The sequence below is a fragment of the Bufo bufo genome, chromosome 4, assembly GCF_905171765.1.
Source record: "Bufo bufo chromosome 4, aBufBuf1.1, whole genome shotgun sequence".
Classification (NCBI taxonomy): domain Eukaryota; kingdom Metazoa; phylum Chordata; class Amphibia; order Anura; family Bufonidae; genus Bufo; species Bufo bufo.
This window is the reverse complement of record NC_053392.1, coordinates 575,930,451-576,074,629: the sequence shown is the minus strand read 5'-3', so window position 1 is coordinate 576,074,629 and position 144,179 is coordinate 575,930,451. Positions and strand designations below refer to the sequence as shown.

At 45.2% G+C, this 144,179-nt stretch overlaps 2 protein-coding genes and 1 non-coding gene across 10 annotated transcripts; 2 read left to right on the top strand and 1 right to left on the bottom strand.

Moving 5' to 3' along the window:
- The first annotated feature begins 21,904 nt into the window (after positions 1-21,904).
- TMEM229B (transmembrane protein 229B) lies at positions 21,905-40,434 on the top strand. 8 transcript variants are annotated; one of them, XM_040430344.1, is made up of 4 exons: positions 23,221-23,545; positions 23,657-23,778; positions 25,311-25,460; positions 39,268-40,434. In XM_040430344.1, the coding sequence occupies exon 4, from the start codon at positions 39,293-39,295 to the stop codon at positions 39,767-39,769; it is 477 nt and encodes a 158-aa protein (XP_040286278.1). In that variant the 5' UTR covers positions 23,221-23,545; positions 23,657-23,778; positions 25,311-25,460; positions 39,268-39,292; the 3' UTR covers positions 39,770-40,434. The 8 variants fall into 8 exon arrangements, with proteins under 8 accessions (XP_040286284.1, XP_040286281.1, XP_040286283.1 ...); XM_040430347.1 differs by lacking the exons at positions 23,221-23,545; positions 23,657-23,778 and adding an exon at positions 21,968-22,015 and having other exon boundaries at positions 25,383-25,460; XM_040430349.1 differs by lacking the exons at positions 23,221-23,545; positions 23,657-23,778 and adding an exon at positions 21,997-22,015.
- A 5,024-nt stretch (positions 40,435-45,458) lies between these two features.
- Positions 45,459-114,944, bottom strand: HAAO (3-hydroxyanthranilate 3,4-dioxygenase). Its single transcript, XM_040430342.1, has 10 exons — positions 114,736-114,944; positions 109,421-109,499; positions 86,600-86,683; positions 81,594-81,700; positions 67,055-67,144; positions 63,566-63,609; positions 54,654-54,799; positions 52,138-52,206; positions 47,912-47,994; positions 45,459-45,689 (listed from the first exon to the last, which is right to left on the bottom strand). The coding sequence occupies exons 1-10, from the start codon at positions 114,816-114,818 to the stop codon at positions 45,611-45,613; spliced, it is 864 nt and encodes a 287-aa protein (XP_040286276.1). The 5' UTR covers positions 114,819-114,944; the 3' UTR covers positions 45,459-45,610.
- A 16,341-nt stretch (positions 114,945-131,285) lies between these two features.
- On the top strand, positions 131,286-131,379 carry TRNAI-UAU. The gene is made up of 2 exons: positions 131,286-131,323; positions 131,344-131,379. It is a non-coding gene; the product is annotated as a tRNA-Ile (tRNA).
- Positions 131,380-144,179: the final 12,800 nt, after the last annotated feature.

Sequence of the window (144,179 nt, the reverse complement as noted above, 5' to 3'; positions counted from 1 at the left end):
CCATCTGTATGACCATTATAATGCCAGTGGCAGCCTGTATCAAAGCAAGGGCAGATGCCACCCAGTATTAATGGGACCTTGCCTTATCATATACTCTGCTACAGAACAAAAAATAAATGATAACACAACCAAGGTGCACCACCTTGGTTGTATTTTCATTGACCAAGCACCACTAGTGCAGTGGCCAGGTTTAGGGTGGTCCCAATGCTACACTGGGTCCCCCAGACACCGTAGAGGTGTCACCACGTGTTGCTGCTCTCCGGAAGTGATGGTATGGTGTGGTGCATCCCAGTGGGAAATAAGTCTGGAGAGTCAGAGTCTGCAGTAAACCAGTGTGCTTTTTTACTGAAGGAATTCAGGTGTAAAACAATACAGGCGAGGCATAGGGATGGCTTTTCCATTTTCCTTCCTGGCAGAAAAAGGGTTTGATGCTGAGGAAAGGCCTGAGCTGGCTGTACCTCTCTCTGTCAGCAGGCTGGTACCCTGACCAAAGGCTGGTGATCCAGGGTTTGTGGTAGAGTATCTCCATCTAAGCGGCTTCTTCTGGTCACTTACTAGCCTGGCAGAGTCTCCTCTTATAAGCAGTGTTTCCTAACTGCAGAACACTAGAGCTTCTGACTGCCCTCCTTGCATACAATTTCTGGCTAAACTGGAACCTTCTAGTGGGAGGAGTGGAGACGCTCAGCACAAACAAATACAATGTTACAACTCCTGTCTCTCATAGACGTGCATTAAAGCTTTAATGATACTCAATGGCAATGACACAGCAGTTTTTCCAAACAAAAACAAGTCTGGCTTTTTCCCTCCAAAAGATGCTATTCTTTAAACCTTATGGTAGCTGTGGAAAATTAACAGCTTCTTATTATCAGCTAGGAAGTCCCAAAAGTCTCTCAGTGTCCATTAACCCTTTCAGCACTGCCTTGAAAACACAGTGCAAATAAACATGATATATATCACAACATACATATAAAATGCAGTTGCATGGTATTAAACAGCATGTTAGTGCAAGTTAACCCTTTAAAGTGGGCCGGAATGTATATACAGTTCATCGGTTACTCACGGTTTAGCAGTCGCCTTCCTGGGCCAGCAGTTCAGTGAAGGGGAGAACAGCACTGGATTCTCCAGGGCACACTCGGTTGCAGGGGACACCGGCCAGGTGGTGGTTGAGGTGCCCTTGATGCTGAATGGTTGCTGGGCGGCTGGGCCCCTGGTTTGAATAATGTTGTGATGCCAGCACCTTTATGGTGCAAGAGGTTGAGGGTAATAGTGGTGTAGAGTTGGAAGAATGAGGCAGGTTTAACTCCAACAGTAAACTTTACTTTAACCAGGTTCTTGATAACAGTTTACATCCAGTTATTAAACAGTCTCTGATACACATGCAGGTAGGATGTGATTAATCCTAGTAACAGGCTGTGCTGATGATACTGTGTCAGGCTAGGGTGGTAAGTTATGTACTCACTGAGAAAACAGCTCTTGACCTTGCTTCAGTCTTAGTTGAAGTAGTCCCAATCCTGAGCTTCTACACAAGTGATATGACAGAATTCTTATCTGTCTTCAGAATAATGGTGAGGCTGCCTGAAGCTATTAAGTCCTTCACCAAATTACAAAGGCGCCTAGAGCCTACAACAATGGCTTTGTCCTTCCTTTGTCTTGATCCACTAAATATCAGAAATCCACTTGTTGCTCCTGAAGAATAAAAGGTAGATTTCCCTCCGCCTGTCTTCCTGGCTTGAATTCTAAGGTCTATGATGGCTTCTCTGTGCCGTGAAGCTCCAGAGAGCTGGGAGGAGAGGGAAACTCTCCTTCCCCCTGTAGCTCCTCACTCCATCTCCTCTTGAGAGCTCCGACACAACCAACCCCCTAACTAGGTCTGAACTACACTATTTATACTGTGGTGCTACCCCCATCTAGTGGTGGATGTATGTAGTGTACCACACAGCCTGGTAAATAGGAATATCACAGGATGATGTGTAGTGTCCCACTACGTAGAAGTGGGAACTACTAAGGGTTATGTTGCTTCCACCTCCTGTGGGAGAATAGTATTTTGTATTACATTGTAATGCCATGTTAATTCCTGTGTACAAGGCCTGTTAGGGGTGTAGTTTCTCCTCCCAAGCTGTAGAGGGAGCTAGGGAACCCCCTAGTATATATAGTTAGGCCCAGACAGGAAAGAGTCAGTGCAGTATAGTCCAGGAGGTTAGTTAGTGCAGTCTAGCCTGCCGGAGGTTCCTGAGCAAAAGAAGCTCAGACGTTGCACCCAGGAGAAGAGTTTGCCTCCTGAAGTTCCTATAAAAGGACAGTGCAGAGCAAAGTTGATCCCAGCCAAACAGAGAGCTGAAGGGCAGAAGGATATATTCCACAGCAAGGAGACATATACCAGAGGAAGGTTTCACTACCCAAGGATGAAGCGAGCAATAGGGCATACGGGCCTTGGTGAAAGCCAGACAGGATCTGAGGAAAAGTGCAGCCTGATCTGTAAGTGTTTATTTTTTGCAAGGACATTGCCTGCTGTTTTTATATGGAGCCTGCCTGTTGCATTCTTTTTACATGTGGAACTGATCAAAGACTGTAAATAGTTGAACTGTTCAGTAAACAGAAGTTTTGGTTCACTACAATATTGTGTTCCTCCATTATTACTACCATCAATCGGTATGCCACCGTTACCGGCACTGGTGTCATGAACTTAAAGGGATCTTGCCACCGGCACATTAAACCTGCAACACCCAGGGCACCTCACCTACCATCTGGCCTGGTCCCTATACACAGAGAGTGCCCCAGAGGACCCCTGTGCCAGCCTCTCCATCACTGCTGTACGCCTGCCCAGGGTATATATAAAAACTGTTAGTACAAAAGACACCCTCGGTTAGTAACTACCCCTGTGACCTCACCATTCGCCTTACCCTGCAGTGCTGCGTACTGCAGATGCAATACAGCATGATATACAGATGATAACAAAAAGCTTTTGCAATTCCCACGTAAGCTAGTGGGACGCTGCAAAAGTATCCCTGCTCAAGGTTTTTTACAGGAGTTTATACTTCGTCAGTCGCAACTCAATTGCATTAAGTTTTCCAGGTTTTCTTTTTCTTTTTTTTAATAGTGTTTATTTATAGAAAGCATTTCAAATTTTACAAAACTTCTCCAAATCCCAAAGGGATACAGAAACGAAGACAGCCAGACAACAAGTCTGAAGACCCGTACTCATACAAGAATCCCTTGTCGGAAAGTACCTCAGAATAAGTCAATGGCAAAATGTTGCTAAACAAATGAGCAGTCCCGTAATACATCATGGCATATTTACAGGACCCAACAACCATTCACACACACACTCATACAACCTGGAGTCCCAGAACCTGGCACCTAAGCTCAAATAGTACCCTGCGTACATAACCAAAGTCCCCAAATCTGTCAGGATTCCCCCTTGCTGCAAAAGTGAGTTTGTACATCTGCAGGTCAGCGTTTATCAGTTGGATCCAAGAACCAAGGGTAGGGGTCTTTGGTGGTTTCTAATGCAAAAGGATTGTTTTCCTCCCATAGAACATAAGTAAACGGAGCAATTTCCTTCCATATTTAGTAGGATCTATTTCTGACACTAAGGCTACTTTCACACTTGCGTTAGGAGCGGATCCGTCTGGTGTCTGCACAGACGGATCCGCTCCTATAATGCAAACGCTTGCATCCGTTCAGAACGGATCCGTTTGCATAACCATGAACAAAAAAAAAAAAAAAAAATATTTTTTATTTTTTTTATTTTTCATGATAATGCAGACGGATCCGTTCAGACTTTACATTGAAAGTCAATGGGGGACGGATCGGTTTGAAAATTGAGCCATACTGTGTCATCTTCAAACGGATCCGTCCCCATTGACTTCCATTATAAGTCTGGACGGATCCGCTCGCCTCCGCACGGCCAGGCGGACACCCGAACGCTGCAAGCAGCGTTCAGGTGTCCGCTCACTGAGCGGAGCGGAGGCTGAGCGCTGGCAGGCGGATGCATTCTCAGTGGATCCGCCTCCATTGAGAATGCATCAGGGCTGGACGGCTGCGTTCGGGACCGCTCGTGAGCTCATTCAAACGGAGCTCACGAGCAGACACCTGAACGCAGGTGTGAAAGTAGCCAAACACTATAGGAGAGAGTATTCCCGGGAGTCCCAGCTTTGAAGAGATAAAATCACAAATCTCACTCCAGAACCTCCGCACAACAGGACAAGTCCATACCATATGATATAAGGATCCTCTCGGCTCTACACACCTAGTACAGGAAGAGTCTGGGAGCCTACGCATAGGATGCGGACACACTGGAGTGAGATAAACCCTGTGTACCCACTTAAGTTGAATGAGTTGATCCCGAGCGCTTATTACCGTGTTCTTCCAGACAGAGCTCAGTTCCTCCAGGTGAGACGCCTCCAGATCCGGGATATCAACCATCCAACGCTCGAAGGAGCGACAGAGCGGTGAATCCTGCAATTTCATAATTTCAACATAGAATGATAAAATAGGTTTATAAGGTTGTTTCACCCGGGCCACAGATTAAATGGGGCTGCATTTCAAAGACAAGGATAAGGATTTAAATTGTGCCTCACAGGCGTGCCTCAGCTGGAGGTACCGATAGAAACACGTACAGGGCAAATTGTATTCACTACGAAGGCTGTCAAATGAACAGAATACCCCATCCACATGCCTCACTCAATATTTCACACCCCTCTGAGGCCAAAATTCATAATCAGATAAGTGAAGCAGTTCTTGCAGCCGCTTATTGCGCCACAATGGTATGTACGGGGACCAAATCCCTCACTCTCGGTGTGCGTCACCACAAACTGCTTCCAAGCCATCACCACGGCAGCCATTGCTTCAGTGTAATGCAGGACTGTAGTTGCTCCCCCCCCACCAGAGCCGCCTCTAATACCACTGCCGGGTTATTGGCATCTGCCCTGATCCACCAGGAGGCATACACTAATTGGGCAGCGATGTAGTACAAAAACATGTCTGGTAGTCTCAACCCCCCCCCCCCCCCCCCCCCCCTGATTATATAAGGCTTTCAAACACTTTCTAGCAATGCGAGGGGACTGATGCTTCCACAAAAAGGGGGAAAAAATCTTATCTAAGGAGCCGAAGTGGATATAGATATAGAAGCTTCGGTAACACAGCTATTTTTATCATATTTGCTCTACCTATCAATGTCAGTGGTAAATTTTCCCAAGCTTCGAGTTTACGAGTAATATACTCCATAGTGGGGACTACATTGAGCCTATAGAACTGCCTGGGATCCCTGTGTACCTTAATCCCCAAGTAAACAAAACAATCAACTACCTTCATACGCGAGAGGGGCGTTATATCGGCAGGATCCGTCTCACCTACCAAGCAGAGGCTAGATTTGATTTACTTCAATTAACCCTAAGGCCCGAATATTTCCCAAACACATCTATGGTATCCAGAAGAGCTTCCAAGGAGGGACCAGAAATTTAATCTACTGGGTAATTTAAATTGATTTTCCATTGCAATCGATTGAATTTTCCATCTTATCGATAGGATATGCCAACACTCTCTAATCGGTGGAGGTCTGACTGTGCAGCAACCCGGATGGGAGGCTCGTGGGGAGAGGACAGGAGGGGTAGTAGTGGCGAATGGTGTCAGCACTCATGGTGGAGGCTGTCCTGCTTCCGAGCCCCGTAGCCATGCATTGAAGAAGGTGTCTCACATGGTGTTGTTACTTTGCCTGGGACATAACCCCATTAGAGACTCTGGGTGCCCTTGGTGTGGTGCAAGGGCAGGAAACATGCACAGATGGAACCAGAAGAACTCGCAGTGGATTTTTATCATTCCTCCCATGCCAGATTTCTGGTATAAAATAAAGTTGCATCAATTTAGGTGCAAGTGGCATTTCTACACTGCCCTGGCCACTTTCCCTGTACATTTCTCAGTGGACTCAACATATTTATCTTTTTTGCCCCAGCTTTCTGGGAACAAAAGAAGACTGAAATCTTGAGAGCAACAAAGCGGGGCGCAGCTATAGCACAGTGTAGCTTGACTTAGGGGGAAGTTGAAGGCAGGAAGGGTTAATTTGGTATAGGAGTTAGCTAGGATTGCTGAGATAAGGGGTGGTGCAGGTAGATTTTCGGGCTGTATATAATCTGGTGGAGGGGAGGGACCTCCCACCAGTGTCCTTTGGTAGCTTGCCAAGTTTCCCACCCACCCGCCCTGTTCGGATGTTATGTTATGGTATTAGCATGAGCATGTTAATGGAGGGTCCTGGAAGGCAATGCAAGGTTTAATAGGTGCATGACAAGTTGGAGCATGCATCTTATGAGGTTCGGAAAGCTGGTGGATGGGGCTCCTGTTTGGGCAAAAAGGGCCTACAGGGGTAGATGCAATTATAATTTGGAGGATTTCTTGCCCTTGGGTCAGTGACCGCGGGCAAGGGTAAGGTGGTACAACAAGTGGAGGTGAAGAGTGAAGAACACAGCTTGCCTGGTTGCCTTCTAGGATCCTATCACTAGGTTTGGAATGTTACTGCATTTGATATGTTATGTGTTTATTATTATTATAGTGGAAAAATTGGTGAATAATGTACTGTTTTAAGAAATTGGTCCGTGAAGGCCTTTTCTCCAAGAAGTTATCTCTGTGTGTTAATTTAGAGAGCGGGTGGGGTAAGTGGTGGTAGGTATGGTGATTGACTGAAGGCATCTTCCATCCTAGTAAGTCAATGCTAGCTCCAAGCTGCCATAGATTTCACTTTAGCTCCACGGACTGCCGAAGAAGGCGCCTAATTTATTGTGAGGCGTGCTATACTGCATAAGATGAAGCATGCAGCATATTTTGTTATAATAGATTCAGAATTTATAAAATAGGATACATGCAGAGGTATGGACCCACAGCAGGCTTCAGCCTGGACCCATAATACAGTTGCCACTAACATCTGCCCTCCCGCTGATGTCAGACATATTTGCATTTTTTATAAAGTTTCGGATAATGGATAGATCCAACGCTAATCGCTGTTATGTTATTTGCCAAATAGAAAAGTAACACAAATAAAAGTCTAAAAATACTGCAAATAGTTATTTTAAGTGCACATTCCCTTCTGAATTTCTGACAATATTTAATTTAAGGTCATTCAAATCTGAAGTTCCCTATGTGTGTAATTATATGACTTCCTGCCATGATTTATCAAGGATTGGATTACTGAGGTTCATTCGGCTGATGGATTCTGGTCGCCTCATTAGAAAATGCCTGTGTTTTTTTAATGGCTTTTATTAGTATTATCACAAAGCGACAGGTAATTGAAAAATAAGGTCACAAGGCTTGCATGCTAATCTGTGGTATTATTTCCCTAGCCTTCTATACTCATTCCTGCTGTTTGTAAGACAACCCATGTCTGGCGACTAAGACTGCTTCCATACGTGGCGCCATTTTACACTACAGACAAATCCAGATGTCTTACATGCAGATTTTGATGCAGATTTGAATACAGGTTTGTAATGCAAAGGGTAACATGCACAGTAAATCTGTGTCCAAATCCACACAAAATCCGCAAGAAATGGTATGGCTACATGGTGACATGTGTGTGACAAGAAAGTTGAGAGATCTTTGTTCTAATGTTTGTCAATGTTGTTAAAATGTGACATGCTACAAGTAGAGATGAAGGAATCGAAGTTGACGAAGTGGAATTCGATCCGAATTTCAGGAAAAATTTAATTCGCACCAAATCTGAATTTCCCCACGCTTCGTGGTAACGAATCACATTTTTTCCTAAAATTGCTTCTAGGACATGGAGCAAGGAACTCTGGGAACGAGGGATCACCCACAATGCCATGCATGCAGCCAATCAGCAGCCAGCCAGCCCTGTGATGTCACAGTCCTATAAATAGCCTCAGCCATCTTGGATTCAGCCATTTTCCAGTGTACTTAGTGCAGGGAGAGACGTCAGCAGGCGTTAGGAACGGTGGTAGAAAAGACTTTAAAACTTTTATTTTGCTGTATAGAAGTTCAGGGAAAGGATAGGGAGGAATCATTCCACAGTATTAAAGCAGAACAGGGTTCAGTAGGGGAGGTTACAGCCTGGGTAATAGGAACAATCCTATTAGACCTTGCTGCACTGACTGCGGATCCAAATTGCCATTATACAGCTCTATAATTCCAGCACACTGATCTTTTTATTAGGGTGCAAGTGCTGTTACAGGCATTAACATGGTTTATTACAAGGAAATATTTCTACGTTTTATTTGCCATTGTGCGGTGCAGTTATGTTCTAAAGCATTTTTTGGCTTGATTAGTGGGAAAAAAGGGCTTATTAGCCGTTGTGTGGTGAAGTGCGAAAATCACAGCCCTCTTTGGCGTGTGTTAGTGGCAAAAATATATACTGTATATTATTTGCCATTCAGCGGTGCAGTTATATGTTCTAAAGCCCTTTTTGGCGTGTATTAGTGGCACGAAAAAAAAAAATTGTCGTTGTGTGGTGAAGTGAGAAAATTACAGCTCTTTTTGGCGTGTATTAGTGGGAGAAAATTATATATTTGCCATTCAGCGGTGCAGTTATATGTTCTAAAGACCTTTTTGCTGTGTATTAGTAGCAAAAATATATATATTATTTGCCGTTCAGTGGTGCAGTTAAATGTTCTAAAGCCTTTTGTGGTGTGTATAAGTGGAAAAAGTATGGTATGCTAGACCGACATGGGAATTACATGTGAGGTCACGTGTGAGCAATAGGTGGGCCGAGGTAAATACAGTTCTGGTTACTCACGGTTACGTCGTCCCTGGGCAGGCTCTCATAAGTGATAAGGAGAACGGCACAAGGATTCTCTGGGGCACACTCTGGTGTAAGGGAGACAGGCCAGATGGGGGTTCGAGGTGCCCTTGATGGTCTGTATTAATGTGCCTATGGCAAGGTCCCTTGAAGTCGTGACGACAGTACCTTTTGTGGTGGTACAACTATTTACTGTAGTGTTAATTGAGGAACTGAAGACTGAGACGAGGATGATTGTAATTGAACTTATAACTTTTACTGAACATTGCTCCTGGTAACAGTAACATCCAAGTATTAAACAGTCTCTTTAAGATGGACAGAGGTAAAGCTACAACAGGTCCACTGCTGACATGTGTGATGTCTGTCTCTCTAGCTATTAAATTATATAGATTTTTATGCTTACTGGTAGAGGACTTTTATGCTGGTCTCTGTTATCCCAGTGCAGGTTAGTAAGGCCGCCTGAGGCTGGTAAATCCTTCACTTGTAACTCCAAAGGTCCTAAGGCGCTTATAGCGATGGCCGTAACCCTTTGGGGGTCTGCTTCTTTAGTATTTTCTGAATTAATATCCTTCTGAGTATATGGACCACTTCAACTCTGGGCTGAAGACTGTCTGAGAGATCAGACCAAACTGGAATCCACTCTAGACTCCACACGCACTCTAGGCTGAACTGGACTCCCTAGCTAGGCCTGAGCTGGGCTATATACAGTGCTGCCCATAATTATTCATTCCCCTGGCAAATTTTGACTTAAAGTTACTTTTATTGAACCAGCAAGTAATTTTTTGACGGGAAATGACATAGGTGTCTCCCAAAAGATAATAAGACAATGTACAAGAGGCATTATTGTGGAAAAAAAAAACATTTCTCTGCTTTTATTTACATTTGAGCAAATAAATACAAGATGTTTTGCATTGTGGAAAATCTCATAGGACGTGGTCGGAAGCCAAAAGTGACACCTCTGCTGGCCAGGAGGATAGTTAGAGAGGTGAAAACTAATCCAAGGATCACCACCACGGCCATCCTGGTGAATCTGGGCTCTGCTGGTGGCAATGTCTCAAGGCAGACAATCCAACGGACAATGCACACTGCTGGGTTCCACTTCTCCAGATAAGGCACACAAAAGCTTGCTTGGCCTTTGCAAAAGCTCATCTGGACAAAGAAGAAGACTTCTGGTCTTCTGTGTTATGGTCAGATGAAACAAAAATTGAATTGTTTAGTCACAATGATGTTTCCTTCATTTGGCGTAAAAAAAGGAGAAGCCTTTAACCCAAAGAACACCATCCCCACTGTCAAACATGGTGGTGGGAGCCTAATGCTTTGGGGGTGTTTTTCAGCCAATGGACAAGGGAACCTAATCACAGTAAACGGCACCATGAAAAAAGAGCAATACATGAGGATTCTCAGCGACAACATCAGGCAGTCTGCAGAGAAACTTGGCCTTGGGCACCAGTGGACATTTCAGCATGACAATGACCCAAAACACACAGCAAAAGTGGTGAAGAAATGGTTAGCAGACAACAACATTAACGTTTTGGAGTGGCCCAGCCAGAGTCCAGACTTGAATCCAATTGAGAATCTGTGGAGGGAGCTAAAGATCAGGGTGATGGCAAGAAGACCCTCCAACCTGAAAGATTTGGAGATCATTGCTAAAGATGAATGGGCAAAAATACCTGTGGAGACATGATAAAAGCTGGTCTGCAATTATAGGAAGCGTTTGATTGCTGTAATAGCCAATAAAGACTTTTCTATTGATTATTGAGAAGGGTATGAATAATTTTGGACTAGACACTTTTTGCTCATATGTAAATAAAAGCTGAGAAATGTTTTTTTTCCCTACAATAATGCCTCTTGGTGTAATCTTATTATCTTTTGGGAGACACCTATGTCATTTCCCATCAAAAAAATACTTGCTGGTTCAATAAAAGTAACTTTAAGTCAAAATTTGCCTGGGGTATGAATAATTATGGGCAGCACTGTATATGGGAGGTATTATCTCCCCCTAGTGGTAGGCTCAGTGTAATGCAATCTAAATACACCTGTAGGCAGGGATTATGCATAAAGATGCATTGCAGCACAAAACAGGCTAAACAAAGCATACAAAGCATAGCACAACAACTTTGCAGTAGCCACGAGGGTAGTAGAACACTGCATAACCCCCTTGTTTAACCCGTATCGACCTCAACACGAAGATGAAGGTCTCCTGAAAGATACAAAAAGAGAACAATCCTGCAGGCATGAAGAACAGTACCATAACCCATAACAATACTTTTTCTTGAGACTAAAAGCAATTGGTTAGGCACAATTGTAAATATCTGGCAAACATCAAAAATGGTAATAAACAAGTGAAAAGGGGAGTTGTTTCTTCCCTCTGGAGACTGATGAGCAGGGGCGCTGACCTGGCACAGCGGAACAATAATACACCAGGATAGTCCATAATGGGGAAATAATGAACATGTGTGAAAATCAGGATGCTCACAGGGCATGAGTCAGTTCCCTGAGCATAGGGGAAGTAAAGATGATGAACAACACAGAGGCTCAGGTAAATTTGAGTCTATCTCTGGGCACAGGATTGAACGTTGCGACTACAAAACAAAGAAGACTGTAGAGAGTCCTTGGAGTAAGGCAAACAATCAGAGTTAAGAAGTCTCTTACTCAGGCTCTGTAGTCTCACCAAGAAGCGAAATTGTAATCCACATTAAACTGGGATAGCTGGAAGCATTCTCCACTGATTCTGAAGTAAATACTCCCTATAACGGGCAGGTGGTTGTCCCTTTGTAATCCGACTGGATCTGCGAAGTAGTGGATCTTCTTCTGACCTTGGCGCAAGGGGACTTGGTACATCTGGAATTTCTTGCACTACTGAAACTTTTTCTTGAGATGGTTCCTCTGGCTGATGTGAAACTGTACTGACTGGAGCAGACACAGCAATGTTTAACCATGGTGTAAGGAACCATTTTAGAGGATCTGCTTCCGTCATTAGTTTTTCAACAGTTTGCATAGGCTCTACAGGCTTAACTGGTAGTTCAGACACTTGAATTGGAGACTGATGTTCCTCTGCAACAGTCTCATCTAGAAGGATTCCCCTTGGAGTATCTTTCTCCTTGTTACACAGTTTCAAGCTATTGCGATGTACTATTTGAGGTGATTAGTTTTTTCTGGTGATCTCATAGGTGTCAGTTGCTGAATTGGGGATAGCTGAATCGATGTAAGGATCACTTTCCCACTTACTGTCCAACTTGCTGGTGCGATGATTGTTCTTTAGCCACACATAATCACCAATTTCAAGAGGCTCTGCTTTGGCAGATTAGTCATAATCTTTTTGCTGCCTTTTGTGAGCATGTTCCATGCGATGGTGAACAAATTCTTGTGCATCAGCTAGATGTCTTTGGTGCTCGCTCACCCAATCAGTTTTTGACAATGGATTGATGGCATCAGGCACTTGTACGTCCAAAGTATGGTCAGCAGGTAGTTTACCTTGTCGGCCAAACATGAGATAGTAAGGTGTATACCCCGTGGAACAGTGAATGGTATTATTATAGGTATACATCAATTGAGGTAGAAGAGTAGGCCAATCATTCCTGGTAGCAGGTGGCCCAGCTCTAAGCATTTATATTAGCGTCTGGTTCATTTTTATACAAAGTCCATTACCTTGGGGATGGTAAGCTGTTGTTCTGATTTTCTGGCAATTGTGAAGAACACAGTTCTTTGAAGAGTTGCGACTCGAAGGCAGATCTTTCCTTGATCTGTAAGAATTTTCTCTGGACATCCGTATGGATGTAAATGTTTCCAGAAGGCATCTGCAGTTGTTTTAGCAGTCAGGTCTTTAACAGGTACGGCTATTTGGTGTAGTGGTCAATGATGGTCATAGCGTATGTATAGCCTGAGCGACTTCGTTCCAGCTTCACGTGGTCAATTGCAATGATTTTCAAAGGTGTCTGGCTTACAATAGGATGTAAGGGTGCTTTTTGATCATGCTTTTCAGCTCGTCCAATAGCACAGGCGGAACACTCTCAAATCCACTTCTCAATGTCTCCTTGCATTCCAATCCAAAAGAATCGTCTACGACGGTAGCTTCTGTCTTCTGCACGCCAAAGTGTCCTGATTTGTTATGGAAAAATAGAATGATAAGCAGCACTACAACTCCCCACATGGGAAAGAGGCCATTAAAAAGGGTAATGGTGCTTGCAGATGGGGATACTGGCCATGGATCCCAGCGTGACGTAGATAAAATACAAGAATCCGCAGCACTCTTCCGATGGTGAAAAAATCTGGTCTTTAATTAACCAGCAGCAAAGTAATGCGACGTTTCGACCGTCTCCGGTCTTTGTCAGGGAATGAAATCACAGTAAATAATGTGCCTTAAAATTGTGCAAAAAAAAGGGGGGGGTCCCACACCTTCCCCTTAATGGGGGCATGAACCCAGTGGTAACAATAATAATAAAACTTCCTAGTATAAATTTCCTTTTTTCCTTCTTTGTTCATATATTGACATTGCTATATTCACAACATTTGTGGCCTATAGTCAATAACACTACACATTTAACATGCATAGATAACTCACATGTGGTGGTCTTCCCATGTGTAATCCAAGGCTCTACTACGGAGCACACGCCACTGTATGGCGTACCCAAATCCCGACTGCGCATGCGCCGAGCTCAGCACGTGACTGAAGCGCACATGACCAATGGAAAAAGAAGCAATCAGTGACGTCTGCTGTTGCTATGACAAGGGAGCGACCCAGGCTAAACTGAATCGCTCCCCGATCACAGCCAGAAGCCACCATAGCTATATATATACACGGCAAAGGAAACCTCCATTCTCCTACTGGCAAAACCGGAACGATGTAGGGTAACGTAGATAGCTGTAATCAAGCTGCGGGGGGATAAATCGCACAGTTGGTTGCTGAGATATATCATAGCAGGGGAATCTCAATCTGACTATAGTCAATCCATGGATCCCCTAAAAAAGCCATGACCTCTAGATGGATGGGATCTGTAAATAGCCGATCCACAGTCCATAAGAGAAGAGGGGTCTCGGCTCAGCTTCTCAAGCGCACCTACAGACAGCGTAAAATGTTAAACTTGTCTGCAGTTATTTCATGCGCACCATGACTGTATTGTAGTGTCAAGAGGATCATACCCCTACAACAGCAGGTCATTATCAACATGACCATCCCATATTTTGAGATGATTATACTCAGCAATAATTAACCAACTAAACGGTATAGAACTCACCCCTAGGGTGCTTGCAGCAATCACAATGTTTTCCAGGAGGAGTAATGGAGGGATCCACAATGAAGAAAACCTAAGTTCAGCGTAGGCGCAACCGGAAGAGCCGATAGAACCACATACGATTTTTGTTGTATCATGCTGAAGAACCTCATTTTGACCTTGGACACGGTCTTGGGTTCAAAGGTTGTGTAGCGTCTCTCAAAGATCTGTCCCAGTGTTCTTCTTTCAGAGCTAGGCCAGGACTTCACCTCCCGGAGTGCGGCTCCCTCTAGTTGCGCTAGGAGTATTTCCATTTGCTGCTCTGTGGAGACACATGGCACACATTTTCTCTTTAAAATCTCTTAGGGTGTGAGCTTCCCCAGAGTATCGGGGGAACCAAGGGGCCCCAAAGTAGTAGGGCATGGTTAAAGGCATCATGCAGGCTGCTGCAGCTGCTGCAGGGGATCCGCTGAGGTCAGGCTGCGCGGCTTCCTCTTGAACAGACATGGCAATGACAGTTTGTTTAAATGCTGCAGGCTAAATTTGACTTTATAAACTTTTTGAATAGGGTTGCTATTAGGGTGGCCAGACGTCCGGTTTTAGGCCGGACAGTCCAGTTTTCAGGCTCCCTGTCCTCCGTCCGGCGCAGTGCCTGGACGGACACAGGGATGTCCTCCTTTTCAGTAGCTCACGTCTCAGACAGCAGCACTGTGCTGTCTGAGCGTAAGCTGCAGCAACTGACCGAGGCTTCTCTCACCCCCAGTCAGTCACTAGAGCCGCAGATATGACTCCCTGTGGATGACTGAGGGGAAGAGAAGCACCCCGGCTGCCCCCGCTCACCTTCCATTCACAAACTTCTTCCCTCTCCTCCCCCGTATTTTTTCCCCCAGCCGATGGTGGGGGCGTGGCTTCACTGGCATGGGGCGTGGCTTTGTAGTTTGGAGGCGTGGTTTGTGTCATTGTGGGAGTGGTTTGTGTCATTGTGGGTGTGGTTTGGGCCGGTCCGGCTTTCTAGGGTGAAGCCAGTGGCCACCCTAGTTGCTATGGGCAACCGTTGAGGGTGTATGGCCCTTTACGAAGAGTGGAGCAGGGGCCGGAGATACGATAGTTCTTATTAAATGCCCCCTTGTTACTGATGGGGGTACTTTCACAGGCTGAGTAGTAAGGTTGGGGCCTGTACTTGCATTTATCCCGTGGAGGTTGGCTGATAACTGCGACTGTCCACCTCTCTCTTGCTCGTCTGCCAGATCTCGCGATGCGCGAGAGTACGTCACACACAAGTCCCGTGCGCGGTGTCTCTTCAACGCGATCCAGAAGGAGCGGTGCTTCACTTTGCATACAGCCCGGCCTCCCTGCACTGCTACAGGAGTGGTAGGCGGCAACCTTAATGCTTGCTTTACATATGGGGCGGTGCACCAACTTTTCCCGCACTGGAAGGGGGTGTAACTTGTTTTTTTCCCGCCAGGCTGCTCTGTGATGGCGCAGCAAACAACTACAAGTCCATCTTAAGTGCAAAACAGTCTATTCAAATACAGCAAGCAGCGGTATTGACTCTGCAGACAGTTTATAAGCAGCCTAAACAGTCTTTTGGCCCAATAAAAGCAATAAACAGTTGGGGCTCATTCACAATAGGCAGTCTATAATGATGCAGGGTTTTGCAAATGCTGTACATACAGTTCATTAAAGGCACAAAGGAATTTATCCTGTTCGTGGTGACGCCAAGATTAATTATGCGGTATGCCAGACCGACAGGGGAATTACATGTGAGGTCACGGTGTGAGCATTAGGTGGGCTGAGGTAAATACAGTTCTGGTTACTCACGGTTATGTCGTCCCTGGGCAGGCTCACATAAGTGAAAAGGAGAATGGCTCAAGGATTCTCTGGGGCACGCTCTGGTGTAAGGGAGACTGGCCAGATGAACATGTGCCATATTTTCTCCACTTGATGATGACTGTCTTCACTGTGTTCCATGGTATATCTAATGCCTTGGAAATCCTTTTGTCCCCTTCTCCTGACTGATACCTTTTAACAATGAGATCCCTCTGATGCTTTGGAAGCTCTCTGTGGACCGTGGCTTCTGCTGTGCTGTAAGAAAATTTCAGGAAAGACCAACTAGAGCAGCTGAACTTTATTTGGGGTTAATCAGAGACACTTTAAATGATGGCAGGTGTATGCTGACTCCTATTTAACATGATTTTGAATGTGATTGCTTAATTCTGAACACAGCTACATCCCCAGTTATAAGAGGGTGTGAGCACTTATGCAACCACATTATTTTAGTTTTTTTCCCCTCCACCTAAAAGATTTCAGTTTGTTTTTCAATTGAGTTGTACAGTTTATAGGTCACATTAAAGGTGGAAAAAGTTCTGAAATGATTTATCTTTGTCTCATTTTTTTACATCACAGAAACCTGACATTTTTACAGGGGTGTGTAGACTTTTTATATCCACTGTATATGTTCTAAAGCCTTTTGTGGCGTGTATAAGTGGAAAAGGTAAGGGCCTATTTGCCATTCAGCGGTGCAGTTATATGTTCTAAAGACTTCTTTGGTTTGTATTAGTGGGAAAAAAGGGCTTATTAGCCGTTGTGTGGTGAAGTGAGAAAATTATAGACTTTTTGGGGGTGTTTTAATTTCCTTTTTATTTATTTATTTGATCTAACAGTATGTCAGACAGAGAAGTGCCAGGCCCTGCACAGGGGAGTGGCAGAGGACTAAATGTTTCTGGCGCAGGCACAGCAGCATCAGGAGGCCACAAAGTGGCACAATGACAGGGTGTGGAGGTGGCGGCGGCAGCAGCATCAGCAGGAGGCCACAGGGTGGCACAATAACAATGTTGAGGTGACAGCAGTAGCATCAAGAGGCCACAGAGTGGCACAATGACAGAGTGTGGAAATGGCAGCAGCATCATCAGGAGGCCACAGAGTGGCACAATGACAGAGTGTGGAGGTGGCAGCAGCATCAGGAGGAGGCCCAAGGTGGTACAATGACAGTATGGAGGTGGCAGCAGCAGCATCAGTAGGCCACAGAGTGGCACAATGACAGGGTGTAGAGGTGGTGTGGAGGTGGCGGCAGCAGCAGCATCAGGAGGAGGCCACAGGGTGGCACAATGACAGTGTGGAGGTGGCAGCAGCAACATCAGGAGGCCACAGGGTTGCACAATGACAGAGTGTGGAGGTGGCGGCAGCAGCATCAGGAGGAGGCCACAGGGTGGCACAATGACAGTGTGGAGGTGGCAGCAGCAACATCAGGAGGCTACAGGGTTGCACAATGACAGAGCGTGGAAGTCGCGGCAGCAGCAGCATCAGGAGGAGGCCACAGGGTGGCACAATGACAGTGTGGAGGTGACAGCAGCAGCATCAGGAGGCCACAGAGTGGCACAGTGACAGAGTGTGGAGGTGGCGGCAGCAGCAGCATCAGGAGGAGGCCACAGAGTGGCACAATGACAGTGTGGAGGTGGCAGCAGCAGAAGCATCAGGAGGCCACAGAGTGGCACAATTACAGAGTGTGGAGGTGGCGGCAGCAGCATTTGTCATTGTGCCACTCTGTGGCCTCTTGATGCTACGGCTGCCACATCCACACTGTTATTAACATAGTAAAATAGTAACATAGTATATAACTGACATGACTAAGAAAGGGACAGATGTCTCAGTGTGGTCTGATTCGGCGTTGCGAGCCTTTTCTGCAGTTAAGAAGTGCTTCAGTTAAGGAGTGCTTCACTTCTGCCCCTATATTGGTAACCTAGTAACATAGTAACATAGTACATAAGGCCAAAAAAAGACATTTGTCCATCCAGTTCGGCCTGTTATCCTGCAAGTTGATCCAGAGGAAGGCAAAAAAAAACTGTGAGGTAGAAGCCAATTTTCCTCACTTTAGGGGAATAAAAAATTTCTTCCCGACTCCAATCAGGCAATCAGAATAACTCCCTGGATCAACGACCCCTCTCTAGTAGCTATAGCCTGTAATATTATTACACTCCAGAAATACATCCAGGCCCCTCCTGAATTCCTTTATTGTACTCACCATCACCACCTCCTCAGGCAGAGAGTTCCATAGTCTCACTGCTCTTACCGTAAAGAATCCTCTTCTATGTTTGTGTACAAACCTTCTTTCCTCCAAACGCAGAGGATGTCCCCTCGTCACAGTCACAGTCCTGGGGATAAATAGATGATGGGATAGATCTCTGTACTGACCCCTGATATATTTATACATAGTAATTAGATCTCCCTTCAATCGTCTTTTTTCTAACGTGAATAACCCTAATTTTGATAATCTTTCAGGGTACTGTAGTTGCCCCATTCCAGTTATTACTTTAGTTGCCCTCCTCTGGACCCTCTCCAGCTCTGCTATGTCTGCCTTGTTCACTGGAGCCCAGAACTGTACACAGTACTCCATGTGTGGTCTGACTAATGATTTGTAAAGTAGTAGGAATATGTTCTCATCACGGGCATCTATGCCCCTTTTGATGCAACCCATTATCTTATTGGCCTTGGCAGCAGCTGCCTGACACTGGTTTTTGCAGCTTAGTTTGCTGTTTATTAAAATTCCTAGATCCTTTTCCATGTCAGTGTTACCAAGTGTTTTATCATTTAGTATGTACGGGTGACTTGCATTATTTCTTCCCATGTGCATAACCTTACATTTGTCAGTGTTAAACCTCATTGTGCCACCCTTTGACCTCCTCCTGATGCTGCTGCTGCCGCCACCTCCACACCCTGTCACTGTGCCACTCTGTGGCCTCCTGATGCTGCTGCTGCCACCTCCACACTGTCATTGTGCCACCCTGTGGCCTCCTCCTGATGCTGCTGCTGATATGTCAGAAGGAAGGAAAAATGAGATGCACAACAGATCTTGTGTATGTAACAGCTGTAAGGCCTGCATGACATGGTCCCTATTTTGCATCAGAATTGTTTATGATTTGGTAGCCATAAGCAGGAGTGGGTAGAAAACACAGAAGGCATGCAAATATTCCATTCACGTGTCATCTCTGTTTTAGATCCACTCCTGTTTTTTTTTGGCTTTAGCAATAATGATGGATTACTGACCAAATGCTGACCGAGTGAAGGCGGATGCTCCACAGACAGGATCCGTTTTTTGGGTTTATTGTTCTGACGGATCAGAGGAAGGGCAAAATAATCAGTGACGTCAACACAAACTTACTGCTGACACCCTCTCCACTCTGTCGGGGGCTCTACTTGTATAAGCGTTTACTAGAACAGGTTCTGTAGACATCTATGTGGAATTAGAGAATTGTTGTAAAAGGAGTGCGCTCTTTCACGCTGTACAGGGAGTGCAGAATTATTAGGCAAGTTGTATTTTTGAGGATTAATTTTATTATTGAACAACAACCATGTTCTCAATGAACCCAAAAAACTCATTAATATCAAAGCTGAATATTTTTGGAAGTAGTTTTTAGTTTGTTTTTAGTTTTAGCTATTTTAGGGGGATATCTGTGTGTGCAGGTGACTATTACTGTGCATAATTATTAGGCAACTTAACAAAAAACAAATATATACCCATTTAAATTATTTATTTTTACCAGTGAAACCAATATAACATCTCAACATTCACAAATATACATTTCTGACATTCAAAAACAAAACAAAAACAAATCAGTGACCAATATAGCCACCTTTCTTTGCAAGGACACTCAAAAGCCTGCCATCCATGGATTCTGTCAGTGTTTTGATCTGTTCACCATCAACATTGCGTGCAGCAGCAACCACAGCCTCCCAGACACTGTTCAGAGAGGTGTACTGTTTTCACTCCTTGTAAATCTCACATTTGATGATGGACCACAGGTTCTCAATGGGGTTCAGATCAGGTGAACAAGGAGGCCATGTCATTAGATTTTCTTCTTTTATACCCTTTCTTGCCAGCCACGCTGTGGAGTACTTGGACGCGTGTGATGGAGCATTGTCCTGCATGAAAATCATGTTTTTCTTGAAGGATGCAGACTTCGTCCTGTACCACTGCTTGAAGAAGGTGTCTTCCAGAAACTGGCAGTAGGACTGGGAGTTGAGCTTGACTCCATCCTCAACCCGAAAAGGCCCCACAAGCTCATCTTTGATGATACCAGCCCAAACCAGTACTCCACCTCCACCTTGCTGGCGTCTGAGTCGGACTGGAGCTCTCTGCCCTTTACCAATCCAGCCACGGGCCCATCCATTTGGCCCATCAAGACTCACTCTCATTTCATCAGTCCATAAAACCTTAGAAAAATCAGTCTTGAGATATTTCTTGGCCCAGTCTTGACGTTTCAGCTTGTGTGTCTTGTTCAGTGGTGGTCGTCTTTCAGCCTTTCTTACCTTGGCCATGTCTCTGAGTATTGCACACCTTGTGCTTTTGGGCACTCCAGTGATGTTGCAGCTCTGAAATATGGCCAAACTGGTGGCAAGTGGCATCTTGGCAGCTGCACGCTTGACTTTTCTCAGTTCATGGGCAGTTATTTTGCGCCTTGGTTTTTCCACACGCTTCTTGCGACCCTGTTGACTATTTTGAATGAAACGCTTGATTATTCGATGATCACGTTTCAGAAGCTTTGCAATTTTAAGAGTGCTGCATCCCTCTGCAAGATATCTCACTATTTTTGACTTTTCTGAGCCTGTCAAGTCCTTCTTTTGACCCATTTTGCCAAAGGAAAGGAAGTTGCTTAATAATTATGCACACCTGATATAGGGTGTTGATGTCATTAGACCACACCCCTTCTCATTACAGAGATGCACATCACCTAATATGCTTAATTGGTAGTAGGCTTTCGAGCCTATACAGCTTGGAGTAAGACAACATGCATAAAGAGGATGATGTGGTCAAAATACTCATTTGCCTAATAATTCTGTACAGGGTGTAGTAGGATCTTGGGCCTCTGCACGGTTCTTTATGCCTGACCTGTAAAGCTGCGTTCACACTTGAGTTATTTGGTCAGTTTTGGCCCCGTAACTGCCCAAATAAGTGAAGTGTGCAGTGATTCTAAGAGCGACACCTGTTATGTGCGTGTCATACTGACTCACAGTATTGTTTCACTACCACAGCAGACTCCCTATGCGTGTTACTGCAAGGCACAGTGTTCTACATCACTATAGAGGCTCTCTGCAGCCAGGAAATAGCCGTTTTCTAACTCGATTCGCCACGAATAAATTCAGATCAAACCAAATTTTTTTGAAAAATTCAGCGAACCAGCTGAATCCAATTTATGAGAAATTCGCTCATCTCTAGCTAGAACCATGATGCAAAGAATGCAGACATGTCGGATTTTGTGTCCTATGTGGCAGGTCGCGTGCAGCTTTTCTGCCATTGGCTTTAATGGAAGATGCGTGCAACACGCAACACGCCTGTGATTTGCCTGTGACTTGGCTGTGTTTTCACAAAGGGTGGCTGCGCACGACCCAGATGCTTTCCATTCACTTCGGTGCCTCAAAAGTGAAGGAGAGCATGTTGCACATGTGCAGCATGATCTCCATTCATCCCTATGTTAGTTCTGAAACTATCTGAGCAAGCGCACTCGGATATTTTTGGAATTCCCATAGCGGTGAATTCAGAGTGCCATGCCACCACTCCATTCACCCAGGTGGGACTGCTGGAAAGAGCTGATCGCACTTGCCACAATATTTTCTCAACTCCCATAGTGGTGAAGGATGGGTGGCCATTCACTTGTCCGTTCACTTGGGGAGCCCTTGTTCTTGACATAGCAGCAAGTCCCGGAGTTGGGACCAGCACCTATGTGACATTGATGGCCTATCCTAACGATATGACATCAAGGTAGGAGAAGAGACAACCCATTTAAGTTGAAGCTGATGTTTGATAAGCCGTGCTCTCGGGTCTATTAGTGCATTACACACCTGCTCAGCAATATCTCTTTTTTATTGCACGCAGTTATTAGTGACCTTTGTAAGAGCATATGGTCCTGTCCTCCACTATTTCCAAGAGGCTTTCACAACCCAGGATATTGATCAATGTTATTGTAGATGAGTACGCAGCTAAAGAAAATATTAACTAGATTACGCTTTGTCAACTTCAAGTAGTCAAGTGCTGAACAGAGCAGCAGCAAGAACGTATCCTGAAGAGGGGCAGGTGAGAAAAGCGTCTTTCATTAAATCCGTAGCAGATGCGTTACATGTGGCGGGCACTTAGCAATGCTATGTACTACAACTATCCAGTGGGACTTGGTGCATGGCGTTTGAATTTGGCTTGCCAATTGATGATGAGTAAAATTGAAAGATTTACTTTAGTATTAATTTATTTTTTTTAATTTATTTTTATGTAAAGTTTCTTCCGTCTAGTTTAGGAAACCAATTTTTAAATAACCTATTAGAGAATATTGAGATATTCACTAGCGGCCCCACATCCAGGACTCTCACCTATTAACTAGAGGGCAGAATGACTACAAAGAGCATCTCTAGCTCTGGAGGACTAAGCATGCCTGTGCATGACACAGACAGAGCATTGACATCAACGGACATCATGTCATGCTTCATTTCACCTGTGGTGGCGCTGTAGAAGAATTAAACACTTGCTGCTGGATTCCTGGAGGGCTGATCAATAGGGAGTTCAGCAGCAGGACCACTTGTGGTGACCTTATCACTGGGGGACCCTTCTAATTAATAGAAAATAAAACACTGACCAAACTGGAGAATGCCTTTAAGAAACAATGTACATGCAGTAGTATTTGAAGAGTTGTCTGAACAATCAACAACTATAACATCATAAGTTATAGCGACAGAAGTAACTATTATTGGTAATTCTTAATATACGTGAATTTTCTTCCTTATGGATAGTTGTGGTATTAGATATTTAGATGCTGGAGCTCAATGTAGAGCTTTATTTCCTTTCATGTTTATCGTATTTGCCTTAAATGTTCAACTTTGCAATTAGAAATATATAATTTTTAGTAAACAAATACACTTGACAAAAAAATAACTTACCAAGATTTACATCAGTCCAATGGTGTGCCCACTCAGTCAAATGGGAAAAATGTCTTTGAGTGAGTTATAGAGGCAGGCCTAGTAATTAGTGTTGAGCGAACTTCTGTTTTAAGTTCAGCGTCTAAAGTTCGGCTTCCGGTTAGCGGAGAATCCCGATATGGATTCCGAATTCCGTTGTGGTCCGTGGTAGCGGAATCAATAATCGGCCATTATTGATTCCGCTACCACGGACCACAACGGAATTCGGAATCCATATCGGGATTCTCCGCTAACCGGAAGCCGAACTTTAGACGCCGAACTTAAAACAGAAGTTCGCTCAACACTAGTAGTAATCAATCTCCCATCTAGAGGTACACTACCCAAAAGTAGCCGCTGAGAACCTTTTTATAGACCAGCAGTGGAAGAACTTTTACGCCCTCAAGTGGTCTAATCAGACCACAATTGTATTTATTTACATATCTGACTAACTCCATGGACAGTTTTGCAGCAATCTGACATTTCTTTCTGGTGCATTGTTTTTTGTTTTTGTCAATCAGTGCTTATAATTACTTAGTCTTCCTATTAGTCAAGTGGATTATGGCTCTTCTCATATTTCCGATGGAGGCTTCATCAGTGCTGTGCCACATCCTGCTTCCTGTTGAAATGATGGACACCACGACGGAAACCTGATAGACCCATTGTAAGTCAGTTGGGTGCATTGAGCGCCATTAGTGCCCACCTGTGTAGAGGCGTACGCTATTGACAAGGGGAATGGTACCATCCAGTTGTCAATTTATTCATACATTTCCAGGAATAATAACAGGAGAACAGCACAATGCAGAGCTCTGCAGCATCGTTATTTTATGGAGAAGGCACATATTTACTAAAACAGACATGTCGGGAGAGCTGGAAGATCTGACATCCACCACACAGGTATGGTTGATGTTGGGTCTTCAAAGATGGTGCCCGCTCCAGAGTGGAGGGAGCGCCATAGCTACTGGGTACCTGCTGTTTCACACCGCAGACACCCGAAGCATTTAACCCCTCAGATGCCATGGCCATATGTGACCACGGCAAACGCCTACACCTGGCTGTGATCGGGGAAGGTATTCCATTGCAGTAATAAGCCGGATCCTGTACTAGGCTTCTAGGCTTATTACTGGTATATTACAATTCAGGCCAGCAGGGGGAAGCACTGAATTATAATATACAGATCTTTTTAAATTGGATAAAAGTTAATTTATACAAATTGTAATCAAATTATTGCATGTTGGGGTCCACTTGGGGGCCGCAAAAAAGTAAAAAAAAAAATATATATAATAATAATAATCACCCCCCTACCCCAAAATTAAAACAATAAAAAAAAACATAATAGTCATCACCATGTCTAAAAACACCTGTACTATTAAAATATTAAAAATGTATCCCATATGATGAGTGGCGTGACAGAAAAAATCTAAATGGACGTTTTTTCATTGCTTCTTCTCCCCCAAAAAATGTAATTAAAAGTGATCAAAAAGTCATACACACCCCAAAATGATATTAATAAAAAACTACAGATCGGCCCACAAAAAATGAGCCCTCGCACAGCTCCATAAACATAGCTATAAAAAGTGTTTGGGACCAGAATTTAGCGATTAAGTTATTTTTTTTCAGTATTAAAACACTATACTGAAAGAAAAACCATATAAATGTGACATTGTTGTAATCATACTGATCCGGAGAATGAAGGGAACTGGTCAGTTTTACCTCACGATGAATGCCATAAAAACAAAACTCACAAAACTGTGGCAGAATTGCATTTTTTTCCAGTTCCTTCACATTTGGAATTTATTTCCAGCTTCCCAGTATGTCAATATTAAATGGTGCCATCGGAAATGGCAACTTGCCCTGCAAAAAACAAGCCCCAATGTGGCTATGTGAACGGAAAAATGTAAAAAAAAAAAAATGCTATCGCTCAGGGAAGGCAGGGTGTGAAAAATTGAAAAATGGAAAAAATTTAAAATTGCCACGTTAGGAAGGGATTAAAGGCTGGTATTCACCTTAACCCCTTCCTGCCGCTCCAACGTAAAATTACATCAGCGGTGGGGGTTTAAAGATGGCGATGGTGTTTTAAACAGCAGGCACCCGGGATCGACAATGTTTTTAATACAAAGCTGCAAATCCTCTGCTTCTCTTTACACAGCAATAGAGTTAAATGATAAACTCCTGTCTGCCTGCAGTCACCACTAGAGGGAGCTTAGGTGCTTACAGTATAGTATTATTGTGATCAATGGCTAAACAATAAGCTCCCTCTAGTGGTAACTGATGGCAACTATAATTTTAATCAATTAAATTTCTATACGGGTGATTTGGAGGTTGATAGCAGAAAACTGGAGCTCTAGCTGCTTTAAAGATATATAATGAAATTTATCAATGCAGAATTTTGTATTGCTTTATACCTATAATACAACTTTTTGTTCAAGGTTAGTCATTTTAACAGCACTAACCTATTGGTGCAGCTTCCTTCTTTGAAAGACACCCCCCTTATTCTGCAGACACCACAGGCTAATGATCTGCAGATCCCTGCATCTATTCAGTGCCACAAATATACTCTAGGGGATTTTTGTGGCGGGGTAAGTACTTTTCACAGGACTCCCATTCTCTTTCTGTGGTTAATAAAGTTGATCTGTTTTAATTGCACTTTCTATTAATTATGAAGTGGACGTGTGATCAACCTGTTTCCATTTTCAGTTGATTTGACGCTCGCCTACAATTACCCCATTATTTTGGCTTTAGTAAATCATTAATTGGACTTTTGGCCCGAGATGGTTTCATGTAACTTTGTGCATGGTAGTGACTCTTTCCGCCCTATCTTATCTCTACCGATGCCTACAGATCAATGTCTGCAAATCAATATAATCAGTTACATCACTCTGAACTGTAGGAGGCTAATTTACTAAGTGTCTGCATGTCAGTTACTTGACAATCCTTTCTTTAAAGGGTTTCTGTCACCCCGCAAAACTCTTTTTTTTTTTTTTGGGATAGTTAGATTGCTCATAGTGCGATATAGCAGAATATAATGCTCTTACTTACATTCATGCGGCCGATTCTTTATAAAACGAACTTTTATAATATGTAAATTCGGGCTATACCAGCAAGTAGGGCGTCTACTTGCTGGTAGCTGCTGCAGAAATCCGCCCCCTCGCCGTGTTGATTGACAGGGCCAGCCGTGATCTCCTCCTCCGGCCGGCCCTGTCAGTAATTCAAAAATCGCGCGCCTCGCGTCATTCGGCGCAGGCGCTCTGAGATGAGGAGGCTCGTATCCTCAGCACTCCCTCAGTGCGCCTGCGCCGATGACATCACCGAAAGAGAAGACGTCATCGGCGCAGGCGCACTGAGGGAGTGCTGAGGAGACGAGCCTCCTCATCTCAGAGCGCCTGCGCCGAATGACGCGAGGCGCGCAATTTTTGAATTACTGACAGGGCCGGCCGGAGGAGGAGATCACGGCTGGCCCTGTCAATCAACACGGCGAGGGGGCGGATTTCTGCAGCAGCTACCAGCAAGTAGACGCCCTACTTGCTGGTAGAGCCCGAATTTACATATTATAAAAGTTCATTTTATAAAGAATCAGCCGCATGAAAGTAAGTAAGAGCATTATATTCTGCTATATCGCACTATGAGCAATCTAACTATCCAAAAAAAAAAAAATGAGTTTTGCAGGGTGACAGAAACCCTTCCAGCTTGTCTTTGCAGACTCCTGACTTTCAACAACCCTTCCCTGTCTGGGGCCTGAACACTTATACTCGGGGTACTCTAGCTCCCTCTAGCATCTGGGATGACTAACTACAGGGACTAGGCCTGATAATGCCTATAACAGGGAAACATTACACAATACAAAAACAATACTTTAAAATTTACATAAAATATGCACAATTGGAAATAACACTTCTGTCCCTAGTGAAGAGAAGTCACGCACACCCCAATTGACCCTCGTGTAGTGCCCACGCTTAGTCCGTGAGGCCACTACATACCCCCACGCTTTAACGTTGCCCGACCTCGGCGCAACATGGAGGGGCCCTGCCCAGCTGGATACTGCACCTGAAAAAGAGACTAAACAGCAAAGCAGGAGACACATCTACATTTGCAGAAGCATAATATATGCACATATCAGGTAGTTCCAACTGGCTTAGGAACAAGTTCGGTGAAAAGGGGCGTCGTTCTCTTCCCTCAGGATCGTATGAGGGAACAGGGGCGCTGACCTGGCACAGCGTAACATTACTACCAGGATAGTCCATATGTGCAATTGTCCTTAGGAGAACAACAAAACAAGGTGAAACAAATTAAAAGTTCTTGGAGGCTCAAAGAACAATATGAGTCCGTACCCAGGTTCCTTTCTTATAAATCACAGAGGCTCTTGTGCAGTGGAGTCCATCTCTGGGCACATTTCCTTAAAAACAAAGATCTCAGAGGCTCAGGTACTTTTGAGTCTATCACTGGGCACGTATCCTTGGAGTTCCGTTGCACAATAAAAATGACAGCTAAAAACAAGTGCTGTAATACCCCTGATCAACCTGAAAAGGGGGTTAAGGGTAAAAGGTGCAACAACGGAACAGGCACAACTTGGTGAGTGATAGCAGAAGCAGGCAGGAAGTCCTGGAAACAAACTTGGCTTTGCTGACTTTATTATTTCAGTGGGTGACCACTACCACTGAGCCGTGGGTAAACTGGCAGCAGCAACAAAGGACCAGAAACAAAGGACTCCTGTCCTGAAAGGGTTAAATTTTCAAAAATCATCCCTTGGCAAAATAAATCAAAGGCCTAGCAGGCTAATTCACAAGGGCGTATCATAGTTACCCGGCTCTGCTGGCAAATAAGGCCTGTAGTAGTCCTCTACAGGTGGATGTGCCCACATTACAGTGTTAGGGGGCAGCTGTAGCATGAAAGGACCCCTTATAGGTATCGGCCCCATAGGCCTAGGGGTAAGGACATTTGAGGACCGCACCGGTCCAGGCATAACCATTGCAGGCTGTGATGGACTTGATACCGCCGCCGCAAGCGGTCCGGTGGGCTGTGGAATGACTGACTCTGCGCAGCAAGTCATAGAGTTAGAGGGCCGTCTGGGGAGCACCGACGGTGCGGAGGTGGTAGAAGGTGGTCTACGGGTGGTGACAGGCACCCTTACCTCGTCCTTCCTAGGCGGCGTCTGGATCCTGGCAGTGGCAATCTTGCGCAGCTCCCGCAACTTTTCTTCCAGACGGACGATCTGGTCACCTATGCTTTCGGTCATAGAATCGCTGTCCTCTGCTGTCGCCGCCGGCGCAGGTACAGTGCAGGATGTATCGGACATGGCCGCTGCAGGCTCCGGTGGCGCATCTGGTCTCCTACCCTTCCGGATATTTTCCAAGGTAACGCGGAGTCCTTTTAGATTTTCCATGTCCTGGATTGTTTTCTCCCGGCGAGGCAGCTGGGGGAAGGATAGGGACTCACCCATTTTTCCAACACAGTTGGCTGCCAAAACACATTAGGACCAATGAAAGAGCCCCGCTCTTGGAATGCGTGATGGGCCGGTCCTGGAGAGCGCTCAGGTTTGCACTCGCAGCCAGAGTAGTCCTCATCTGCCTCCCAGTCCTCCGGTTCCTTCTTGGGACGGGTCACGGCAGTCGCATATGGGCCTCGCAGGCTCTCGGCAGGGGTGAATTCTACCTCCTCTCCCTCGCGGAGGTTGTGCAGATGCTCAGGGAGGTAACCTCTCTTGACAGACCTCCGGTTGACGTACAAGTCTCTGCCAGTAACATAGTCTTGTATGAACCCGTAGCCACGGGTCTTGTCAAAGGACAGCACCAACCCCCTTCTCCTTTCCAGGCGGGGTTGGGTATTAGAATGACGGTCGTAAATGGACTTGGTCAGTTCTTCATAGTATATTTTGGTTTTAGTATTCCTCTTTATAGCGGCCTCCCGGATCTCTGCCATAAGTGTTGACCACTTGAATGAGGGCTGAAAGAAGTCTCTCCAGGAGCCGTAGCAGTGCTCCGGTTCTTTCCCCAGTGGCGAGCAGGCGGGTCTCTCCGGTCCCGGAGAGTAGGCCGGTGGAGCCTCCTCTGGCTCTACACCAATATCAGTCATGTTCAGTAAATCAGGCGCGGACATCCCAGCAGAGCAGTCTTCACTCTCCAACATGCTCGATCCTTCTCTGGAGAGCGACAGGGTGGCGCCAATAAGTTCAGACAGATCCTCCCATTGCACTGGGAGGCCGCCCCCCAGGTACTCCAGTATGGGGAATGCGGAGTCTATTCTGGCAGACATGCAAATGTCCAGACAGGCGGTGGCGCCAATATTGAGCTTTTTCCCGCTCTTCTCAGCAAAAAGGCGCCAACTTTTACTGCCAATTCAGGATGAAGATGACGCAGCAGTAATCTCAAGCAAGCTCAGCAGCCATCTTTAGTAGAAACGCTGTCTATTCACTGACAGCAAGCGGTGGCTTAAACAAGCAGCAAACAGTCCATAAAACACTATTTTCACACCGCTACTTAGGACAGTCCTTTGGCCCAGTAATTTTGAATAAAACCATTTAGGGCTTAGTCACTTTAAGATGATTTTCAGCACACAGTTTTGTAATCCAACAATGGCGCGGATATGTTCCGTATCCTGTTCGTGACGCCAATTTATGCAGTACGCCAGACCTGCAGGGTATTGCGATTGTGAGGTCACGGTTAATGGCAAGCGAGGGTCACTCACAGTTATTATACGGAGCCCCTGGGCAGGCATACAGCAGTGAAGGAGAGGCTGGCACAAAAGTCCTCTGGGGCACACTCTGTATTTAGGGACCAGGCCTGATGATGGTTGAGGTGCCCTGGGTGTTGCAGGTGTTTTATGTGCCTGGGGCAAGGTCCCTTTGAGGTACGTGATGCCAGTGCCGGTAACGGTGGCACACCGGTGGAAGGTCTTAATAAGCAAGGAACACAGATGGCAGGGTGAACCAAACTTTGCTTTACTGTAGTAAATTCCACTTTGTACAGTTAGATGGCAACTCAGTTCCACATGTCAAGTACACTTCACAAGCAGGTTACACAATGATGGCAGGTATATGGTGGTTAGGCAAGATACACAGAGGGTAAACATCCACATGCGCAGAATCAGGCTGTACAGACTCCTCGGAGATTAGTGTACACTGTCCCTTTCGGACTCCTGTCTGGCTTTAATCCCAAGGCCCAGATACCTTATTGTAGGCTTTTATCCTTGGTAAATAGTCCTCCTTAGGTGCTCATTCTTGCTCCATACCTCTATTCTCTCTGCCCTTCAGCTTGCTTGTATCAGCTGGACCTGTGGGCTCTGCTTGACTTGGTGGGAACTACAGGGTTTCTCCCAGGAGGCAACCTCTTCCCCTGGGTTAGATCTTCTGAGCTAACCATGGCTCTCTGGATCAGGAGGTAGACTAGGATCCCTCTACTAGTCTCCTGGTGGCAACTAGAAGCCTGGACTGTCTAGTTGCATGTCAGGAGAAGGCCCTGACTGGTGCCTTCCAGCTTGTCTTTGCAGACTCCTGACTTTCAACAACCCTTCCCTGTCTGGGGCCTTAACACTTATACTCGGGGTACTCTAGCTCCCTCTAGCATCTGGGATGACTAACTACAGGGACTAGGCCTGATAATGCCTATAACAGGGAAACATTACACAATACAAAAACAAATTTACATAAAATATACACAATTGGAAATAACACTTCTGTCCCTAGTGAAGAGAAGTCACGCACACCCCAATTGACCCTCGTGTAGTGCCCACGCTTAGTCCGTGAGGCCACTACACAAGCCAGCCCAACTACAGGGTCAATCCTGGTCACAGGGTTTAATTCCTCAGGTGGATTTTTTCAGTGCTGAAGACTCTACTGGTTCCTCTCCATAATGTGGGATAGCAAATCCCTGTTGCTGCTGTACAGCTAGTTGTTGGAATAGCATTGCACAGTCCTCTGTAGCTGTACTGAGACTTTGTGGCTCGGGCCTTCTTCTTCTATCCCTTTCCCTCTGGGGTCTAGGTCGACTGTCAGGATCTCTGGTAACAATGGTGGGTTGCCAGAGAATATTGGTTCCTGCAAAACCAGTGGCATATTGGTTCTGAGTAGTAGGTGGCACATATTTTGCAGCAGGCCGCACGGGGGCGGTAGAAAGTTCCTTTTCTGGATCCTCCTCAGATTCAGTGTCCTTATCAAGCTCCTGGGTCTCTGTGGATCGTCCTGGCCGACGTACTGCCGTGGCATAAGGTCCACGTGTACCCTCTGCAGGGGTGAACTCGACCACCTCATTTACATATAGGCTGTGTAGCCAAGGGGGAAGATCCTTCCTTTTCACAGACCGGCGATTGACATAGTAATCACGGTTAGTCGCCATATCACGGATGAATCCAAACCCCCCTGTTTGCAAAAGTACAACACTCGGCCCAGCTTCCATACTGGTACCGGGAAATCTTTTACCGGTGCCTCCAGTAACTTACGAGTTAGTCCCTCGTTATATTTTTTGCAGGCATGGGTACGCGGGAGTCGAGCAGACTTAATCTCCGCGGGCAACTTAGCCCATAGTGCTGTCCATTCCGTGGTGGGCTACGTTATGGCAGGGGCATCAGCAACCAGACCGGACCTTTCGGCATATTTTGGAGGCTGCGACTGCATGCTGACCTGCACTTCTTTCCGCAGATCCAGTGTTGCGGTCCTCACTACGTTCCCTCCAGTGGTGGTCCCACAAGTCTTGCACACGAACCTGTAGTTCGGGAGTTATATGCGTAGGGGTCAAAGTCGGAGCGGCGACAGCGTCCCGTCCGGGTTCAATCTCAGGTGCATAGCTCGCATGCTTCTCCGCCATGCTGCGCCGGCACTTCACTCCTCTCTCTCTACAGCAATCAGCGTCTCTGCTACTAACGTGTGCACGCACGTCACGCTCTTCCTGAGTGCTAGGCCCGCCTCCCAGGTCTGTTTGAATGACAGGAGCGGCGCAACCATTTTCCACCGTACAAGGGGCGGTCTCATTGGATTGGGCGTTCGGAACAACACCGGTCAGTACTCCAATTGGGCTTGGTGGTTTGGTGACACACAATAATGGAGCAGTCATGTGGGTATGAAGATATTCATAGGTGGCAGTGTCTCGGTTACAACATTTAACAGGTGGGCACATTGATATTCCACACATGGTTCCACCCATTCCGCTCTGCGGCAGGACTTTTCATAGGGCAGAGGAGGCGGCGCTGTGTTTGCATACATGGTTTGGCCTCTCAGAAACAACACAGTAAAGGTAGGATGGGCTTGACCAGACAATTTTGTTTAAATGGGCGGCACTACGTTTTCCCGCTCTTCAGGGGGTGTCGCTAACTTGTCCACAGTGATGGCGCGGTATATATTTTTTCAAACAAGAGCTCCGGCGGCCATCTTAAGTGCATATAAACAGTCTATTCACTGACAGCAAGCCATTTTAGTGACACACAAATGTCTGTTTTTCTCACTTTTAACACTGCGATTTTTATGCTGGTGACCAGTATAGCACTTCCATACACTTTCCAAGCAATTTAAACAGTTCTGTAACCCAAAACAGCTCACAATAAGCAAAAGTCTCTCAATAAAGCAAAGGGGCTTATTCACATGCGACAGTCTCTCAAATATGGCGCAAGGGTTAATATGCTGTTCGTGACGCCAAGAAAAGATATGCAGCCAGCCAGTAGCGCAGGGGCAACACGTGAGGTGCACGGGGGACCAATGAGGGGTCAAATGGTATAACACACAGCTCATCAGTTTACTCACGGTTAGCAGAAAGCCTCCCTGGGCCGGCAGCACAGTGTTGAGGTGGACAGCTCGAAATCCTCCGGGGCACGCTCTGTGGTAGGGAAGCATCAGCCAAGATGGTGGTTGAGGTGCACTTGATGTTAGGGGTGCTTAGGGTGCTTGTTGCGGCTGAGTCCCTTGATGGTATTTGTCGTGACGCCAGTACCGTTAATGGTGGTACAACCAATAGTAGTAATAACGAGGTAGACAGTGGTAAGGTACAACTCACAACTTTTACTGGTGTTGACTTTGGCTGCAGCAGTACGGAATACAGTATCTTGTTGGTATTAGAATTAATCTGCGAATCCACTGTTCCTAGGCTTTCTTAGGCCCTGATTCAGGCTGTGGTCATGGAGTACCTTATTCCTGTTGATGTGCTCAGTTCTATACCTTGTCCTTTCCCTCCAAGCTGAATATTGGGACAGGTAGCTAATCTGTTTCCCAGAATTATGGTGTGGCTGACAGAAGCTATAAGTCCTCCACCATGCGCAAAGGTGTCTGTGGCCCTAAATAATGGCTATTATCACCGATTAATCTTTCTGATGCTTGTTTCTATTCCAGGGAGGCAAACTCTCTCCTACTGGTCAGGGATGCAAGTGTATAGTCCGGCCACAGAAGGAAAACACTCTTCTGTGCCTCACACCTTGGTACTACCTCATAGCGAAGTTGGCCCCACTCACTAATCTGTGGTGTGGAGTCTTTACATTCTCATCTCTGTTTGAATTTGAATCCTCTCCTAATCTGTCTCACTAGGCCTGACCTAGGTATATATAGAACCTAAGTGTTATCCCCATCTAGTGGTGGGATGTATAAATTACACCTAATCTGCCTGGTAACAGGGATTTTGCAGATAAGTTAGTACAAAGTTACATAACATAGCATAATACAATTTTTAGGGTAAAAAGTGGTTTTAAGCAGAGCCCACACACATGTAGTGGGACGCTGCATGTTAAATATCTCTGCCATGACAAGTAAGTGGGGGGCTTGTGATAATAAACAGCAGCTAGTCTGAAGAAGCAGAGCTGCAGTTAAAATTTACTAAACTGTGAAGGGTTACATTCACACGAACGTATTTTCAGGCCTTGCCCGCTCTGCATTTTTTGCGGACAACTCAGAGATGTCATCCGTGCGCTGTCCGCTTCCATGCAGCTGTGCTGCAAATGATAGAACATGTCCCATATTCTGAAAGCCATAGATTATTTTTATTTTTTTGGGAAACTGTCTTATGTAGAGGCAAATTTTTTTTGGTATGAGATGACGGTTTGATTGGTACTATTTTAGGGTGCGTATGACTTTTTGATCGCTTGCTATTACGCTTTTTGTGATGTAAGGTAACAAAAAATAGCTTTTCTTACATCATTTTTATATTTTTTTTACAGTGTTCATCTGAGGGGTTAGGTCATGTGGTATTTTTATAGAGCAGGCTGTTACGGACATGGCAATACCTAATATGTCTACTTTTTTATTTTTTTTACATTTAACACAATAAAAGCATTTTTGAAACAAATAAAATCATGTTTTAGGGTCTCCATAGTCTGAGAGCTATATATATATTTTTTTTTTTTGGTGATTGTCCTAGGTAGGGGCAATTTTTTTGCGGTATGAGGTGATGGTTAGATTAGTACTATTTTGGGGGGCATATGATTTTTTAATCGCTTGGTGTTGCATTTTTAGGTGACCCCAAAACATTTTTTTGCACAGTTTTTATTTTCTTTTTTGGACGGTGTTCATCTGAGGGGTTAGGTCATGTGATATTTTTATAGAGCCGGTCGATATGGACGCAGCGATACCGAATATGTCTACTTTTCTTTTTTTTACCTATTTTTTCCATTTTTTTTTTTTACTTTATTTTTGGGAAAAGGACGCTTTTTTTTTATAATCTTACAACCTACTTACCTGTGATATCCAGGGGGCTGGATCTCACAGGATTTCCCATGATGCTATCAGTGACTGCCGGACCCTTGCCGCGGATTGGGCGGGCGCAGCTCCTACATGTAAGGCGCTGGGCGTTAAGTCACGTCCAGTTGCGGCGTACATGTACGGCGCTGGGCGGTAAGGGGCTAATACCGGTGTTTTACACGCCGGTCTTAACCACCTCCGGACCGCCTAACGCACGGATGCGTCCAGAAGGTGGTTGATTCATTCCTCCTGGACGCATCCGTGCGTCATCTCGCGAGACGCGAGATTTCCTGTAAACGCGCGCACACAGGCGCGCGCGTTCACAGGAACGGAAGGTAAGCGAGTGGATCTCCAGCCTGCCAGCGGCGATCGTTCACTGGCAGGCTGGAGATGTGTTTTTTTTAACCCCTAACAGGTATATTAGACGCTGTTATGATAACAGCGTCTAATATACCTGCTACCTGGTCCTCTGGTGGTCCCTTTTGTTTGGATCGACCACCAGAGGACACAGGCAGCTCAGTAAAGTAGCACCAAACACCCCCCCCGTCACTTATTAACCCCTTATGAACCACTGATCACCCCTGATCACCCCATATAGACTCCCTGATCACCCCCCTGTCATTGATCACCCCCCTGTCATTGATCACCCCCCTGTAAGGCTCTATTCAGAGGTCCGTATGATTTTTACGAATCCACTGATACATGGATCGGATACGCAAAACACGTACGGACATCTGAATGGAGCCTTACAGGGGGGTGATCAATGACGGAGGTGATCACCCCATATAGACTCCCTGATCACCCCCCTGTCATTGATCACCCCCCTGTCATTGATCACTCCCCTGTAAGGCTCCATTCAGACGTCCGTATGTTTTTTACGGATCCACGGATACATGGATCGGATCCGCAAAACACATACAGACGTCTGAATGGAGCCTTACAGGGGGGTGATCACCCCATATAGACTCCCTGATCACCCCCATGTCATTGATCACCCCCCTGTCATTGATCACCCCCCTGTAAGGCTACATTCAGACATTTTTTTGGCCCAAGTTAGCGGAAATTATTATTTTTTTCCTTACAAAGTTTCATATTCCACTAACTTGTGTCAAAAAATAAAATCTCACATGAACTCACCATACCCCTCATGGAATCCAAATGCGTAAAAATTTTTAGACATTTATATTCCAGACTTCTTCTCACGCTTTAGGGCCCCTAGAATACCAGGGCAGTATAAATACCCCACATGTGACCCCATTTCGGAAAGAAGACACCCCAAGGTATTCGCTGAGGGGCATATTGAGTCCATGAAAGATTGAAATTTTTGTCCCAAGTTAGCGGAAAGGGAGACTTTGTGAGAAAAAAATAAAATAAAAAATTTCCGCTAACTTGTGCCAAAAAAAAATTAATTCTATGAACTCGCCATGCCCCTCATTGAATACCTTGGGGTGTCTTCTTTCCAAAATGGGGTCACATGTGGGGTATTTATACTGCCCTGGCATTTTAGGGGCCCTAAAGCGTGAGAAGAAGTCTGGGATCCAAATGTCTAAAAATGCCCTCATAAAAGGAATGTGGGCCCCTTTGCGCATCTAGGCTGCAAAAAAGTGTCACACATCTGGTATCGCCGTACTCAGGAGAAGTTGGGCAATGTGTTTTGGGGTGTCATTTTACATATACCCATGCTGGGTGAGAGAAATATCTTGGTCAAATGCCAACTTTGTATAAAAAATGGGAAAAGTTGTCTTTTGCCAAGATATTTATCTCACCCAGCATGGGTATATGTAAAAAGAGACCCCAAAACACATTGCCCAACTTCTCCTGAATACGGCGATACAACATGTGTGACACTTTTTTGCAGCCTTGGTGGGCAAAGGGGCCCACATTCCAAAGAGCACCTTTCGGATTTCACAGGTCATTTACCTACTTACCACACATTAGGGCCTCTAAAATGCCAGGGCAGTATAACTACCCCACAAGTGACCCACAAGAATTTTTTATTTTTTGTCACAAGTTAGCGGAAAATGATGATTTTTTTTTTTTCTTACAAAGTCTCATATTCCACTAGAATTCTTTCGGATTTCACAGATTTTGATTTCAAACTACTTTGCACGCATTTGGGCCCCTAAAATGCCAGGGCAGTATAACTACCCCACAAGTGACCCCATTTTGGAAAGAAGACACCCCAAGGTATTTCGTGATGGGCATAGTGAGTTCATGGAAGTTTTTATTTTTTGTCACAAGTTAGTGGAATATGAGACTTTGTAAGAAAAAAAAAAAATCATCATTTTCCGCTAACTTGTGACAAAAAATAAAAAATTCTAGGAACTCGCCATGCCCCTCATGGAATACCTTGGGGTGTCTTCTTTCCAAAATGGGGTCACTTGTGGGGTAGTTATACTGCCCTGGCATTCTAGGGGCCCTAATGTGTGGTAAGTAGTTTGAAATCAAAATCTGTAAAAAATGGCCGGTGAAATCCGAAAGGTACTCTTTGGAATGTGGGCCCCTTTGCCCACCTAGGCTGCAAAAAAGTGTCACACATCTGGTATTGCTGTACTCAGGAGAAGTTGGGCAATGTGTTTTGGGGTGTCATTTTACATATACCCATGCTGGGTGAGAGAAATATCTTGGCAAAAGACAACTTTTCCCATTTTTTTATACAAAGTTGGCATTTGACCAAGATATTTATCTCACCCAGCATGGGTATATGTAAAATGACACCCCAAAACACATTGCCCAACTTCTCCTGAGTACGGAGATACCACATGTGTGACACTTTTTTGCAGCCTAGGTGGGCAAAGGGGCCCACATTCCAAAGAGCACCTTTCGGATTTCACCGGCCATTTTTTACAGATTTTGATTTCAAACTACTTACCACACATTAGGGCCCCTAGAATGCCAGGGCAGTATAACTACCCCACAAGTGACCCCATTTTGGAAAGAAGACACCCCAAGGTATTCGCTGATGGGCAGAGTGAGTTCATGGAAGTTTTTATTTTTTGTCACAAGTTAGTGTAATATGAGACTTTGTAAGAAAAAAAAAAATCATAATTTTCCGCGAACTTGTGACAAAAAATAAAAAGTTCTATGAACTCACTATGCCCATCAGCGAATACCTTAGGGTGTCTACTTTCTGAAATGGGGTCATTTCTGGGGTGTTTGTACTGTCTGGCCATTGTAGAACCTCAGGAAACATGACAGGTGCTCAGAAAGTCAGAGCTGCTTCAAAAAGTGGAAATTCACATTTTTGTACCATAGTTTGTAAACTTTTACCCAAACCATTTTTTTTTTATCAAAGACATGTAGAACAATAAATTTTGAGAAAAATTTATATATGGATGTCGTTTTTTTTGCAAAATTTTACAACTGAAAGTGAAAAATGTCATTTTTTTGCAAAAAAATCGTTAAATTTCGATTAATAACAAAAAAAAGTAAAAATGTCAGCAGCAATGAAATACCACCAAATGAAAGCTCTATTAGTGAGAAGAAAAGGAGGTAAAATTCACTTGGGTGGTAAGTTGCATGACCGAGCAATAAACGGTCAAAGTAGTGTAGTGCAGAAGTGTAAAAAGTGGCCTGGTCTTTAAGGGTGTTTAAGCTAAGGGGGCTGAGGTGGTTAATAAAGCCCCATAGCTGGCACCAGCCTCTACATAACTTTAGTGCATCCAGTGCCAATTCTAGATGAAAGACAGCTTCCGAGCGGTCTTACATTTAGACCATTTTATAAGCCTAAAACAGGCATAGAAAATTGTGTATTAGACGGGCCTACTAGCCCATCCCTTTCTCAGTCCACAAATTTAGAACTAGCAAGAGCAGGGCAAAGTCGCAGATAGCGGTTAGTTGCACCGCTGTCTGCACCTGATATACGTCTAATTTAGGCGTATTTCAGCTTGGTAAATGACCCCAAAATATATTGACCAAAATTTATCACTTACATGAAGTACAATTTGTCACAAGAAAACAGTCTCAGAATCGCTTGGATAAGTAAAATCATTCCAAAGTTTTTTTTTTTTTGTTTTTTTTACAGATGCTTTTGCATAAAATACTGCAGTTGACTGCTCTATTCTATACAACAACAAAAACAGGTTTACTGACCAACCTGATGGAGGCCAAAAGGACACCCTTTTGGCTTCCATTGGGTGAATGGAGGTCTATACATCTGTGTGAAGTATATGTCCTTGGTCCAAAGGCCAAACAAACCGTGCAAATGTAGTGGGAATGCATCCTATTCTATATTCTGAGCTACAATACAAGGTAGAAAATAATGCCGCAATATCTGAAAAAAGCCTACCTTATTTCCTAATCTTACAAAAACTCCTTTAAATGGGTTCTCTCAGGATAGCCATTGGTGGTATCACTCTAGGACACCCATCTATCGTGGGAAAAAAGTGCCACTTCATCTCCTGGTGGCTCTGCTTGGTTTTCTTCAGAGATGACATGGAGGCTCCTTATAATGACAGCCCAAGAGCCCATGTGGCTGCCCAGAAAAAGACGGACTAAGTGGCGCAACACTGCTGTCACTTTGACCTTGCAAGCACCACACAGAGCGGTAAAGTGGACAGCCCTCTATTGATTGGAAGATTTAACATTGGTGGCATATCCTAGCGATATACCGTACCACCAACATCTATCCTGAGACAATCCATTTAACTCATGTTGTCCATTTGAAGGTGCATCTCGGGACATGTTTGATAATTTTGTCCGGCTATGACCTCTAATATTTTTACCATTTTCCGGTTTCTTAGGTTGGGATTTTAATTGGAATCAACGATGGTGAAGAAGGAGAAATCGGGAGGTCTCAGTGGCCTCTGCCGCTGGTACATTTATGCACTCCATGGACTTCTATGTGAAATCATGTTTACAGCAACCTGGGATTTTGTCACCACCAACAGCTGGAAACTGATCGGTGTGAGCAGCATCTGGGCGATTTTTATATACGGAACGGCCATATTCATCATAGAGAAAATGTCTCTGTATCTGGAAGGAAAATGTCATCTTCTCTGTAGATGTCTCCTATACACTCTCTGGACATATGCCTGGGAATTCTCCACCGGTTTTCTATTAAAGACTTTTAGTTCCTGCCCATGGGATTACTCTCATTTCAGTGGAAACATCATGGGGCTCATCACCTTGGAGTATGCAGTGCCTTGGTATTTTGGCTGTATGATAGCAGAACAAGTGGTGATCAAAAACACCCTCAGATTGCAATTCATCCAGAGTGACCATAAAAATAGCAAAGGGGTATGATGGCCTTACAATGAAGATGGGTGCTGGTTAGCTACTGTGGCTCATTAGCTCATTTTACCTCACACTGATTCTCCCTAGTCTGAAATATACCAACAGAGGGCCACAGTCCTGCCCTCAACTTTTTACTGCAACTCTGCCTGTTGAGGTTGGCTGATCTGAATGAGCAGAAGCCCACCGCCACCATCTGTAAAGCAGTGCTGAGAAAGCAGATCTCCATTACAGCAGGTAAAAATCTAAGAATAAAAAACCTTATTGTCCAAAATCCACAGTTTTTTGGTGCTACAGGATCTATAGAAGTAGGCCACCTTCACCGCAGAAAAGTTCAGATATTTAGATCCGCTCTGCCGATAACCCGACCCAGAAATGCAAAGCAGGTGGAAAGACCAAGTTCCTCCTCTCCACACGAGCACACAGGCAATCACTGCAAGCTGGCCACGTTGCCTCTCTTTTTACTGGTTTCCTCCTCCTATAATTCCTTTTAGAGACAAACAGACACATTAGTCTGCAATTGGAATCATTGACTAGGCTCTGTGACTTGTGCAAAGGTCATTGTGCAGGGATGAGGAGTAGATAAGCTTTGACAATCGCCTGTTGTGAATGGTGGATCCATTTGTAATTCAGCCTGTGATGATAATGAGATGTCTGCTGAAAAGTGATCTGTACGGACCAAGAAGTAGCATCTATTATTAGGCCTAGTGGCCAGTGAGAAAACGGCAGGATTTTAAGATTTTTTTTATTTATTTAGATGGTGACATGGAAAATTAAAATAACATCACCAAAAATGATTTATAAATTTGTTTCATCCAAAATTTTGATTAAAAAAATTGGTAATTTTCTGAGGACACATTCTTTGTATGTTTTTTGTTATTTTTTACTTCAAAACTTTCATACTTATTGAACTAATTAAAATATGTTTCTTAGGCCTCCTGCACACGACCGTATGGCTTTTTCAGTGTTTTGCAGTCCATTTTTCACGGATCCGTTGTTCCGTTTTTTGTTTCCGTTGTGTTTCTGTTTCTGTTCCGTTTTTCCATTCCGTTTTTTCCGTATGGCATATACAGTATACAGCAATTACATAGATAAAATTGGGCTGGGCATAACATTTTCAATAGATGGTTCCGCAAAAAACGGAACGGAAACGGAAGACATACGGATGCATTTCCGTATGTGTTCAGTTTTTTTGCTGACCCATTGACTTGAATGGAGCCACGGAACGATATGCGGGCAATAATAGGACATGTTCTATCTTTAAACGGAACGGAAAAACGGAAACGGAATGCATACGGAGTACATTCCGTTTTTTTTGCGGAACCATTGAAATGAATGGGTCGGTATACGGAACGCAAAAAACGGCCAGTAAACGGGGGGAAAAAACGGTCGTGTGCAGGGGGCCTTACAGAAATGTTCAAGTGTAAAAGAGAGAAAAACACATAGTACATGTTTAATGCATTACCATAATAAAAAAACTATATTTTTTTCTACAGAAAATCCAGTGTGTCTCCTTTGTTCCACCCTCCTTCTGCACAAATTACAGTACTTACAGAAGATGTACACACAGGACATCTCATTAGTAAGATCTAATAGGTTAAATGTGACAAATCGGATTGTCATCTGCTGGACCTTTGTGGCTTATCATTATGTTAGAGCCTGGACTGGTCATATGATATTTGTCCAGCTATGACTAGAGATGCACTCTAAACAGTGGGCCCTCATATAGAGCTGTGTGTCATCAGCTAGAAGAAAACAGAGCACAGTGACCCAGTGGTTAACTGATACATTTGTCAAGTGGTTCACTGCTAAAGTTGTCAAATGGTTTCCTGCTAAACAGTAAATGCTGTCATGCACTATGGTTTACTGGTACAAGGGTTAATGTGACGATAAACTTTGTATTCCACAAGGCTGTATATGGATAGGAAATAGTTAACTGGAAGTCCTTAATAATAGTTGCCATGTAGTGCACTGGTCCCATGTCCCCTGTTTAGAGAGTTCCTGGCAACTAAGCCAAAATAAAAGACATGTATGCAGTTGCTGGTGTTTAAGTCAGACAAACTGAAGAAAAAGCAGGAGAAAATAATTCTTCTCCAGAGAGACACCATCCCTGTGAGTGTCAAACTGCTAGAAAGACAACTGTGCTAAGACCCAACCTCTGAAAGAGAGAACAGACTTTTTAAAGAAGGTTGAAGACCATTAAAAAAAGGCACAGTGCTTGTGCAGTGCACCAGCCTGCAGGCGGAGGCGTGCAGGGTTGGAGAGGAGGATGGGAGCTCTGATAGTGGCAATGAGTTTAGTTGTAGTCATGGTGACCATTCCCTGCTCCAGCTTGTGCCCAGGCCAGGTATGCAGTCGGTGGAGAGGCACAACCCTTCTTTCCCTCAGGGCACACCCTGGATTCTGGGGGTTGCTTTGGTGCCCTTGGTGTTAGGTGAGCAGCTGGGTACAAGGCAGGAGAACAGGGACCCAGATTGGATGTGAAGACCAATACCCAGACTGGTTTGGTTATAGTAAAATAGTCTCTCTTTTGCTGAATAGATGATGGGTGTCACATTGCAAATACAGGTCATAGGCTGTACAGGTAGTAGTTCTTATATATCTCATAGGGTAAGCTTTTCCCAAAGGCTGGGTATAGTGGGTGAAAAGGGCAACAGTACACCACCCTCCAAGTTTCTCTCTAGCTGTATAATGCAATTGAACCAAAGGTATGCAAATCCTTTTTTGCAATACCCAACTGTGGGGTGCAGTGCTAGAATGGATGGCCAGTCCGTCTTAGTAGTGTGGAAGGGCACCAGAAGCAAATACCTCAATCCATGTGCAGTAAAGTCTACATCTGTAAAAGTGTGTTACAGTTACTGGCTTTCTTATCCGTGCACTATCCTTTGGATAGGTCTTCAACCTCCTGTAAAAAGTCTGTTCCTCACTCAATCAAATGTTGGTTCTTTGCTCTTCTGGCAGCTTTACACTCACAGGGATAGTGTCTCCCTGGAGAAGAATTCTTTTCTCTTGCTTTTGTTTGGCTTACACGCCAGCAGCACCACACATTATCTCTCTTTGCTTACTTGATAGGAACTCTCTAGTCAGGTGAAAGCAGGACCAGCACACCACTTGGCAACTATCAATAAGGAATGCCAGTTAACTAATTCCTACATGCCTTGTGGTATACAAAGTGTATAATAAAATCACATTAGCCATAGTGTACATTAAGCCTTGTAGCGGTGAACCATAGTTAATTAAAACATTGACTATGTTGTTAGCCTCCTCCAACCCTGATCCTGGTCTCCTGCCTTGCACCTTTCAGCTTATTTAACCCTAAGGGCACTCAGCCACCAACAGACAAGAGACTCTAAATTCCAGGGTGCACCCTCCCCCCCCCCACTTCACATACACATACACCACCTCTTTATTCCACAACCAGACCTAGGGGAATACTGGAGCAGAGTTTAGTCACTGTAAGGACTACAACCACCCTCATTGCCTCAGTCACCCCCCATCCTCTCTATTCTTCAGGCCCTCTTTTCCCCTGTGGTCTGGTGCGTTGCAAAGGGACAATGGTATCTACTTGTCATCTACCGAGTGGTGAACAGTGGATTGCGCCACCACTGACCAAGACTGTATATTTTCTAGTGAATTAGGGAAGTTTTATACATATATACTTAATTATTGTCCACAAAAATAGCAGTGCTATATATGTGTATAGACATTTCCCTATCAAAGCTATTAATAAGCTCTTCACAAACAACATCTGAACGTCCTGACTAATTTGTAGCCGTCTGATTGTTTATACCCATATTATCTTAGTAAATCTGCAGGAACAGGTGGATAATGCTCGGAAAATCAGTAAACTTCAGCAAGCGGTTGTTTTCTTTTAGCTGTAAACACCTCATTTTCTCTTCACTTTCTAAATAATTCCATATGATGCTAAGAAAGCTTGATGACTATAACACACATTATATACAGTACTATGTTAGGCCCCTTTCACACGGGCGAGTTTTCCCGCACGGGTGCAATGCTTGAGGTGAACGCATTGCACCCGCACTGAATCCGGACCCATTCATTTCTATGGGGCTGTGCACATGAGCGGTGATTTTCACACATCACTTGTGCGTTGCGTGAAAATCGCAGCATGCTCTATATTGTGTGTTTTCCCCACAACGCAGGCCTCATAGAAGTGAATGGGGCTGCGTGAAAATCGCAAGCATCCGCAAGCAAGTGCGGATGCGGTGCGATTTTCACGCATGGTTGCTAAGATGACAGTCTATTCACTGTATTATTTTCCCTTATAACATGGTTATAAGGGAAAATAATAGCATTCTTTAATACAGAATACTTAGAAGGTCAATTGAGGGTTAAAAAAATAAAAATAATAACGCACCTCATCCTCTTGATCGCTTAGCAGCGGTCTCTTCTTACTTCTTTAATAATGAGCTGCCGGCTAAAGGACCTGTGGTGACGTCACATCACATGGTCCAATCACATGGTCCATCACCGTGGTGATGGACCATGTGATTGGACCATGTGATGAGCTCAGTGACGTCACCACAGGTCCTTTGACAGGTGCTGAAGAAATAACAGGAGACCGGCAGCTACGCGATCAATTGGAGGAGGTGAGTTAATTTAATTTTATTTTTTTAACCCTCAATTGACCTTGTACTATGCATTCTGTATTAAAGAATGCTATTATTTTCCCTTATAACCATGTTATAAGGGAAAATAATACAATCTACACAACCTTGAACCCAAACCTGAACTTCTGTGAAGAAGTTCGGGTCTGGGTACCACATTCAGTTTTTTATAACGGGCGTGCAAAACGCATTGCACCCGCGCGATAAAAACTGAACAACGGAACGCAATCACAGTCAAAACTGACTGCAATTGCGTACCTACTCGCGCGGGTTTTCCGCAATGCCCCCGGGGACGCATCCGGATCCAATCCGGACACGCTCGTCTGCAAGGGGCCTAAATGTTTTAGGCAGGTGTGAAAAAAATGCTGCAAAGTAAGAATGATTTCAAAAATAGAAGAAATAGTTTACTTTAAAATGTATTCTGCAGCAGGAAAACAACCCCAAAACACAAGCCATCGTCCCGGCAAGAACTATATTCAGTTCAAAGAAGATCAAGAAGTCTTGGAAGTAATTATATGATCCCACAGAGCTCTGATCTCTACATCATCCAGTCTGTCTGGGATTACATGGAGAGACAGAAGGATTTGAACAAGCCTACATCCACAGAAGATCGGTGGTTGGTTCTCCAAGATGTTTGGAACAACCTCCTTCAAAAATCCTAGCAATATGCCCCCAATGTCCAAGATGGAAAAAAAAACCTCCGTGGCTGAAAGGGTTAAGGGAGCCTGTGGGCACTCTCTTTGCACTACGCGGCAAGACCCTCATCTGCTTCAAACAGTACTTCGCACTGTGGGCTACCCAGCATGCCCGTGCTATTGTTTTCATCAGGCAGCATGCAATGCTTTATTTCCCCTCTGGGGGTGCTTCGGGGAAACTGAACACTGGGTTGGTGAGTTCCCATACAAAATCTATCTGATCAGTTTATGGTTAGGGTATCCTTTTAACCAAATGAGATCAGACAAACCTCATAAATGCTTTTCAGCTGCAGACATATGGAAACACTGGCCTTTCTCTATATACAAGTGCTGTATATTTGGATAACTGGAGTAATAAAAAGCCTGTGCCATAATTGCTTTTGTATAAGGCTGGATGCCTTTAATTTCAATATATTGGAGAATTCAAAGACAACTTCTCAGATATCAAATTTATTCGTGAACATGTTTAGTGGCAACTGTGTCATGATAAGAATGCAGCTGCTCTCTTTGGAAAATCCTCTGATCAAGTCTTAATTACAAGCTTTCCGTTGAGTGGGTTCCATGCGAACGCAGAAGGCCATACACCCGTCATGTCTCTTCCAGGAAAACCTGTTCCAAGTAAAACAGCAAGAAAATGTTGCAATGTAGAAAACAACATAAAGTCAGGATATACTAGAAAACATGTACCGTAATAACATACAAATCCAATACATACTATTCACTATGACATATATTCTCTGCAATCACTGGGACCCTCACAATCCCCCCTTGAGCTCAGAGAAGATCGATTGGAAGAGTAAGCTGTTTCAAACATTGGGAACGACGGTGGAGTGTCAAACACCCCACCGATCTGATAATGATGACCTGATGACAGTTCGTCAATGTCATGAAACTGGAATATGGGACTTCTGTGGGACGGACGCTGTACTCGACAGTCCTACAGACAGTAAACAGAGCGGTGGTCACTCGGCCCCCTGTTCTTATAATGAGTGAGGGTCCCAGCGGTTAGACCCTCAGAAATCATACATTTATCACCTATCCTGTATATAGATGTTCTTAAGGTTGCTTCTGCAGCAAGCCCCTGAGGAGCCGCTGCACAGGATGGCAGTAGTTGTGGCCGTGATGAGATGTTGTGTCATGGTGTACTCCCTCAGGCTGTTGCTCCATGGGGATGGGTGAAGTGGAAAGGTGGTTTGAAGACGTAGGCCAGAAGTAAAAGTTTAAAAGTCTCTCTTTATATAACTTCTGGTATATTGAGCAGAAGTAGTTACAAAGTGCAGTTTCGGTCATCAGATGATGAAGTATAGTGGCTGGGTAAGTGTCAATTAGGTGGTAGTAACTATCAAGTACTTTTGGATATAGGTTTCCACTGTGTGGTACAGGCTTGATGTTAGTATGGCCTGGTGGTTACTCTAGGTGATGGGTGTTTGACCTGTTTTCCCTTACTGGCAGCAGGGTCTGTGAAACTGTAATTTGGCTGATCAATATGCTGTCTAGGCTCAGTGAAGCTTCTTACAAGCAGTGTTCTTGATTCTGGTAAGGATCTCACAGGAGAACTGGATATGGTCTCTTGGAGTAGGAGCTCTGGCATGTGCTTCCTCCCTCCTCTCTGTCTGGACTGGAACTCCCCCTTCTGGCAGGAAGCAGTACCAACCCACTCCTCCCAAGGGAGGAAAAGGGTGGTTTGCCCTGTTCCTGCCAACCATTGCCACCCATACCTCTTCTGCTGGAATAAATGGCATAACATTATGAAACATTACAAATAATTTTGCAGATACCCCCAGGTTTGGAGTACTGCACTTCTACACACAGTTTTGATTTGTGCATTTATTTCTGGCTTAAAAAGGCTCAAAATGTAGCTTTTTGGGGGGCATTTTTGCCCATATACTTTATTCTATCACCTGGAGTTTTTGTTGCTGTTTTTATGCCTATTGATTGTTTATAGGAAAGTACATGTCCCCAGTAATGTCACTTCCTTTTTAGAGCAGTATGGGGAAAAATGTATTAGTACAAAAAGTGTCATAAAAAAGACACCAGTAAAAAAACACCAACACACAAACTGCAGATGCATTTTTAAAGCTACAAAAAAAACTGTGGAGGTCTAAGGGAGGAAAAATGCCAGTAAACAAACAAAATAAATACCTGTAGACCCAGAGCATGCTGCGATGTAAAAAAAAAAAAAAATTGCATTGACCCCAAAAATACACCTCAAGGGTGAGAAAACACCCCTACAATTAAATGTCTGTTTTTAATAATTCCCATAAACTTCCATGCAACATCTGCAGCTGGTGTCTTTTGCATAATAAATGAAGGGGTTTTCTGGGAGTATTACATATTGATGACCTCAGGATAGGTCATGACTATCTGATCGGTGGGGATCTGTTACCTGGCACCCCTGTCAATCACCTGTTTGAAGAGGCTGCGGCGCTCCAGTGAATGCTGCAGCCTCCTCACAGCATAGCAAGCACAGCGCCATACATTGCATAGTGGCTGCGCTTGGTATTGCAGCTCAGGCTCATTCAATTGAATGGGACTGAGCTGCACGTAGGCCACGTGACCGATGAAGAGGCCATGGTGCACCTCTTCAAAACAGCTGATTAGCGTGGGTACTGGCAGTCGGACCCCCACAATCTGATATTGATGATATGAATACTGTGCTCCTGGAAAATCTCTTTCATGCATTATCTGTGCAAATAAATAAATACAAAAATTAATAAAAGAATGAAAACAAATATTCTGTAAAAAAGGTAAGGTAACCTAAGAAGGTCTTGGTCCTGGAAGGGTTAAATGATACAGTACAGCATATTGTACAGCTTTATGTCTTTACTCACACAGACTGTTTTGGTAGGAGAAGGCTGTCTCCAGAAGTTAACATCAGAACTTGGTCGCCAGCAGCTACCACAGAGGAGCCCTCCTGTAATGTATTGTCAGCAAGTTACTATAAAGTATATTATGGTTTATTACAATATTGGATGGAGTGTATAACACTGTACAGACAGCTCTGCTCCGAGTCATTGCGCCTCCACACTGCCCTCATGTCGTTCTCACCTCAATCATGGTGCCCATGCAACTTACAGACTCCACTGCGCATCATTTGTAAAACATGGCCGACTTCCTTCAACAACACCCCTGCCCTTAGGTTGTGCGGCACTGAAACTCAGTGCCACTCCCTTTAAAGTGGTTTTACACTGATGACCTATCCTCAGGATAGGTCATCAGTATTTGATCGATGGGGGGGTCCAACTCTCAGCACTAGACTTGAGCGAATTGAAGAATCCAAAGCAGACTTCCATCAGAATTTCAGGAAAAATTAGATTCGCTGCAAAGCCGTATTTCCTCGTGCTTCGTGGTAACTAATCCATATTCCCTGAAATGGTGGTAAAAAAACAAAAAAAAAAATCATACTCACCTCAACCATTTGAGCGCGGAGAGGCCGCGGAGGCCCTATCGATTGAAGATCCCAAGCGAAATCTTGTGTGCAGTGACCTATGACGTCACAACGCCGGCCAGCGTGATGATGTCATCATGCACTGCGCAAGATTTCACGCAGGATTTTCAATCAAGGTGGCCTCGGTGGCCTCTTCGTGCTCAAATGGATAAGGTGAGTATTGATTTTTTTATTTTAATCGATTAACCCCTGAAAGCCCTAATTTTTCATCTCAGATGCCGTCATCAGCGATGACAAAGTAATTAGTCAAAAAGCGAATTTGTTTGTGAATCAAATTTTTGTAAACTTCGCTCATCACTAGAGATGGCCTTGCGGTTTGCCCGGCGGTCGTTTCGCGGCGAACTTTGCGTGTTCGTGATTCGCCGAACATATGGAGAAATTCGCGCCAGCCATATTCTTTTACATTGTGAAGAACTTTGACCCATGACACATCCATCAGGTGGTACAGGACAGCCAATTGAGACGTTTCAGCACATGGACATACCCCCTACCTTATAAATAGACACAATCTGGCCGCCATTTTACATTCAGTGTTTTGCAAGTGTAGGGAGAGGTTGCTGTGTGGAGCAGGGACACAAAACGCCAGTTAATAGGGCCCCAAAAGTCATTTTAAGGACTAGTATAGGTGTGCAATCGATATGTGTGATACACAGAGGGGTGCGATATACTTATAATATACTTTTATAATGAGTCAAAAACACATAGATCTACAGTATATAGTGATCACCTGGCAGTCAGGGGCCTAGGGGCTTACTAGGGCAATTTTTATATAGGGTAAGGTCCCGGACGGGGTCGCTCTTATCAGGGCGGGTGGTCTGAGGTTAGGCTATCAGGGCCAGAATAGAATATGTCCTATTGCAGACAAGATTAGGCGATGTACGGTCCACAAATTGCGGAATGCACATTGCCGATGTCCGTGCCTTGCGGATCTGCAAAACACTTACGGACGTGTGAATGGACCCTCATAGTAACATTATTAAAGGTTACGTTTTATCTTTATGTATATTCTAATGGATTGCCTTCCTTGTACAATGTTATAATATACTTTCTATGTTATTAGGCTACTTTCACACTAGCGTTCGGGTGTCCGCTCGTGCGCTCCGTTTGAAGGGGCTCACGAGCGGCCCCGAACGCATCCGTCTGGCCCCAATGCATTCTCAGTGGAGGCGGATCCACTGATAATGCATCCGCCTGCCAGCGTTCAGCCTCCGCTCCGCTCAGTGAGCGGACACCTGAACGCTGCTTGCAGCGTTCGGGTGTCCGCCTGGCCGTGCGGAGGCGAGCGGATCCGTCCAGACTTACAATGTAAGTCAATGGGGACGGATCCGCTTGAAGATGACACCATATGGCTCAATCTTCAAGCGGATCCGTTCCCCATTGACTTTCAATGTAAAGTCTGAACGGATCCGCTCAGACAACTTTCACACTTAGAAAATTTTCTAAGTTTTAATGCAGACGCATCCGTTCTGAACGGATGCGAACGTCTGCATTATCGGAGCGGATCCGTCTGATGAAACATCAGACGGATCCGCTCCGAACGCTAGTGTGAAAGTAGCCTTAGAAAGTATATTATAGTGCGTTTGTATTGTGCGGCAGTTGTGTGCGGTTCTGCTGCGATACTGCAGGTATATAGAGGGACAAGCGTTATTGGAACAAATAATTTCTACTGGTGTGATATACCAGTCGCCCCCCAAAACAACAGATTGAAGCAGGGTGTTATATACCAATATACTTTCTTTATAGTGCATTTGCGCATGTGCGTACGCAAAAATTACTTTGCCGATATTTCGCATTGAAAACAAAAATGAATGGAGATCGCAAATTCGAATAATACATCTGGTATGTCACTGTCCATGTTGTGGGACTATTTGTGCACTTCTAGTAATTATTTCTTGGCTGCAAATATGAGCTGAAGGTTTTTCAGGTTCGCCTGCCATTAAAATGAATGGGACCCACCGCGAACTTGCGGTTCGCAAACATTTGATCGCGTTCGCAAACCGTCCCGGTAGATGTTCGTCCATCACTACCCAGCATCCTCACACATCAGCTACTTGAAGAGGCCGCAGCACTCCAGTGAGTGCTGCGGCCTCTACTGACCACACCCTAGGCCAGTGACATCACTTTCATTGGTTACTGAGCTGCAATACCAAGCACAGCCACTATCCAATGGACAGCGCTGTGCCAGGTTAGTTGTGAGGAAGTTGCGCCGCTCACCGGAGCCGCACAACCTCCTCAAACAGCTCATTTGGCGTGGGTGGCGGGAGTCACGCGCTCACTGATCAGATATTGTCCTGAGGATAGGTCACCAGTATCACATGCTTGGAAAAGCCCTTTGATGGATCTGAGCTGCAAGACCACACACAACCCATAGACAGGTGTGGCGATGTTTCTAGAAGTAAACAACCATGCTGTTCTAATCTTGTACAACCCCTTTAAGATTGCAAAGTCATGCAACTTTTAAAAAAGCAAGAGGAAATTTAAAGCGGCTCTGTCACCAGGATCAACCCTATTAAACCAGACATACTGCTGGGTATGGCTCATCCTTCTGATTAAAACAATACTTTTATTTTGTCTATATGATAAACAGCTACAGAGATGTCCGCGTTTTTATTCATATGCCAATGAGCAATTTGAGCATTCAGAGGAGGGGCTGAATATTCTGAGCACTTCTATGTAACACCCCCTGAGCTCTGCACCCGCCCCCCTCCCATTGACTAACAGGACTAGACATGCTCAGGGCAGAGCCCTGTCCTAGAGCTGTGTGTAAGGGCTCATGCACATGGCCGTATGTATTTTGCAGTCCTCAAAAAATGGATCCACAAAAAATACGGATGACGTCCGTGTGAATTCCGTATTTTGCGGAACGGAACAGCTGGCCTCTGATAGAACAGTACTATCCTTGTCCTTAATGCGGACATTAATAGGACATGTTCTATTTTTTTGCAGAACAGAAATATAGAAACGGAATGCACACGGAGTAACTTCCATTTTTTTGTGGACCCATTGAAATGAATGGTTCCGTATACAGTCCACAAAAAAACGGAACGGACACGGAAAGAATATACGTTAGTGTGCATGAGCCCTTAGCATGTAAATACCTCATAGAGGTACATAGTGTTTCTATTCTTATAAGCTAACACATATTACTGGTGTATTTATAGTGATATATTCTGCCTGTGAATAAAGCAGTAATATGTATATTAGCTTTCCAGTCTGATCTCAGTGTGGTGAAGCTATAGTACATAGTGATATGAAATATAGATGCTAGGACACATCTCTTTCCTCAGCATGTCTAGTCCTGTCAATCAAGTGGAGGGTGTGTGTGCAGAGCACAGGGGGTGTTACATAGCAGTGCTCAGAATATTCAGCCCCTCCTCTGAGTGCTCGAATTGCTCATTTGCATATGAAATTCTGGGGCCAACCTCTGGGGCTGGAGCTACCACGGCGGGGGTGGATCTCCACCAATCAGATAATGATTTATTATGAAATATATCTTTGAGAAGATCGAGGAACGAAAAAGGGTGAAAAATGAAGAAAAGGGGTGAGATTTTTGACAGCGTTATAATTTCTCAACATAAGTAATTAAATGGGTTTTTTTTCTGAACGCACCAGCTGCCAAATCCAGGTTTCTATATATAATGTGTTTTTTGGTGTTTCTCCTGCTCCATACACTGCAGCCTGAAATAAAGAAAAAATAATTTACATTATTCATTTTGGACTGGAATCAGCTAGAAGATAAGTGTCCTACACTTCTTACCACCAATCAGTTATTTCAGCCCCTTACCTCTGTACGCATTTTAGGCCTAAGGGTGTGTTCACATCACGTTTTATGCCTCTGTTTGACTATATGTTCGTAAAAAAAAAAAGATACAAAAACAAATCGCACCACATCACATTCTTGTTTCCTGGAGAATTCAGTAAAAAAAAAGGATCCATCAGTCTGAGGCATCCGTTTAAGGCCTCATGCATACGACCGTTTTTTTTCACGGTCCGCAAAACGGGGTTCCGTTGGTCCGTGACCGTTTTTTCGTCCGTGGGTCTTCCTTGATTTTTTGAGGATCCACGGACATGAAAAAAAAGTCATTTTGGTGTCCGCCTGGCCGTGCGGAGCCAAACGGATCCGTCCTGAATTACAATGCAAGTCAATGGGGAAGGATCCGTTTGACGTTGACACAATATGGTGCAATTGCAAACGGATCCGTCCCCCATTGACTTTCAATGTAAAGTCAAGAGTTAATATACCATAGGATCGGAGTTTTCTCCAATCCGATGGTATATTTAAACTTGAAGCGTCCCCATCACCATGGGAACGCCTCTATGTTAGAATATACCATGGGATTTGAGTTACATCGTGAAACTCAGATCCGACAGTATATTCTAACACAGAGGCGTTCCCATAGTGATGGGGACGCTTCTAGTTAGAATATACTACGAACTGTGTACATGACTGCCCCCTGCTGCCTGGCAGCACCTGATCTTTTACAGGGGGCTGTGATCAGCACAATTAACCCCTCAGGGGGCGCACACTGGCCACCAATGATATTACAATAGAGGGAGGGGGGGGCGGGGGAGGCCGCACACTGGCCACCAATGATATTCAAACTGGGGAGGGTGGGGGGTCTGCCCCCTGCTGCCTGGCAGCCCCTGATCTCTTATAGGGGGCTATGATATGCACAATTAACCCCTCAGGTGCAGCACCTGAGGGGTTAATTGTGCGGATCACAGCCCCCTGTAAGAGATCGGGTGCTGCCAGGCTGCAGGGGGCAGTCATGTACACAGTTCGTAGTATATTCTAACTAGAAGCGTCCCCATCACTATGGGAACGCCTCTGTGTTAGAATATACTGTCGGATTTGAGTTTTCACAAAGTGAAAACTCATCTCTGAAAAAGCTTTTATGCAGACGGATCTTCGGATCCGTCTGTATGAAAGTAACCTACGGCCACGGATCACGGACGTGGATGCCAATCTTGTGTGCATCCGTTTTCTTTCCCGGACCCATTGACTTGAATGGGTCCGTGAACCGTTGTCCGTCAAAAAAATAGGACAGGTCATATTTTTTTGACGGACAGGAAACACGGATCACGGATGCGGCTGCAAAACGGTGCATTTTCCGATTTTTCCACTGACCCATTGAAAGTCAATGGGTCCGCGAAAAAAAAACTGAAAACGGCACAACGGCCACGGATGCACACAACGGTCGTGTGCATGAGGCCTAACGTATATGTTTTTTTGTATACGTTTAAATGATGGGAAAAATGCGATGCTTTAGTGATCAAGAAATGTTTTTTTTTTTGTTTTTTTTCATTGTCGCCTTCCAGGAGCTATAACTTTTTTATTTTTCCATAATTGTCACTGTTAGAGGGCTTATTTTTTGCGTTGTAGTTTTTAATGGCACCATTTTGGATTTTGGGGTACACATAAATTACTGATTAAAGGGGTTGTTATACGAAAAATATTCTACAGTTTTCAAACCAGCACCTGAATCTGAATACTTTTGTAATTGCATTTAATTAAAAATTTAGCATAACCAGTGAGTTAATCAATAAAATGCATCTGTATAGCGCCATCTGCAGTTAGTTTTTTTACTTATTTCCTTGACCTGCTCACTTAGAAGGCCGCACATGCTCAGTTTCATCTTTCAACTGCCTCCTGAGCTGTGATGGGGAGAACATGGACACACCCCCTGAGCTGCAGCAGATAAGACACGCCCCTTGAGCTTTCAGCTTGATATAAATCTAGAAGAGCAATGAATGTGGAGATATCTGGATCCATGTGAGGTACAGGGCTGGTTCTAGCTTTGTTAGAAAGAGATTGTCATGTACTATATGACGTTTGAGCTAAATTTTTTACATTAATTATGAGATAACCCCTTTAGCTTTTTCCTATAGTGTACAAGCACGACCACCTCTGCTGGATTGCAGGGTGGTCGTAAACCCTGGAAACAAGCAGTGTATAATGTGATAGAAAAATGAATCAATCCAGCAAAGGAGGCAATATGGATAATCAAAACACATTAGTAAGTGTCTTATATTAACTTTATCTACATGATAAATGCCACTTGCTGAAGTAAGACAACACCTTTAAATGAGATGATTTTTATCTTGCTCCCCGCAGGATGTCATACCTTAGTCTCAAAACGATCTTCAAACAAATTTACATGTTTTTTTGTCTTTATTTCCAAGTGGTGTGAATCTAGCCATCTCTGAAAGGAAAAGGGCTCCATAACTTTTTCAGTATTTAGCGGGAATGGAATTTTCTCTGGTATTTGGTCTTTAAGAAAAGAAAAGAATGAAATGAAAAGAATGAAAAAGTTACTGTTAAAAATGCTACAATGTAGTCCGAGCAAATTGTAACAAAAAGTTTCTGTTAGGCCACTTTCAGATGAGCGAGTTCACTCTGAGAAACACGCTCCCTGTGGGAGTGTGATTTCCCTACCTGAACTCTGCTCTTGTAACAGGACCTCATTGCATTATAATGATTTATAATGCTGTGTGCCCCTGCCCGACATCGACTGTATTGAATTGTACCGACATAATGCTGTCAGTACAATTCATTACAAATTATGTCAGGGACACCCTGCATTAGAAATCATTAAGGTACGACCACACAGCCAAAGCTGCCTTTCATTTAAAGGGGTTTTCATTGAATTTTATACTGACGACCTATCCTCTGGATAGGTCACCAGTATCTGATAGGTGGGGGTCCCCCGCCAATCAGCTGTTTGAGAAGGCATTTCGGGACTGTCGTTCGCTGCAAAGATAGGCGAGAGGGAGGTTGTTGCACAACTACAGGGATATCTGGAGGCCAATCACATTCTTGACAACTTCCAGTCGGGATTCCGAAGGGGTACTGAGACTGCTCTGGTCAATGTCCAGGACGATCTACTGATGGCATTAGACCAGAACGACTCTATGGTCCTAGTCCTTCTGGATCTATCATCCGCTTTTGACACTATTGACCATCAAGTGTTACTGAACCGGTTAAAAGTGGTAGCCGGATTAGATGGAAAGACCTTGGCATGGATGGTCTCATTTCTCCAGGACAGGGTACAACGAGTGAAGCTGGGGTATTTCACTCAGCCGATCTCCCACTGTCCTGTGGAGTACCACAAGGCTCGGCACTATCTCCAGTCTTGTTCAACATCTATCTGAGACCATTGGCAGACATCATCAGGAGGCACAATCTTCAGTTTCATGTTTATGCGGATGATACACAACTATACTTTAGGCTTGCCAAAGGAACAGTTGATCAAGTCGATCTGGCCGGATGTCTCTTGGAGATCGATCACCGGATGAGTGCCAATCATCTAAAGCTTAATGGCACCAAAACTGAATGTATTACATTCAGTGACCAGAAAATTACACCCTCAGCACCCCAATGACCATTGTTTTTTGGACCTGTCCCTGAGACAGCCATCCAGGTCAGGAACTTGGGAGTGGTCTTGGATTCCAGATTAACCCTGGCTCCTCAGATAAATCAGGTGGTTAGTACCTATCACTACCAGCTGAAACTTCTGAGGAGGATCTTAAAATACATCGAATCCCCTCTCAGGAAAGCCTTGGTCGGAGCAGCGATCAGCAGTCGGTTGGACTATTGTAATGCCTTGTACATGGGACTCCCTAAGAAGAACTTGCATAGACTTCAACTTGTGCAGAATGCCGCAGCAAGGCTACTAACGGGTGTCACCCGTCGAGAGCATATCACTCCCTCTCTTAATGCCTTGCACTGGCTCCCCGTCCAACAACGGGTGATGTTCAAGATTGGATGCCTAATGCATAGGGTATTCCATGGTGTGGGGCCCCTGTACCTGCGACGTAAATTCACCAGGTACACCCCGTTGAGGACATTGAGGTCTAGTAACTCTGCGAATTTTAACATCTCGCAAGTTAACAAGATGAGACGTGGAGGTAGATCCTTTTCGGCTCAAGGGGCCAGATTTTGGAACCACCTACCTCTGGCCCTGAAAATGATTCCCAGTCTTCTCTCATTCAGACGTGCACTGAAAATCTTACTTTTCAAACAGGAGTTTGATCTTCCTATATAACACTTATTTTTGGTTCATATAATTTTGGGGGTTTTGCTAAATGTTAGTCTATAAATTCACGGTTGGTAATGTCCCTTCTATTTTAAAGATATTTTTTTCTCACGCTTATTAATTTTGTTCTTTTCACATTCTCTATATCTCGTCCGAACCCTTTGAACCTTGAGATCCCCCTACCTTCCCTCCCCTTTTTCTTGATTCTCCATTTGATAAGTGCTAGGAAATTGGTCTCTGGAATAGGTGCCTTATTCTCTAGGCCCTTGCGGCCCATGGCAAAGTGTCATGCCTTCTTCTTGAATCAGCCAGCTAAGCGCATCGAGGCCCTAAGGGTAAGACTGCGTGTATACAAGACTATACATCATCCTCATCAGCTGCGACCCTATGAGAGCCATGTTCTTCTCTCTGCTTTTCCTATGCCAGTGACGACGCGTTCAAGTGAATGGGGCTGAGCGCGATACCAAGCGCAGACACTGTACAATGTACGGTGCTGTACTGGGTGAGCTGAGAGAATGCAGCAGCACTCACAGGAGCGCCATGCCTTCTCAAAACAGCTGATCAGCAGGGGTCCTGGGTAAAAAAAACTCAGAAAACCCTTTTAACTAATGAAGACTGCACTGTATAGCCGGTCTTCATTGTTAAAAGCTGCGTGGAACCTTCAATACCACACAGCGATTAAAGGGGTTTTCTCATCTGAGACAATGGGGGCATATCACTAGGATATGCCCCCATTGTATGGTATGTGTGGGTCCCACCGCTGGGACCTGCATCTATCTATCTCCTAAATGGATCCACGAAAGTGGTGGAGGGTGCACTGCACATGCACAGCCGCCCTCCATTCATTTCTATAGGGCCAACAAAAATAGGCGAGCACTGGCTCAGCTATTTCTGTCAGGCCCATAAAAGTTACTGGTGTGTAGTGATGAGCGGCAGGGGTCATATTTGAATTCGCGATATTTCGCGAATATTTAGTAGAATATTAGGCTACTTTCACACCTGCGTTCAGGTGTCCGCTCGTGAGCTCCGTTTGCAGCGTTCGGGTGTCCGCCTGGCCGTGCGGAGGCGAGCGGATCCGTCCAGACTTATAATGGAAGTCAATGGGGACGGATCCGCTTGAAGATGACACCATATGGCTCAATCTTCAAGCGGATCCGTCCCCCATTGACTTTCAATGTAAAGTCTGAACGGATCCGCTCAGGCTACTTTCACACTTAGAAATTTTTCTAAGTTATAATGCAGACGGATCCGTTCTGAACGGATGCAAACGTCTGCATTATAGGAGCGGATCCGTCTGATGAAACATCAGACGGACCCGCTCCGAACGCTAGTGTGAAAGTAGCCTTAGTCGAATATTCGCAAATTCGAATATTTGTTTTATTCTACGATTTTTTTACTTGAAAAATCGGCAAGGTAATGATCGTGTAATATGCGAATTTTCGTAATGCGAATTTTTATTGCGAATTTTTCAACTTACAACTATTAAAAAAAAAGATTATGGCACTATATTAGCTAAATTGCTCTATATTCGTTTTTTTTTCAAATATTCACTATATTGCCATATATTCTTGTTTTAGAATATTACGACTATTCGAAAAAACAAAGTTATAGCAATATAGCGAATATACAGTATATCACTATATTCGAAATATTCGCGAATATGCTCCCATTCACTTCTATAATGACAGCACTTGGTAGCGGTCGGACTGAGTACTCCAGCCACCACTTTGCCTGCTCCGTTCTCGATTTAGGTGCAGGTCCCAGCGGACTACCTATCAGACAATGGGGGTATATCCCAGCGATATGTCCCCATTGTCTCAGATGAGAATACCCCTTAATAATAAAGACCGGCTATACAGTGAGTTCTTCATTTAGTCAAATAAAAGGCAGCTGCGGCCTAATTGGCTGTGCAGTTCTCAACCGCAGCTAGCCACGACCTGAACAGATCACGAGACTTGGTTGTACCCTTGAGGTCCAGTTACAAGAGCAGAGTCCAGGACAGGAAATCACGCTCCCACACGGGGTGTGTTTCTCACAATGAACTCAATTATTTGAAACTGACCTTAAGGCTCATGCACACAAATGTATTTTCTTTCCGTGTCTGTTCCGTTTTTTTTGCGGACTGTATACGGAACCATCCATTTCAATGGTTCCGCAAAAAAAACGGAAGTTACTCTATGTGCATTCCATTTCCGTATGTCTGTATTTCCTTTAAAAAAATAGAACATGTCCTATTATTGTCCGCATTACGGACATGGATAGCACTGTTCTATTAGGGGCCAGCTGTTCCATTCCGCAAAATACGGAATGCACAAGGACGTCATCCGTATTTTTTGCAAATCCGTTTTTTGCGGACCGCAAAATACATATGGTCGTGTGCATGAGGCCTAAAGGGGTTGTTCAATATTTTAAAAGAGATCACCTATTCTCAGGATAGGTCATCTATGTACGATTGGAGGGGCTCTGATACCCCTGACAATCAACTGAACTACTGTACGCGGCTCCATCCATTGTACAGTGGACGGAATTGATTACTACAGTGGTACTCCCACTGGGGCGAATGAGAGCGACGCTGCAGTAACCAGCTCTGTCCACTACACAATGGACGGAGCTGTGTAGGGTGTCGTATCCCCATCCAGGGCCGTCTTTAACGCGGGGCAAAAGGGGCAGCTGCCTCGGGCCCAGTTGCTACTGGAAGCACTGATTAGTACCGGAGGACCGGGAAGCGGTGAAAGCTCTGCACTCACCGCTTCTTAGTACTCGGCTGTTGGCTGTGCAGTGGCTACACACAGCGGGACCTCACACTGTGCGCAGCCATTACAGCCGACAGCCGAGGACCAGGAAGAAGAGAGAGAGCGCTGGTGGTGAGGACTCGGGAGCGGCGTCCAGGATCAGGAGAGGTAAGTTGTTTGTTTATTGTATTTGCGCTCATGGCTGGGGGGCTGATACATGAGGCTGGGGGCTGATACATGAGGCTGGGGGTCTGATACATGAGGCTGGGGGGCTGATACATGAGGCTGGGGGCTGATACATGAGGCTGGAGGCTGATACATGAGGCTGGGGGTCTGATACATGAGGCTGGGGGGCTGATACATGAGGCTGGGGGCTGATACATGAGGCTGGGGGTCTGATACATGAGGCTGGGGGTCTGATACATGAGGCTGGGGGTCTGATACATGAGGCTGGGGGTCTGATACATGAGGCTTGGGGTCTGATACATGAGCCTGGGTGCTGATACATGAGGCTGGGGGGCTGATATATGCCATTGGGGGCTGATATATGCCATTGGGGGGCTGATATGAGGTCTAATTAACATTGGGGGTCTGATTGGGGCTGTCAGCTGAGGTCTGTTTAACATTGGGGGTCTGATTGGTGGTCTGACCTGAGGTGTAATGGAAAATATTTTTTCTTATTGTCCTCCTCTAAAACCTAGGTGCGTCTTATGGGCCGGTGTGTCTTATAAGGTGAAAAATTCAGTACTTGCTCCTCCTCTCAACCTCCCCTGGCCTTTGCGTACACTGCGTCGTGACGTCACGCGTAGGCACTGCAACGCTAGGGTGACCCGAGCCCCGGTCTCCTTCCTGAACTGCAGAGCGGTGCCCACTTCCAGCCCTGAGCCCAGCTGCCCAGAGCACTGATCCTGAGCCGCTGGAGTCTTCAGAACTGTAAGTATTTACAGTAAGTCACCGTAAGCTATATTATATATATATTACTTTTTTTTGTGTGTGTTGTGGTGGAGGGCGTGATTGCATGCTAGGGTGTGGGAAGGCGGGATTCAGGGGGCCCAAGTAAATTCCTGCCCAGGGTCCAATCAGTATTAAAGACGGCCCTGTCCCCATCAGTCAGATATTGGATTGGATATTGGAAATTGGATTTGTAGCAGATTTCACCTTACGCATTGCAATGGGTAAAATCCACGGAGAAAATCCGCAGCATCAACTGGCATTCTGCTGATTAAGAATCGGCACCGCGGGTCAACGACTGCATGGATTCCACATCAATAATTCTGCAACGTGTGGATGAAATGTGATCAAATCTCACCCACTTGATTGCTACTGTAAAAATCTGGCTGGCAAATCTGCAACGTATTCGCCCCGTGTGACCATGCGCTAAGCGGAATAACATAATCACGTCTATTACAGGGAATACTTTTGTAGCAATTAATTCTAGGGATACTTCTATGGAAAGCCACATTGCTACAGTAAAAACAAAGCAAACGTGTGATTAACATTTTTTATTTCCCGTTCTGAAATGGACACTGCGCCATGTGTGAACACATCCGTACACATGATACTACGCCTTGCAGCTGGGGCTGACACTGGTAATCATCACTCAGCAGAAATGACATTAACAATGCAACCTCCAATCACCGGCATTTCTAGTATTCCGCTCTGTTAATGCTGATTTACTGACCTAATATAATCTTGCATCCTAATATTAAAGCTATCAGATTCGTTTTGTAAACTGGGATTACTTTAAAACATAACATTTACTAAATCATTTAAAATAATGGTTTCTGTAAGGTGATGGACAACAACAATATCTCCAATATACCACTTCAAATGCATGAAAAGAGGGTGGATCTTACCCCATTCTGTGGGATCCACATTCAATGGAGAAATTTCCTGGTCTTGAATAGTACCAGGAACCGGTGTGACCAGGGTGCTTGCGTCCGTATTGGCACTGCAGATAACTCCTAATAGGCCCTATTCTGCCTTTCCTACCTCATTAGGGGTCAGGGGCTACAAGCAGCGCCTACCTATCACACATGGAGCACCCGCCCCGACAGGGGCGACCCCACACCGAACCTTTCCCTCAGTATGGGTCTAGTGTTCTATATGGCCCTAATTACAAAGCCCTACATGCCATGTTTCTGTCTTTCTTTTGAGACATCATCAGGGGACTTCACACATGTATTCAAGGGCAGTAAAGATCAAGGTGGTTTTGGCCTCGTGTCTTCACTCAGGATATTCAGTTGTTCCTATCCATGCTGTACAATGGGAAGTGTCCCATGGCAGCCAGTGTCTCACCACAAACAGCAATGATCATTGCTGTTTGTGGTGAGACACTGGCTGCCATGGGACACTTCCCATTGTACAGCATGGATAGGAACAACTGAATATCCTGAGTGAAGACACGAGGCCAAAACCACCTTGATCTTTACTGCCCTTGAATACATGTGTGAAGTCCCCTGATGATGTCTCAAAAGAAAGACAGAAACATGGCATGTAGGGCTTTGTAATTAGGGCCATATAGAACACTAGACCCATACTGAGGGAAAGGTTCGGTGTGGGGTCGCCCCTGTCGGGGCGGGTGCTCCATGTGTGATAGGTAGGCGCTGCTTGTAGCCCCTGACCCCTAATGAGGTAGGAAAGGCAGAATAGGGCCTATTAGGAGTTATCTGCAGTGCCAATACGGACGCAAGCACCCTGGTCACACCGGTTCCTGGTACTATTCAAGACCAGGAAATTTCTCCATTGAATGTGGATCCCACAGAATGGGGTAAGATCCACCCTCTTTTCATGCATTTGAAGTGGTATATTGGAGATATTGTTGTTGTCCATCACCTTACAGAAACCATTATTTTAAATGATTTAGTAAATGTTATGTTTTAAAGTAATCCCAGTTTACAAAACGAATCTGATAATTATTTGGGTGTAATCAGATATCGCCACAGATTTATCCAGTGTGGTGATATAATTAATTTTATTCTAATATTAAAGCTAAGCAAACCCTGTGCATTCAATCACATTATAATCCCTGTGCCCAGACGCTGCAAACTCAGAATATTTTGTACTTTATACCAACATTTCAATCCCAAATAAGAGGACATTTAAACCAGTCTCTTTCCCGCTCCGAAAATGTCCCTTTTCATGAACATTTGCATAAGCCACAACCCTTTGGTTTACCCTGGGTTCAGACCTGAGCGTTCTGAAAGGAGCGCTCTGTATGCGCGATTGTACGGGCGTTTACAATCGCGCACACAGAGACAAGAGAACGCCCATTGTCGCGCGTTCCCGAAAGTCTATGTACGGGAACGCGCGACAAAACGCCCCAAAGAAGCTCAAGAACTTGTTTGAGCGTCGGGCGTTTTACAGCGCGATCGTACGCGCTGTAAAACGCCCAGGTGAGAACCATTCCCATAGGGAAGCATTGGTTTCTCCTTGTTGAGCGTTTTACAGCGCGTAGGAACGCGCTGTAAAACGCTCAGGTGTGAACTTAGAGTTATGGTTTGCCAGGCAGTTCGACAACAAGTCAGACTGTTGGGCATTCTGAAAGTCAAGTCATTAAAGGGAACCTATCTTCCGAACACAAAAAAACCTTGACCTATTGAAGTTTTTTAACACTGGTCCCTTTTCAGCCGGTGCTGTGAACACCGTGGATAGGGTCAAGAATAGTGTTGAGCGCGAATATTCGAATTACGAATATTTATCTCGAATATTTCAACTTTCTAGAATCCGCAAATATTTCGAATATAGTGCTATATGTTCGCTATATCGAATATTTTTTAATTTGTAATATTCGTCTTTTTTTTCCATCTGAAAACATGATTCCTCCTTGCTTCTTGCTTGTAGGCCATGAGTCATTGGCCCACAAGTGACTTAAGCGCAGAGGAATCATGACTTCAGATGGAAAAAAAAGACGAGTATTCTAAAAAACAATTATATAGCACTAAATTCTATAGTGCTATATTTTCGTTTTTGACCCACTCCTGTATTGATCGCGTAATATTCGCATATTACGCGATCATTACCTTGCCGATTTTTCGAGTAAAAAAAATGTAGGATATATAACGAATATTCGAATTCGCAAATATACAACAGATATTCTACAAAATATTCACAAAATATTGCAAATTCGAATATGACCCCTGCCGCTCATTACTAGTCAAGAAAACATTCATTCATCCTAAAGACAATAGAAGCTTTCAGATCTCCACCTTCCGGCGCTCAGAACAACTGGGTAATGCTTTAGCGGGTGGATAGTCATACGGTAATTACCTGGGTCAGGTTTTCCTGTGTTATATTGCTTTGAGTTGAAAAATCTAAAAAAGTGAAACATTAGAAAAGTCTCATGGTTAGGTCATGTTATATGGTGTACGGTGTAGATAACACATACAGTATGCTCTATGGACTGACAACATTTCTTAAAAGAAAGCTGTAAGATTATTGACACCTACAGGCGAAAAGGAGGTACTACAAGCAATCACTTTGTGCTGCAAGCGCAATTTGTAATTAAAATGATAGAAGAGAGTAAAAGGGGTTGCAAATTTAATAGTGCTGCATGACTCACAGAAGTGTAAAAATAAAAGATTAAAAAGATTTTCTGAGACCCCCAAAAATTTGCTGAAGGGCGGTGATGTTATAAAATGATAAGAAGCCTTGCTCACCTGTTCAATCACTATATGTGAATGAGTAGTCACCGACTACAGGTGACCGCTGAGGCCAGTAACTGGCTGCAGCTGTTACATGGAATGCAGTGCTGGATAGACAGACTGCCAGGATAGACTGCAGAGAACAGCATGGGAATGAGCAGGCGATTAAAGCTTCTTTTTATCTCTTATATAAGGCTACTTTCACACTTTTTGCCTGATTCTGCAGCACCATTATTGATAAGACAACGCATTTTCTATTGCATCCGAGAAAATGGATCCGTCCCCATTGACTTGCATTGTGTGTCATGCTGGATCCGTTTTGCTCCGCATCCCATGCCGTACAGAAAACCGCAGCTTGCTGCGGTTTGCTCTCCGGTATGGGAACACAACTAAACGGAACAGAATACGTTTTGGAGCACTCCATTCTGTTCAGTTCCGTTTTGTCCCCATTGATAATAAATTGGGACAAAACAGAAGCGTTTTTCTCCGGTATTGAGATCCTCTGCCGGATCTCAATACCAGAAAAAGGTAAACGCAAGTGTCCAAGTAGCCTAACATTTTTGGCCTTCAGCAAATTACAGTATTTGGGGGAGTCTCAAAAAAACCCTTTATGGCTTTCTTCACTCATTGTTTTTTTATTGGCATTGTTTTTGGGATTTCATGCATTTTTACAAGTGTTTTTTTTTTGTAGTCAAACATTTTAGGCTCCTTTCACACCAGCGTTTTCCTTTCCGCTATTAAGATCCCTCATAGGATCTCAAGGCTGGAGGAAAATGCTTTAGTTTTGTCCCCATTCATTGTCAATGAGGACAAGACTGAACTGAATGGAACGGAGCGCAACAGGATGCATTCCGCTCCGTTTGGTTGCGTCCCCATGACGTACACAAATGCGCTGCAAGCAGCTATTTTGAGTGTACGTCATGGGACACTGATCAAGACAAATCCGGCATGAAACACAATGTGAGGGCTCGTTCACACGAACGTGTGAAGCACGTGCCCGTGATGTAGACCGCAAATTGTGGTCCCCAAGGCACGGGCACCATCCGTGGAGCAGCCGCATGGGGATCGTGGACCCATTCACTTGAATGGGTCCGCGATCCCTCTATTCCGCAAAAAGATAGAGCATGTTCTATCTTTTTGTGGTGCATAGGCACGGAACGGAACCCCAGGAAGCACTCCGTAGTGCTTCCATAGTGTTCCGTTCTGTGCTTCCATTCCGCATCTCCAGATTTGCGGACCCATTGAAGTGAATGAGTCCGCATCCGTGATGCGGAATGCACACGGAACAGTGTCCGTGTATTGCGGATCTGCAAATGCGGTTCGCAATACGGCAACAGGCAGCACATGTTAGTGTGAACGAGTCCTAAGTCGATAGTGCCGGATCCGTTTTCTCTGAAACAAAAGAAAACTGATCCGTCCCCCATTGACTTACAATGGTTTTAGTGCTGGATCCGTCTTGGCTATTTTAGAGATAATACAACCGGATCCATTCATAACGGATGCAGACGGTTGTATTATCAAAACGGAAGCGTTTTTGCTGATCGATGACGGATTCAGCAAAAACGCTAGTGTGAAAGTAGCCTTATCTGTGCATTTTTCTAATCACGTAGAGAAACCAAAGGCCACCTGCACACGTTGCGGAATACACGCGCTAAAGTACTTGTAAGACAGTACTAACAGAGTTTATGAGATTAAACCAATCTCATGTACACTTTGCAGATTTCATCTGCATGGAAATTGACCTGCCATGTGGATTTCAAAACCCAAAGCACATCAATTATGTTTGGGGTTTTAGCCGCAGGTTTTCTCTTTGCTAGATTTTTTTTGCCATTCAGGGGTTGCAGGTCTGGCTCCACTGCATCAACTCTGCTGCATTAACTTCTGTTCTGCTACATCAGTCCCGCTACACCAAGTCCAGCTCCACTGTATCAGCTTTGCTGCATCATGTTCAGTTCCACCACATCAAATCTGCTATATGAAATCCAGCATCACTACATCAACTCTGCTGCATCAAGTTCAGTTACACTACATCAGCTCTGCTATATCAAGTTTACTTCCACTGCAACAACACTGCTGCATCAGGTTCTATCCCACTACCTCAGTCCAGCTCCACTACATCAACTTCACTGCTTCAAGATCTGTCCCGCCACATCAATCCTGCTACACCGAGTCCAGCACCACTACATCGACACCACTGTGTATAGTTCTGTTTCACTACATCAGTCCTGATATACTAAGTTTAGCACCACTCCATCACCTCTGCTGCATCAAGCTCAGCACCACTATTCTGGCTCTGCTACATTACTACACCAATTTGGCTGCATCACAACATCCATTATTCCTATTCGGCTCTTCTTCATCAGGCCTGCATTCTGCCACGCTAGTTCTTGGGCTCTGCTACAGCTGTCTACATCCTGCTGCACCACACCTTCCCTGGCCCTCGAGACTGGCCAGACAAGTGGCTGAACCAAGTCACCAGATGAGACATAGCAGTTATATTACAGAACTGTCTCGGGCTCACTACATATACGGATTTTACAGCTCCCATTGAAGTAAAAAACACTGAGCTGACCAGATGGAGAATTCCTGGTATTACAATGAATGCAAGCAGACCATGCAACTGCTATGGGGCCCAACATACTCGAAATTCACAGCATTTTCCACCAGCCTCCACTAGAGGGAGCTCAGTGCACAAATTCTACAGCTTTGACTGATTTCAACAGTAACTGTATAAATTCTTATGCACTGAGCTCCCCCTAGTGGTGTCTGCAGGTGGCCAGTTTTATAATATACTGTGTGGAGATTTATAGGTGTATCTATGCCAGTTTTTCAATGTAAACATATTGAGAAATGTTCTGTTCTGAATGAGTGCCATATTTAAGAAGCGCTGTAAAGCAGGACTTGTTATTTTATTACGTTTTTTTACATTAAAAATGTCTTCCTCTTAACAAAAAAAAACATTGCAAATTCATCAGAAATCCGTGGTGTCGGGCTCTATATTCCACCCTGCCTGGGAGTGGTTGACACACATGTACTAGGAAACTGGGTGGGGCAAGGGGCCCATATTAAGTTTTTCTATGGGCCCTATGAGATCTGTATACTAGACTGGACTTACTCATTAATTATTGGCCTGAGTTGTGTTCCAAGATCTTCACAGTGAAACCACTTTTCGAATAAAACTTCAGTGGAGTTTTCCACATAATACCTGTAAAAAAAAAGAAAAAAAGAAAATGTGTCAATTGTTTCATGATGTGAATGAGCAGGATAGCCAGACATCACATAACTAAAGCCCCTGACGTGGACAGACATGTGTGAGAGCCCTAAGGGTCTATTCACACATCCGCAAAACACGGACACCGGCAAAGTGCATTCCGCATTTTGCGGACCGCACATCGCCGGCACTCTCATAGAAAATGCCTTTTCTTGTCCGCAATTGCGGACAAGAATAGAACACGTTCTATTTTTTTGTGGAACGGAAGTGCAGATCCACAAATGCGGATGCGGGCAGCACATTCCGGCCCCATTGAAAATGAATGGGTCAGCACCTGTTCCGCAAAATTGCGGAACGGATGCGGATCCATTATGCGTACATGTGAATGGACCCTTAAATGCTGTAAGATTATATGAAAATGACCTTACTGTGGAAACCGTCAACAAGCTGCTTTTGACTGATCTGGTAGTGCTATTACATGGTTCTGTTTTCCACCTTGAGTGTTGTGTGTGGCTGGGTAAATCCATATCCACTGAGCTCCCCCTTGTGGCAGCTGCCGGCAGGCTGAGTTTTATCATGTACACTGTGAATGCAGCAGGTGACATTAAGCTGTAGGGCCACAGGTTGAGCATGCCTGCTGTAGGGGATAGATATATCAGTGTATTTATACCGTAGCACGTCTTTGGGGTACAAACACTGAAAAGTATGGTGTTCAGATCCAACAGCATATCTAGTGATGAGCGAATCGAAGTCCACGAATTTCAGGATAAATTCGACTCGCCGCAAAGCAGAATTTCCTCGTGTTTCACGGTAGCCAATTGATTTAACCTGAAATAGTGTAACAAGCAAAAAAAACATACTTGCCTGATCCATTTGCTCGAGACAGGCCGGCCGCCGCCATCTTGCTTGAAGATCTCGGCCGAAATCCTGTGAGCGGTAACGTATGGTGCTAGACCTTCGAGCAAGATGGTGGCGACCGGCCCATGACAAGCAAATAGATCAGGTAAGTATTATCATTTTTTTCAATTTACAGTGTATTATTCCTATCAGATGCCGCGATCAGCTATGAACGCGGCATCTGAAGGGGAACAATGATGGGGAGCGGTGCAATCGCCGTTCCCTGTCATTAAACCCGCAAGTAATTAATCACAAAGTAGATTTTTTTTTTCTAATTCGGCGAAGCAGTCGAATCGAATTTTACAAAACTTTACTCATCTCTAAGCGTTTCTATGAATCACCACTGATTTACATGACCGCATTTCTCTTCTATGTCCTATGTGTGTTTTTTTTTTTTAAAGGGGACTATTCACACCTCCATTGTATTAATGCATCTATGTGCCCGATCTAAGAAACTTAGTGCATGTGCAGTACCCCAGACCAATGTATTGCCATGTTTTGTTATGCTATGTTATGCCCTGTACACCAGCATGCAGAGGTATGGTTGGAAAGGACAGGGTTAATCATCTTGTGCCTGCTCTCTTGGTAGGAGTGGGCTTTTACAACTTCCTGCCAGGTGGGGGAATGGAGCTCAGACAGAGTGGTGGAAGGAAGCACATGCTTTAGCTCCTTCTCCAAGAAGCCTTCAGTTCTCCTGTGAGACCATTACTCCAGAGAGGTTCACAGAACCAAGACTATTTCCATCTTGGAAGCTACAGCATGTTCAGTCAGAAGAGTATCTAGCAACCACAACTTTACAGACCCTGCTGCAGGTGAGGGAATACGGTTCGGACACCCATCACCTAAGCAAAGAGAGAGACTTTTCTACTTTTACAGCTGGCCTGGGTCTTTAAATTAACCTTTCCACTGCACTGGCCTGAGGGAGTACACAGTGACACAACATCTCATCAGGGCCACTACCACTCCCATCCTCTGCACTGGCTCCTCAGGGTCTTGCTGCCCACGTACTATTTGTTTCCATTTTTGTAGATCCAAATGGCCTTTTGTATTGATGAGGGTGAGAAAAAAAAGCAATGCACACATGATAGAAAATCAAACATGGTCGTGAGAATAAGCTCTAAAATACAAAGGTGAAGATAAAAGAGGACAAGGTTTTATAGTCAGATCAAGTGTGATTTATTTGTGATAAATATCAGCTACTGTACATTTCTATTTAAAGAAGTGTAGGGAACCAAGCCAAGTGTGAACTGGAGTTTTTGGCTTATGGCAGGTTCCTCAACATGGTGTGCACCCTGGGGATAAATCTGTTAGGCCCCTTTCACACGAGCGAGTTTTCCGCGCGGATGCGATGCGGGAGGTGAACGCACAGCATCCGCACGGAATCCTGACCCATTCATTTCTATGGGGCTGTTCACATGAGCGGTGATTTTCACGCATCACTTGTGCGTTGCGTGAAAATCGCAGCATGCTCCTCTTTGTGCGTTTTTCACGTAACGCAAGCCCCATAGAAATGAATGGGGTTGCGTGAAAATCGCAAGCATCCGCAGGCAAGTGCAGATGCGGTGCGATTTTCACGCATGGTTGCTAGGAGACTATCGGGATGGAGACCCGATCATTATTATTATTTTCCCTTATAACATGGTTATAAGGGAAAATAATAGCATTCTGAATACAGAATTCATAGTAAAACAGCGCTGGAGGGGTTAAAAAAAAATAAAAAATCATTTAACTCACCTTAATCCACTTGATCGCGTAGCCCGGCATCTGCTTCTGTCCCCTTTACTGAATAGGACCTGTGGTGAGCATTAATTATAGGTGAAGGACCTGTGATGACGTCATTCCGGTCATCACATGGTACGTCACATGATCTTTTACCATTTTAACCATGTTATAAGGGAAAATAATACTATTTACAGAACACCGATCCCAAGCCCGAACTTCTGTGAAGAAGTTCGGGTTTGGGTACCAAACACGTGCAATTTTTTTCACGCGAGTGCATAACGCATTACAATGTTTTGCACTCGCGCGGAAAAATCGCGTGTGTTCCCGTAACGCACCCGCACATTTTCCCGCAACGCCCGTGTGAAAGAGGCCTAAGGTCCCTTTCACACGAGCGAGTCTTCCACGCGGGTGCAATGCGTGACGTGAACGCATAGCAACCGCACTGAATCCTGATCCATTCATTTCAATGGGTCTGTGTACATGAGCGTTGTTTTTCACGCATCAGTTCTGCGTTACTTGAAGTAGAAGAAAATCCAGCACCTCGTATCTTTGCTTGACGGTGTTTATTCCACAATCCAAAGTGTAAGCGGTAACGGAACCTTCAAAATACAAGCCCCAATGCGGTCTACATGTTTCGAACCAGATGGTTCTTAATCATGACCTCCATAGTAAATTTCCAACACAGTATATATATATATAGACGTGAACTTAACAAATCCCTCCCCTATTAAACTAGCAGGGCGGTGCTGGTCATCCCAGGTGTTCTAATTAGAAGTGTTCACAGAAATTTACGTGCACAAAAACACATTTAAAGTTAAAATCCTGACTAAGCCATTATAAACAGACATTCCATAGTGTAAGGTCCAGCAGATAATGAGGAAAAATAAAGACAGAGACAGGTAAGGGACATGAGAAAATAGTAAAAAATAAATAAATACACTGAGAAATCCCAGCCTAAAAAACCGCTCTGTCTGAATACTCCTCTATATCTGCTGGCTACAATGAATCACAGTTCAATTAGGCTATATATTATATTCTTCTTCAAAGTTGCAACATGGTATAATTTGATGCTATTAGTAAATATACATGAGTTCTTTTCTCTGATTTAATCCTGCAGGGAATCTGGAATTCAGTTTAAGAATCCAGAAAGCTTCTCTCTGGTATACAAGCCTTTTGAAGTCTCCACCTCTTGTGGGCAAAGACACTCGTTCAATGGCATAAGCTGTAAATGAAGATAAACTTCTATTGTGGGCCATGATAAAGTGCTTTGCCGCACTTGAGATGTTGACATATGCAGGGTTTAATATATAGTTGATGTGTTCAAGCAACCTTACTTAAAATTTTCTGGTTGAACAACCAACATACATTAACCGGCATTCCTCACATTCGATAATATATATAATTCCTGATGTGTTGCAATTGATGTAAGTTTTAATATAACATTTATTAGTTCCATCTGAATCTTGGAATTGTTTTTTTGGAGTGACATAATTGCAAGCTCTGCATGGAGAGCTACCACATCGTGTGAAGCCTGTATACCGCAACCAGCATGTCCGTGATTTGCTTACTGGGTTTGAACTGAAAAGTGACGGAGACAAAACGGTAGCCAAAGACGCAGGTCTCTTGGATACCACCCTATGTCCTCCTCCTAATATTTTATATAATTGTGGGTCTTCATATAGGATTGGGATACATCTAGATACCGCTTTTGCTATTGTGGAAAATTGATTGCTGTAAGTTAATTGCAAAAAAGAGGGTATGGCAGATATATCCGCAGACTGGGAGGAGCGCTATATATATGATGTTGACAATCCCTTTGGGGAGCATATAGAGTGGTATGGCAGATATATCGATGATATGTTGTTCATTTGGTCTGCGGATATATCTGCCATACCCTCTTTTTTGCAATATCTGAACGATAACCTCTATGGCTTGCGGTTCGTTGGAGCACATGATGGCTGCACAATTGACTTCCTGGATTTAACTTTGACTGGTATTCCAGGCCAGATAATATGTACCCGAACCTACCGTAAACCCATAGCGGGAAACACGGTACTTCGAGCTGACAGCCATCATCCGCTCCATACGATAAAAGCCATCCCAGTGGGTGAGATAATTAGAGCCAGGCGCAACTGCAGCAGGGACACTGATTTCCATGAAGAAACACAGATAATTGCAAATAGATTACAGGATAGAGGATATCCACTGTGGATGACTGAAAGGGCAACCAATATAGCTAAAAATAAAGTAAGGCAAGATCTATTGTTTGGAAGCCTCTTGAATCATAAAAAATCTAATAGAAATGAAAATAAGAAAGAAAAAAATACTGAAAACAGACAGATGAGGGGAAATAGAATTAAATCAGACCACGAGGATAAACCCACTAATATCCCAACACTTGTATTAACTTACAGCAATCAATTTTCCACAATAGCAAAAGCGGTATCTAGATGTATCCCAATCCTGTATAAAGACCCACAATTATATAAAATATTAGGAGGAGGACACAGGGTGGTATCCAAGAGACCTGCGTCTTTGGCTACCTTTCTGTCTCCGTCACTTTTCAGTCCAAACCCAGTAAGCAAATCACGGACATGCTGGTTGCGGTATACAGGCTTCACACGATGTGGTAGCTCTCCATGCAGAGCTTGCAATTATGTCACTCCAAAAAAACAATTCCAAGATTCAGATGGAACTAATAAATGTTATATTAAAACTTACATCAATTGCAACACATCAGGAATTATATATATTATCGAATGTGAGGAATGCCGGTTAATGTATGTTGGTTGTTCAACCAGAAAATTTTAAGTAAGGTTGCTTGAACACATCAACTATATATTAAACCCTGCATATGTCAACATCTCAAGTGCGGCAAAGCACTTTATCATGGCCCACAATAGAAGTTTATCTTCATTTACAGCTTATGCCATTGAACGAGTGTCTTTGCCCACAAGAGGTGGAGACTTCAAAAGGCTTGTATACCAGAGAGAAGCTTTCTGGATTCTTAAACTGAATTCCAGATTCCCTGCAGGATTAAATCAGAGAAAAGAACTCATGTATATTTACTAATAGCATCAAATTATACCATGTTGCAACTTTGAAGAAGAATATAATATATAGCCTAATTGAACTGTGATTCATTGTAGCCAGCAGATATAGAGGAGTATTCAGACAGAGCGGTTTTTTAGGCTGGGATTTCTCAGTGTATTTATTTATTTTTTACTATTTTCTCATGTCCCTTACCTGTCTCTGTCTTTATTTTTCCTCATTATCTGCTGGACCTTACACTATGGAATGTCTGTTTATAATGGCTTAGTCAGGATTTTAACTTTAAATGTGTTTTTGTGCACGTAAATTTCTGTGAACACTTCTAATTAGAACACCTGGGATGACCAGCACCGCCCTGCTAGTTTAATAGGGGAGGGATTTGTTAAGTTCACGTCTATATATATACTGTGTTGGAAATTTACTATGGAGGTCATGATTAAGAACCATCTGGTTCGAAACATGTAGACCGCATTGGGGCTTGTATTTTGAAGGTTCCGTTACCGCTTACACTTTGGATTGTGTGTTTTGCCAGTGTAGGGAGAGGTTGCATTTTGGAGAAGGGACAGGCTGTTTGGAACTTATGGACACCAAGACACACCGTCAAGCAAAGATACGAGGTGCTGGATTTTCTTCTACTTCAAGTTTGTCATTCGGGGTCTCATCCCTTCCGTGCACCTTCTAAACTGCAGATGCAGGTGAGCTGGACTTTTACCATTATCAGTTCTGCGTTGCGTGAAAATCGCAGCATGTTCTATATTCTGCGTTTTTCACGCAGCCCTGGCCCCATAGAAGTGAATGGGGCTGCGTGAAAAACGCATCGCATCCGGAAGCAAGTGCGGTTGCGATGCGTTTTTCACTGATGGTTGCTAAGAGATGTTGTTTTGTAAACCTTCAAAAAACGCATCAAAACGCATTGCACCCGCACGGAAAAAACTGAACAACTGAATGCAACCGCAGACAAAACTGACTGAACTTGCTTGCAAAATAGTGCGAGTTTCACTGAACGCACCCTGAACGCATCCGGAGCTAATCCGCAACGCCCGTGTGAAACCAGCCTTATAGGTTGTGCTGAGGAGAGATACTGGATCAGCACTGAAACATTACATCTGTATGGACAGGGCTCCCCATATGGCGTCATCAACCCTATAAATAGTGATAGCCTTGCGGTTTGGCCGGCGGTCGGTTTGCAGCGAACTTTGCGCGTTCGCGATCCGACGAACATTCAAACATATGGCGATGTCTGTGCACGCCATATTTTTTTGCATTGCGCTGAACTTTGACCCATGACACATCCATCAGGTGGGACAGGACAGCCAATTGAGACGTTTCAGCACATGGACACCCCCCCTACCCTATAACAGAACCTGATCTGGCAGCCATTTTACATTCTGTGTTTTGCCAGTGTAGGGAGAGGTTGCATTTTGGAGAAGGGACAGACTGTTAGGAACTTATGGACACCAAACGCTAGCTAATAGGGCCACAAAAGTCCTTTTAAGGACTGGTATAGGTGTGCTATCGATAGGTGTGATACACAGAGGCGTGATATACTTATAATATACTTTCTAACATAGAACGTATATTATAGTGCATTTGTATGCTTCCAGAAAATACTGATTAAGGCCTGCGATCTATCAGCTTCCACAAAATAGTGATTGAGGTTTTCCATATACCTGCATCCACAAAATTACAGCTCGAGGGTGATATACCAGCTTCAACTAACAACTGATTGACGCCTGCCATATATCAGCTTCCACAAATACTGCTCTTCTTTAGGGACTTTGGCACAGGGTCATTTTGAAAATGACAGGCAGAGGAAGAGGCAGGCCGTTCCGCAGGGGTGGAAGGGGTCGGGAAGGTGCACCAGGCCGGAGCCTAAGTGGGAAGTTGCAGAAGGTGCGTGCGATTACGTCAAAGGACGCACCAGAGTTGTTTGAGTGGCTCACTCAGCCTTCCGCTTCTGCAACCTCCTCATCCTCTGTATCAGCACCCTCCTCACTCTCTGCTGTGTGCACCCCCAAAGACACCACCACCACCATAGCCCCTCCACTCGAGTCAGAGGAAATATTTTCCCATCCATTCCCAGACATTACCGATGGGCAGCCATTCTTGGCATCGGATGAGGAAGAGGAGGTAGCAACGGCCACCACCCAGCAGTCTGACGACAGTACCCAGATTAGCCCTAGGAGGGTGGTCCCCGCTGTTGCTGCCTACTCCGAGATCTCTAATATCAGTGGTGGTGAAGGTGACGATGATGACATGTCGATGGACGTCAAGTGGGTGCCCACAGGAGAGGAAGAGGGGAGTTCAGAGGGAGAGATGGAGCAGCAGATAGGGAGGAGAAGGAGAAGAAGCAGGCAGAACTCGCAGTGCACAGGAGGCAAAAAGCAGACTGCAAATGTATCAGGAGCGAGCAATCCACCATGCACGGTCACATCTTGCGCCCCCAGGATGCCGACACATGTGGTCTTTTTTTAACGTGTCAGCTGCTGACAATAGTGTTGCCATCTGCAGCCTGTGCTGTCAACGCATAATTCGCGGTAAGCCCAACACTCACCTAGAAACGGCCGCCTTAAGAAGGTACCTGGCCTCCCATCACTGAGCCCAGTGGGAGCAATGCCGTCAGAACCCACAAAGCCGCACTCCCGGCGCTCCACGTCCTGCCTCTTCTTCTTATCCTCTCTCCTCCCATTTGTCCTCCATTCCACCTTCCACCGTGCTGTCGTCTCATTCATCTGGCACAAGGCAGGCTTCCGTGGCCCAAATGTTTGAGCATAAAAAAATTATGACGCCGGATAACCCTCTTGCCCAACAGCTGACCGCTGGCTTGTCGGAACTGATAGCCCGCCAACTACTGCCATATAAATCGGTGGACTCGGAAGCCTTTAGAAAATTTATGGCCATTAGCACACCACAAAGAAAGGTCGCCGGAAGGAAATATTTCTCCCAGAAGAGCATCCCTGAACTATATGGCCACGTTCAGCGGCAAGTTAATATATCTCTGGCACACAGTGTTGGTGCCAAGATACATATGACCACAGACACTTGGTCTAGCAAACACGGGCAGGGAAGGTACATAACTTTTACTACCCACTGGGTGAACCTTCTGACAGCCATCAAGCATGTAACCCGTGGCACCCGTGTGGATTTGGTGTTACTGCCACGGATTGCATGCAGGCCTGCCGGCCTCTTCTTCTCCTCCTCCTACTCCATCCTCCGTCTCCTCCGCGGCTGACTCCTCCTTTTCCACTGCTACCGCCTCTTCCGCTGCATCCCCCAAGCTCCCCAGAACCTATTCGACATGCCAGGTGAGACGTTGCCATGCTGTGCTGCGGCTGTTGCGCTTGGGAACCAAGAGCCACACCGGTCCTGCACTGCTTTCAGCTCTGCGGCCGATCAGTGGCCAACCCCGCTCAATTTGACAGTTGGTAAAGTGGTGTGTGACAACGGTGCCAATTTGCTGAGCATACTGAAACAGGGCAAAATGACACACGTGCCGTGCATGGCCCACGTCCTGAACTTAGTTGTGCAGAGATTGGTTGCCAAATACCCCGGGATCCAGGACATCTTGCGGCAGGCCAGGAAAATCCCTGGCCATTTTAGATCTTACACGGCCATGGCTCGTCTTGCTGACGTTCAGTGGCAACACCACTTGCTCATCAGACGTCTGATTTGTCACTACCTGACGAGCTGGAACTCCACCTTGTATATGCTTGATAGGCTGCTCCAGCAGAAACATGCCGTTAACGACTACCTGTACGAACTCTGTGGCAGGACAGGTTCTGGGGAGCTTGGTTTCTTTTCACCGCACCAGTGGCTGCTCATGCGTGACGCATGCAGACTTCTGCGGACATTTGATGACATCACCAAACTGGTCAGTCGCAGCCAGGGCGCCATCAGTGACATCGTACCTTACGCCTTCTTTCTGGAGCGTGCATTGCGTTGTGTCATTGATCAAGCCATCGAGGAGCAGGAGCTGGAAGATGAGGAAGTCGCAATGCTGAATGAATTCCCAGGGGGGCTACTCTATCTGAGACAAGTCAGCAGGAGTCTGAAGAGGAGTCAGAGGAGGATGGTGGCTGGGGGGAGGAGGAGCAAGAAGAGCAGGCTTTAAACTTTTCTGGGATCCCTGGTGTTGCCCGTGGCTGGGGGGAGGAGACCGAGGACGACATTCTCCTGGGCAATGAGCAGGAGCCAGGGCGCTCCACCGCTTCCAATTTAGTGCAAATGGGGGCTTTCATGCTCCAGTGTTTGAAGAGGGACCCCCGTATAAAAAGCATAAAGGTCAAGGACCTGTACTGGGTGGCAACATACTTAGACCCCCGGTACAAACACAAAATGGTGGACATGTTACCAGCATCATAGAGAGCTGTCAGAATGCAGCATTTCCTTTCCAGGCCTTGCTGCGAGAGATGCTGCATTCTGCTTTTGCGGGCACTGGCAGAGGAAATTCCACCCACAGCGAAAAAGGTGCGGGTACCAATCCTACCACGCCTCAAGAAGACGGCGATTTGAAGATGTGTTGGTCACTTTGGATATGGGATCACTCTTGCAGCCAACCCATTGACAGCCGCCCTCCAGATCCAGTCTCAGGGAACGCCTAGACCGACAGGTGTCCAACTACATCAGGTTAACGGCCGATGTGGAAGCTCTGAGAAGCGAGGAACCCCTTGACTACTCGGTGTGCAGACTTGACCTGTGGCCAGAGCTGGTTGGGTGTCCCGTCCGAAAGGACGTTCAGCAGGGGGGATCGTGACCGATAAGCGCACTCGCCTAGCTCACGACTAGTGTGGACTACCTCACATTTTTAAAAATGAATAAGGCATGGATCTTGGAGGAATTCAACACCTGTGATGACCACGTGTAATTTAATTTCCTCATGCCAGCCCACACATATCCACCACCACCCAGAACAAAGAATGGTCCTTGCCTTATGTATATATAGCGACATAAATGGACTTTTATCTCAGGTGAATGCCTAATTTTTGGGCCTGTACTGGCAGACAGTTACATATTTATCCTGTGACTGCCTAATATATCTACAACCAGAGAATCCAAAGTTCTTTGCTGTCAGGTGAAAGCCTATTGCCTAATTTTTGGGGCCTGTACTGGTCGACAGTTACTTTTTTTTTTTTTATCTCTAGCCACATAATCACACCCCTGTCTCACTCCTCTCCCTCTCATTATGGTGGCGTATGAATCGCATTTACCATAAGGGCCATCTAATGTCACAGGGTCATGTGACTGTGCCCCCCACCCTGTACTGTGCCCCTCACCCTGTACTGTGCCCCTTATACCCTGCATTGTGCCCTCTTACCATACCCTGTGCCGTGCCCTTAGTCATTCCCTGTATTGTGCCCTCTTATGCCCTTTTATCCGGTCACAGTATGGCGGTGTTATCCGGTCACTGTACAGAGGTGTTATCTGGTCAATGTATGGCGGTGGTATCCAATAACTGGATGGCCATAACTGTATCTCTTTCCCTGCCCACGCCATCCTTTTTTAGACCTGGCATGAGCGGGAAAAATATGCAGATTGCGGTGCTAAGGACCTTTGCGCCACAATCTGTGTCAGAAATACGCCAAACATAGACGTATTTCTATATAATAAATGATCACCTAATTGTATTATTATTCGGGGGGTGGGGCTAATATCTTTATATTATATAGATTCTAGTGTATTATACTGTGCCCTGTATTTCCCAGTAGAAAATGATCCTTGGGAAACACAGTCCTCATTCCTGACCACCAGGACCAGGTAGCGCTCTGTCAGTACATGGCGGCCTCCCCTCTCCGCCACGCTGCTTAGCTGTGTACTGGTGCTTATTCTGACACTAGGGCTGGGTTCACATCATATTTTTGCCATCCATTTAATGCATACCAAAAATGTATGTGTTAACAGATGCCTCAGACTGATGCCGTACAGTGGCGTCCATTCACCATACAGTTCCATGGTAGAAAAAAAAATTACGTTAACATATGGATTTTTTTAAAGGACTCTGCAGGATATAAAAACGTGGAGTGCTGCACATTTGTATACATCAACCCGATAGGAAATAAAAAATTTCTAGGCTCCAGCAGGGCACATTTTTGAGAGTTTCCCTTTAAGACGCATAAAAATGGCCCCTGATTAAAATACATATTTTTTGTGGGAATTTTTGCCAATGATCCCCCTCTGGTATATCACTGTCCATGTTGTGGGACTATTTGTGTACTTCTAGTAAGTGTTTGCTGGCTGCAAATATGACCTAAAGGTTTTTCAAGTTCGCCTGCCATTAAAGTGAATGGGGCCCGCCGCAAACGTGAATCGTCCCGGACGATGTTCGTCCATCACTACCTATAAAGTTCTGCTGTGAAATTACAGTGAACATTAAAAGGGTTGTCTATGATATAAATGGGTCATTCCATGAAAAAAATGAAAATCAGAAATCGTATGGTACATTTAATTTAAACTGACAGCTCAGGGGACGTGTCCTTTCTCAGGGGGCAGAGTACTGTCAAAGCTTCTAACAGTGGCAGTTGAAGGATGGAACGAAGCACGCGCGAAAACCTCAGCAATGTTACTGACGTGGACAGATATGGAAAGAACAGACAGCAGGTGGCGCTATACAGATAGATTTTATTGAATAACTCAGTAGCTTTACTACATTTTCAACCGCATGCAATTAAATTATTTAGATCCAGGTGCTGGTTTGAAAAATGTAAACAGTTTTCGTGGGACGAACCCTTTTAATAATGATTATCTACCTTAAGAGAAATTAGCAAAATCAGATCACTGGGGGGGGGGGGGGCGGGGGGTCTCAGAATCCTAACACTTCCAACAATCAACTGTTTATAGGGGCCATGGGCTCGGGTGGCCTCTTCTTTGGGCTTCTGACATCACATCCATAGGTCTCAATCTCTATACAATGTACGGCGTTGTGTCTGGTATACTATGAACAGGCCACAGACCTCCACTGGTCTGATATTGATGACCTATCCTAAGTGTTTAAAAGAACTGACATCATGTTGCAAATTTTCACAGCAGTTAAGCTTCCGTGTGGATTTTCTGCCCTCCGACAGAAAATTTGCAGTGTATCCTGCTATGTGTGAACATGGACTAAACATAGAGGGGGGTCCCAAGCAGGTCCATATCTACTAGTATGATATATGTGGATGCCTTTATGAGACAGACACTTTTAAAGCAGGTGTAATAGCCCAGAGTAGTATTACCATTCCTACACTCTGCTACTGTCTCCAATGGGCTAACAATTATGTCATCCTTGTATTTATTCCAGGTCCTTTACATTGTGCATTGATAATATTGATCTGATTGATCTATTGATCTCATGTAATGTTCCTGGTTGTCCAACAGATGGTGTTATGTATCTGTGACATAGAGAGAGAATGATTCTGAGATACCTTCCGCAATTTGAGGAAAATGTGCCTTCCGCAATTTGAGGAACAGACCAGGCGGCCCATTGTAGAAATGCCTATTCTTGTCCGCAAAATGGACAAGAATAGGAAATGTTATATTTTTTTTGCGGGGCCACGGAACGGAGCAACGGATGCGGACAGCACACGGAGTGCTGTCCGCATCTTTTGCGGCCCCATTGAAGTGAATGGGTCCGCACCTGAGCCGCAAAAACTGCGGCTTGGATGCCGACCAAAACAACGGTCGTGTGCATGAGGCCTAAGAGACAGAGTATTGTGAGGGGGTCAACAGCCGAAGGCACCCCACTCGAGAGATACCAGAACAGACTGAAAGTCCAGCGACCAGACTAAAGCCGAGTTTAGCACAGCAGGGAGAGAAATCGGAGTACTTCAGTTTGCCTGCCAGTTTATGCCAAATCCTGCTGGAACCAAGAGAAAGCCTGAATATTGTTTAGATGCAAGTTGATGCAAGTAAAGCTGTTGAACTTTATCAGAGTCTCGACTCAACTTATTCTCCACCTCCCCCATAACTCATCTCCTTTATTGCTTCAGAGCCAAGCCCTTGGGAGCGATGGTATCCAGGTAGGAGCACTGTGACACACATGCAGACTATTAAGTACACACCACTCGGCATTCCTGGGACACGATCGGCCCTGGGGGGTGGCACGTTGCACAGGCAGCAGTATTTTAGTATCCTGTTTATGAATGTGAAGGATCTAGATGAACAGAGATTTATCAAACTGGTGTAAAGCAGAACTGGCTTAGTTGCCCATAGCAACCAATCAGATTCCACCTTACATTTTCCAAAGGATCTGTGAAAAATGAAAGGTGGAATCTGATGGGTTATGGCTATCGGCAACTAAGCCAGTTCTACCTTACACCAGTTTGATAAATGTCCCCCATAGGTTCTATCCAGACAGCACAGAACTAAAATTGTCTTGCCAAAAGGTTTTGTCCGGCCTAGGAGTCAACCAACCCAATCCTCTGAACCTGTGCCCAGTTAGAAAAAAAAAACCTTACTTGTCCACAGTCCACTTTGGGTTCCTGCCAGACCAGAAACGGCTCAGTCCCATGATCACTGTGGCCAATCACTGTCCTCATAAGTCATATGTGCTAGAATGGCACGTCACTACGATATCACTTGCGGCCAAGCCACAATTGGGTCTAGTGCCCCCAAGATGACTGGGAGTGGGGTCATTGCACCGAAGCTATGGTACACAGGTTCCAGGGATTGGGTTGGTCCTAGGCCAGACAACCCCTTTAATAAATTGCGATTCTCATCAGTAAGTAATGCAGTATGTATAATCACCATGGAAAAGTAGTATTCCGCCTTGTGTCAGCACGGTGACAAGAATAGCATTTACCTCAAGCCATCCTTCTCTGCATCTGATCTCCTCCTCTCGAACACAAGCCCGATCGTGTGGGGGAATCTTTGCGGAGAATGCGGGATCCGAGCAGGAAGCAGAAACATCTGTCCGGACAGAATAATGCGTTATTGTAGGGGAACATTCACACAATATAGAATTATCCGTGCTGTGAGCCTCACACATGACAAGTACTCCCTACTGGAATCAAACAGAACAAATGCACAAAGGAAGAAAACACAAGATGTCTTGCAAATGTCTAGAAGACATTGATAATCTATTGTCTCCATGTATAATTATCCCTGTGGAGAACATCTTAGACTGTGTCAGGGTCTGCAACGAGACAAGACAAGGACAAAACTTCTGTGTTCTGCTTTATCTTCAAGATAAACCTAATGCTGAATCTCTATGAGATGAAAGGGAATGCATCACCTTGATGTGTCGTATTAAAATCAGATACTGATTCCATTTTTCTAATCTGTTTTCATTTTCTGTACATGATGGTCATTGACTTCTATGGGAGAGTGCTGTGGGCATGCTCTATGACCAGGCATGGAACTACAGTATAAAAGGCTGGGCCCCATACAAAATGTATCAACAACAGGCCCTCTCTCAAGCAGCTTCCCAGCAACCCCACCTTTCACGGCTAGTCAAGACCACCCAATGCTCTCCATACAACCCTACCCCCACAAGCTCTTGTCAGGAGAAGAAGTCAAGAGTTTACTTTACTTCTGCCCAGGCCCTGTATGCCCCATACACGAGTTATTTTCCATTCATGCCCCCTTCACAGTAGAATGCTTCCATAGTTCCCCCACACGGTAGTTATGCAGTACCCCAGAAGGACTACTGCAAAGGGTTAATTACTATTGACAGAGTTAATGCAATGTTTCTTGAGGTAAATGTTATTTGTTTTGTACATGAACATAATGGAATTGCATGGACAACATATGGTTAACAACTTGGTAGATTGTGTTATGTATTCATGAGATGGATTAGGTCTGCCCCCTGATTAGTGAGTGTTGAGAGAGTCTAGTCCAGGCATATCCAAAGTCCAGCCCGCGTTCCGGACTGATAAGGCCCCACAGATAAGTTGCCCAAATATAGAACTTACGGTCCCCCCAGTGAGTCCCCGAGCGCCACTAAGGACTCCTGGGATCTCTCGTCGCGGGACTTGACGTTATCAACCGGTGTTCTGTCAGAATACTATACATTATCAGAATGCTATACCCTTGTCACTTCTGGTGATGCGGCTTTACCAGAAGTGACGAGAATCAGCTGGAGGAGGGGGTGTGCGGCGCTGCGCAAGCGCAGATCCACTGGTAAATCATAATTATAGCACCGCCACGGGAGAAGCGCCCACTTAATGCGCATGCCCGAAACCGTCCGGGAGACACTGCGCCTGCACCCAGAGCCACGGCTGGGTAGGAGAGTGTGCGCACGTGCGGCTATATACTCCCGTCCACCACACACATCAGGATTACACTGCGCGTGCGCACTCAGGTGTAAATAGATTTGTTAGTGCAAAATGTTCCATCAGATCTCCCTACCCCTGGCCGCTTTTGCGCATGCGCATTAAGTGGGCACTTCTCCCGCGGCGGTGTTATAATTTTTTTGACCTGTCCTATTTTTTTGATGGACAACGGTTCACGGACCCAATCAAGTCAATGGGTCCGTGAAAAAACACAGATGCACACAAGATTGGCATCCGTGTCCGTGATCCGTGTCCGTAGTCTACTTTCATGCAGACGGATCCGAAGATCCGTCTGCATAAAAGCTTTTTCAGAGCTTCGTGAAAACTCAAATCCGACAGTATATTCTAACACAGAGGCGTTCCCATAGTGATGGGGATGCTTCTAGTTAGAATATACTACGAACTGTGTACATGACTGCCCCCTGCTGCCTGGCAGCACCCGATCTCTTACAGGGGGCTGTGATCCGCACAATTAACCCCTCAGGTGCCCCACCTGAAGGGGTTAATTGTGCGTATCATAGCCCCCTGTAAGAGATCAGGGGCTGCCAGGCAGCAGGGGGCAGACCCCCCTCCCTCCCCAGTTTTAATTTCATTGGTGGCCAGTGCGGCCCCCCCGGCCCCCCCTCCCTCCGTCTATTGTATTATCATTGGTGGCCAGTGTGCGGCCTCCCCCGGCCCCCCCTCCCTCCCTTTATTGTATTATCATTGGTGGCCAGTGTGCGCCCCCCCCCCCCGGCCCCCCCTCTATTGTATTAATATCATTGGTGGCCAGTGTGCGGCCTCCCCTCTCCCCCCCCCTCCGATCATTGGTGGCAGCGGAGAGTTTCGATCGGAGTCCCAGTTTAATCGCTGGGGCTCCGATCGGTAACCATGGCAACCAGGACGCTACTGCAGGCCTGGTTGCCATGGTTACTTAGCAATATTACAATATTAGAAGCATCATACTTACCTGCTGCGCTGTCTGTGACCGGCCGGGAGCTCCTCCTACTGGTAAGTGACAGATTATTAAGCAATGCGCCACACAGACCTGTCACTTACCAGTAGGAGAAGCTCCCAGCCGGACACAGACAGCGCAGCAGGTAAGTATGATGCTTCTAATATTGTAATATTGCTAAGTAACCATGGCAACCAGGCCTGCAGTAGCGTCCTGGTTGCCATGGTTACCGATCGGAGCCCCAGCGATTAAACTGGGACTCCGATCGGAACTCTCCGCTGCCACCAATGATCGGGGGGGGGGAGAGGGGAGGCCACACACTGGCCACCAATGATAATACAATAAAGGGAGGGAGGGGGGGCCGGGGGAGGCCGCACACTGGCCACCAATGATAATACAATAGAGGGAGGGAGGGGGGGCCGCACACTGGCCACCAATGATAATACAATAGAGGGAGGGGGGGCCGCACACTGGCCACCAATGATAATACAATAAAGGGAGGGGGGGGGCCGGGGGAGGCCGCACACTGGCCACCAATGATAATACAATAGAGGGAGGGGGGGCCGCACACTGGCCACCAATGATAATACAATAAAGGGAGGGGGGGGGGCCGGGGGAGGCCGCACACTGGCCACCAATGATATTCAAACTGGGGAGGGAGGGGGGTCTGCCCCCTGCTGCCTGGCAGCCCCTGATCTCTTACAGGGGGCTATGATACGCACAATTAACCCTTTCAGGTGCGGCACCTGAGGGGTTAATTGTGCGGATCACAGCCCCCTGTAAAAGATCGGGTGCTGCCAGGCAGCAGGGGGCAGTCATGTACACAGTTCGTAGTATATTCTAACTTGAAGCGTCCCCATCACTATGGGAACGCCTCTGTGTTAGAATATACTGTCGGATATGAGTTTCACGATGTAACTCAAATCCGATGGTATATTCTAACATAGAGGCGTTCCCATGGTGATGGGGACGCTTCAAGTTAAAATATACCATCGGATTGGAGAAAACTCCGATCCTATGGTATATTAACTCCTGACTTTACATTGAAAGTCAATGGGGGACGGATCCGTTTGCAATTGCACCATATTGTGTCAACGTCAAACGGATCCGTCCACATTGACTTGCATTGTAAGTCAGGACGGATCCGTTTGGCTCCGCACGGCCAGGCGGACACCAAAACTACTTTTTTTTATGTCCGTGGATCCTCCAAAAATCAAGGAAGACCCACGGACGAAAAAACGGTCACGGATCACGGAAAAACGGAGCCCGTTTTTGCGGACCAGAAAAAAAAACGGTCGTGTGCATGAGGCCTAAGGGACACAAAGTATCACAGAGTCTCAAAGAATTTTCAAAGTCACATAACTACAGAATGCATAAACCGCAATATCTTACCAAGGGAAATATCTTCTAATTACACAGAATTAAAGAGTAGTGTTGAGCGCGAATATTCGAATCGCAAATTTTAATCGCGAATACCGCCACTTTGAGAATTTGCGAATATTTAGAATATAGTGCTATATATTCGTATTCACAAATATTCTAATCGAGAATTTATCGCAAATCTATTGCGAATTTATCGTGAATATCGGCACTTAGCAACATCCCTAGCAAACAATAGGAAAATTGCCTATAGGAGTATTGTTGATCGCAAATTTTCGTATCGCGAATTTTATCACAAATTTTCCAATTGCCGATTTTCTCAATCAAGAAAATAATGACGAGATCACGAATTCTCGAACTCGCGAATATATGACGAATATTCGCCCAAATATTTGCAAATTCGAATATTGCCCCTGCCGCTCATCCTTGCTATTTCATCTTAATTGTCTTAAGGATTGATGAAAGGGAAGATGTTTGCAGCCTGTTACTTAGACCACTGGTGATAGGGTATTACTGTTATATAGCTGTAATCAGTGTTCCCTGTAAGCTGATGAAGTGGGCATAACAACTGATTCTGACCAATGCAAATGTGAGCAAACGGATCAGGTAAGTATGATTTTTGGGGTTTTTAAAACTATTTCAGGTTAAATCGATTCACTACTACAAAGCACGAGAAAATTTGGCTTCGAGGCAAATAGAATTTATCCTGAAATTCGTCGACTTCGATTCGTTCAACACTATATATCAGTGCAAAAGAAAAAAGTTGCCTCCAGTGTAATTTAACCTTTTTTTCACTTTCTTACATTATCTGGAGGACCTATCTAATCCCTTTATGTAGGTGGGCAGCAGCTCATCCCATATGACTAAAAAGCACTTGTATCTTCGCTTATTAGCCTCTTCCTTGAATAGAAAATAGTCCCTCACAAACAGTCCTGGCGATTCCACTAATAGTAGCACTATTGTCTATAATGCCCCTCCTCCCCTCCCAATTTCCTTTTCCTCTGTTGACAGTGATAGGAGAGCAAGCCATGCAAATATGGTCACCTCTCTATTCACCACTATGCACCACTCTATTCACCACTAGGCAGTCACACATGATTGGCTTGCTCTCCGTTCACTTCGGGGCGAGACATTTATGGCATATATTGTATATATGCCATAAACATCCCAGATGGGAATACCCTTTTAAGGCAAACATCTAGGACACACTGATATCCTTACCTCCCCTTCCTTAATGTGAATGTCCTTATGTTCTCCATTCTCAATTATTTTCAGGCACATATCACCTTCCAGCTGGTAAAATAACTGTAAAACAGGAAAATTTACACCTTGTGAGTTGTGTCATCGTCATGATGAGCCAGTTAAGATCATCTTCATCTGGACATAAACATGAGGTCATTGTTGGTGTCTCTTGCTTATGTAGTACCCTAGAGTGGGCACTACCATCTTTATACCCATCTACTGTCTCTACTGGTTAACAATACATACCATCTTTGTGCATTTCTTACCAGGTCTTCTCATTCAGTGTCATAATGCAACAGTTAATGTATTTTATTTCATTTAATGTGCTTGGTGTCCCAGTGGGTGGCAGTGTATCTGGCAGAGTACCTTTGAATAGAATAGAACTGACCATTCCATTCTCCCTTTTTGGGCAGAAGTGGGCTACTCTCATTGCCCACCAAGGGAAGGGTTTCAGGAATTTGTGAGGGAGAGAGTTGGAGAGTGAAGTGTGTGGAGTAGCACACCAGGTGAGGAAGGGAACGGTTCACCCCCACCGCATCAGGAGTAGGGAAAGCAGCTCTAAGAGCAGAAAACTCCTAGGAATTAAAAGGACTTTGGAATATACTAGAGGAAAATGGTGCCAAAGACACCCTCAGTGCACAAGACCAGGTGCTCAAGGATATCCCACTCAGCAATCATATCTCACTCTGATAGGAACCAGACTGAATCTAGAGAGTCTAGCACAGCATCGACAGTGAAGTGTACAAATCACCCTGGCAGTATACCTGTAACCTGCTGGATCCAAGAACAAGAGAATCTCTGTTTGAAATGCTATAAGTTCATTCAAGTAAACAACGTTAACCTTTACTTCGTCTGGACTCTACTTCCTACTTCTACCAACTCCTACTTCTTTATTGCTGCGGACCCTAACCCTGGAGAGTGTCAATGTCCAGGTAGGAACACCGTGACACTGACAGCACAGCCGCAACATCACTTGGCTTCCTAACACTGGGACGCAATCGCCCTTTGGGGGGGTTTCACGCCTCACTAATCTCAGTGGGATCTCCCAAAATGTCATGTCGGCGTTGGATCAGGCAAATTTAATTTTAGCCTGCCCAGTCCTTTGTCACATTAATTATTTATTTTCCCCACTTACGGTATATTGCGCTACTATATTCTGCCACATTTTACAGACATTAGCAGCACACCGTCACAATCTAAGATCTCTATCAGTATGTCTTTGGTGTGGGAGGAAACCCACACAAATACGGGGAGAACATACAAACTCGATATAGATGTTGTCCTTGGTTAGATTCAAACCTAGGACCCCATCGCTGCAAAGCACCAGTGCTAACCACTGAGCCACCGTGTTTCCCATGCTGTTAAACGGTTTCTGTCACCAGAATTAACCCTATTAAACTGGCTGACAGTGATGTGCTAATGTCAGAAGACCCTAACTAGCCTATTCTTATGCTTATGGATGTGCCACTTGCTGCACAATTTAAACTTTTATTATATGGTAATTAGCCTCTAGGAGCAGGGGGGGGTGTTGCACCTGCTCCTAGAGGCTCCGTTCCCCTCCTCTGTCAACGACCTTGTTTACTTGATTGACAGGGCCAGGCCAGCCTTGGTATCCTCCTGCCGGCCCTGTCTGCTGGCGAGATCTCGCGCCTGCACTGTCCCGTTCAGTATTCAGCGCAGGCCTTGTTGGTGGCGAAATTAATTTGATTTGTTGGTGATATAGTGGTCATAAATATAAATATTATTGCTAGTGCAGCACGCCAGACCTGCAGGGTATTGCGAAGTGAGGTCACAGTTATGGGCAATCGAGGGTTACTCACTGTTCATAGGAGAACCCTGGGCAGGCATGCGGCAGTGAAGGAGAGGCTGACACAAAGTTCCTCTGGGGCACACTCTGTATGTAGGGACCAGGCCTCATGGTGGATGAGGTGCCCTGGATGTTGCAGGTGTTTTGAGTGCCTGGGGCAAGGTCCCTTTAAGGATCGTGGCGCCAGTGCCTGTAACGGTGGCACACCGGTTGGTAGTAGTAATAAGTGAGGTACACAGATGGTATAGTGAACCAAACGTTGCTTTATTTATAACAGTCCAACTTTGTACAACAAGATGGTAATGCAGTCCCTTATATCAAGTGCTTCACAAGCAGGCTTATGTCAAATACTGGCAGGTATAATTCTGTGCAAGATACTCAGAGGATAAACGACCAATGCTTCTCAGACCAGACTGCACTACTTCACAGCTATTCTGGCTGGCTGTATCCCAAGGCCCGGATGCCTAAATGCTGGCTTTAATCCTTGGTAATTAATCTTCCTCCCGTATTTATCCTTGCATTAAGTTAATGACTCCTCTGCCCATCAGCTTACTTATCTTAGCTGGTTGCACTGTCTCTGCTTGGCTTGAGGGTAACTGCAGGTTTCTCCCAGGAGGAAAGTTCTTCTTCTGGGGTTACTCTTCTGAGCTAAGCTTAGACTCTCCAGCTCCCTCTAACGTCTAGGAGGCTGAACTACACCCTAACAGGCCTGACACCCAGATAACACAGGGAAATGAACATTAAACATCACATTAATGCAATAGACATGTTAACCCTTGTGTAGTGCCCACCTTTACCTAGTGGGACGCTACACTAGAACAGTTTTTTTGTATAAAATATTTATTCTTCTAATGCCCCCTTGATCATTGGTGGTATCAGTGGGAATAAAGCGCTGGCCAATTAGGCAAATACTTACCACATACGAGGATCAAGCAACGTCACAGCTCTCTTCTCTGCAATGCCGGCTGTATTCAGCGCAGGCGCAGTGAGGAAGCCAGTGAGCGTCCTTCACTCACTGCGCCAGTGCCGAATACTCAAAGGGATGGCGCAGGTGCAAGATTTCACCGGCGGGAGGATACCAACGCTTGCCTGGCCCTGTCAATCAGGTGAACAAGGGAGTTGAAAGAGGTGGACGAACGGAGCCTCTAGGAGCAGGTGCAACGCCTCTCCCCCCCCCCCCTGCTCCTAGAAGCTAATTAGCATATAATAAAAATTGTGCAGTGAGGGGCGCATCCATAAGCATAGAAATAGGCTAGTTAGGGTCTACTGACATTAGTACATCGCTAATTTCAACAAGTTTAATAGGGTTAATTCTGGTGACAGAAACCCTTTAACCGTGCACTGCATGTATTAAAGGACAGCCACGCTCCGCTACGGCGACAAGTGGAGGAAGTCACATGATCGGCAGATGAAGCGTCATGCCACATGAGTGTACTCTGGTCACATGACTGGGGGTCTGAAAGGGGAGTTGTGGCCCAAAGTCAAAATACTCTACTATTAGTAAGTTTTATGGAAGCATAATTATATCTATGTTTTATGTGACTGCACAACCCCTTTAATGCCGCATACTTGGGGTCCAGCTGTTACCCACCTCCCCAGGCTCCAGTGCTGTATGAGTGCAGGGAGGGCGTAGAGAGCACTGTAACTGTATGGCTCCACAGCCCTCTCTAGGATTAGGCAGAGCGTTAGTTTGGAGAGAGGCACCCGTGGTCCTCCCTGGCTCAGGGGACCAGGTGCAACTGCGACTCCTAAAACGACACCACTGATTCTGTTGAACTGTACTGTTTCTGCCTAAATTGCTCTGCCATCCTCAAGCGAGGATGGCAGAGCAATCCTCGCTTGAGGATGGCAATCCTCGCTTGAGGATGGGTCACGGGCCACACATCAAAAATAAACCCTCTTACAGCCTTTCTGCCATTTAGTACTACTGTATGTGTGTTCTGTTTTATGCAGTGGATATGCTATAAGGCAAAACTAGTATTAATGCTGCTGCCGGCTACAGGTCAAAGACCTATTCTTGACTTTGTTATGCAGCATTTTAAATTCCAGTTGTAGCCTTTGCTTGGACTTTGAAGCAGCTTTCTAAAATGTAAATCTATACTGATGAAAGAATCTCTATGCAGGGGACAAAATCAGTGAAAGGTTTTTACATTATATTTACTACAAGATCATTTCAGGCATCTCCGTAATTAATGAATCTTCTCGGAAGCCGCGTTTCACATAGATACAAGTAATGTATACGTAAATGAAATCATTATAAACAGCCCCATACAGCTATTCATCAGCTCTGCTTCAGCAATTTCTATTTTCAGAGGATTTTTTTTTTTCTGAAATTGCACTTCTGCTAGGAGTACATCTCAGAGGAGCGTTCAATTATAGTACATTATTTTGGAATAAAGTAACATTAACCCTCTCACAGCCAGATAGCTAGAACAAAATCTAGGCTGCTTTCACGCACTCAGTGTTTGATCAGTGATTTCCATCAGGGATTAAGTGTCAAAACCAGGAGCAGGTTACAAAACTCAGAAGTGGTGCGCACCTTCCCATGATACCTTATCTTTGTGAGCGGTTCCATTGCTGGTTTGGGCTCAACGAAGATAATCACTGATCAAACACTGAACTAAACATGTGTGAAAGCAGCCTTAGGCCTCATGCACATAGCCGTATTTTTAGTCAGTGTCCGATCCACATTTTTACGGATCACACACGGACCCCTCTATTTCTATGGACAGCACACAAATGTCTTCCGTGTGCTTTCTGCATCCGTGCTGCTGGGCCACAAATGATAAAACCTGTCCTATTCTTGACCATTTTGCAGACAAGAATATACAATTTTTTTTACAGAGGGTGCCACAGAAATTGCGTGACTGCATTGATATTTTGCAGATACAAAATCTGCGGACGATACCGCTGTGTATTTGAGGCCTTAGACTAATGCATGTCTTGGAGCTTCCATGCAGTAAAGTCCATGCCCACTGGTGGAGCTTTTTGACCTTTTCAGATTGGAGCCATGAAAGACATATATTCACCCCCTTGTCCTAGCTCTGGGTGGAGGTGTGTACTGAGCACCCGGATAGAAAAAAAAGTGGATAAATGCAGCAGTACCGTTATAGGGGTTGCAGAGGCAGCATTGACATTTGAGTCTTGGCGCATCAGTATGCCTTCCAATACTACAGGGCAAGTGTGAGTCCTGCTAGCTGTGGCTATAAGAGTCAGTACCTGAATTGGTCCTGTCCTGCAATAATTCTGATTGGCCCTAGACAGATATGAGCAGTTGAGATATTCCTTTATCCTTGTCTGTAACATATGTCCTCTGCTGCCCATATGATATGGGTTGGGCTTGATGTATGAGCAGGAGAAATGTTGGGGGGGCTTGAATTGTTGTGGGCCAATTAACAGAACCTCTTTCCTTCTGTATTAGTTTTGGTCAAAGGTGTAATGCTGATGAAGCCCCACACCTAAGAGGGCTAGCCTTCACTCAAAGGGGATGAAAATGGAAGAGGAGAGTGGAAGGTGCAGTGGAAAACATCAATTTGGTTTCAACATTGATTACCTATCCTCAGAATACACCATCAATACAGTACATGATCAGTGGGCATCCAACTCCTGACACCTCTGCCGATCATCTGTTTGAAGGGGCTGTGGTGATATGACCCTCACTGAGGCCTCTTCATTTTTTACCAAGTACAGCACTGTACATTGGGTAGTGACTGTGCTTGAATAGGGCTGAGCAGCAGGCAGGCCATGTGCCCGATAGACATGACATCAATGGCCAAGGAAGGAGTCAAACAGCTGATCGAAGGGGGTGCTATCGATGACCCATTCTAGCTTTAGTGCAGATCAGCATGATACCAAGGAATGGAGGTAGAGAAGCATGGCATATATAGAATAGAAGGTCGCCACTGTATGGGCAAAATCTGAGTAGAGTTACACAATTACGGACCTGGAGCTGAAACTCTTTCATTTGGAGATTCATGGCATATCCTAGCAATATGATATCAGTTCAGTTGGCAAGAAATCCTGTTTAAAGGGTTTGTCTTATCTTAATAGGGGGGAGAGGGGGGAGTCGCAGAGAGCGACGAGGAGAAAGCAAAGCTGTTAAATGTTTTTTTCTCCAATGTATTCACTGAGGAAAATAAACTGTCAGATGACATGCAGAATGTAAAAATAAATTCCCCATTAAAAGTGTCCTGTCTGACCCAGGAAGAAGTACAACAGCGACTTAAAAAGATTAAAATAGACAAATCACCAGGACCAGATGGCATACACCCCCGTATCCTAAGGGAATTAAGTAATGTCATAGCCAGACCCTTATTTCTGATATTTGCGGACTCTATACTGACAGGGAATGTCCCACAGGATTGGCGCATGGCAAATGTGGTGCCAATATTCAAAAAGGGTCCAAAAACAGAGCCTGGAAACTATAGGCCGGTAAGTTTAACATCTATTGTGGGTAAACTGTTTGAAGGTTTTCTGAGAGATGCTATGTTAGAGCATCTCAACGGAAATAAGCAAATAACGCCATATCAGCATGGCTTTGTGAGGGATCAGTCATGCCAAACTAATTTAATCAGTTTCTATGAGGAGGTAAGTTCTAGACTTGACAGCGGCGAATCAATGGATGTCGTATATCTGGACTTCTCCAAAGCATTTGACACTGTACCACATAAAAGGTTAGTATATAAAATGAGAATGCGTATTGGGCCCTATTCTCTTCAATATATTTATTAATGATCTTGTAGAAGGCTTGCATAGTAAAGTATCAATTTTCGCAGATGACACTAAACTGTGTAAAGTAATTTACACTTAAGAGGACAGTATACTACTACAGATGGGTCTAGATAGATTGGAGGCTTGGGCAGATAAGTGGCAGATGAGGTTTAACACTGACAAATGTAAAGTTAAGCACATGGGAAGGAATAATGCAAGTCACCCATACATACTAAATGGTAAAACACTCGGTAACACTGACATGGAAAAGGATCTAGGAATTTTAATAAACAGCAAACTAAGCTGCAAAAACCAGTGTCAGGGAGCTGCTGCTAAGGCCAATACGATAATGGTTTGCATCAGAAGGGGCATAGATGCCTGTGATAAGAACATAGTCCTACCACTTTACAAATCGCTAGTCAGACCACACATGGAGTACTCTGTACAGTTCTGGGCTCCTGTAAACAAGGCAGACATAGCAGAGCTGGATCAGGTCCAGAGGAGGGCAACTAAAGTAATAACTGGAATGGGGCAACTACAGTACCCTGAAAGATTATCAAAATTAGGATTATTCACTTTAGAAAAAAGACGACTGAGGGGAGATCTAATTAATATGTATAAATATATCAGGGGTCAGTACAGAGATCTCTTCCATCATCTATTTATCCCCAGGACTGTGACGAGGGGACATCCTCTGCGTCTGGAGGAAAGAAGGTTTGTACACAAACATAGAAAAGGATTCTTTACGGTAAGAGCAGTGAGACTATGGAACTCTCTGCCTAAGGAGGTGGTGATGGTGAGTACAATAAAGGAATTCAAGAGGGGCCTGCATGTATTTCTGGAGCGTAATAATATTACAGGCTATAGCTACTAGAGAGGGGTCGTTGATCCAGGGAGTTATTCTGATTGCCTGATTGGAGTCGGGAAGGGATTTTTTATTCCCCTAAAGTGGGGAAAATTGGCTTCTACCTCACAGTTTTTTTTTTGCCTTCCTCTGGATCAACTTGCAGGATGACAGGCCGAACTGGATGGACAAATGTCTTTTTTCGGCCTTATGTACTATGTTACTAAGTTACTTTATGATCCCTTCTAAATTCTCTATTAAGGTACCGGCATATGGCATCTGTCACGCCCGTGTGTGGGAGGGAGACACCACACTGGACGAAGAAGGACAGAGAACAAGGAATATTGCCTGAAAGCAAGGGAATAAAGAAGGACACCTCCTAGTCAAATCCCTAGTCACAGTCCTGACTGGCTATCAGTATGAACAGACCCCAAAGGTGGGTGAGTTCATACGCAGGAGTATCTAGAGTCCTAACTTACCCTATAAGACCCTGGCGATAGTGACAGGACAGAGACTACCTGTTCCTCCAGAAAGGAAGGATGACCAGGAGTCTCCCTCAGGCCTACAACAAAGGGCAGGAGAAAAAAACACACAGATAAACCAAAACAAAATGCAAAAGGGAAAGGAAACACTTAACTTTCCAGTAGCTATGGCAGCAACAGGAACTCAGCCAAGAACCAAACACCATCAGACCACAGATACCACTGAAGCTATAAACCGAACAGCATTGTGGGAGAAGCAACTATAAATAAGGAAAGTTAAATGACCACAATAGCAACACCTGGAGGTTAGAGGTGTGGCCAGTATCAGAAACAAAACAGACGTCTATTGATCCACAAGGAAACCCGTCAGATCAAAGCACATGGTGCTAGTCTCGCAGATCTTCTGTCACCCACTGTCGCAGGGACATCCATATGTCTCGGTACGTCCCTGACAGTACCCCCCCCCCCCCCCCCTTTTACGGGTGACCTTCGGGCACCCAGGACTGACCTTATCCGGGTGAGACCTGTGAAATGCTTTCACCAAACCACTGGCATTTACATCAGATGCCGGTACCCACATCCTTTCCTCTGGTCCATAACCCTTCCAGTGAACAAGATACTGAAGAGATCTAAAAAGGACTCGAGAATAAATAATCTTGGCAATCTGGAATTTCAAACTACCATCCACCATGACACGAGCGGGTGGCAAGGTAAACGGCTCCAAGGGTTCAACATATCTCTTCAACAAAGATTTATGAAAAACATTATGCGTTTTCAGAGCCCAAGGAGGTTCTAAACGAAAATCTACAGGATTAATAATGTCACTGATCTCATATGAACCAATAAATCTTGGACCCAACTTCCAAGAAGGTAGCCTCAACTTAATATATTTTTTGGACAGCCACACAAAATAACCCACTCTTAGGTCTGGACCATTCATACATTTCCTGTCAGCCACATGTTTATAGTTGTTGCCCATATTCATTAAGTTATTTTGAATTCTCTGCCATATGGATGATAATGACGACTAAAAACGTTCTTCCTTAGGGATATCAGAAGTATCTGAACCAGAAAATGTGACAAACTGCGGGTGAAACCCATATGCCCCAAAAAACTGTGACTTCCCAGTGGACTCCTGTCTACGATTATTTATGACAAACTCTGCCAGAGACAAAAACGAGGACCATCCTCCTGATTCTCACAGACAACAAACACATCTTAAGTAAGTCTCCAGGCTCTGATTAGTGCGCTCCGTTTGTCCGTTTGACTGAAGATGAAAAGCCGAAGAAAAAGACTGTTGCATCCCCAGCCAAGTACAGAACGCCTTCCATAATCTGGACATAAACTGAGTCCCTCGATCCGAGACCACGTCAGAGAGTGCCATGGAGTTTCACAATGTTGAAAACAAACACTTGTGCAAGTGTTTTAGCATTAGGTAGGCCAGGTAATGCAATAAAATGCACCATTTTACTAAAACAATCAACTACCACCAGAATAACTGTCTTTCCATCCTGATGAATTCGGCAGATCCGTGATAAAATCCATAGATAGGTAGGTCCATGGTCTGGACGGAATGGGTAACGGAAGTAGAGATCCGGAAGGGCTACTGTGTGTCACCTTAGCGCGTGCACAGGTACCACAGGCCGATACATAGTCCTTAACACACTTGTGGTCATGGCTACGGCGAAGAGCTAGTGCCCCGAACGTGCCGAGACCTGAGGGAGGAAACCAACCTGCCTAAACTAATATGGCTGGAGAGGTGCCCTTAGCCATGCCGCGGGTAAGCCTAAAAGGGGGCATACCCTGAGGAGAATGGAAAGAAAAAGGGGAGGGAGGGTGGGGCACCGAAAACGCCCGCACATGAGGAGAGGGCGTGCCTCCTTTTAAGAGCGCCTACGCCCCTCCCACAAATGCAGGCTGACATGTCAGCCTTAAGCTACTTGTGGTCATGGCTACGGCGAAGAGCTAGTGCCCCGAACGTGCCGAGACCTGAGGGAGGAAACCAACCTCCCTAAACTAATATGGCTGGAGAGGTGCCCTTAGCCATGCCGCGGGTAAGCCTAAAAGGGGGCAAAAATACATATGAGTAGGGAGAGAAAAACCTGTATGCAACTGGTCAAGTTACCATACCAAACTGTGGAATGCCTGGGATATCTCGGCCCGAGGGTAGGTATGTAACGTGAGAAGCCTGAGGAGCGCCAGCGACCCATTTGCGGATGACGTGGCCGGGGACGTTGTGCTTTGAAGCCGCGGATGCAGCTCCAATACGGAAGGAGTGTCCTGAAATGGTCTTGGGGTTGAACCCAAGCCCGCCGCCAGGGTGCGAACGTGGGAGATGAAACTGCGAGGCCGTGTGGGCCGAGACCTGGAACGGGAGCCATGGGCGGTCAGGGGCGGAGTCCCCCAGAGCTGCCAGCCAGCTCCTGAGCACCTGGACCGGGCACCAAGCGTGGGTGGACTGGAAGAACTTCACCTCCACTGGTGGCCCAACTGTGGGGTTTAAAGTGAGGAGATGTGAGGAGAAAAGGTCGTCGTGCCATACCAGCTGACCCCTGGTTAAACCCTTGGACCTGACTGAACTGTGGGTGAATTCGCTGTGTCCTAAGAACCCGCGGAACTAAAGTACATGGCAGCCTTTATGATAGTGCTGGAAAGGAGCCCAAAAAGAAGACCATCTAGGGAGGTGGAAGTTTTTAAATAATCCCCTGACACAGCCTGCCTGCTCGGGACGACCGCGTGACTACTCTTCTTGTGTTGTAATGACAAGCGGTTTGGATGCGGCAGGGAATGAAAGCGAGGGAGCAATCTCGGGAGCGTACAGAACCCTACCTGGGGGAACGGGCCCTGGGGTGGAGGTTATTGGCAAGGCTAGAGTGGACCGGTCAGGTGGCAGCCCCTGGTAGGACTTGACGGCCAGGAGGCTGGACTGGACGTCCGAAACCGAGGAAGCGATGGAGTTCATCCCAGCATTAGGCTGCGCCAGGGACACCCGAAGGGTGGACAAGGAGACTTGCTCCCAGACCGGGGCTGCAGGTTCAGCCAACAGTAGCCTATACAGCTCTGCTTTACGGCGGAGGCAGTGGTATTGGATCCCTCTCCGGTTAAGCTCCGCGATCAACTTCGGAATTGACCAACTCCTTAGGGGCCGCTCGGATGCGGGTGTTTCCGGTACCGATAGGGCTTCTTCGATGTTGGAAATATGCGACATACTGCAGCTGCGAAGTGACAAAATAGAAAATAACATTTTGACCAGGAAGCCCCGTACCTTGCAAGTGACACCCGAGTCGTGAATGGTGGTTAAAGGAGGACTAGCGAGTGTCTGGTGCTCTGAACGGCGGGACCATGGACTAAGCGTGAAATGACGTGAGAAGGCTAACCGTACTTGGCCCCAGACAGAAAAATGAAAACTGAAGAGAAAACAAACATCAAACCTGAAATCGTACCGGCGAAAGGACTATCGAATCGACTCTAAAACATGACAGGCGACAGAAACAGTAAATTAACAGTGTGAACCTGAATGACAGGTAACAGAAAATAAATAATACCACGTAAGACCTTGAGTGATACGGACACTGGCAGAGATAAAAGATCTATGCACGCCTGAGCGCGATAAACCATGCCATGAGAAGTGACGAACGTGTACCCTAAACGAAAGAGGCAACGGAAACCGGAAACGTACATCAATGCGCAGCCGGTGGCAGACGCGGCGTGACATGAACGTAAGCCCGAGGCGTGACGGGCAGCAGATGACCCATGCAAACGTAAGCCTGAAGCGTGACAGGCAACCCCTGAAAAGTAAAAACACGTAAGCCTGAAGCGCAACAGGCAGCAGATGATGAATGAAACGTAAGCCTGAAGCGTAACAGGCAACCTATGATGAGTTATAAACGTAAGCCTGAAACGTAACAGGCAACAGATAATGAAAATAACACGTAAGCCTGAAGCGTAACAGGCAACATATGATAATTTAAAAACGTAAGCCTGAAACGTAACAGGCAACAGATAATGAAAATAACATGTAAGCCTGAAGCGTAACAGGCAACATATGATAATTTAAAAACGTAAGCCTGAAACGTAACAGGCAACAGATAATGAAAATAACACGTAAGCCTGAAGCGTAACAGGCAACATATGATAAATTGAAACGTAAGCCTGAAACGTAACAGGCAACAGATAAAGAAAAATAACACATAAGCCTGAAGCGTAACAGGCAACCTATGGTAAATTGAAAACGTAAGCCTGAAACGTAACAGGCAACAGAAAATGAAAATAACACGTGAGCCTGAAGCATAACGGGCAAGAGATAATACATTGGCAAAAGATGACAGATTGAACGTGCGTTTGAACGTGACAGGCAACAGATGATACCCTTGAACAAATACGTGAGCTTGAACCGTGGCAGGCACCCGACATGGTGAGATGTGCACGTGAGCCTGGAGCGCAATAGGTGGAAATAGTAATGCGTGAGTCTGACACGTGACAGGCCAATGGTTGAAGGAGGAAAGGACGCCTGGACAGAACAGGCCGTGGGAGGCAAGAGGCGTGAGCCTGGCCGTGGCCGCCAATTGATACATAGGCCTGACACGTGACAGCAACAGCCTGTCATGGACAGATATGACAGAGAAACAAAACATGGTGACGTGGACAAGAAGTAACCTGAGACGTGACTGGAGACAACCCGGTGACTACGAAGTGACCCTGACGCGGGTGACAAAAGGAATAGGGAGCTGCATTGCAGCGTAGACTGAAAGACCGCGAAAGTGTGGTAGAAAATGAAGCGGTTACCGGAAATGCCCGTGGATGGAGTGAGTGGGAAAGCGATGGTCGGCTCAAACGGGACAAATGAGCGCCACCTGGCTGGCGAGCGCAGCCAGAGTGGCGCAGCACCCGGGGTCTGCGAAATAATTGGTGACGTGAGGGGGAGACTACGCCGACCGGAACGCGCCAATGTGTCCCAACCGTGACCTAGGGAACCATCATTATTAATTTTTTATTTTTATTTTTAAAAGATTTCGATGCTGCTGCTTTGACTGTGTGGATTGAATAAAACTTTGGGTGTGACTGGAGTGAGAAAGACTAAAACGCCAGCACCTATCTGTTTGAACCCTGAGTGGGGATTTTATGACCTCTGTGAGGATGCGTGGATCCCTGGTTGAAGATTAACGGCAGAGTACCCAGGGTCTGCAACAATAAACAGTATCATGCGGGGGGGGGGGGGGGCTGTAGCAGTCCATAGACTGCGCCATTTACCTCTCTGTAGTGCAAAGTGTTTAAATTGATCTATTATTTTATTTTTATTTATTTTTTATTTTTTTTGGCCGGAGCATACAGGTGCAGTTGGAGTAACAGGGGGAAGAAAGGGGCGGGGAAGTTTCCCCGCGTCAGCTGCCTGCAGCTTGGGATGACATAGGAGGGCACATGGGGATGGATGTGGCCTTTCACCTCCACTCACAGAGACCGCTGCCGGACGTACATGGCGGTGCCAAAGAGTGTGTGCCGATTGGCCAGCACGCCGCGCATGCGCACTTGAAAAATCATCACACAGAGATTTTATTATATAGGATGATGGTGATAATGACTTTTGGGGGATTGTTTATCTGGATCATGTGGTTTTACTATTGTATCAACTATATCACGCATGTTGTATTTTGCTATAAATTGAGTTTTAATTATGCTGTTCAAAAGAGCACCGAGCATTATTATGTGAGAACACTTTTTTTTTTTTTCTTTTTATAACTTTATTGAAAACTAACAACCGCCGACCGCCGGCCAGCAGCTGCGGCAGAGTGGAAACGGCACCCCTGATGCGGCCCTGGCTCTGGACGGACCCAACCCCCGGGTGACCGGGCCGGACCAGCATTGCCCGGTGTATACGATGAGGGCGGCGGTGGACGAGAGGAGCGCAGACCGGAACCAGGGAGAGATCATGTGACCGCAGGGGGGAGGACACCAACGGCGTTGCCGGGTAACAGAGACGCCGTGCAGACCGGGGCCGAGCCAGAGGGACAGCCAGCCACGAGACCACAATGGGACAGCAACCGGACGCAGCGCACCCCGGAGCTTAGGAGGCAGTCGTGCCTTGTGGGTGCAGAAGGAGAAACTAACCTCGTTGCCGGGCAACATGGACGCTGCGGCGGACCTCATGCCCGGCGTCCCACGTGACCCCCCTGTGGACTGTGCCGGAAGCAGAGCAGAACGGGTGGCGTTTGAAGCGGGCAGAACTGTAAGAACCCTTGGCAGACGATGTATGGCTAGCAAGGCAGAGAACCCAGTCTGCAACAATAACCAGTAGCATGAGGGGGGGGGGGGGGAAGGGGTGGTGGCCCAGAATTGCGCCCTTTACTCGACCCTTAAACCAGGGATCTGCATGTCCCCGTGACCTAACAGAAAACTGCGTTGGTAGGAGCTGGCGTGGAAGGCAGCGGAACCGCTACCGTGGGTTGTGGAAGGTTAAAACTTGGTCTGCGGCTCGGAATGACAGGGGAGGGCACGTGGGGCCATGCGGCGTGCTATGACCATGTCAAACAGTCAGGATTGCGTGAATGATAAGAGCTTGTAGTGGGGCTTATTCGCATAAGCCCGTATGTGTGAAACCCCTTTTTTTTATTTTTTTATTTTTTATTTTATTGACCATGAACAGCAGCCGGCCGCCAGCCAGCAGCTGCGCCGGAATGAGGAGCGGCACCCCCGGGTCTGGACGGACCCGCCCGTGGTGGCAGAACCTGGATCGGAGGGGTGGTAGTAGCCCATGATTGCGCCATATGTGTTGACCTTCAAACCCAGGGAACTTGCCTGTCCCTGTGATCTAACAGAAATTTGCGTTTGAAGGAGCTGACGTGGACGGTAGCGGGAACCGCTATCGTGGGGTGTGAAGGGTTAAACTGGCCAGCGGCTCGAGCTGACAGAGGAGGGCACATGGGGGCCAGGCGGTGCGCTAAATGACCATGACAATAGGTTTGGGATTTATATATGAGTGAAAAGAGTTTGTGATGGGGCTTATTGCACAAACCTGTAAGTGTGGGAGCAAGTTTATTTTTTTTTTGAACTTTATTGAAAATGGACAACTGCCGGCCGCCGCCCGGCAGCTGTGACGGAGTGGAAAGCGGCGGCCCTAGGTCTGGACGGACCCACCCCCGGACGACAGGTCCTGGAATCAACAAGCGGCAGGTTGCTGTGACGCCCGGAGCCCAGGGAGGGAGCTTGGACAGAGACGCGGGCTTCGTTGCCAAGGCAACGGAGGCGCTGCCCGGCGTCACACGTGGCTTGCCTCGGCCGGCGCTGGAAGCATGTATCGAGCCGGCCGCACCGCCTGTTGTGGAAGGTGGGTAGCGGTGAACCAGGTGGAGGGGGAGACGTACGCCGGGAAGGGGGATCGGGAGGATAGTAGCTAACTTACCCTTGCAGCAGGAACGAGCGGCGAGCATCAGGACCCTCGGTAACTTACCTGGTGAGCAGCACAGCAGTACGGGGCGTGACGTTAAGGCGGGAATGCACCGAAAACGCCCGCACATGAGGAGAGGGCGTGCCTCCTTTTAAGAGCGCCTACGCCCCTCCCACAAATGCAGGCTGACATGTCAGCCTTAAGCTACTTACGCATCCGTGGCCACCAGAATCTACAAAAGATGAGGTCGGCAGTGGATCTACTCCCAGTGTGTCCCGTAAGAACCGTACAGTGATGTTCCTCAAACAGCTTATGACGCAATTCTGATGGAACAAACAATCTCCCAGAGGGGAAAGATTCCGGTGCATCTCCCTGAGCCTATAATACCTTCACCTCTAGGTCAGGGTATAGAGCGGATATCACCACCCCTTCCGCCAGTATAGGACTCGGATTTTCAAAATCACCACCTCCAGGAAAACTAAGTGACAAGGCATCCGCCTTGACGTTCTTAACCCCCGGACGATAAGTGACAGTGAAATTGAATCTAGTAAAAAACAACGACCATCTAGCCTGCCTCGGGTTCAGTCGTTCAGCCAACTCCAGGTAGACCAGATTTTTGTGATTAGTAAACACAGTGATTGGATGAATCGCCCCTTCCAACCAAAGATGCCATTCCTCAAAAGCCAACTTAATGGCCAGCAGCTCTCTGTTACCCACATCGTAATTTTTCTCTGCGGCAGAGAGTTTTTTTTGAGAAAAAGGCACATGGACGCCATTTACCTGGTGACGGTCCCTGCGATAAGATTGCTCCTACCCCCACCTCGAACGCGTCCACTTCCACAATGAAAGGTTGTGAAACATCCGGCTGCACCAATATAGGGGCAGAAGTGAAGCACTCCTTAACTGCAGAAAAGGCTCGCAACGCCGAATCAGACCACACTGAGACATCTGTCCCTTTCTTAGTCATGTCAGTTAGGAGTTTTACCACTGTCAAATAGTTCTGAATACATTTTCAGTAATACAGTAGTTGGTGAACCACAAAAACTACATAAGAACCTTCCGATTTTCGGGACAATCCCAGTCCAATACCGCACAGACTTTCTTTGGATTCATTTGAAAACCCGAAGATGACAGCAGGTAGCCCAAAGACTGCACCTCATGTGCAGCAAAAACACACTTCTCTAATTTTGCGTACAACTTATTATCCCTAAGGATCTGCAACACCTGTCTAACTTGATCCTGATGTGTCTCCACGTCTGGAGAATAAATTAGTATGTCATCTAAATATACGACTACAAATCTCCCCACCAGGTGATGAATAATGTTATTCACAAAATGTTGGAAAACCGCAGGAGCATTGGTCAACCCAAAATGCATGACCAGGTTCTCAAAGTGATCCTCTGGAGTATTAAAAGCCATCTTCCATTCATCCCCTTCCTTCATCCTGACCAAATTATATGCCCCCCTTAAGTCCAATTTGGAGAACACCTTGGCACCAACAATCTGGTTAAACAAATTAGGAATAAAAAGGAAGGGGGTAGGGATTAAGGACAGTAATCCGATTGCATTCATGGAATTCCAGACATGGCCAAAGACCTCCGTCTTTCTTTTTTAACAAAAAAGAATCCTGCTGCCACTGGAGACTTGGAAGGACTTATGTGTCCCTTAGGGTCCATTCACACGTCCGTAAGTGTTTTGCGGATCCGCAAATTGAGGACATGGCCGGCACTATAATAGATAATGCCTTTTGTTCTATATTTTTGCAGAGCCGCGGACCGGAAGTTCGGGGCCGAGGAACGGAAGTGCATCTTTTTCGGCCCCATTGAAAATGAATGGGTCCGCACCCATTCCGAATAATTGCAGAACGGATCTGTGACCATTCAACGGACGTCTGAATGGAGCCTTAGCCAAACACTCAGCAATATATTCTCCCATGGCCAGTCTTTCAGGTCCAGAAAGGTTATACAGCCTAGACTTGGGTAACTTAGCCCCGGGAATAAGGTCGATAGGACATTCATATTCCCGATGCAGAGGTAAATCCTGACATCAACTCTCAGAAAATACATCAGCAAAATCAGATATAAAAGAAGGCAATGTCTCAGTAGTTAAAACAGAAAAAGATGTATTCAGACAATCATGGGCGTCCGCAGGGGGGGGCAAGGAGGGGCAAGTGCCACCCCGTGGCCCGCCGCAAACTAACCCTACTACTTACTAGTACTACTATTTTGTTGCGGTCGGCGGGCGGCCGCCGTCTGACTAACAGCGGTGAGTGAAAGCACACGCCCGGCCTGAAAGAGTGAGGAGGGGGCGGGGCCCGCGGCCTCTCTGAGCTCCGCTGCCTGGCCTGTCTGTCTCTAGACTCTGCAGTGGCTGCTGGAACGTGCCGCAGGCTCGCAGCTGCCGCACAGGCACGTCTTCACGTGACATTGCCATTGAGCTCCGCCCCCAGAGAGAAGAAGGAGCGATGAGCGCGGCGCGTCAAGGGTCAAGGGCCTGCCTGTCACAGTCACTACCTGAGCCAAGTTCGGTTCCAACTTCAAGTTACAACTTCCAAGTTTCCTATTTCAACAGTCACAGAAGTAACGTTATTACAGGTATTTATATTTGGTACAAAGAAAAAGAAAGATAACAACAAGTGGATGGATCATGGTGGATCCCATGTCTGCAACTGGCCCATGAGATGGTCTGGAGTGTGAGAAATGTGCCAGGGGGGGATGGGGAGAGATGTGCTGCTGCCAGCCCACTGGCCCATGGATTGGAGTGGGAGAAATGTGCCATGGGGGGGGGGGGGGGGGGGCGACAGAAGGAGAGATGTACTGCTGCTATATGGCACTGGCCCATGGAGGGGAGAAATGTGCCATGGGGCTGGGGGGGGGGGAGAGATGTGCTGCTGCCAAGTGCCACTGGCCCATGGAGTGGGAGAAATGGGGGGGGAGAAGAGAGAGATGTGCTGCTGCCAACAGTGCCAAGTGCACTGCCACTGGCCCATGGAGTGGTAGAAATGTGCTATGTGGGGGGGGGGGGGAGAGATGTGCTGCTGCCACTGGCCCATGGAGGGGGATAAATGTGCCATTCGGGGGGGGGGGGGGGGGAATGGAGGGTGGGAAGTGTGCTGCCATGATGGAGGGGGGGAGAAATAATGTGACGCGAAGGGGGTGATGACGGGTCACGTGATATGGAGGGGGAGAAATGTGACATTAAGGCCGGGGCCCGGGGGGGCATCATTGGGGGCACTTTTTACTGGCACATTATTAGGTTGCATTATGGGGTCACTTCTTACTGGCACATTGGGGGGCACTATAGCACTTCTTGCCAACACATTATTGGTGGGCACTATAGGGGCATCTACAAAATTATGCCCCCCCTGGAAAAATTTCTGCAGACGCCCATGCAGACAATTGTCTACGCAATAATCACCCGTATCCAGAATCTGTTTAGCCTGCCAATGAATCTTTGGATAGTGTTTGCTCAACTACAGTAAACCCAGAACTACCGGAGCGGAGAGACCCTCCAAAATAAAGCACAAGATAAATTCCTGATGAAAGTCATCCACCCTTAATCTGATATCCTGCACAACTTGAAACAAACGATTTTAAGCTAAAGGTGCAGAATCAATAGCAAAAATGGAAATGTTTTTCTCTAATGCACTTGGAGACAACCCGTGCATACGAACAAACTGAGCATCAATCAGGTTAACCCTGGCCCCGCTGTCGATAAACACCTCAATCCCCACAGTCTTTGACTCTAGCGCAACCTCGGCAGTCAGGAGAAATCGGGTACTACCAGTCAAAGACAAATGCATGTTCTCTGACTCTCCTCTCACCCCTCCAAGAGTCAGATGGGAATTAGACATCCCATTATTTATTTTTTACGCTGAATGCATGGACATACATCGATAAAATGTCACTTTTGTCCACACAAAAAACACACTCTCTTCCTTCGACTAATACGCTTAAAAGCAGATCCAGGAGTAGCTCCCCCTATATGCATGGGTTCGTCCACAGACATAAACTCATGAGTATCTTCACCCAAAGTGTCAGAGGAGGACAATACATCATGTGATAGAACGTCCTAAGAGTGGGGCCCCTAGATCTCTCTCTCTCAGGCGTCTATCCATGCGTATGGCAAGAGACATAGCAGCCTCCAGAAACACAGGAGTTTCATGAAAGGTCAAAGTGTCCTTCAGCCTGTCAGATAACCCCTGACAAAACTGGCTACGGAGTCGGATCTTTCCACTCAGTATCCGTAGCCCACCTCCTAAAGTCAGAGCAATAAATTTCCGCAGAACGATCTCTATGACGAAGGCTACGCAGCTTGGTTTCGGCCAGGGAGGTCCGATCCGGATCATCATAGATCAGACCCAAGGCTTTGAAAAATTTGTCCACCGACCGGAAAGACTGCGATCTCGTTGGCAGAGAAAAAATCCATGACTGCGCATCCTCCTTAAGCAAAGAAATCACCACACCGACTCGCTGTTCCTCATCACCAGAAGAGTGTGGACGTAGCCTAAAATATAGTTTACACGCCTCTCTAAATAAAATGAAATTGTCACGTCCCCCAGAGAATCTGTCCGGGAGATCAACTTTAGGCCCCTTTTACACAAGCGAGTTTTACGCGCGGGTGCAATGCGTGACGTGAATGCATTGCACCCGCACTGAATCCGGACCCATTCATTTCAATGGGTCTATGTACATGAGAGTTGTTTTTCACGCATCACTTCTGCGTTGCATGAAAATTGCAACATGTTCTATATTCTGCGTTTTTCACGCAGCCCTGGCCCCATAGAAGTGAATGGGGCTGCGTGAAAAACTGATGGTTGCTAAGGGTGGGTTCACACTAGCGTTAGGGATTCCGTTATGGCTTTCCGTTATAACATGGTTATAACGGAAAATAACAGAATGCCCAGACAGAATGCAAAATGGAAGCCTTTAAAAGGCATTCCGTTTGCTTTCCGTCCTAATCGAAGCCTATGGGAAAGCATAACGGATCCGTCTGGGTCCTGTTATGCAAGACGGAAAACAAAGTCCTGTCGACAGGACTTTGTTTTCCGTATTGCATAACGGGACCCAGACGGATCCATTTTGTTTCCATAGACTTCTATTAGGATGGAAAGCAAACGGAATGCCTTTTAATGGCGTTTTGCATTCCGTCATAATACAAGTCTATGGGCAGAAAAACTGATCCGTCCTTCCGTCTTATGGATTCCGTTATTTTCCATTATAACCATGTTATAATGGAAAGCCATAACGGAATCCCTAACGCTAGTGTGAACCCACCTTAAGAGATGTTGTTTGTAAACCTTCAGTTTTATAGCACGCGCGTGAAAACCGCATCATTGCACCCGCCCGGAAAAAACTAAACGCAATCGCAGACAAAACTGACTGAAATTGCTTGCACAGTGGTGAGAGTTTCACGGAATGCACCCTGAACGCATCCGGACCTAATCCGTATCATTCGTGTGAAAGAGGCCTTAGGCCTCTTTCACACGGGCGTTGCGGGAAAATGTGTGGGTGCGTTCCGGGAACACCCGCGATTTTTCAGTGCGAGTGCAAAACATTGTAATGCGTTTTGCACTCGCGTGAGAAAAATCGCGCATGTTTGGTACCCAAACCCGAACTTCTTCACAGATTGTATTATTGTATTATTTTCCCTTATAACATGGTTATAAGGGAAAATAATAGCATTCTGAATACAGAATGCATAGTAAAACATCGCTGGAGGGGTTAAAAAAAACAAAAAAATAATTTAACTCACCTTAGTCCACTTGATCGCGTAGCCCAGCATCTGCTTCTGTCTCCTTTGTTGAATAGGACCTGTGGTGAGCATTCATTATAGGCCAAGGACCTTTGATGACGTCACTCCGGTCATCACATGGTACGTCACATGATCTTTTACCATGGTGAATCACCATGGTAAAAGATCATGTGACGTACCATGTGATGACCGGAGTGACGTCATCAAAGGTCCTGTAACTGTATTTTATGCTCACCACAGGTCCTATTCAACAAAGGAGACACAAGGAGATGCCGGGTTACGCGAGCAAGTGGACTAAGGTGAGTTAAATTATTTTTTATATTTTTTTAACCCCTCCAGCCCTATTTTACTTTGCATTCTGTATTCAGAATGCTATTATTTTCCCTTATAACCATGTTATAAGGGAAAATAATAATGATCGGGTCTCCATCCCGATCGTTTCCTAGCAACCATGCGTGAAAATCGCACCGCATCCGCACTTGCTTGCGGATGCTTGCGATTTTCACGCAACCCCATTCATTTCTATGGGGCCTGCGTTACGTGAACGCACAAAGAGGAGCATGCTGCGATTTTCACGCAACGCACAAGTGATGCGTGAAAATCACCGCTCATGTGAACAGCCCCATAGAAATGAATGGGTTAGGATTCCGTGCGGATGCTGTGCGTTCACCTCCCGCAATGCATCCATGCGGAAAACTCGCTCGTGTGAAAGGGGCCTTACGCTCCAGACAGGTCTGGTAACCACCACCACCAGGACCAACAGCCTATGGTCTCTGGATCTGAGAGACGGTCGTGCGGAGATCAGCTACTTCCAAAGATAGACCCTGTAGCTGTTCTGCCGGTGCAGCAATCGGGTCCATGCCTGCACTCGAATTAACATAAAATCACGGTTTGGCGGTTTATAATGTCACGCCCGTGTGTGGAGGGAGACACCACACTGGACGAAGAAGGAGAGGGAACAAGGAACATTGCCTGAAAGCAAGGGAAGAAAGAAGGAAACCTCCTGGTCAAATCCCTAGTCACAGCCCTGAATGGATATCAGTATGAACAGACCCCAAAGGTAGGCGAGTCGCTGGAGTACCTAGAGTCCTAACTCACCCTATAAGACCCTGGCGATAGTGAGAGGACAGAGGCTACATGTTTCTCCAGAAAACGACCAAGAGTCTCCGTCAGACCTACAACATTGGGCAGGGGAAAAACAACAAACAGATAAACCAAAATAAAATGCAAAAGGTAAAGGAAACACTTAACTTTCAAGTAGCTATGGCAGCAACAGGAACTCAGACGTGAACCTAGCACCATCAGACCACAGATACCACTGAAGCTATAAACCGCACAGCATTGTGGGAGAAGCAACTATAAATAAGGAAAGTTAAATGACCACCATAGCAACACCTGGAGTTTAGAGGTGTGGCCAGTATCAGAAAACACAGACGTCTATTGATCCACAAGGAAACCTGTCATACCAAAGCATATGTTGCCAGTCTCACAGATCTTCTGTCACCCACTGTCGCGGCAACGTCCGTATGTCTCGGTACGTCCGTGACAGCGTCGTAGAGGAGACGCCTAGCTCAGGAGTCAGGAGGAACCATTCCATGAGTCAGACCAGAATTCTGCTAATAACCAGCAATTCTTGGTCTCATGGACCAGGTCTATCAATCTTAGTTCTTAGGATACTATATTTCGACCTATAGTGATCATGCAAGAGAAATAAGCAACTGTTTGCATGTAGACTCAGGGCAGGATCATGACGATCAGCTAATCGCCTCTACCACTCCCATGTTAAAGGGATTGTCTGATGAGCTCAGGGCGACTGTATTACCTCTTCTCCCTCTTCGATGTGATAATCTTTCCTCTGGTTTGGGCCTCCCACAAACATTACCATCAGCTGACTATTGTGCCTGTGAAAACAAATATAAAAATATTAATATAAGAGAAGATGACCCAAGGAAGCAAATCCTAATGTGCAATTCTCCCGGCTTTCCTGCCTACTAATTGTCAGACTGGCTGCAGAGCTACATTCCTTTGCTTTAGTTTTTATTTTCATTGTGTTTATTGCCCACATGGCATCACGGGATACACTGGTCTATTAGGTATAATTATAATTTCGGTAATGGAGAGCAGTGCAGTCAGGTCTCCTTAGAGTCGTAATAAGTATCTGCTCGTAGGTAAGCATAATAAATGAAGTTCTGCTTTAGTGCAGTGGTTAGCACAAGAAAAAGCATTTTATGTAACCACGAAAAATAGAGTTCAGTAATGTAGATGGATTGCAGAAATCAAAAAACACTGAGAAAACTTTCATGTTAGGAACTACCAGGATATTAAAGTGGTTTTTGGAACTTTAAAACTGATGACTTACCGTATCTTCAGGATAGACCATCAATATCTAATTGCTGGTGGTCTGACTTCTGTTGGAAGAGGCCATGGCGCTCCTCCTCTGCCTGTGAAGTCATGTCCATTAATAATATCCTTATTTACCAACACTGTCAATAGTAAATTCAGAGCATGCAAGTGCCACCTCCTGTGGCACTCCAAACCCACAAGGGACACCCCCCTTATGGCCAAGGCTTACATAAGCCCCGTCAATTTTTGGCTTGGGATAGTCCGAATTTGCTGTAACGGTCTCCAAAAATTAGAGACGTTCCCTGCAAATTCAGGATGTTGGCAACTATGCACATGGCCTTTAAAGTGGATGGGATTGAGCCGCAATGCTCAACAGCCACTATATAGTGAACAGTACTTGGTATATTATGAAGAGGCCACAGTGCCTATCTGAGTGCTGTAGGCCCTTCAAATAGCTGATTGGTGGTGGTGCTGGGATAGGTCATCAATTTTGTTCCAGAAAATCCTTTCAAAGGAGGTGGTCACCTGTTAGATACCCTCCAGATAGGTCATCAATATCAAATTGCAGAAAGCCCTTGAAAAGCCAGAGCGGAGGATGGTAGTGTTAGTAGCTCCTGTTATAACACAGTCTATCAAAGAGGCTGTCCTCTCAACATTGCTCCCTAGGGCCAGTGCAGCACAAGGAGGGGGCACCATTTCTTTCATCTGGACACAGCCTGGTTCTGGGGCTCCTGTCTGATGGTAGCTGGGGTGCCCATAATGTTAGGTGTTTCGAAGGGTGCAAGGCAGGGCATTTAGAGTGCATTGGCCAAGAGTCAAGAGTCAGAAAACCAGACACACTTTGCCTTTACCAGACGTTCACCTCCTATGATACATATGGGAACTTGGAATATCTTTAACTTTACCTGCAACTTCATGTGTGAACTCCAAAAAAACTACTCACTGGTGACAACTCCTATTGCTCACTGCCTATCTTCGTTGGTCACAAGCCAATTTCGGGACAGGCATCACACTAAGTGGCATCTGTGACTGTTCCCACCCTTCATTTATTCCAAGGAAGAGGGTTATTCCAGTTTATCAATGGCTTGTAGATCACTGGGCTCAGCCTTAAAAATAAAGTTACTGGAATACCAGAAAAGTTTGGTTTTAGGCCTTAGCGGCTCGATACTGCTGTGATACTGCCAAGAATCTGAATGATAGATTGTGAGAGAAAAGGTTAGCATGCAGAATAAGGAGCAAGCGGCCATGGGTAGTAGGGGGAAGAGTGCTGGGAGACCAATGACAGGATACAAAATGATATGGGGTTTATTAACATCTTTAGAAACCAGTGCCAGGCAGCTGCTGCCAAGGCAAATAAAATAATGAGATAAAAAGAATCATAGGTTCTCATGGCAATAGCATAGATTTGTCACAAAACAAATCACTTGTCAGACCACATGTAGAATATTGCATGCAATTTTTGGCACCTGTGTATAAGAAGGACATAGATGAACTACAGCAGATGCAGAGGGTGACCAAGGTAATTAAGAGAATGGATGGTCTACAGGACCAAACAAAAATTAGGGTTATTCCGTATTGGGAAAAGACCGCTTAGGGAAGATCTAATTACAAAGTACAAATATATGAATGGACTGTACAAAGATATTTTTACTAATAATTTTTTACCTTTTTTACCTGTAAACAGGACAAGAGGGCATCCTCTATGTCTACAGGAAAGAAGGTTTCGCCATCATCGTAGACTGGATTCTTTACTATAAGAGCAGTGAGACTATGGAACACAAGATGTTATGATGGTTGTCATTGCACAGGTTCAAGAGGGCCCTGGATGTCTTCCAAGTAATAATATCACAAGTTATAGGTACTAGATTTCTGGAGATGGGATGTTGATCCAAGGATTTATTCTGATTGCCAGTTTTGGAGTCGGGAACACATTTTTCCAATAATATGGGGCAATTGGTGACCACCTCATAGAGGTTTTTGACTTCCTTTGGATTATAATAGGTTGGACTTGATGGACCTGTGTCTTTTTTCAACCTCATCAAGAATGTAACTATCAAGACCATAATTATTACAACCGTTCTCTTGTCTGAGCTTATTTATTACTGATGGTGGTGGTGGTATAGCAGAGAAATGACAGATTTTCTTTGGGTCTTCCTAGTTACTTATTACACCTATGTCTTCGTCTGTTCCAACTGGACTATAATCTTACCTGACAACTTCACTGGAACAACCATAAGCTCCTGGAAAAAGGGTTGGCAAATTTCCCAGCAGCTGCAGTAGCCTTCTGGCACCTCCTGGAGTTCAGCCATGTGTGTGGATTTCCAGTCAGTGTCCAAAAACACAGTGAGTGCAGTGACTAGGTTTGTGGTGGTCTCAACACTACACTGGATCCCTTGGACACCACGTGTTGCTGCTCTCTGGAGGGGATGGTAAAATATGGTGCACCCCAATGGGAAATAAGTCCACAGATTGAGGAGTTGCAGTAAACAATTGTGCTTTCCTGGAGGCAAGGCACTACGCTGGATTCTCCAGACTCGTCCCTGGCAGAAGTTGGTTCTGTGCTGAGGAAAGCCCTGAGCTAGCTGTCTAGCTGTCCCTCTCTTCCTCTCTCTCTCTCTCTCTCTCTCTCTCAGAAGGCTGATACCCTGGACAAAGCATCCCCGTCTCAGCATCTTCTTCTGGTCACTCCTGCCATCTGGCAAAGTCTCTCCTACTGAACAATGGTCCCTATCCTTAGACCTCTAGGGGCTTTCACGGTTTTATTTTTATAAGTTTCTAACTGATTCAGAACCTTCTAGTGGGATGGGTGCAGCTAGAGAAGTACAGACTAACATAACAATGTTGCAGTTCACGGCTGCCATAGGCTTATATTGTGCCTCATACCAGTCAATAGAAATGACTAAGCAGTTTCCAAACATAAACAACGGCCAGACAGAGCTAAGGGCTCTTTCACACTTGCGTTGTCCTTTCACACTTGAGGTGCCCGCCGGATCCGGAAAAACGCAAGTGAACTGAAAGCATTTGAAGACGGATCCGTCTTCAAAATGCGTTCAGTGTTACTATGGCAGCCAGGACGCTATTAAAGTCCTGGTTGCCATAGTAGTAGTGGGGAGCGGGGGAGCAGTATACTTACAGTCCGTGCGGCTCCCGGGGCGCTCCAGAATGACGTCAGAGCGCCCCATGCGCATGGATGACGTGAGCCATGTGATCACGTCATCCATGCGCGTGGGGCGCCCTGACGTCACTCTGGAGCGCCCGGGGAGCCGCACGGACGGTAAGTATACTGCTCCCCCGCTCCCCACTACACTTTACCATGGCTGCCAGGACTTTAGCGTCTTGGCAGCCATGGTAACCATTCAGAAAAAGGTAAACGTCGGATCCGGCAATGCGCCGAAACGAGGTTTAGCTTAAGGCCGGATCCGGCCTTGGGCAAGAGTTCAGGATTTTTGGCCGGAGCAAAAAGCGCAGCATGCTGCGGTATTTTCTCCGGCCAAAAAACGTTCCGGTTCGGAACTGAAGACATCCTGATGCATCCTGAACGGATTTCTCTCCATTCAGAATGCATTAGGATAAAACTGATCAGGATTCTTCCGGCATAGAGCCCCGACGACGGAACTCTATGCCGGAAGACAAGAACGCAAGTGTGAAAGAGCCCTAAACCAGAGGGTCAAAAGTTCACAGTTTTTTATATTTCCTTTCAAAACTCTGCTCTGCATAGTCCTTTATGACAGCAGTGGAAAATGACTAGCTTCTCAGTGTACAGACTAGAAATTCCCAAAGTCTCTTAGTATGAACTGGCTGTGCATTTATAATTAAACATATACTCAACAATATAAAAAAGTGTAAACAATGGCATAAATCACAGTGTAAGTTAACTCTTTAAAGTGTAATAAAGTAGGGAGTTGATGGCTTTAAATAGCAGCATAACATCAATAGGGGCAAATATCCACGAATGTCCAGATATCAAAATACCCTTGCTCCAGGGCACTACATGGCTGTGTTATGTAAAGGGGTTTGTGTGGCCTATCTTTAAAGGCGGTATGGCTTGTAAAAAGGGGTGTGAATTGAATTTAATCACAGGGCAGGGACAATAATTAGATTGGAGGGGGTACTACCACTGGGACCCTAATTGTTCATAAGAACAGGCATCTTAGTGTAATGCTAGGCGATTTCTAGCAGGTCCCATAGAGATAAACTGCGCAGGCTCTACCTACCACTCCATTCATTTAGAGGGCACTGAGGGACACGGGTTTCCCGGTCTCATGAACCGTGGGGGTCCCAGCTGTTAGACCCCCACCTATCTCATAGTTAGCCCCTATCTTACAGATATATTACACAAGTACTGGAATACACTTTTTATTGGGGTTGTGTGACAGTGGAAGAAATGGTCTTTTGTTTTTCAAAAGCAGCACCAATGTTATCAGAAGGTTGTGTCTGGTACTGCATGTCAGATACCACCCTCCTCAATGGTGCCCTAGACAGATGCCAGTATAGTGCAACTTTTAAGTAACACATATCCCCCTGTCATACCCTTCAAGTGCATTTATATTGTGTATAATAGGAGACAGCACACCAGAAGGGGAGGGTGCTGTAGTCAACACCCTGTATACACAGATATTTACTATACCCTTCAAGTGCAATCATTTATTTACATTTTATAATATTCAGTTGCTCACACAACCAGCAGGTAAATGCCCTCATCTCCATCTATAGCACAGTCTAGGTGCTAATCTGGCAACCGGAACTAAAAATTTACGTATGTACTGTATAACCCGGATAAATCCCTTTACTTACATAAGCTTGTTGCACACAGGAGGTAAGAAACACATCTTGTTCTCTTGTAGCCATTGCTTTACGTTAATCGCTTGCATCTCCATATCTTAATGCAGTGTCTGTATTATGGAGGAACGTGGATGTTGGCATAATATTCAGTCTTGTAGAGAAAAAAGCAGAACATGCTGTTTAGACCACTGCATATTTACCGACCGAACAAAGGTTGGAAGGTGCAAAGGTAAAGACGAGCAGAGCTGGCTGAAAATATTAAGAAAACATGCTTGTACGTGTGAAGGTGTCATGTGAGCCTCTAAAATAATATTCAGGACTGTTGCTGCTTACTGAACTGTTCCTTCAGAGAAGATGGCCCAGATCTACTAATCCTGTAGATGGAGTAAAGAGATCGGGCTTTGTGGACCTGCACCAGATTTATCACAGGGGCTCAGGCTGGATGATAAATCTGGCGCAGGGATAGACATTGGTCTTTGAGTAAGAATTCTACTCCAGAATTGTGGTACAATTTTGGCACAAAATGGTTAATCTTAGGTCACACCTAGGGTTGCCACCTGGCCGGTATCTCACCGGCAAGGCCGGTAATTTAGTGGCCCTGCTGATGCCGGTAATTTATTTCTACCGACTATGTTAATTGTGGAGCGCTCATTAGTGCAGCCTTTACCTCCCTCTCACTCACCTCCTCCATTTGTTTGCGCAGCTCACTGGAAGATCAGGACAGGACCTGTGAGACGTCATCACGCTGGAGCGCAGGTCCTGTATCATAGAGCGGCGTGATCAAATGGAGGAGGTGTTTTTTTGGCAGAAGCAGAGAAGGGGGCATTAGCACTAATGGGGGGCACTAATGGGGGCATTATTTTTACTGGGGAGCACTGATGGGAGGCATTATTCTTTCTAGGGGCACAAATGGGGGCATTATTCTTCCTGGGGGGCACTAATGGGAGGCATTATTCTTCCTGGTGAGGCACAAATGGGGGCATTATTCTTCCTGGGGGCACAAATGGGGGCATTATTCTTCCTGGTGAGGCACAAATGGGGGCATTATTCTTCCTGGTGAGGCACAAATGGGGGCATTATTCTTCCTGGGGGGCACAAATGGGGGCATTATTCTTCCTGGGGGGCACAAATGGGGGCATTATTCTTCCTGGGAGTTACTAATGGGGACATTATGCAGCGTACTCAAGTTGTGTGCAATAGGTGTTTCTGGGTGATGTAGTGCAATATACACTAACCTGGTACAGCTGACTCTCTGCAAGGGCAGGTATAGGTAGAAATAGTTCGTGACGCCAGTGCCAAGTAAACGGTGGCACGCCGTTTGCGGATGCAGGAATAAATTGAGGAAACGTAGCTTTAAAACAGAACTCCAACTTTAGTAGTTTTGCAAGCAGAGACAATAGTGGAAATGCAGTTCCTAAGCATACAGTCGATTTTGCAATTCGGTCGATGCAGGCAATTCAGTTATAGCAGGGTAATTACAGAGTGTTGAACACAGGACTTGCAGCACAGGAGCTTGCACTCTAATTCTGTCTGATCCTGGAATACAGCAATTCTTCACCAAGGCCCATTAACCTAATTCTGGCTTTATATCCTTGGCTATGGCTTTTATAAGTACCTCCTCTGTCTTTCTGAGTACCTCTGGCTTTCCTGATCTTTGCCTCTGTCTCTCTCAGCTTCTGGACACTTCCTCAGGCTCTAGAAACTTCTGACCTGTGGTCTAGACTGACTTTTGCTTCCCTGTCTGGCTTTATATAAACTAGGGCTCTCTAGCTCCCTCTAGCGACTAGAAGCTGGAATGACACCCCTGCAGGCCTGTACATGCAAGTTTCACAGCAACAGGGAAATATATGACATTACATTACATGACAATTTATAAGACTGACATATAACAACTTCTCCATAATTAGGAGGGACGACAGCTCACCAAGTGACACTTTGGTAGTGACGGGTATTACAGTTCCCGTACACTACAATTATTCTTAATGGGAGGCACTAATGGGTCCATTGCTCTTACTGGGGGCACTAATGGGGGCATTACTATTGCTGGCAGCAGTAATGGGGTCATTATTAATTCTGGGTGGCACTAATGAGGGCATTAATATTACTGAGGGCATTAATATTATTAGAAGCCACAGTATGACAGCGACTTAACACCCCATGTTAAGCCATGCCCCCACAACCACACCCCATTTCGGGTGGTCCATAACCAGAGTATATTGTGGTGGCTAGACATATTGCGGTTATTGAATATATTGCAGTTATCGAATATATGGTGATAATTTGATCGAAATCCTGCTCGACGATCATAATATTCGATGACCAGATGACATTTGCTGCTAGGCATATAGTGACTTATGACTTTTCACTATTTGTGACCTGTGGAACATTATAATATCTGAATATAATAAAATTTAATGTTTGAGCAGTTTTCCGGATATATAAATGCCATATCTTCCATAATTATCTCTTTGTAATAACCTTTTGGTGTGTGGAGTTCACACTGAGATATTGAGTACCATCCCATCCCCATTGACTAGTAGAGCCACCCCATTCTGCTAACAAGACATAGACATACATGTCTGTCACCAGATGGTTGGGGGGGCTACACAGAATAGTATCAAGAGCTGCACGTGGCTCCCCGGCCTCAGGTTGTGCACCCCTGCTTTAAAGCAACTCTCCAGCTCAGTTAAAAAATTCATATTAACTGGCGAAGGAACGGAGCACTTACCTGGTGCCCCCATTTTCATCTTTTCAGATGGAGGTCTGTCAATTCCTTGATGACCCCACTGCTTCTCAGGCTACCTGATGCATACTGGGCATTTGGTAGTCCAAGACTCTTCCTACTACCCCTGGATTGGCCAGCACTGCTCAGGGGAACAGTGATGGCCAATCCAAGAGTAGGACTGGACAAGTAAAAAGTCTCTTGGGCTACAGATACACAGTGAGCATCAGAAGGTCTGAGAAGTGAAGTAGACATCTTAGATGCAGAAGAAGAGCCTCGCCGCAAGCTGTACAAGGCTATGTGTGGACTCATGGTTAAATATCAGTACAGGCCTATGAGAGGCCGTGCCAAGAATGCCAGAATGCCATTAAGCATGGAAGAAGAACCATTGCCATCTGTCTGATTATATGGGTGCAACTTCAGGGTCAGTTGTGAATATGTCTTCAGTGCCTGGCATTATTAGTTAAAGTGGTGTGGGCATGACCAGCAGTGAAAATGAGAGCAGAGCCTCCAAATCAGGGAGGTGCAAGGACACTGCCCTTGTTGCACCCAGGGGCTAATTAGCATACGTTAAACAAACTGCTTTCTCCACAATTGTGACATGGGCATAGAACAAAGACCATAAGATTCTTCTGACCAGGGCACATCTGGCATTTCAGAAGGATTCATGACCAGGTATTCATGACAGATTCCCTTCAAAGGGTTTTTCATTTATTAAGACCGGCGATTTCGACACCGTTGGTGGATGCACCAAAGTTTTGTAGAGCGCAGGCCTCTACATAATTTTGGCGCTTGGTCCCGCTGGCTGCGTGACATGCTTTAAACTACGCCAGCTCCCTTGCTAGCATAGTTTAAGACCATTTTCCACACCATAAACTGGAGTGAAAAATGATGAATGGGAGGGGCCAGTCAGCCCACCCTCTTCCCCAGCCACTTCACGCCTCCTTTTTCAGTCACTTCGGGAAAGTGGTGTGAGCCTGGAAAAGTCGCAGATTTTGCAGCAAAACCCCTTTGCGACTAAATCTGCAACCAAAATACACCAAAAAGTGGTGTCAAAACAATAATAAATGACCGCCTCTGTTTTCTAAACCAGCAGAACCTGGATCTGAATACTTTTGTAATTGCATTCAATAAACTCTATTGGTATAGCGCCACATGCTGTTCGTGAGCATAAGATAGCTTCCATTCCCGTTAGAGTGTTGCCTTCTCTCTCTCTGTTGCCAGCTTGGTATTCGCAGCGCTGTCTCAGGGACCACTGTAGTTGGTTATTCCAGCAGCTGGACCCCCAGCAATCATACTTCAGCCTTGTCATAGCCTTACTACTGTATTGATAGCTGAAGTATACATGAACAATTCATCATGTAATAGAAAAAAGAGGAACAGAAAACGATGATGATTTCTGGAAGAAACAGCGTCAGGTTCCCTTCTACGCCGTCTGTTCTCATAAAACCTATAGTCTAAAATTTAACACGTAACCTGATTGTCATTGATATTCGGTGCATACGTACTGTACCTTTTAACAGGGTTTGGCTACATCGATGTGGCTGGCGACTTTGTGCAGGGATGGAAGAATACAGGAAATAGGGCCAGTTGTTTCTATACAGCCCAGACGAGACCTGTTGTGCAATAGTTTGATAATTTAAGTCACGTTAAAATGGGAAAAACCCTTTAAAAAATGTCACTTCTTTTTATCGTAGATTTTTAATTTGTATCTGCAGTAAATCTTGTTGGGGGAGTCAGGGGACAATATTGCATTTTTAACCCCTTAAAAAATAACATAACTTTATTATGTAGGTCTGTACACTGATGATAATGTCACATTTCTCTATATTTTTTTTTACTTTTTTTCCTTTCCTCCTGCAGTCTGTCAGCTCTGCAACTGCCCCCCTCCTCCTCCAGACTGACAGGAAGGGGAGCGGCTGCTTTAGCTGCTCATATCTCTGGTTTGGTACTTTTGTATTGTTTAAAAGCTGATATTCCAAGCTTTCAGACAATACCAGAATGACAGCAATATCTTAAGTACATGGGAAGATATCACTGTTAGAAATCGGGATGCAGTGAATACAGCTCAATGTGAAAGTAAAAGCAGGTTTTACCTGCGATTATTCCCAACTCAATTTCGAACAGTGATATATCCTATTTAGCTTAGACTAAGTTCCAGTTTCATGCTTCTAGCTGCTACCATTCAGAATATATCAGCAGTTAAGTACTTTTCCCACAGCCCAAGCTAAGCTCGGGCAAAACAGTTAGGTGGTTAAAGCACAGGTGGTTTAGCTTTCTAATATATTTTATTAAACTGCCAGTTTCTGCACTTAATTTACTCCCACTGCACTGTTCACTGTCTCCGAACTGACTGATAAAATGTGTACATGAAAGTACGTACACAGCCCACTGAAGTCTATGGAGATGAAAGAGGAGAGAAAGAAGATGAGCTGCCGAGGCATAGAGAGAACAGATGCAGCTGACACGCGGGACTCCCACCAATCAACTGTTTAAGAAGCTAGCGGTGCACTTACCTTATCTCAGCTTCATCAGTCACGTGGCATAGGCACAGCTCAGCCCTATAGAAGTGTATGGGACTGAGCGCGATACCGAGCACAGCCACTATACAATGTACGGCAAGGGAGAGTGCCATGGCATTCACAGAAGCGCAGGTGTCTTCTCAAACAGCTGATCAGCAGAGGTCCCGGGTGTCGGACCCCCACCGATCAGATACTGGTGACCTATCCAGAGGAAAACCCCTAAACAGACAATTTTTTACCACCGACTACCATCTGTTTACCTATAGCCATATATGTGACGGTCACTTATGATCAAAATACCTGACTTATGCATCAGTGAGCAATGCTATTCAGGTGCAATGCTGATCTTTATGGAGTTTGGCTACTTCCATGTGGCTGGTGACCGTGCAGGGATGGAAGAGTGTACTCACAGGATATGCTGGGTATTCTTGGCACCAGGTTACAATATCTTGCCTGATTACAATCCAATAAAATTGGCATCTGATGGTGGCTTCAGTTTTCTAGGTAACGAAGTGTCTTGACTCCCGATTTGTTGTGGTGATACATTTGTAGTGTACGGGGACTGTAATACCCGTCACTACCAAAGGTCACTTGGTGTGCTGTCGTCCCTCCTTAATTATGGGGAAGTTGCTATATGTCAGTTTTATAAAATGTAATGTAATGCATGTATTTTCCTGTTACTGAAACTTGCACGTACAGGCCTGCTAGGGGTGTCATTCCTACTTCTAGTCCATAGAGGGAGCTAGGGAGCCCTAGTTTATATAAAGCCCAGTCAGGGAAGTGCAAGGCAGACGGAGTCTAGTATCTGTAACCTACAGTTGGAGATTAGACTATGTCCGAGACAAGTCCAGGCCTGAAGCCTGCTGTTCAGGAGAAGATTCCCTCCTGAATCCTCCTATGCAGAAGCAGGAATATCTTAGACTAAGAGCCTGAGGAACCATTCAGAAGCTGAGAGAGACAGAGGCAAAGATCAGAAGAGCCAGAGGTACTGAGAGAAACAGAGGAGGTACTTATTTAAGCCATAATCAAGGATATAAAGCCAGACTTAGGTTAATGGGCCTTGGTGAAGAATTGCTACATTCCAGGATCAGACAGAGTTAGAGTGCAAGCTCCTTTGCTGCAAGTCCTGTGTTCCACACTCTGTAATTACCCTGCTGTACTGAATTGCCTGCATCGACCGAATTGCAAAATCGACTGTATGCTGAGGAACTGCATTTCCTTTATTGTCTCTGCTTGGAAAACCTACTAAAGTTTGAGTTCTGTTTTAATCCGTTTCCTCAATTTATTCCTGCATCCGCAAACGGCGTGCCACCGTTTACTTGGCACTGGCGTCACGAACATTTTCCTACCTATACCTGCCCTTGCAGAGAGTCAGCTGTACCAGGTTAGTGTATATTGCACTACATCACCCAGAAACACCTACTACACACAACTTGAGTACGCTGCACCTCTCTTTTGGCGTCACGAACAGGATACGCACGCTTTCTAGTGCAAGAAGCGTGAACTTTGTGCCTTATACCGTTGCCCTGTGACCAAAGTGACAATTTTCCTGTTTTATTCAAGTGGACTTTGTGGACTGAAAATCATACCCAAAGTGTACCAAAAACCTCTAAAAAGCGCTGTGCAGTGTTGCGCTACCCAGAGGAAGAAAATCGCCGCATTGGAGTGTGGTTTTGTGGACTTTTTACAATCCTGCTTGCTGTCAGTGAATAGACAGCGTTTGTACCTAAAGATGGCCGCTGAGCTTGCTGAATTTACTGCTGCGTCACCTTCATCCCGAAAAGGCGGGAAAAATTGGCGCCTTTCTGAGGAAAAAGCGGGAAGAAGGTCAAGGGCAGGCACCACGGCTTATCTGGACATTTGCATGTCTGCCAGCATGGACACCGCCTTCCATATACTGGAATACCTGGGGGGCGGCTCCCCAGTGCAGTGGGAGGAGCTGGCTGCTGTAATTGACGCGACCCTATCGCTCTCCTCAGAAGGATCGAGCATGTTGGATTGTGAGCAGAGTGTTGCTGCAGCGTCCGCACCTGAAATTGAAAAGATGACTGACATCGGTGTAGAGCCAGAGGAGGCTCCACCGGCCTACGCTCCGGGACCGGAGCAACCCGCCTGCCGCCCAAGGGAGAAAGAACCCGAGTCCTACTATGGCTCGTGGAGGGACTTTTTCCAGCCATCTTTCAAATGGTCCTCCCTGATGGCGGAGATCCGAGAGGCCGCTATAAAGCGGAATACAAAGACTAAAATCGTCTATGAGGAACTAACCAAGACCATACATGAGAAACATACGCACACCCAACCCCGCCTGGAAAGGAGAAAGGGAGTGGTGCTTTCATTTGACAAATCCCGTGGCTACGGGTTTATTCAGGACTATCTAACTGGCAGAGACCTCTATGTTAATCGAAGGTCTGTCAAAAGAGACTACCTCCCTTCGTACCAACACAGCCTCCGCGAGGGAGAGGAAGTGGAGTACACCCCTGCCGAGAGCCTACGAGGCCCTTATGCAACTGCCGTGACCCGTCCCAAGCGAGCGCCTGAGGATTGGGAGGCAGAAGAAGGAGAAGACTACTCTGGCTGCGAGCGAGAACCGGAACGCTCTCCAGAGCCGGCCCATCACGCCTTTCAGGAGCGGAGCTCCTTCATTGGGCCGAACGTCTTCTGGCAGCCAACCGTGTTGGAAAAATGGGTGAGCCCCTATCCTTCCCCCGAGCTGCCTCGTCGGGAGAAGACAATATCTGAGCTGGAGCAGTTAAAAGGACTTAGTGCTACCTTCCAGAACATCCGGATGGGACGGAGACCAGACGCATCGCCAGAACCTGAAGAGGCCGAGTCCGCGTCATCGGTGACTGTACCTGCGCCGGCGGCGCCAACAGAGGACAGCGGCTCCGACACAGAACGTATCGGTGAGCAGATCGTCCGGCTGGAGGAGAAGTTGCGGGAGTTGCGCAAGACATACACCGCCAGGATCCAGACACTGCCGAGGAAGGATGAGGTAAGGGTGCCTGTCACCACCCGCCGCCCGCCTTCTGTTGCCACCGCTCCGTCAGTGCCCCAGACCGGACCCGCGATTGCCGTAAATTGCTGCACCCAGAGCACCGGACCGCTTGCTGCGGCGGTGCCAAGCACGTCACACCCTGCAGTGATCATGCCAGGGCCGGCACGGTCCATCAGAGGGTTCACCCCTAGGCCTATGGGGCCAATACCTATTAGGGGCCCCTTTACCTTGCAGCTGCCCCCTGATACAGTCATGTGGGCACATCCTCCTGTAGAGGACTACTACAGACGGTACTTGCCAGCGGAGCCAAGTGATTACAATATGTCACTGTGAATCAGCCTGCTAGGCCGTTGATTGATTTCATCAGAAGTGATGTTAACCCTTCCAGGACAGGAGTCCTATGTTTCTGGTCCTTTGTTGCGGCTGCCAGTTTGTCCACGGCTCAGTGGTAGGTGTTGACCACTGAAATCACAAAGTCAGCAAGGCCAGGCTTGTTTCCAGGATCTCCTGCCTGCTTTTGCTACCCACGCCAAGTTGTGCCTGTTCCTTTGTTGCACCTTTTACCCTTCACCCCCTTTTCAGGTTGATCAGGGGTATTACAGCACTTTTCTTGCTGTCCTTTTTTAGTGCAATTTGATACTAAGGAACCGTGCCCGGAGACAGACTCAAAAGTACCTGAGCCTCTGAGATTCTTATTCTTTTAAAAGTAATGTGCCCAGAGATGGACTCCACCGCATGAGAGCCTCTGTGATTTAATAAGAAATAACCTGGGTACGGACTCATGTTTGTTATTTGAGCCTCCAAGAACTTTTATACAGTTTTCTACTGTTTTATCATGGACTTATTCATTGTCATGGACTATCCTGGTTATAATGTTACGCTGTGCCAGGTCAGCGCCCCCGTTCCATTCACTATCCTGAGAGAAGAGAACGACGCCCCTTGTCACTACCCTGCACCTTTGCCAATTGGACCTGATGTAAATGTAAATGCAGATGAATTACATGTATGTATGCCTGCATGTCTCTTTTTCTATTTCAGGTAGAGATTCCAGTTGGGCGACCCATGAGGGAGTACGAGGTCGTACTCAGCTTAAAGCAGTGGGGTATGTAGTGTACGGGGACTGTAATACCCGTCACTACCAAAGGTCACTTGGTGTGCTGTCGTCCCTCCTTAATTATGGGGAAGTTGCTATATGTCAGTTTTATAAAATGTAATGCATGTATTTTCCTGTTACTGAAACTTGCACGTACAGGCCTGCTAGGGGGTGTCATTCCTACTTCTAGTCCATAGAGGGAGCTAGGGAGCCCTAGTTTATATAAAGCCCAGTCAGGGAAGTGCAAGGCAGACGGAGTCTAGTGTCTGTAATCTACAGTTGGAGATTAGACTATGTCCGAGACAAGTCCAGGCCTGAAGCCTGCTGTTCAGGAGAAGATTCCCTCCTGAATCCTCCTATGCAGAAGCAGGAATATCTTAGACTAAGAGCCTGAGGAACCATTCAGAAGCTGAGAGAGACAGAGGCAAAGATCAGAAGAGCCAGAGGTACTGAGAAAGACAGAGGAGGTACTTATAAAAGCTATAGCCAAGGATATAAAGCCAGACTTAGGTTAATGGGCCTTGGTGAAGAATTGCTACATTCCAGGATCAGACAGAGTTAGAGTGCAAGCTCCTTTGCTGCAAGTCCTGTGTTCAACCCTCTGTAATTACCCTGCTGTACTGAATTGCCTGCATCGACCGAATTGCAAAATCGACTGTATGCTGAGGAACTGCATTTCCTTTATTGTCTCTGCTTGGAAAACCTACTAAAGTTTGAGTTCTGTTTTAATCCAACGTTTCCACAATTTATTCCTGCATCCGCAAACGGCGTGCCACCGTTTACTTGGCACTGGCGTCACGAACATTTTCCTACCTATACCTGCCCTTGCAGAGAGTCAGCTGTACCAGGTTAGTGTATATTGCACTACATCACCCAGAAACACCTACTACACACAACTTGAGTACGCTGCACATTTCTAGGACAATTTTAGCATCTCTGGTGTAGATATTCATTGGCAACAGGATCAACTGTTCTCCGAAGCATTATGCCTTTTTGGATCAGCTGGTTCAGCTCTACCTCTCTGGATTCTCTCAGGCATTCTTCTGCATATAAAGTAATCTTGTAATTCTCGAATTACACAGTTCTCGGTCTGGAGTTGGATCGAGAGTCTTTTTTCCAATAGCGGTTCAGGATTGGACTGCGGTTACAATCTGATGGATTTGCTCTTGACCTTGTTGGTGTTTTGCTGGTTGAATCTATATAGAAGGGTGGCATCTCAACTTCTTAACAGCTGTCATCTGCTTGGATAGGACCCTCTGAAATTGGTAATCTGGACAGCGCATTGGCATCTTCATTGGATTTGCCAGTGCAGTATTTGACCACAGCCAAGTGGTGTTCAGATGGGCTAGCGGATTGTTAGCATAAAGGGTGTGGCTGCTAGGTAGTCCATGAACTTCTCTGTTAAGGCCCCCCTGTAGGGGAAGGAACTCTAACTTGATATAGCAGTAGTTTTGGTCATTGTGGCTCCTCTCAGGGATCGCCTGGCATAGGCAATGACTCTCTCTTTCCCAGCTTGGACCTGGCGACAGGACAACTCCTAAGCATTTCAAGCTTGCGTCACTATAGAAACTGAATAGCTGGTTTTAGTCTGGGTAGCCAAGGAGTGGTGGTTCTGTGAGCTATTTCTTTAGGAGTAGGAATCTTACATTATTAATTTCACTGAAGGTGGATCTTGGTCTTCAGGTAAGGTTTGGAATGGTCCCTTTGGCGTTCTTGCTCAGTAATCTGGGAGAAATGTGGTATGAATCTTCTGTAATAGCCTGCAAAACAAAGAAAATCCCTTACCTCCTCTACATAGTTGGAGTTGACCAGTTTTGGACCACAGCTATTTTCTCTGTGTCTGGTTTCAACCTTCTACACTGAAAACATGTCCCAGGTACTTGACTTAGGGCTTTAGCAGATGGCACTTGGATTGCTTGACCTTTAGTCCATGCTTGATAAGATCTTGAAATTCTTCGGCTAGGTGCTGTAGGTGATCTTCATAGGATCTGAAGTAGACTATCACATCATCCAAGTACAATTTTGCGGCCTAGACATCGCTCCATTAGTCTCTGGAAGGTACCAGGCGCATTGCAAAGCCGATAGAAGTGGCTAAAGCGGTCTTTTCTATGTCTTCAGGAACCATAGGTACTTGCCAGTAAATACTGGTTAAGTCCAGGATAGAGAAGTATGTAGTAGATCTAAGTGCGATTAGGGACTTTTCTATGCGTAATAATGGGTATACATCTTTGCGTGTAATACTGTTGAACTTTCTATAGTCCAGGCAGAACTGGATGGATCCTTCTTCTTGACAACAGCTTGGATGAGGTCTGCTTCTTTCATCTCTCAGTCTCAGATTATTTTCTTGACAGGCTGGTACATGGAAGGTTGAATTGGCTGGTGTCTGTCTTTAACTGGCAGATGTGAGCCAGTTGGAATGGTATGCTGGATGAGACTGGCTTTACTAAAGTACATCGGATTTTTACTGAAGGCTTAGTGATGTTGTTTAGCCACATTGAGCACAGCTTTAAGTTTTTTTAGCTGGAGTGGTCAGGTTACCCACATAAAGTTCCGCCCAACATGGCATGGTTAAAGTCTCTACTGGAATATTTTTCAGGAATTGTTTGGGAAGACTGTAGGACAATGGTGGCAGGTGGGTTGAAGATATCTTGGATTGTTACCTGTAACAGCCAGGCAACTGGATAGAGTTTCTTGAGCACTAGATGCTCTTCGCCCAGGTTCAAAAGATAGATGGGCACTCTCTAGGGATGAGCAAATCGACTTAGCATGAAACATCTGATTCCAGTCGATTTGCATAAAACATACAGTATTAGAATGTATTGGCGCCGGTGAGCCAAAAGGTTTTTTACAGTAGAAATACATTTTTGAAGTTATTACCCGAAGCCTCGAGAGACTTTGTGAAGTAATAACTTCAGCTCATCGGAGCCAATACATTGTAATACTGTACAGCTCCGTACAGTATTCTAACAAAGTTTTATGCTAATAAACATCCAAAGTCGATTCGCTCATCCCTAGTACTCTCCCTTGGGAGACTATTACTACACACCTTGCTGCTAAGACCATTGGGTGTTATTTCTAGTGGATGGGTTCCACTAAGGCTTGTTAGTCTTGGATGCCTTTGCAAGCTCTGCAACATAACAAATTTTCTGCGCCAGGTTGTAAGATTATTAGCTGTGCATCTTTGATGTGGACACAACAGACTTCACCATTTTGATTGTCAAACTTTTGCTGTTTGTAAAACGCTGTGATAGTTTGCTGAACTACTTTCTTGGTTGCGTGAAAAGCTGTAGGCAAGGACCACCATAGTGCTTCTAGCATCTCTCCATAGCGATTTGTCAGAACATCCATGCTAAACACTACTGGAGGAGTGTTGTCATCTCAGACTTGCACTACAATGATTCCTTGTTGTGGAAGCCTGGTTTCTTCCACTTTCAGAATGGGTTCTTAGTACCCATGCACAGAGGACCACTGCATGACAGGGTCCCACGTACCTGGCAATCCAACCTGTTTCTTCTGGACCTTCTTCCTCCTGAGGGGAGGTCCTCGGCCTTGGAAGATGCCCTTTTAACTGCCAGATCATCTGTTCTGTGTGGCCACGTTTGTGGCAGTACCTGCAAATGAGTCTCTAGGGCTCATCGTAGCTGGTTATAGGCAGCCTACTTGGAGTCAGGTTATAGTACTCTTCGGAACCAGCATGAGGAAGGTTCCTAGCCTGTGAAGCTTCTCTCTGTTCTGTCTGTAGACACTTTTCTAATTGTTCCAGTTATTGACGAATCCTCTCCATACTTTCATTTAGGAGAGAGACTTGATCACTTAGGAGCTTGGGTCTCTTGCTTGATGGCATGGCTGGTTTTTACATGCACAGGATACAGGTTAGGCAATGAATTAACACCTTTGACAACTTCAGGCTTATGGTCTATCCCCAGGATGTTAATAGCCAGTTCTTTAAAACTGAAGAAGGGGTTGTCTGGGGCTGTATTGTATAAAGCTGTTAATGTTATACAATACATTCCAGAACTGTAAGGGTTACATAGCATCATAAATCAATATAATGCTATGCTGCACACTCATTTGTTCCAGCATGAGCCAGGCATACCCAAAGTTACCAATCCTGGCCCAGCCCTGGTTCCAGAGGTTTTACATCAAAGAGCGAAGAGGAAGGGAGCAGACTCGATGTGCTCCTCTCCCCCAGACTCCAGCTACAAGTCCTGGAGCCCCATCACCTTCATGAGCTTCAAAAGATGAAAGGAGGAAAGAACTAAAGGAGGAGGATTTGCATTGTTACAGTGAGAGAAAGACAGCAAGTTATTCCAGCTTAATGCTTTCCAGACCCTGCTGCTGCAAAGGGGCAACAAGTTAAGACACCCTATGCACCTCAGAATAGTGAACAATAGTTGGGCCATATTGTACAGTGGGTTAGAGATTGTATTACAGAGAAACTAGAGGCATTGATTCTGGCACAGAATGGGGCAGATTTATGTCAAAATTGCTGCCCATAATAACCAATCACAGCTTTCATTTTTCAAGAGTAGAAAACAAAAAGCGGTTTAATTTTTAAGCTCTGTTCACACAGTAAACTGAACATAGAATTGAGCCTCTGAAATCCAGAATCTTTTTTTGGTGTATTCTTTTTTTCAGCTCCGTAAACACTTGCGAAGCTTCAGAGAAGTGACATACCACTTTAACGTCAGCTTAAAGTTGCGAACTATGGCACGTAGTTTTCTCTGAAAACAATGGGAAGCCTTTTTCAAACGTTCCTGAAGTGTATTACAGTGGCTAATATGGGTGATATATGAACATAAACACGCTGCAAATTGTATCGTGTGAACACTGCCCTAGACAAGTTCATAAATCTCCCCCATTATACAGTGTCATAGAGAGGCATCGTATGGCGGCACACCGAGCCATAGGAATGTTATACAGGTTCCGTTCTCACAACTCCGTATTCATGGAGCCTTATGGGAATCGGGAATGTACCAGTGTATACCGGAAATATACAGACTGGCCGATCAGGGGTTTTGGAACGCAGAGTGACTGCAGCCATATTAGTTGTCAGAAACAAATCTTACTAAGGAACAACCCAATAGGACTCCTAATGAACGGTTCTGTAATCTTCCATGATGCGGGATGCTGCCACATGTTCTTCGGCACATCAGTATCATTTAATGTTACCCTCTGAAGGGCATTTGGGACAATGGTGACATGGAGGGGGCATACTTGTGCTTGGCAGGGGGCAATTAGCCACAGACTGGAAAGTTTTAATGACTTTGGTTCTCATGGAGAAGAAAGTGCCGTAAAGCTGCCGGAGGCTCGGATAACAGGGGTATCATGGGCCAAGCTTCTCTGGGATCACTGGTCTATGAGGAGGGAAGCTGAGGGTCTGGGACGTGATGGCATTTACGATAATATATGTCATAGTGCTATTATTTTTGTTAAATGATTACATAATACAATCATTATAAATATGGTTTTATTATTACTATTATTAATTAGTATTATTATAAGTATTATTCTTATTTATTATTAGTAGTATAATTATGATAATACTATTATTAGCAGTAGTAGTAATATTCTAAATATGATATTAGGCTGAGTTCACACTTCAGTTATTTCCATCAGTGATTGTGAGCCAAAACCAGTAATGGAACCTACTCAGAGATAATGTATAATGGAAAGATCTGCCCCTGTTCTGTGTTTGGTCTCACAATAACTGATGGAAATAATTGACCAAATAACTGATATTTGAACTAGGCCTTACTGCTAATTGTATTATTGGTAATAGCAATAGTAATAGTAATAGCAGAATATTTATATTATTATTAGAAGTAGTAGTAGAAGTAGTAATATTATAATTATACAGGGTGGCCCACAAAAAAGTAGCCCGCCTCCAGCGATAGGATGGCAAGATAAACGAGCAAGTGGATTGTTTTTTTTTAAATTACCCACAAGTCACAAAAGATGCTGAAATTAGTCCCTCGGGTCTCTGCACCTTTGGCACGTCGGGTTATGTTGGCTGATGCGGCTTGTGATGCGGCGGATGGTGTCTGTGATGTTCTCCAGGGGATGTGGATGGTGAGCGGTCACTTACTGGTTTACATTTCCCCACAGATCAAAATCGCTTGTGGACAAGTTCATGAACCTGTGCCAGTGAGTCCCGTGATGGGCAGCATGTGGCTGGCAGTGATATGGGGCATGTATGGCTGGCAGGGATATGGGGCATATGTGGCTGGCAGTATGGGGGCATGTATGGCAGTGATATTGGGGACATGTGTGGCTGGCAGTACTATGGGGGGCATGTATGGCTGGCAGTGATATAGGAGAATGTATGGCTGGCAGGGATATTCGGCATGTGTGGCTGGCAGTGATATGGGGCATGTGTGGCTGGCAGTGATATGGTGGTATGTATGGCTTGCAATACTATGGGGCATATGAGGCTGGCAGTATGGGGGCATGTGTGGCTGGCAGTAATATGGTGGGCATGTGTGACTGGCAGTGATATAGGAGAATGTATAGCTGGCAGTGATATGGGGGCATGTATGGCTGGCAGGGATATGGGGCATGTATGGCTGGCAGGGATATGGGGCATGTATGGCTGGCAGGGATATGGGGCATGTATGGCTGGCAGGGATATGGGGCATGTATGGTTAGCAGTAGTATGGGGGCATGTGTGGCTGGCAGTGATGTGGGGGGGGCATGTATGACTGGCACAGTGGCAGTACTATTGGGGGGCATGTGTGGCTGGCTGTGATATGATACGTGTGGCTGGCAGTGATGTGGGGGGCATGTATGACTTGCAGTACTATGGGGGGCATGTGTGGCTGGTCACGAGGTCTTTGGTGGCGGAAGCACCCGGGATCTGGGGCACCTGTACTTGGCAGTGTCACTGATGGCTGGTGGCACATGGCTTCCATGGCTGGCACGCTCCCTATTGCCATACCGTGGTACATAGCTCCAGTCTGTCACCTGACACAGAGAACCGCTGTCACACTGGATAATGCAGAGCTGCAATATCAGAATGCGCCGCTAGAGGTCAGGGCCACAACAATAAATCCATACAGAACAAGGCACACACTGAGCTGTACGGGGGGGGGGGGCCGGAGCGCTCATTCACTGACTCGGAGCTCCCGGCTGACAATAGACGGTGAACGGAGGTAGTGGGCGTGGAATATGACATCATAGGACCGCCCTTGGCGAAGGCTGATAAAGCGTTCTGCAGGCACACATCTCAGAGCTCCAGTGGCGCAATCGGTTAGCGCGCGGTACTTATACAGCAGTACAATGCAGAGCAATGCCGAGGTTGTGAGTTCGAGCCTCACCTGGAGCATGATCTTTTACCTTCACTTTTCATGTACTATTTTATTCATTGTGCCTCATGGACTGCGGTTTATATCTCTTCTCCAGGGAGATCTCTCACAGGGAGCATTCTGTGGTTTTATTAAATGTGAATTATGGTAGAGTACTGCTAGTGATCCTCACTTAATGGTATGTACAGTATATATGTAAGTGTTCGCAGACTGCGTGTATGTGTAGGGGCTTTCCACCCATTGTATGGAGGTCTTGTTTAGTTTACATGCCTGGAATACAGTGCTTGCTTCTAAAATACAGGGGCGCGGGCACTTCAGATTTCTTTTCTCGGAAACAGCACCTCTCCTGAGCCATGTCCGTGTCGGGAATTACATCGCTCCCGCCGCAGCAACGGATCGAGAGAAGCATGGTTAGGTTGTGTTCACATGGTTGAAGTACCATCTTTTCTGAACACTTATGTGGAAATATAGCCACACCCGTCAAAGCTCATATCATCTTATGAGTGCGGGACAATAGTCCCATTGGCGGCCCGATGCGCACAGCATCATTGTAACCTATGATGCTGTGCGCTCCCGTGCGCACGATGTATGCCGCTCCGGGAAATTGGCCCGCTCACAGACTGTATGTCTCGGAGGGCATATGGTCATGTACATCAGCCCTAATACTGATGACCTAGGACCCTGCGGATCAGCTGTTTGAGAAGACACCAATGTCCTGTGACCGCCGAGGCCTTCTCCATGCTCACCAAGCACAGCGCTGTACATTGTATAGTGGCTGTGCTTGGTATTGCAGCTCATCTCCATTCACTTCTGTGGGCATACATCCCAACTGTCCCACATCCGGCGGGAAGGTCCCAGATTTCAGAGGCTGTTGCGTGGTCCTGGAGCGGCTGAGGTATGTCTTGCTCTCAGCTGCCTCAGTGTTCATCACTTTTCAGCTGCCGGCGCTGAACAGCAGCAGCACAATGTACTGTCACACATCCTGCTGCTGCACTGTGCAGGAGGAGCGGGGCAGGCCGGGAATCAGTCTGTGGACTCCTGCTCCTACACAGCCGTGTGATGTTTGGCCATAACTACTGTGAGGGGGCACATATCTGATCATAACTACTGTAAGGGGGCACATATCTGGGCAGTACTTCTGTGAGGGGGCACATTTCTGGCATAACTACTGTGAGGGGGCTCATATCTGGGCAGTACTACTGTGAGGGGGCACATTTCTGGCATAACTACTGTGAGGGGGCACATATCTGGCATAACTATTGTGAAGGGGGCACATTTCTGGGCATAACTACTGTGAGAGGGCACATATCTGATCATAACTACTGTGAGGGGGCACATTTCTGGCATAACTACTGTAAGGGGGCACATATCTGGGCAGAACTACTGTGAGGGGGCACATTTCTGGCATAACTACTGTGAGGGGGCACATATCTGGCATAACTAATGTGAGGGGGCACATCTGGGCATAGCTACTGTGAGAGGCATAACTACTGTGAAGGGTACACATGGTGGCATAACTACTGTGAGGGGCACAGTGTGGACATTACTACTGTGTGCTGGCACAAAGGGGGAATAATTACTATGTGGGGGCGTAAAGGGGACTGGGTGTGTATAGTTATGCTTTGGGCAGAGTTAGAGGCATGGCACATACTGTGCCTCTATTCAAAAGTTGGGAGGTATGAATGGAGCTGAGCTGTGCCTATGCCATGCGATAAATGAACTGATATCACATGGCCTAGGAAAATATGGAGAAGGCCGCAGCACTACTATGAGCATCGGTGCCTTCTCAAACAGCTGATCGGCAGGGGTCCCGGGTGTCGGACCCCCATTAATTACATATTGGTGACCTATCCTGAGGTTAGTTTTCAAATAGAAGTTGATGGCAGCATTTTCGTCCAAAGATCCTTTATTATCAGTTAGTCCATGAAAACATGTACAAAAAGGTGCATAAAAAGCAGCAACGTTCCGACTACCACCTAGTCTTTGTCAAGCATAGTATGAAATGCTGTCCCAAAACATTTATAGGGCATCCGATTCCACCCACAATATAAATAGACCAATGATATCAAGTGGATTTCCATTACCCAACCCAGGCTTGAAAAGCCCCCAATACATAAACACCACAGTGTATTACTAGACATAATTAACATATCGCGCATCCTGATATGGAGAGCATTCAGCGATGGACCCCTCACCTCATGCACCTTCATCCAGCTTGGCGTCTCATAATGTGAAATGCGCATGCGTAGAAAAAAACGCGCGATGTAACCCCATCATCAGTTATTCAAATCATGTGATCGGAACCCGCTCACGTGATTGTTCAACCACTCCTCCATCGGTCCGTCCAGCACATTGTTTTGCCGACCGCTCCATGTCTCCACCCATTCATGATGTCATCTACAGCTGCAATGGCAGACCTGTGACCAGGGGCGGAGCTATAGGGGGTGCAGAGGTAGCAGTCGCTACCAGGCCCAGCAGCCTAAGGGGGCTCAAAGACCCTTGTGCTGCATATGAAGACACCAGTATTATAGAAAGTGGATGTTGTTCAAGTTAGATCTCTGGCTGGAGGGAAGGGGTTAGGTCAAGTATTTGGCATGGAGCGGAGGTGCCGTTTCAATTTCTGCTTCAGGCAGCACGAAGGCAATGTGCTTCCTTGCCCCTGACCACAAAGCACTAAGGGAAGGGGGGCCCAAGCTGAACTCTTGCACGAGGGCCCATGAGCCTTTAGCTACGCCCCTGCCTGTGACCACACCTCTCCATGATGTCATTAAAGGATAACTGTCGTATATATATTTTTTGGAGTATTGGATTGTGGTGATTAATATCACCTTGGTGGCCCTATTTCAACTTTTCACTGTGTATTCAATTACCCCTTAATTCCACATTTTTGTCCCCTGTACTGCCTACTTTTACTTGTGCTTAAAATAGGGTTGCTAGGCATGGTCCGTCTATCTGTTGAAGAACGGAGGACGCAGAAGCAGGCTGCGTGCAAGGTCAGATTACTGACAGCCAGGGACTGTAAGTAAATGATTAAAGCCAGGTCCTCCCCAGCAGCTGATAACAGTGCCTGGGCTGTGTGCACTTCTCCCTGTCCCTGCGCTTGGCAGACGCTCCCTCACTCAGCAGAGCTGGAGAATGCAGAGTCGAAGCAGCGCACAACTGGGAAGGGAGATCTGCCGTCTGCTCAGTGTATAAATGAAAGCAACATGTGGTAAGAGGACCCCTTTGTGCTGCAGGAGATTAACCCTTTAGGGGGGAGGGCTCTGGTTACTGACACTATTGGGGGGCTATTGTTACTGGCTAGTGAGGGCAGGCGGGATTAGCCTCAGGGTGAGGGCAGTGGCGGCCATCTTAACTGAATAGTGAGATTGCAGTTTTATGCAGACTGGTTGCTAAGGGCTGAATCTTATTAAATATGGGGTAAGTCAGTCTAATAGTAACTGATTCTGGAATATCATGTTATTAGTAACTACATATATGAAAATTGAAATTAGGGTCTAAATGTGACAGTTATCCTTTAACTTCCAATTACATGATCGCAACATACGATTCCTTCTGGCCTAGCCAGCTACTTAACCATATGACTAAACATCAGCATGGGGCCCAATATATAAACAACTCCCTATTGTGGAACTAGGTACCAATGGAGATATCCATCATCCAAACAACAAACTGATGGGGAAATCAATCACCCAAAAAAAAGATCAATACTAGGAATACTGCAAATTGCCAACTGTATACAGTGGGATGCGAAAGTTTGGGCAACCTTGTTAATCGCCATGATTTTCCTGTATAAATCGTTGGTTGTTACGATAAAAAATGTCAGTTAAATATATCATATAGGAGACACACACAGGGATATTTGAGAAGTGAAATGAAGTTTATTGGATTTACAGAAAGTGTGCTATAATTGTTTAAACAAAATTAGACAGGTAAATAGATAAAGAAGATGTCGCACTCAGAACACCTAAACGACACCAGGTGCTCCTGTAAATTGAGACCACTCACTGAATACAAAAGGGCATGTAATATATAAATGAACAGGGCACTCAAGGATAACCGTGACCATGTATTGGAAGCAATGATGAGCTTTATTATTAAAATAAATATAGTTAATAAAATAATAATTATTTTATTAACTATATTTATTTTAATAATAAAGCTCATCATTGCTTCCAATACATGGTCACGGTTATCCTTGAGTGCCCTGTTCATTTATATATTAAAATTAGGCAGGTGCATAAATTTGGGCACCACAAAATAGAAATGAAATCAATATTTAGTAGATCCTCCTTTTGCAGAAATTACAGCCTCTAAACGCTTCCTGTAGGTTCCAATGAGAGTCTGGATTCTGGTTGAAGGTATTTTGGACCATTCCTCTTTACAAAACATCTTTAGTTCATTCAGGTTTGATGGCTTCCGAGCATGGACAGCTCTCTTTAAGTCACACCACAGATTTTCAGTTATATTCAGGTCTGGGGACTGAGATGGCCATTCCAGAACGTTGTACTTGTTCCTCTGCATAAATGCCTTAGTGGATTTTGAGCAGTGTTTAGGGTCGTTGTCTTGTTGGAAGATCCAGCCCCGGCTCAGCTTTGTCACTGATTCCTGGACATTGGTCTCCAGAATCTGCTGATACTGAGTGGAATCCATGCGTCCCTCAACTTTGACAAGATTCCCAGTCCCTGCACTGGCCACACAGCCCCACAGCATGATGAAACCACCACCATATTTTACTGTAGGTAGCAGGTGTTTTTCTTGGAATGCTGTGTTCTTTTTCCTCCATGCATAACGCCCCTTGTTATGGCCAAATAACTCAATTTTAGTTTCATCAGTCCACAGCACCTTATTCCAAAATGAAGCTGGCTTGTCCAAATGTGCTTTAGCCCACCTCAAGCGGCACTTTTTGTGCTGTGGGTGGAGAAAAGGCTTCCTCTGCATCACTCTCGCATACAGCATCTCCTTGTGTAAGGTGTGCCGAATGGTTGAACGATGCACAGTGACTCCATCTGCAGCAAGATGATGTTGTAGGTCTTTGGTGCTGGTCTGTGGGTTGACTCTGACTGTTCTCACCATTCGTCGCTTCTGTCTATCCGAGATTTTTCTTGGTCTGCCGCTTCGAGCCTTAACTTGAACTGAGCCTGTGGTCTTCCATTTCCTCAATATGTTCCTAACTGTGGAAACAAACAGCTGAAATCTCTAAGAAGGCTTTCTGTATCCTTCCCCTAAACCATGATGGTGAACAATGTTTGTCTTCAGGTCATTTGAGAGTTGTGTGAGACCCCCATGTTGCTACTCTTCAGAGAAAATTAAAAGAGGAGGGAAACTTACAATTGACCCCCTTAAATACTCTTTCTCATAATTGGATTCACCTGTGTATGTAGGTCAGGGGTCACTGAGCTTACCAAGCCAATTTGAGTTCCAATAATTAGTTCTAAATGTTTTGGAATCAATAAATGCACAAATTTATGCACCTGTCTAATTTTGTTTAAACAATTATAGCACACTTTCTGTAAATCCAATAAACCTCATTTCACTTCTCAAATATCACTGTGTGTGTCTCCTATATGATATATTTAACTGACATTTTTTATTGTAACAACCAACGATTTATACAGGAAAATCATGACGATTAACAAGGTTGCCCAAACTTTCACATCCCACTGTATATCTTCATGCATGGTAATGGTCCAACGCTCAGCACTCTCCACCTATATACACAAAATAAATGGGAAAATATTAAAATCAATTAAAAACTATTTTCATACTATATTTTCCCATTTGTTTTGTGTATATAGGTGGAGAGTGCTCGGCGTTGGACCCTTACCATGCATGAAGATATACAGGTGGCCATTTGCAGTATTCCTAGTATTTATCTTTTTTTTGGGTGAATATCTCCATGTTGTGATCATGTGATCTGAAGTTGGTCACATGAGGTGATGACATCATGGAGAGGTGTGGTCACAGGTCTGCCATTGCAGCTGTAGATGACATCATGAATGGGTGGAGACATGGAGCGGTCGGCAAAACAATGTGCTGGACGGACCGATGGAGGAGTGGTTGAACAATCATGTGAGCGGGTTCCGATCACATGATTTGAGTAACTGATGATGGGGTTACATCGCGTTACATTCTACGCATGCGCATTTCACATTATGAGATGCCAACCTGGATGAAGGTGCATGAGGTGAGGGGTCCATCGCTGAATGCTCTCCATATTAGGATGCGCGATATGTTAATTATGTCTAGTAATACACTGTGGTGTTTATGTATTGGGGGCTTTTCAAGCCTGGGTTGGGTAATGGAAATCCACTTGATATCATTGGTCTATTTATATTATGGGTGGAATCGGATGCCCTATAAATGTTTTGGGACAGCATTTCACACTATGCTTGACAAAGACTAGGTGGTAGTCGGAACGTTGCTGCTTTTTATGCACCTTTTTGTACATGTTTTCATGGACTAACTGATAATAAAGGATCTTTGGACAAAAATGCTGCCATCAACTTCTAAAGGAGTCTAGAAGGTACAGAAGTGCTGCTCTACACACTATTTGTTTCACTATCCTGAGGTTCGGTCATCAGAAGAAAAGTCTCGGAAAACCCCTTTAACACAAACCACACCCCCTTTTAACATATGCTCCGCCTCCTCAATGTGTGTGTGCGACAGGGCTGTATCTGGCGCGTCACACCCAGGGCTGATGTCCAGGAAGTCCTGGGAAACTGAGTTTTGTAGTCCAGGAGGTCTCCCCTTTTTTTCAGAGCCTCAGAGACATTCTGAGAGTTGGCAAGTATGAATACTGATCAGAAACAACTGATGTGTATTTGCGGTGGAATCTGCATCAGAAATCCAAGGCATGGATTTCAAATCGGTGGCAGAAAAATCTGCACTGTATGAACTACGCCATAGATTCCCATTGACACACAGATTTCAAATGGAATATGCGTAAATCTGGTGTGTGAACACACTCTTATGAAAAGTAAACAGTCACTGATGTGAATGGCGCTTTGCTTAGTACATTGGCCTCATTTATCAAAACTGTCTGAGAGGAAGGCTGTCTTTGATTCCAATAGCAACCAATCAGGGCTCAGCTTTCATTTTTTCACAGCAGTTTACGCGATGAAAGCTGAGTGCTGATTGGTTGCTAAGGGCAAAAAAGACATCCTTACTATCAGTTTTGATAAATGAGGCCTAATGGGGAAGATATATTAACGCCAGCCTTATTTTACCTTAAGGACCAGGCCATTTTTTGCAAAATCTGACCAGTGTCACTTTAAGTGGTGATAACTTTAAAACGCTTTGACTTATCCAGGCCATTCTGAGACTGAGATTTTTTTTTGTCACATATTTTACTTCATGTCAGTAGTAAAATGGAGTAAAAAATAATAATTTATATTTATAAAAAAATACATAATTTGCCAAAAATGTGGAAAAATTAGCAAATTTCCAAGTTTCAATTTCTCTACTTCTATAATACATAGTAATACCTACAAAATTAGTTATTACTTTACATTCCCCATATGTCTACTTTATGTTAGGATAATTTTGGGAATTACATTTTATTTTTTGGGGACGTTACAAGGCTTAGAAGTTTAGAAGTAAATCTTGAAATTTCTCAGAAATTTTCAAAAACCAACTTCTTAAGGACCAGTTCAGGTCTGAAGTCACTTAGTTACATAATAGAAACCACCCAAAAATGACCCCATTCTAGAAACTACACCCCTCAAGGTATTCAAAACTGATTTTACAAACGTTGTTAACCCTTTAGGTGTTCCACAAGAATTAATGGAAAATAGAGATACTTTTTCAAAATGTAACTTTTTTGGAAGATTTTTCATTTTAATATTTTTTTTTTCCAGTTACAAAGCAAGGGTTAACAGCCAAACAAAACTCAATATTTATGGCCCTAATTCTGTAGTTTACAGAAACACCCCATATGTGGTCGTAAACTGCTGTACACGGCACACGGCAGGGCGCAGAAGGAAAAGAATGCCATACGGTTTTTGGAAGGCAGATTTTGCTGGACTTTTTTTTTACACCATGTCCCATTTGAAGGCCCCCTGATGCACCCCTAGAGTAGAAACTCCATAAAAAGTGACCCCATCTAAGAAACTACACCCCTCAAGGTATTCAAAACTGATTTTACAAACATCGTTAGCCCTTTAGGTGTTCCACAAGAATTAATGGAAAATAGAGATTCAATTTCAAAATTTCTGTTTTTTTTAAATACCATGTCCCATTTGAAGCCCCCCTGATGCACCCCTAGAGTATAAACTCCAAAATAGTGACCCCATTTTAGAAACTACGGGATAGGGTGGAAGTTTTGTTGGTACTAGTTTAGGGTACATATGATTTTTGGTTGCTCTATATTACACTTTTTGTGAGGCAAGGTAACAAGAAATAGCTGTTTTGGCACCATTATTTTTTTTTGGGTTATTTACAACATTCATCTGACAGGTTAGATCATGTGGTATTTTTATAGAGCAGGTTGTCACGGACGCGGCGATACCTAATATGTATACCATTTTTTTTATTTATGTAAGTTTTACACAATGATTTCATTTTTGAAACAAAAAAAAATATGTTTTAGTGTCTCCATAGTCTGAGAGCCATAGTTTTTTCAGTTTTTGGGCGATTATCTTAGGTAGGGTCTCATTTTTTGTGGGATGAGATGATGGTTTGATTGGCACTATTTGGGGTGCATATGACTTTTTGATCGCATGCTATTACACTTTTTGTGATGTAAGATGACAAAAAATGTTTTTTTTTACACCGTTTTTATTTATATTTTTTTACGGTGTTCACCTGAGGGGTTAGGTCATGTGATATTTTCATAGAGTAACCTATTACGGACGTGGCAATACCTAATATGTATACTTTTTTTTATTTATGTAAGTTTTACACAATGATTTCATTTTTGAAACAAAAAAAATCATGTTTTAGTGTTTCCATAGTCTGAGATCCATCGTTTTTTTAGTTTTTGGGCGATTATCCTGGGGATGGTATGATTTTTGTGGGATGAGATGACGGTTTAATTGGCACTATTTTGGGGTGCATATTACTTTTTGATTGCTTGCTATTACACTTTTTGTGATGTAAGGTGACCAAAAATGGTTTATTTAGCACAGTTTTTATTTTACATTTTTTACGGTGTTCATCTGAGGGGTTAGATCATGTGATATTTTTATAGAGCCGGTCGATACGGACGCGGCGATACCTAATATGTATACTTTTTTTTTATTTATGTAAGTTTTACACAATAATATCATTTTTGAAACAAAAAAAAATCATGTTTTAGTGACTCCATATTCTGAGAGCCATAGTTTTTATAGTTTTTGGGTGATTATCTTGGGTGGGGTATGATTTTTGCGGGATGAGATGACGGTTTGATTGGCACTATTTTGGGGTGCATATGACTTTTTGATCGCTTGCTATTACACTTTTTGTGATTTAAGGTGACAAAAAATTGTTTATTTAGCACAGAGTTTATTTTATTTTTTTACAGTGTTCATCTGAGGGGTTAGGTCATGTGATATTTTTAAGAGTTGGTCGATACGGACGCGGCGATACCTAATATGTATACTTTTTTTTATTTATGTAAGTTTTACACAATAACAGCTTTTTTAAAACAAAAAAAATTTTGTTTTATTGTCTCCATATTCTGAGCCATAGTTTTTTTTATTTTTTGGGCGATTGTCTCAGGTAGGGGCTCATTTTTTGCGGGATGAGGTGACGGTTAGATTGGTACTATATTGGTGGGCGTACGCCTTTTTGATCGCTTGCTGTTGTACTTTTTGTGATGTAAGGTGACAAAAAAATGGTTTATTTAGCACAGTTTTTGTTTTTTTCACGGTGTTCATCTCAGGGGTTAGGTCATGTGATATGTTTATAGAGCCGGTCGATACGCACGCGGCGATACCTAATATGTCTATTTTTTTTTTCCTACTTGTTACCAATTATTTTTTACTTTATTTGGGGGAAAAGACGTTTTTGTTTATTTTTAATTTTTTGGGGGAAAACTTTTATTTTTTAAACTTTTTTTTTTACTTTATTTTTTGTCCCACTTTGGGACTTGAACTTTTGGGGGTCTGATCATTTACAATGCATTCCAATACTTCTGTATTGGAATGCATTGGCTGTATGAGTAATACTGTGTGTATTACTTATACAGCTTCCGGCCTGTGAGATCTAGGGGGCTGGATCTCACAGGCTCGTCACCGGAAGGCAGCGCAGATGCCTCAGGAAGGCATTGCGCTGCCTTCCATGCCATCGGGTCCCCCCTACAGCCCCACTGGGACCCGATGGCACCACCGCCGCCAGCACAATAAAAAGCCGCAAATCGCAGGTCTGAATTGACCTGCAGTTTGCAGCGATCGCCGACATGGGGGGGGTCACGGGACCCCCCCGCGCATTTAGCCGAGGTGCCTGCTCAATGATTTGAGCAGGCACCGGCTACCGATCACCGCCCGCCGCGCGGCGCTGATCGTAAATACACAGGGCGTACAGGTACGCCCTGTGTCCTTAAGTACCAGGACATAAGGGCGTACCTGTACGACCTGTGTCCTGAAGAGGTTAAAGGGGTTGTCCCACAAAAAATATTCTACAGTTTTCAAACTATCCCCTGGAACTGAATACTTTTGTAATTGCATGTAATTAAAAATTTCTTATAGCCACCGAGTTATTTATTGAAATCTATCTGTATAGCGCCACCTGCTGTTTGTTTTTTCTCTTATTTCTTTGTCCTGCTTACTGAGTGGCCGCACGTGCTCAGTTTTATCCTTCAACTGCCTCCTGAGCTGTGATAGGGATAGCTGAGACACGCCCCCTGAGCTGTGATAGGTAGAGAATGGACACGCCCCCTTAGCTGCAGCAGAAAAGACCCTCCCCTTGAGCTGTCAGCTTGATATAAATCTAGTACAGCAAGGAATGGGGAGATCTCTGGATCCATGTGAGGTACAGGGCTGGTTCTAGCTTTGTTAGAATGATGTCCGATATTCATTATTTACATTAGTCATGGGATAACCCCTTTAAGATAGGCTTGTACTGCGCCATTTTTATTTAGTATAAAATGTATGACTAATATGTATTTGGATTGATAAAGGGGTATTCTAGTTTTTATTTTTTACATTTATTTGTTTATATAATTTATATAATAGGAAATCATATAATTTTATAACACGTAATTGTAATTAAAATACATACCTTTCTTATATCAGGTGGTTCACCCCTATATGCAGTAGAATAGAGTAGCCCTTGAATCAGCGCTGTATAATGCATCCATGGCTTAACTGAAACATGGCATCAGTCATGTAAAGCAGCATTGTTACATGACATACATGTGCTGGGTCAGCACACTGGATATATTCATGTGATAAGTAAATAGGGCTAGTGTCGGAATAATGATTTGCATTGCAGTTATTATAGTAACTTCATAAAAGTTTTTTTTTTTTTAAACAAACCATTTTTATTGGTATTATTGCAATTTAAGTAACAGTACAAAACATACAATACCCCCCACAAAATCCCCCCACCCTTCAAAATAAGCATGTGTATGTACTTGGCTGCCTGTCTGTAGGTGATGTAAAATAGCTGCCTGTCTTTAGGCAATATTGTCAAGTTGTTAATAAAGCTTAGTGTAAATAAAAAAACACAACACACACATAGACACTGGCAAACATGATGAGACACTAACTCTTGTTCCTACCTGTTCATGGGCCATGACAGCCACATAAAATCCAGGGAATGCAGGTCAGCATGCAAGCCAAGTACACTTTGCTTGTAACCCCGTCCGGTGCCATTACAGCTTTCATCGGATCCAGGGATGCAAGTACCAACATGCATGCTGAACCCACCATATACTTCTCCTGGAGCCAGATGGCTAATGGTAGGTTCTATACAAGCAGACTCAGTTTTATACTGACTTTAAAACCAGCCTCAAGGACAGATTAACTGGTCAGGTGTGCAATGACTCCAAGGAGATCGCCACGCCTCCAATATATACTACAAGGAAAAAAATAAGGGGTTGGGTCAGCACAACCTGCCTGTAGGTGCAGATCACTATGGCGAAATACATATACAAACGGAAAATGCAAATGTGATCGCACACTACATCCAGCACTCTGCCCTCCATGCTGGATGAGACATTGGTTTATATTTTGGCCAAAGCATAGTAAGCCACTCACCGCGTCAAGGCTGTCTCATGAGTGGTCCCTAACTCTTGTTCCTACCTGTTCATGGGCCATGACAGCCACATAAAATCCAGGGAATGCAGGTCAGCATGCAAGCCAAGTACACTTTGCTTGTAACCCCGTCCGGTGCCATTACAGCTTTCATCGGATCCAGGGATGCAAGTACCAACATGCATGCTGAACCCACCATATACTTCTCCTGGAGCCAGATGGCTAATGGTAGGTTCTATACAAGCAGACTCAGTTTTATACTGACTTTAAAACCAGCCTCAAGGACAGATTAACTGGTCAGGTGTGCAATGACTCCAAGGAGATCGCCAAGCCTCCTTGGACGTGCTGACCCAACCCCTTATTTTTTTCTTTGTAGTATATATTGGAGGCGTGGCGATCTCCTTGGAGTCATTGCACACCTGACCAGTTAATCTGTCCTTGAGGCTGGTTTTAAAGTCAGTATAAAACTGAGTCTGCTTGTATAGAACCTACCATTAGCCATCTGGCTCCAGGAGAAGTATATGGTGGGTTCAGCATGCATGTTGGTACTTGCATCCCTGGATCCGATGAAAGCTGTAATGGCACCGGACGGGGTTACAAGCAAAGTGTACTTGGCTTGCATGCTGACCTGCATTCCCTGG

What these genes read in the sequence shown, in the direction of transcription:
- TMEM229B (XM_040430350.1), top strand. Translation starts at nt 39,293, where the DNA reads ATGGTGAAGAAGGAGAAATCGGGAGGTCTCAGTGGCCTCTGCCGCTGG.
- HAAO (XM_040430342.1), bottom strand. Translation starts at nt 114,818, where the DNA reads ATGGAGATGCAAGCGATTAACGTAAAGCAATGGCTACAAGAGAACAAG. An exon ending in CACAGGAAAACCTGACCCAG is followed by an intron (nt 54,800 to 63,565) that starts GTAATTACCGTA and finishes CTTTTCTTAAAG; the next exon opens with ACCAAATACCAGAGAAAATT. An exon ending in AAGATCGTTTTGAGACTAAG is followed by an intron (nt 52,207 to 54,653) that starts GTATGACATCCT and finishes TCTTTATTTCAG; the next exon opens with GCTGCAGTGTATGGAGCAGG.